The following is a 144,179-nucleotide window of genomic DNA, read 5'->3' on the forward strand; positions in this document are numbered from 1 at the left end:
GCTTTACAACAAATGCTAAAGGAAATTCTCTAGGCAGGAAACACAAGAGAAGGAAAAGACCTATAATAACAAATCCAAAACAATTAAGAAAATGGTAATAGGAACATACATATTGATAATTACCTTAAATGTAAATGGATTAAATGCTCCCACCAAGAGATATAGACTGGATTAATGGATAAAAAAACTAGACCCAAATATATGCTGTCTACAAGAGACCCACTTCAGACCTAGGGACACATAAAGACTGAAAGTGAGAGGTTGGAAAAAGATATTCCATGCAAATGGAAATCAAAAGAAAGCTGGATTAGCAATTCTCATATCAGAAAAAAATAGACTTTAAAATAAAAACCATTATAAGAGACAAGGAAGGACACTACATAATGATCAAGTGATCAATCCAAGAAGAAGATATAACCATTGTAAATATTTATCCACCCAACATAGGAGCACTTCAATACATAAGGCAACTGCTAACAGCCATAAAGGGGAAATCTACAGTAACACAATCATAGTTGGGGACTCTAACACACCACTTACACCAATGGACAGATCATCCAAAATGCAAATAAATAAGGAAACACTAGATTTAAGTGATATATTAAACAAGATGCACTTAATTGATATTTATAGGACACTCCATCCAAAAACAACAGAATATGTATTCTTCTCTAACTGCTTATGAAACATTCTCCAGGATAGGTCATACCTTGGGTCACAAATCATGCCTGGGTAAATTTAAGAAAACTGAAATCATATGAAGTACCTTTTCTGACCACAATGCTATGAGACGAGATATCAATTACAGGAAAATAATCTGTAAAAAATACAAATACATGGAGGCTAAACAGTACACTACTCAATAACCAAGAGATCACTGAAAAATCAAAGAGGAAATAAAAAAATAGCTAGAAACAAATGACAATGAAAACATGATGACCCAAAACCTATGGGATGCAGCAAAAGCAGTTCTAAGAGGGAAGTTTATAGCAATACAATCTTACCTCAAGAAACGAGAAACATCTCAAGTAAACAACTTAACCTTACACCTAAAGCAATTAGAGAAAGAAGAACAAAAAACCCCAAAGATAGCAGAAGGAAAGAAATCATAAAGATCAGATCAGAAATAAATGAAAAAGAAATGAAAACAAAAATAAACAAATGGGACCTAATGAAACTTCAAAGCTTTTGCACAGCAAAGGAAACCATAAACAAGACCAAAAGACAACCCTCAGAATGGGAGAAAATATTTGCAAATGAAGCAACTGACAAAGGATTAATCTCCAAAATTTATAAGCAGCTCATGCAGCTTAACAACAACAACAACAACAAAAAACCCAATCCAAAAATGGGCAGAAGACCTAAATAGACATTTCTCCAAAGAAGATATACAGATTGCCAACAAACACATGAAAGAATGCTCAACATCACTAATCATTAGAGAAATGCAAATCAAAACTACAATGAGATATCATCTCACACCAGTCAGAATGGCCATCATCAAAAAATCTAGAAACAATAAATGCTGGAGAGGGTGTGGAGAAAAGGGAACCCTCTTGCACTGTTTGTGGGAATGTAAATTGATACAGCCACTGTGGAGAACAGTATGGAGGTTCCTTAAAAAACTACAAATAGAACTACCATATGACCCAGCAATCCCACTACTGGGCATATACCCTGAGAAAACCATAATTCAAAAAGAGTCATGTACCAAAATGTTCATTGCAGCTCTATTTACAATAGCTCGGAAATGGAAGCAACATAAGTGTCCATCATCGGATGAATGGATATAGAAGATGTGGCACCTATGTACATTGGAATGTTACTCGGCCATAAAAAGAAACGAAATTGAGCTATTTGTAATGAGGTGGCTAGACCTAGAGTTTGTCATACAGAGTGAAGTAAGTCAGAAAGAGAGAGACAAATACCATATGCTAACACATATATGGAATTTAAGAAAAAAAAATGTCATGAAGAACCTAGGGTTAAGACAGGAATAAAGACACAGACCTACTGGAGAATGGACTTGAGGATATGGGGAGGGGGAAGGGTGAGCTGTGACAGGGCGAGAGAGAGGCATGGACATATATACACTACCAAACGTAAAATAGATAGCTAGTGGGAAGCAGCCGCATAGCACAGGGAGATCAGCTTGGTGCTTTGTGACCACCTGGAGAGGTGGGATAGGGAGGGTGGGAGGGAGGGAGATGCAAGAGGGAAGAGATATGGGAACAAAAGAAAATTAAAATAAATAAATAAATAAAATTAAGCAGCCAGTTAAATTTCTCATTGTTTTAAAATAGAACTAAAATTAGGCAACTCCCACACTCTTCTCTACTGAAATATTAAAGTATGCTTCATAAGGAAAAAAAAAAGAAATGAAGGAAACCATAGCAAAGATCAATAAAACTAAAAGTTGGTTCTTTGAGAAAATAAACAAAATTGATAATCCATTAGCCAGACTCATCAAGAAAAAAAAAGGGAGAAGACTCAAATCAATAGAATTAGAAATGAAAAAGGAGAAGTAACAACTGACACTGCAGAAATACAAAGGATCATGAGAGGTTACTACAAGCAACTACATGTCAATAAAATGGACAACCTGGAAGAAATGGACAAATTCTTAGAAAAGCACAACCTTCCAAGAATGAACCAGGAAGGAATAGAAAATATAAATAGACCAAATACAAGCACTGAAATTGAGACTGTGATTAAAAATCTTCCAAGAAACAAAAACCCAGGACCAGATGGCTACACAGGTGAATTCTATCAGATATTTAGAGAAGAGCTAACAGCTATTCTTCTAAAAGTCTTCCAAAATATAGCAGAGGGAGAAATACTCCCCAAATCATTCTACGAGGTATCATCACCCTGATACCAAAACCAGACAAAGAAAGAATACTACAGGCCAATATCACTGATGAACATAAATGCAAAAATCCTAAACAAAATACTAACAAACAGAATCCAACAGCACATTAAAAGGCTCATACACCATGATCAAGTGGGGTTTATCCCAGGACTTCAAGGATTCTTCAGTATAAGCAAATCAATCCATGTGATACACCATATTAACAAATTGAAGGAGAAAAAACCATATGATCATCTCAATAGATGCAGAAAAATCTTTTGACAAAATTCAACACTGATTTATGATAAAAACCCTCCAAAAAGTAGTCATAGAGGGAACTTACCACAACATAATAAAGGCCATATATGACAAACCCGCGGCCAACATCGTTCCCAATGCTGAAAAGCTGAAACTGTTTCCATTAAGATCAAGAACAAGACAAAGTTGTCCACTCTCACTTCTATTACTCAACTTTGTTTTGGAAGTGTGAGCCACAGCAATCAAAGAAGAAAAAGAAATAAAAGGAATCCAAATTGGAAAAGAAGTAAAACTGTCACTGTTTGCAGATGACATGATACTGTACATGGAAAATCCTAAAGATGCTACCAGAAAACTACTAGAGCTAATCAATGGATTTGATAAAGTAGCAGGATACAAAATTAATGCACAGAAATCTCTGGCATTCCTATACACTAATGATGAAAAATCTGAAAGAGAAATTAAGGAAACACTCCCATTTACCATTACAACAACAGGAATAAAATACCTAGGAATAAATCTACCTAAGGAGAGAAAAGACCTGTATGCAGAAAAGTATAAGACACTGATGAAAGAAATTAAAGATGATACAAACAGATGGAGAGATATACCATGTTCTTGGATTGGAATAATCAGCATTGTGAAAATGACTATACTATCCAAAGCAATCTACAGATTCAATGCAATCCCTATCAAACTAACATTGGCATTTTTCACAGTACTAGAACAAAAAATTTCACAATTTGTATGGAAACACAAAAGACCCCGAATAGCCAAAGCAATCTTGAGAAAGAAAAACAGAGTTGGAGGAATCATGCTCCCTGACTTCAGACTATACTACAAAGCTACAGTAATCAAGACTGTATGGTACTGACCCCCAAACAGAAATATAGATCAATGGAACAGGATATAAAGCCCAGAGATAACCCAATGCACATATGGTCACCTTATTTTTGATAACAGAGGCAAGAATATACAATGGAGAAGAGACAGACTCTTTTATAAGTGGTGCTGGAAAACTGGACAGCTACATGTAAAAGAATGAAATGAGAACCCTCCCTAACACCATACAGAAAAATAAACTCAAAATGGATTAAAGACCTAAATGTAAGGCTAGACACTGTAAAACTTTTAGAGGAATACATAGGCAGAACACTGTATGATATAAACCACAGCAAGATCCTTTGACCCACCTCCTAGAGAAATGGAAATAAAAACAAAAGTAAACAAATGGAACCTAATGTAACTTGAAAGCTTTGTAACTTGAAAGCTTTTGCACAGCAAAGAAACCATAAACAAGACAGAAACACAGCCCTCAGAATGGGAGAAAATATTTGCAAATGAAGCAACTGAGAAAGGATTAATCTCCCAAATTTACAAGCAGCTCATGCAGCTTAATATCAAAAAAAACAAACAACCTAAGCCAGAAATGGGAAGAAGACCTAAATAGATATTTCTCCAAAGAAGATATACAGATTGCCAACAAACACATGAAAGGATGCTCAACATCACTAATCATTACAGAAATGCTGATCAAAACTCCAATGAGCTCTCACCTCACACCAGTCAGAATGGCCATCATCAAAAAATGTACAAACAATAACTGCTGGAGAGGGTGTGGAGATAAAGGAACCCTCTTGCACTCTTGGTGGTAATATAAATTGATACAGCCACTATGGAGAACAGTGTGGAGTTTCCTTAAAAAACTAAAAATAGAACTACCATTCGACCCAGCAATCCCACAACTGGGCATATATCCTGAAAAAAGCATAATTCAAAAACAGTCATCTATCACAATGTTCATTGCAGCTCTATTTACAATAGCCAGGACATGGAAGCAACCTAGGTGTCCATCAACAGATGAATGAGGAAAGAAGATGTGGCACATATATACAATGGAATATTACTCAGCCATGAGAAGAAACGAAATTGAGCTATTTGTAGTGAGGTGGATGGACCTAGAGTCTGTCATACATAGTGAAGTAAGTCAGAAAGAGAAAAACAAATACCGTATACTAACACATATATATGGAATGTAAAAAAAAAAAAAATGTTCTGAAGAACCTAAGGGCAGGACAAGAATAAAGATGCAGACATAGAGAATGGGCTTGAGGACATGGAGAGTGGGAAGGGTAACCTGCGACCAAGTGAGAGAGTGGCATGGACATATATACACTACCAAACGTAAAATAGATAGTGGGAAGCAGCTGCATGGCACAGGGAGATCAACTCGGTGCTTTATGACCACCTAGAGGGGTGGGAAAGGGAGGGTGGGAGGGAGGGAGACGCAAGAGGGAAGAGGTATGGGAACATATGTATATGTATAACTGATTCACTTTGTTATAAAGCAGAAACTAACACACCATTTTAAAGCAATTATACTCCAATAAGATGTTAAAAATATATATATAACGAGATAAATGGAGGGAGCTTATGAAGAGATAAATGGATTTGTAACAACAACAAAACAAAGGATATTAGTCACATTATGTTCACATTAATATTGAATGTATATGAAAATGTATACAAAATAATAACTGGAATGATATCAATTAATTTGGCAAATATTTAGTGAACACTTAGATGTGTGCTATTGATTGTTCTCAGGTGCTAGATTTATGGCTATGACAAACCAGGAAGATAAATACTATTTTGTTTACCTTTATGGTGTTGAATTTGGTAGTAAAGAGGGTTTGTTTTTATATGTTACTATATTGTATGAATTTCTTTTTGACTGATATATATTCATATGCTACTTTTATGAATTTAGAATATAAGGTAAAAAAGAAAAAAAGAGAAAAATTAAACCCATAGGTACTTCTTGTTCATTTGATATTATAATTTTATTGGCATAAGTCTGAATTTAACTTATGAATTTGATAATTATGTATTTAGATACTTTTCCATTCACACTTGCTGATTTATTTATCAGCAAGAGACTAAAACAGTGTTTATACACACACTGAAAGATATAGTGTTAAACATGTAGTTTGCTTTCATATGTTCTATGAAAGGAAACAATTTCAGACACATCCAGAAATCATTATCTGAATGGCCGAAAGATATTTGTATATATCAAAGAAATTCTCCATTTCCTTAGTGAGGGCATATATGGCGGCAAAAAATACATTTTTTCGGGTGATAGTTTAATTTGAGGAGGAAGAAAGAGCTTGCACAAATAATTTGAAATAAATCATTTTAAGCAGATGCATATTCACTCAAAATAAGTAATTATAACTGTGTTTACACAACATTTATAACTTATTTAGTTCTTTCAGAATGATGTGCTCTATCACAGTATATAGAGTTAGTTTTACAGTGTATGTTCTGCAGAACATGGTACGAGAGAAAATAGCATTTTCAAGGCTTTTCTGTTTCCTTTTGTCATCATTATTTACCTGAATTGTTCAAGTAGGTATAAATAACACTCAAGGAAAAGCAAAGTTCTTCTTTGTCCACACTGAGTTTGAAGTAGTCAAGTTAGTAGGATTTAGAATTTAGAAAAATGGCTATTACATATCAAATTGGGAGTCTCTGGTACCAAAATGGTAGCTGAAGCCTGGCCATAAGTGCAATATAGCCAAAGAAGAGAGCATATAATGAACAGAAAAGGCTGATAATGAAATTTTGGGGGCCATGAAAGGTTACAGGATGGTAGAAGGAAGTGTATCCAGTAAAAGGGACAGCATCTGGAAATAAGAGTGTCACTGACAACCTGAAATCTACTTTGGAATATGAAGTTGAATTATTGAAAAGTTAACCTCATCTTCCCTGTATTTGCCTTCTAGGTTCTTTCCTTATCCTCAGAGTCACTACTTAGATATAAAATGGTTCCAGATGCAACTGTGCCAAACACACAAGTAAGTCTCAGCATTTGGTTTATTGGTTTTGCTTGGAAATATTTTATGATTCAGTGAACTATGTATTTGGCCAGTTTAATTGCAACTGAAAATTGGAGAGGTTTAATTTACCTGTTTATGCAGTCACTTGAGTGGCTAAATTTATGCAATTTTTTTCTTTTAAGGAGATGTGATAACAGGCACCTATTATATCTTCTAGCCAAGTCTTCTCATTATATACACATATCTCTCATTAATGCAAATTTGTGGTTTATTTTGTTGATGTCAAAATTGGTTTGTATAATCTGCTTCCTAAGGTGATAAAAAAAAATCCTTAGATTTCAATACATTGTTTACTTGATGTAACTAAATCAGTTAAAGCACTTATATTTTTCCTATAATATACTGGCTTTATAAGTGAGAAGAATTGGAAATTCTTGTTCAGATATGTTTCAAAGTGGTGATACTTGTGTTTTTTGAAATTATTCAACTTTTAAAATTAATCCAATAAGACATTATCTCCGAAGGGTGGGGTTATACTTTTTTATGGGCTGACTTACGTGTTTTCAACAGAAATGATCAAATTAATTGAACGTTATGTTTGCTCTTCTTTTTTTTCCATTATGTAGATTCAATTGGTCTAAAAATGTTGTTTGGTTGAATTTACACTAGTTTAGCAATGTGTGCATTAAAGCTGCATTTCCCTAGAATAAAAAGCTGATTTCTCAGGCCCTAAAACACACCAGGAGTTAAATACCACTTATCCAGTCAAATAAAAGGTATTTTTGAAGCATTACAAAAGGACAGAATAGACAAATATTATGGTTCAGTGATTCTGATAAATACAAATGATCCAAAACCTTCAATCCAGGAACCAAGTATAAGCAATGCCCAGTTTTCCTGAACTCCCTAGAAAAGAAATAATGGAAATAATTTTAATGCTGGAAAAAAGGTTAGCAAATAAGAATCTAGCTAGGTTCCCTGTACAATCTCTTACAAAGAAAAAAAAATCACAGAGCCTCATACATGTGTAGGTGAGCGTTCGAAGTTCTGATTGCTTATCTGAACTCTCCAACGTTTGGCAGCATGCCCACCTTCAGGGCAGACCCTGTCATCTTTGGCATGAAACAGAATGAGGTGATCTGAACCTAGGAGTCAATTTCTTCTCTAGATGCATGTGTGCAACTCCTATTAATTTTAATGAGAATTATGTTTGCACATTGAGGCAGGATAAATCCCTTCGGGAGGAATCTTTTCCTTGGATGCATACGCGTAATTTCCATTAAAGGGACAAAACCCCAGGGGAAACGTACATGGGTGCCTGAGGGCACGCTCTGACACTTTGCATAAAAAACACTGCACAAATCACCAGGTCATCTTAAACTTGTAGATGCCAAAATATAAGAGGTAAGTGAGCATTTATTTAAGCCTGAAATTTGTATTCAGTTGATGTGGATTTCTCTGAGAACTACCTTTAATTTGTGATCATATAAAGAAGAAATGACTACCAAACTGTAGAATCCAATCTTATAATTAGGATATTTGTTAAAGAACAGTAACCAATATAAGGTGAATAGTGTCATATATATTTTTAAAAGAAATAATACAATTCAAATGAAAGAGACAATGAAAACTGAGTTAATGAAAAAAGTAACCTATTTCACATACTCTTGCTTCCAAAGGAGACTTCGAAGATTATGGACGATTTAAGTCTTTTCATCAGTGAATCCTGTGTGAAAACTTTTTAAGTGGCCCTAATATGTAATGAATAACCTCAGGGCAGAGATCTGTTTGAAGGTGATATGATTGATGGTCTATCATTCCTAATTCACTGTTTATACTGGTAGAGAGCCTACTGGGAAAATACCTCATTCATCAGGGTATTAGTGAATTCAACCAACGTATGGCACCTTCATTTTAACAAACTAAAGGAGAAAAGCTAAATGGGGGAAATTGACAACCATCTCTGATTCTATGATAATGCAATTAGGCTGCCCCTCTCCAGAGCTTTTGCTAATTCACAAAACAGCTTCAGTCGGCAGGTCATAAATATATGATCATTTTTCACACTTTGAAAAGTAATGATGCCTTGACATGAATCAATAAATCTTGGTGAAGTCCTTTATACTTTTTATGTTCAGCATGCAAGTCAGTTTTAAAACTCATGTGTATTAAATCTGACTTGCTATACAGCCTGTGTTTACACAATCTAATTTAACAAAGTCTCAAATAAACGTGTAAATGAAGTGTTTATAGTAAGCACAAGGAAAGTTTCCCTTTCATTGAGAAAGTGTGATATGGTGCATCAAACTATTTTAATTTGCACCCTGAAATACCCATATTTGCAAATGTGCCACATACAGAGAGCTGTTGCTCTTAAAATTTGGTAGTTTCTATATCGAGCTTTGCATGTTATGCTCAATAGATGAATAAAAAAAATTTCTACTGCATATGACACAGTATGTAATACATTATTTATCTAAAATGGATTTGTTGCAAAACATCCAGAAACATTAATAACACTCTTCCAGTCCAAAAAAAATGTTTGCTCATCTTTCTAAAACAATTGCATAAAAATCCGTGCAAACATATATTCATGTATTAAGTAGCAAATATACACAGTAGCACAACAGTTTTCTAACAATCATAGCTCCGCATACTCTACAGGGAATAGGAAGATGGACAGGCTAATGAATACAGCAGGTAGCAAGTGGTTGAGGTTTGCTTAAGGATGAATTATCAAACAGGAACAAATTGCCAATTTAAAGAGGTTATACTATATAGTACATAGCATTTTATTTTTTATTCTTGGAATGGTTGACAATTTTCCTGGATGAAAACTGAAATGATACCAAATCATAAATGTACCTGCTGTGCTGTCATTCCCATTAAACTCTCCCTTTGTTTTGTTTATTCACCGTCCCTGGTTGCAAAAAAGAAAAAAAAAAGAGTGCCTTAAGACAGGGGTGGACAAAGCAGTACTTTCATCAAAGACCTGGACAGCAATATGTTTTTAAATTAAAAATAAAACAATTGGTGCTTGGCTCATGAGTTTTTCACTGTCATTTGGAATTGTTGATGAAAATAAATATTGCATAGAAAATGATTTCTGAAGTGTTCATGCATTCTGCTCGAATATCTCCATTACTCAATATTTGCTATGATGAGTAATTGGTATGATATACTATCTATAAATAGACTGTATCCACAATACAACATCAAGGGCATGATGGGAAATCGATTCCACTGGTTGAAATTTCCATTTTGTCTTATGGTCTGTAAATCTAGCCTTACGCATACATATTCCCTACATACTGAGTAAAAGTGGTAAATTCTAAAAAATTTTAATTTTTAAAACCAGATTACCAAATCACAAATTATCTCATAAAGATAGTTTGGAAAAGCCATTTTGAGAATACCCTTCAAATGTTCACAAAGGGACACCAATCAGTAATTGAGAACTAATATTACAGAGGGATTTATATGCAGATCTATACACAACACATTGAACTCTCTTGCATTTCTCATTGTAGTGGATCCTGATTTGATTTTGGGTAAAATATGCAGTTCCCTCCAAAATAACCATCTTTACTTCAAGACAGGCTATGCAAAGTGGTGTGAAACAACCTCTAAAATTATTGGACTAAATCCTATGTCTTGTCCTCTAATTCTGATCATGAGAGGCCTGGAGGAGGCCTGGATTCATTTTATCTGTTGGAGGCCTGGATTCATTTTATAAAGGTTATTGCAAGGAAAATATTTGGATTAATGGTATAATTTAGTGACAGTAGGTCTAACCTCAGCTGAATGACAATAGAATTGAAAAAGTAACCAATGGGATAGATGCGACCGTGGCTGTTGGGGCAGCAGCAGGAGGCTGCAGGGGTCACTGTGATTGGCATTGTCACTTTCCCCATTCATCAAGCAAGGCCAGACTTCCTGAATCATTTCCCAGACGGGGCAGCTCGTCAGTTTAAACACCTGATATGAAGCCATCCGTCATCTGATAACATGATCGTTGGGCTGCAGCTGGCTGGGTGCTCTGCAGCCCGAGTGCACATGTGATGGACTGAAGCCAGGGAGGCAGGCTTAGTCGCGTTGCCCTCCCTTGATAGGATTTGCAGTCCTCTACTGGACCATGGAACAGGTGGAGGCTGAGTGAGAATGAAAAAATTACCATGTGTTGCAGGGATTAGAGCCTTACATACTCACCACTCCGCCTGAATACCAATCAAAGCCAGACAACCAAACTTGAGTCAGACCAACTTCAGGCCTGGCCATAGAACAGGGAATTAGAAGATATGCAAAAACACTGGAAGACCTGGTTTCCTGCACTAAGAAAAACTTTTAACATTTGTAATCCGCCTAAATTTTTTCTAAACCAAATGGCTGGAGATGAGATTTTTCTCTAAAATTCTTCAACTTTCTTTTTCTTTTCTTTCTTTTTTTAAAAAATAAACAAAGCAACTTAAGCATTTTTAAAAAAGAGAGAGAGAGAGAGAGAGAGAGAGAGAGAGAGAGAAGAGTAATCTCTAGAGAATCATCACAAATCCTGTTATTTTATGCTTACCATGGAGAAAAAAACTAATGCAACAAAGAGAATCAGACAAAGAGACAAATTATGCACGCTTAAACTGAAAGTGTTTATTGCCATGTGAAGTATAATTATGCTGATTTAAAATGTTCACTGCTCAGACAGTCTAGAGCTTATCAGAATAAGGGCTAACCTTTCACTAGAGACTGAGGCTTTTGCTGAATTCCACAGAAGCATGGAAAATAGGGCTGTGTAGAAGGGTGGCCTCATTTCTCACCCTGGTGGACTGTTCTGCGAAACCATCCCTTTATTCGTAAAAATTAAAATCCCTCAGTTGGAGAGTCCATAACTGAGATAGCAAGTTAACTAGTGAATACTTAATCCTCTTATGTCCTTTAGTGGAATAATATAAAGAAGTTTATTGTGCTTAGCATATGACACTCCTTATTGTCATAATTCCTAGCAAGGGTCTATTCTAGCTTATTTGCTGTTCTCTGCCAATGGTGAGCTCTCTCTCTCCCTCCCTCTCTCATTCTCTGTCTCAGATGAATGATTTTGCGTCTCCACCCTAAATGACTTGTGTCTCCAAGAAACCTCTCCACAGACTTGATTTTGCAGCTGTGAAGGGGTGGAGCCATTTCTGATGCAGATTCTACATCTAGTTTCCATTTCCTCCCCATCAAATTTTCTGTTCAGGGTACTTTGTCTATCTTCCAGGGACACATGTGTGAGTACCTGTCTACTCCTACTTAGATGGCAATTTTAAATAATTATTCATACATATAGGAAAAAATTTAAACCACAGAACCGCCAGCCTCCTAAACTGAAGAGCAGTTTTGCTTTCCTTCTCCTTTCTTCACCCGTATTTACAGTTAAGTTTTATGCCCAAAGAGTAAACATAAAATCTCACAAGGATGTTACTGAGAAGAAATAAGGAAAGATAGGCAAATAAGTAAGAATTTAAGATAGCATACATATTTTAGAGATATAATATTGAGAGGAAAGACCGGAAGTTAGACCCACCAGTGTTCAGATCTTAGTATTGCTGAAACTTACTATGTAACTTCAGACAAGTTATTTAACTTCTCTGAACTAAATAGTTTTTATCTGTGAAATGTGATTATTTAATATTATTCATTATTAAATACCTTTTTCAATTGTTTAAAAAGGTTAAACATCATACTGAATTTAAATAGCTAACATAGTATTTGGCCCATAGTAAGATCTCCATTAATAGTAGCTGTTGCTATATTGCTCTATAACACTGTACAAATAACAATAAGACAATTTACTCACAATAGGGAAAAGTTTTGCATTTTAGTTCAACAACATTCTTTGAGGGTTTACTTTGTGCCAGTTGCCATGCCAAGGATTAGAGATAAAAGGACATTTAAGACATAGTCCTTCTCCCTCACGAGTCTAGGCCAAGGTTGCTAAAGTTGCACAGGAAAATTTTTTTATGCTACACTTTTTTTTTTCTTTTAAAGATTATATCACTTGTTGTAAAATTTAAAGCACAAATTTTCCCCAACATACTGGTGTAACACATAAAATAGTCCTAACACTGTTTTGATTAATGTAAAATATTTTCACATTTTGAAATAAAGAAAGTTTAGTGATTAAAATAGTATATTCTCTTGGTCTGTAATTCACAGTAATTCATTTTACAAATATTTGAAAACATAAAAATGCAGTCTACTGTGTAAGGTCCAAAAATTCAGAGTTAAATAAGATGCAGTTTTGCAATCAGTTGAGGTGGCAGAAGTAAAAATAACTGTTTTATGATCTGAAATAGGCTATGAAAGAGGTTTGGAATAAATGCAATGAGAAAACAGAGTGAGCATAATTAATTTTGTGTAGGGCATGTTGTCATTGGGGAAATCTTTGTAAGGGAGATAATATTTAAACAATGAGTAGGATTGAAAAGAGGCAAAGTTCATTCTAGGTTGAGAGAACAGCACAAACAAAGGCTCAGAGGGACTCTTGAGAATGCAAAGAGCATTTCATTTATTCATTCAACAAATATTTGAAAATAAATGTTTATCGAGTTTTATACAAGATGGCCTTGTAAATTTACACTTTGAAGCACCCTTCTGTTCCAAATATAAAACAATAGATAAAATTTTAAACACAAACATTTAAAAAGATTTAGCTGTGCTAAAAACAATAAAATGAAGCAAAGTAAACATCTTTGTGGAATAGATACAAAATAGAAATGTTTGGTGGTCAGTGGAGGTGTGGATGAAGGACTAGGGCTGCCAGTTGCTGTGTATAAAACCTGGTAGTTCATGCTTGTGAGGTGAATTCCTCCCTGTGAGGTGGGAGAGAAGAGCCAAGCTCACTAATTGAAACCAGGGGCTGGGGAAGGAGGCGCCCTGTAGTAAAAGGCATAGAAATATGGCTTATATGAAGCCATGGGGGACAGAAGAAGCAAACACAGCCTTGTGACCAGAAATGGAACCAAGCCTTAAGATGACTTTGTGACAGACACTGTAAAATTCTTGATGTCTCTGTTACATAACATTTAATCTTCAATATAGGATATGGCTTTGCTATGGGACACTTGGGGGACCAGGTAGAAGCACTACAAAACTGGACATGGAAGAAAAAACTGAGAAAGAAATTCTGGAGATAACTGATAATTCCTAAAGCCAGGGGAGGAAAAACCCTAATACTGAGAAAGTAATCAAGAAAACAAAAATTTTCTATATTAATTTATTTCATAAAAGTTAATGTAGTAGAACAACTGATATATATTTTAAAATAAATATATTTAGGAAGTTCAGGGAGATGAATGAATAACATCCATAAAGAACAAAGAAATAATGAAATAAAACCCAGGATGAAATGAAGCAAAAAAGGCCTGGATGTGAAAAAGAGTAATTAAAAATCCTGAAAATGAATAATATAGCCAGTGAAATTAAAAACTCTATTGATGAAATACACTCTACATTAGACACAGGCAAAGAGGAATTAGTAAATTGGAAGACAGTAATGAATAATTCACTCAGAAAGCAGCAGAGTTAGAGATGAAAAATATGATTATGAAGGAGCATTTTAGATACCTGGAGAATACACCGACAGGCTCCTGTATACATCTAGTAACAGTACCAAAAGGAAAAGAGTACCTTGCAGCAAATGCAAAGGAAGAATGATGAGACTGACAGCAAACTTCTTCCCAGTAAGAGTATGTGTCAGATGTGTATCCATATAATCAGCTAAAGGAAAATAGCTGCCAGTTTAAAATTTTATACCTAATTGAATTACCATTTAATGCAGAGGTCAAAATGAAGACATTTCAGGCATACAGAGACTAAGGGAGATTGCAACAGTCAGATACTAAAAGAACTATTAAACAGGAAGGGATGGAACACATGCAAAAACTTTGAGCAAACTAGTAAATTCAGTAATATACTAACTGGAAAATAAAATACATTTTTGTGTGTGTGTGTTCAGAACAAAAGTAGGGGCAGTAAGTGTGTAGCTAGCATAGGCTATGAGCTTTGTGATCTGAGAAAAATAGAACTATTGGGTGACTTTAGACTTTTTAGAAAAATTTCCACAGCTGTTCAGAGTATTGGGTGTTCATGGCTCAAAGCTGAGTCTCTATCATTTGAATTGTTCCTTCACCCAAGGTTAGGCCCCTTTCTGGGGGCAGCCCATATCCAACAACTGGTTGATGTAGGAATACAAAAGTCTGGCTTTTTTTGCCTCAGAGTTGGACAACTCTGAAGGGTCATCCCAACTCCATAACATCTCATGGGATCTGTTGAGTTCTCTCTTGTAACTGTCTCTCAGTTCAACTTCTCCTTCAGCCCAGTGCTTGCTTTCCTTTTTTCTTACAACATTTCTCAAAAATCTTTAGCATGCAAATCTCTGTCTCAGAGTCTGTTTCCAGGGATACTGACCTAGAAAAATTTGGAACCAGAAATAGTCCCAGGAAGCAGACTCTAAAATGGGATATTAGAGCTGGGTCACTCATTGACCAGATGACAGAACTCCATCACTGCTGGTAGGTGGAGTACTGATAACCCCTAGAATGATGTAGCAGTGAAAGAGTTAAATTTTTATCAATAATGACTTGGGATTGGACACCAGTGGAACAGAATGCACTAGCAAGGAAAAGATCTCAGGCTTTGAGAGATTTATAGGAAGTAGTAACTATATGGACCATGGAATTGGATGGCTTTTGCCATCAGTGAGAAAGAAACACAATGCTTAGTAGGCTTCTTTGCATTCTGGAGGAGGGATATTTCACTCCTGAGAATATTACTCTGATCCATTTAGTAAGCTGAGCCCAGAGCAGAACAGAGTTCGGCAGCAGGTCTAGATACAGGGCAAGCAGTTTTGCTACTTGGACCACATAACCTTGCATGTCCAATGATATTAATGGTATATGTGGTAGAAAAATGCTATGGAATTTAAGGTAAGCCCCAGTAGGAAAATCATAACCTAGACTCCCAGAATTTTGGAGTAAGTCCATGTCATCCACTGCAGAAAATTATGCTCCATTTTAAAAACAACCTCTGGCATGCTACTGAGCCCTGGTTGAGAGGAAGCCTCTGAGGATGGAAACTCAAATAACCATGTGATCAGAACAGACTCCCATGGAATGTGTTCTGTCAGAACTATCATGTTATAATGTTGGGAAAGCCCAATGCAATTCATTAATAACGTGGAAGTGAGATTGGGGCCAGAAGCTGCAGGAAAGCTTCAAAAGCAAGTGGCCCAGGCTTCCATGTCATCCATCACCTATGGCTACATAGAAGGTTTCTTGTTATCAGAAGAGAAAGGAAAAAGGTCTAACACAATTTATGGATGAGTTGACTTCCTATGTGGGTTAAAGTTGAAAGCGGATTGCTCAGGAGTGGCCCTAAAAGAGAGTTGTGAGGGAAAATCCTCCCAGTGGAAAGAGCTTTAGGTGGTTCATCTGGTAATCTATTTTGTATTTTGATGAAGTCCAATTTGGCAGTTTTTGCTTTATGATTTTCACTTTTTTTGCATACTAAGAAATTATTGCCTAACCTAACATCACGAAGATTTTTCTCCTATGTTTCCTTCCAGAATTTTATAATTTTATGTTATACATTTAGGTCTGTGACCCTTTTCAAGTTAATATTTTATATCTTATTAGGTAAGGGTTGAGGTCTTCCCCCCCCCTTTTTGTTTATATATGTTCTAGCACCATTTGTTGAAAACAATATTATCTCTCCATTCAATTAACTTGGTACCTTTGTCAAAAGTAGGCCATATATATGTAGATGACCAAAGATAATTAAGAAATAATTAATAAACTTTGTTTTTTTAATAGTTTCAGATTTATAGAATAATTGAACTGATAGCACATAGAATTCCATATACCTACTCCACTCTTACCCCTTAACCCTTATCCCCACACAGAGTTTGGTCTATTATTAATATCCTGTATTAGTGCAGTACATTTGTTACAGTAAATGAGCCAATATTGAAGCATTATTATTAACTATAGTCAATAACTACATTGTTTCATTCTTTGTGTTGTACAGTTCTAGCGGTTTTGAAAAATGTGTGATAACATGTATCCACCATTAGTTTTACACAGAATAGCATCACCACCCTGAAAAATCTGTGTTCTAGCTATTCATTTTATACCTCCCTCCCTTGGAATCCTTGGCAGCCAATGATATCTTTATTGTCTCTATAGTTTTGTCTGTTCCAAAATGTCATATAGTTGAAATCAGACAGTATATAGCCTTTTCAGACTGGCTTCTTTAATTTATCAATATGCATTTAAGGTTCCTCCATATCTTTTCATGGCTTGATAGCTCATTTCTTTCTTTATTTTTTTAATAGATCTTTATTGGAGCTTAATTGCTTCACCATACTGTTAGTTTCTGGTGTACACCAAAGTGAATCAGTCATAGGCATACATATGTCTCCATATCTCCTCCCTCTTGAGCCTCCCTCCCATCCTCTCTATCCCACCCCTATAAGTCATTGCAAAGCACCAAGATGATCTCTCTGTACTATGCTGCTGCTTTCCACTAGCTAACTATTTTACATTCAGTAGTGTATATATGTCAATGCTACTCTCACTTTGCCCCAGCTTCCCCCTCCCACCCCGTGTCCTCAAGTCCATTCTCTATGTCTACATCTTTATTCCTGCCCTGCAACTAGGTTCATCAGTACCATTTTTATTTTCTGACTTACTTCACTCTGTATGACAGACTCTAGGTCCATCCACCTCACTACAAATAACTCAATTTTGTTTCTTTTTATGGCTGAGTAATCTTCCATTGTATATTTGTGCCACATCTTCTTTATCCATTCATCTGTCAATGGACATTTAGGTTGGTTCTATGTCCTGGCTATTGTAAATAGTACTGCAATGAACTTTGTGGTACATGTCTCTTTTTGAATTATGGTTTTCTTAGGGTATGTGCCCAGTAGTGGGACTGGTGGGTCATATGGTAGTTCTATTTTGAATGTTTTGAGGAATCTCCATTCTGTTTTCCATAGTGGTTGTATCAATTTACATTCCCACCAACAATGCAGGAGGGTTCCTTTTTTACCACACCCTTTCCAACATCTATTGTTCCCAGATTTTTTGATAATAAAAAGTATGGAATGCTCCAAGAATTTGCGTGTCATCCTTGCTCAGGGGCCATGCTAATCTTCTCTGTATCGTTCCAATTTTAGTATATGTGCTGTTGAAGCGAGCATGCTCATTTCTTTTTATGACTGAATAATATTACATTGTATAGATGTACCATAGTTTGTTTATCCATTCACTTATTGAAGACATATTGGTTGCTTCCAGGTTTTGGTGGTTATAAATAAAGCTGATATAAACATTCATGCACAGATTTTTGTGCAGACATACATTTTTAACTCAATTGGGTAACTAGGAGCACAGTTGCTGGATTGTAAGGTAAGATTATGCTCAGCTTAGTAAGAAATTGTCTTCCAAAATGATTGTACCCATTTTGCAGTCCCACCAGCAATGGATGAGAGTTCTTGTTGCTCCACATCCTCACCAGCATTTGGGATTATCAGTCTTTTTTTTTTTTTTTTTAAGTTTTAGCCATTCTAATGGGTGTGTAGTATTGTTTTAGTTTGCAATTCCCTAATGACTTATGATGTTGAGCATCTTTTCATTTGCTTATTTGCCATCTGTATATCTTCTTGGGTGAAGTTTCTGTTTAGATCTTTTCCACATTCTAAAAGTTCGGTTGTTTGTTTCCTTATTTTTGAGTTTAGAAAGTTTTCTGCATGTTTTGAATACAAGTTCTTATTTGGATATGTGTTTTACAAATATTTTCTCCAAGTTTTGGCTTGCCTCTTCACCTAAGAAAATTTTAAACTAAGTTTTTAATGTCAATAATTTAAAGTAACTACTATGAAAAGAAATCAATAGCTTCCAAATTTGTATAGAAATTAAAAAAGCATTAGAAAGCATTAAAAATCTATAAATGAAGAATATTAAAAATGCAAACACAACATGGTAATTGGAAAGTGAAAGATAGAAAACAGAGATACGGACAAATATATCAATCACAACAAGTGTAAGCATATTAAACTCTCCTATTAAAATACCTCTAGTATCAAACTAGACTAAAATGTGTTACTATTAACAGAACATACAGAAGAGTTGATAATTAAGAAATGAAAAAATAAATAGTTGAGTAAGTACTCTGAAGATAATAAATAGAAAGTTATTTTAGCTATGTTAATATCAGACAAAATAGAATTCATTTATTCATTTAACTTTTATATTTTAATTAATTAATTTTTTTTGGCTGTGTTGGGTTCTCGTTGCTGCATGCAGGCTTTCTCTAGCTGTGGTGAGCAGGAGCTACTCTTCGTTGTGATGCACGGGCTTCTCATTGTGGTGGCTTCCCTAGTTGCAGAGCACGGGTTCTAGGTGCACGGGCTTCAGTAGTTGTGGCACACAGGCTCAGTAGCTGTGGCTCACAGGTTCTAGAGCACAGCCTCAGTAGTTGTGGCATACGGGCTTAGTTGCTCTGAGACATGTGGGATCTTCCCGGACCAGGGGTCGAACCCATGTCCCCTGCATTGGCAGGTGAAGTCTTAACCACTGCACCACCAGGGAAGTCCCCAAGATAGAATTTAGAATGTATTCCTGGAATGAAAGGATGATTCACCACTAGAAAAATATATCATAACACAACACATCAAATTTATAGATTAAGGAAAAAAATGCTTAATTATATCAATAGATACATAAGCATTTGACAAAATTCAACATTTAGGTATAGTCAAATAATGTTGCTATGCCACAGTTAAAATCAATTAACTAGAGTTGAAAACAACCCAACATAGATATATTTTGAAAATGTAATGTTGGACAAAAATGTTATAAAATAACATCTATTATATGATATAATTTGTATAAAGTTTAACTACTTGCCAAAGCAATATCATGTTGTATATGGATATAAAATCTATTATATTGAAAAATATAAGAATATCTTCAGGAAAGTTAAACACTAAATTTATAATAGTGATTACCTCTTGGGAGGGTACTCTCTACCTCTTGGGAGGGGAGAGTACTCTCTTGGGGGGGTTTCAACTTTATTTGTAATATATACAATTAAAATCAGAAGCAAAACAACAATACACATTTATTGAATTTTACCTTTGGAAGACATTTTCTAGGCACTGAAAATATTGGGATGAGTGAGTCATGATCTATGCTTTCAAAATACTCTCATTTCAGGAGATGGGACATAATTGTATCTAACATAAATTTTATAAGGCCCTTATTGGTTCTCATGTGAATTGCCACAACAGTAATTCTACTAAATGCTTCATACGTGTTGGCTATTATTATTACTGTTAAGAGAACTGGATAATTCATATGGACATTGTTAGTAACAACTGCACATACAACATGAGCTTATTGCTTATATTAGGAGAAAAAATGTAAATCTTAAGTCTATTTCCTAGTAAAATGTAGTAGGTTGTATATTGTGCTTTATGAGACCATCAATCACTAGATTAATAGATTATATTAATCTTCCCCACCCCCTCTTTTAATCTAGGCAAATGGCTCCAGTATTCAGCACAATAAGTTGCACTAGTGAAATCAGCCTATAATTGGCTTGTTACCATAAGAGAATTAAGTTGAGAACCATGGAAGAAGGTAGGATAGATACGGAGCTAGGAACAGAATCCAGAAGGCAGAGATAGGGACAGAATCAAAGGATATCCAGACCTGGAAGAGACTCCCAATCCACAGGACTGGAAGTAAAAATAAAGACAAAAATTGTTCTAAATCTTTTCTTCATGTCACTTGCAAAAAAAATAAAATCTTTTTATTTAGGGAAACAAAATTCTTTCTCATGGTTAATTTCTCCAAATTATAAAATGTTTCTCAGAAACAACATGAAATACATTTAGATATTTTTCTATACATTTATAAAACTCTTCAAAGCCATTTACAGCCCTTAAAATTATTGGCTCCATTTACACTTCCTGTTCTGTAAATGAACCTGAATCAATAAAGAGTTTTATGGTTCTGAATGTATTTAGTAAAACAGTTTCCCTCAAACAACATACACCTCATGCCTAATACTCAAATTTATTTTGTGTCTAATCTACTCAAAATGAAACGTAAAGGTGCAGTGAAAACCCAGGAAGTAATGTAAATACACAAAGAGTAGAAGGATCATCCATGATGTATTTTCTTGTGTTGCATCAAAATTCAATATATGTGAACAGAGAAGTTAGATGTAATTTCCTTTTGAAAAATAATTAATAATTAAAGTGAATTTTAAAGTATGTTTTATTCAATTACCTCTGGAATTTTCAACGAAGGTATATGTTTATAATAATAAGCAGGAAAAACCTGAAGGCAAATATTTCACTTTTTGTAGTTCCAAGGTATGCTTTTTAACTATAGAAGATGATTGTACCTTTTAACCACAGAAGAAATTTCAAGAAAATTGTGTATGTAATATAGATTAAAGAATAGCATAAGATCCATAGTAAAAATCCTTTCAGCAAGCATCAGATATTTGAAGAAGTCTAATCGACATTTTTATGTATTTTTCTTTTTAAGGTAGTGACATAGGTACATAAGACTGTGCAATAATAAGGAGCTTTAGTTGCTCTTAAAATAAAAATTATCAAATGCACGTTTCTTATGTATTTGGAATGCCTTAAAAATCCATATCTGAACTTGAATGAGGGATTACAGAATTTGGGATTGTTTGGTCTGGATATTAGAAGGATAAAGGGTTATTATGAGAACATTCTTCATTTTTACCTGAGGACAAAGCAAGAGGAAATTAGCTTAAATTGTTTTAAAAGAGGCTGAGTCAACATGACTAAATTCAAGATCATTTTGACTGAGTTGACCAGTTAAGAGGGTTCCACTTAAATGACTGATTGGATCAATTCAGCAAACAATCCATTAGCCAGTTATTTTGGCAAAGAATGAAAATGCAAAGCCTTTGATTAGAAGGAAGTACTCCTTTAATTAAACATTAGGGTATAAATTCAAGTAAGATTATAGACTCTATCCCTAAAGGTCTTTCAAATTAAAGTAGACAGCTATATAGATTGAATGGTTTAATCAGTCAATGAATATTTATTTAGTACCTACTTTGTTCCTAACACTAAACTATTCAAAACAAGGGACTAGATAAGAGAATCAACTGAAATAACTTACAGTCTGTTATGAGGTTGAATTTTGTCCCCCCAAAAGATATACTGAAATTCTAATTCTCAGTACCTATGAATGTGACCTTATTTAGAAACAAGGCCTTTGCAGATCTAATTAGGTTAAGAGGAGATCATTAGGATGGGCCCCAATCCAATATAATTGGTGTCTTTATAAGAATAGAAGACAGAGAGATGAGGAGGGAGATGGCCATGTGAAGACAGAGAGGAAGAAGGCCATGTGAAGATCAAGATAGAGGGTGGAGTGATACATCTACAAGCCACAGAATGCTGAAGATTATCGGCAACTGGCAGGAACAATGAGATTGACGTGGAAAAGGTTCTTAGAGCTTTCAGAAAGAACCAAGTCTGCTGACACTTTGATTTCAAATTTCTAGCCTCCAGACTGTGAGACAATAAATTTCTGTTGTTTTAAGCCACTGAGTCTGTGATATTTTGTTATGGCAGCCTTAGGAATACATAATGATTAAATTATTTTTTCTCACTTTGTACATTAAAATACAGTATGATCTTTTATAAGTCATCAACTCATTCTTTTTTTAAAATGGATTTTAAAAAACCATCCTTATTAGCATATAATTCACATACCTGATAATCTACTCATTTAAAGTGCACAGTTAGTAAACATTAGACTGGAAATTGTAAGACTCCTAGAAGAAAACACAGAGAAAAATTTCTTGACATCGGTCTGAGTGACGATTTTTTGGATATGATCAAAAAAGCACAGGCAACAAAAGTAAAAATAGAGAAATGGAATTGCATCAAACTGAAAAGCTTTTTCACAGAAAAAGAAACAATCGAGAGTGAAGAGACAATCTAAGGAATGGGAGAAAATATTTTCATACTGTATATCTGATAAGGAGTTAATATCCAAAATATATAAGGAACTAAAACAACTCAATAGGAAGAAAAATAATCCAATTAAAAAATGGGCAAAGGAACTGAATAGGCATTTCTCAAAAGAAGATATATAAAAGGTCAACAGATGTATAGGAAGGTGCTCAACATCACTAATCATCAGGGAAAGGCAAATCAAAATCACAATGAGGTATCAGCTCATGCCTGTTAAAATGGCTTTTATCAAAAGAATAAAGCAGGGACTTCCCTGGTGGCACAGTGGTTAAGAATCTGCCTGCCAATGCAGGGGACAGGGGTTCAATCCCTGGTCCGGGAAGTTCCCACATGCTGTGGAGCAACTAAGCCTGTGCACCACAACTACTGAGCCTGTGCTCTAGAGCCCATGATACTGAGCCTGTGTGCCACAACTACTGAAGCCCACGTGCCTAGAGCCTGTGCTCCGCAGCAAGGGAAGCCACCACAACAAGAAGCCCGCACACCGCAATGAAGAGTAGCCCACGCTCGCTGCAAATATAGAAAGCCTGTGCTCAGCAACAAAGACCCAACAAGCTAATAAATAAATTAATTAATTTAAAAAAAAGACAAAAAAATTAAAAAACCCAAAAAACAAAATTGCCAAAAAAAAAAAAAGAATAAAATATAACAGGTGCTAGTGAGAATGTGGAGGAGAACACTTGTACATTTTTGGTAGGAATATAAATTGGTACAGTCATTTTGGAAAATCACATGGAAGTTTCTCAAAAAAATTAAGAATAGAATTACCACATGATCCAACAACCCCACTTCTCTGTATATACCCAAAGATTAATGAAATCAGTAACTGGAAGAGAAACCTGCACTCCCATGTTCACTGCAGTATTATGCATAATACACAAGATGTGGAGTCAACCTAAGTGTCTGTCGACATACAAAAGATAAAGAAAATAAAGTATGTACACACAATGGAATATCATGCAGCCTTAAAAAAGAAGGAAATCTTGCCATTTGCAACAATATGGATGACCTTAGAGAATATTATGCTAAGTGAAATAATCCAGGCAAAGAAGGAGAAATACTGCATGGTTTCACTTATATGTGAAATCTAAAACAGTTGAATTCATAGAAGCAGAGAATAGAATGGTGTTTGCCAGGGGTCAGAAGGTGGGAAATGGAGAAAAGTTGATCAAGGAATATAAAATTTCAGTTATGTAAGATGAATAAATTCTGGAGATCTAATGTACAGCATAATGACTATACTTAATGATACTATACTGTATACTTGAAATTTGCTGAGAGTAGATCTTTTTTTTTTAACTTTTAATTTTATATTGGAGTATATTTGATTAGCAATGTTGTGTTGGTTTCAGTTGTACAACAAAGTGATTCAGTTATACATATACATGTATCTGTTCTTTTTCAAATTCTTTTCCCAATTAGGTTGCTACATAATATTAAGCGGAGTTTCCTGTGCTATACAGTAGGTCCTTGTTGGTTATCCATTTTAAATATAGCAGTGTGTACATGTCAATCCCAAACTCCCTAACTATCCCTCCCCTCCACCCTTCCCCCCATGGTAACCATAAGTTCCTGCTGAGAGTAGATATTAACTGTTCTCACAAAAAATAAAACAAACAAACAAAAAAACAGGTTAGCTGTGTGAAGTGATGGATATGTTAATTAACTTGATTGTGGTAATCATTTCACAATGTATGTGTATATTAAAACATCATGCAGTACACCTTAAAAAAGTGTATAGTTAAGCAGATTTTAGTATATTGACAGAATTGTGCAACTATCACCACAATATAATTTTAGAACATTTTCAGCATCCCACTGGCTTCTGAGTTCCCTCTTTTCCAGATCCTGGAAAACCCAAATCTACTTTCTGTCCCTATGGATTTAACTATTCTGGAAATTTTATTTCAGTGGAATCATATAATATGTGGTCTTTCATGACTGGCTTCTTCCAATTATTATAATGTTTTCAAGATTTATCCATGTTGTAGCATGTATCAGTGCTTCATTTTTTTATTGCTAAATAATATTCTATTGTATGGACATACCACTTTTGTTTATTCATTCATCAATTAATGGACATTTAGGCCTTTCCACCTTTGATCTATTGTGAATAATGCTGGTATGAACATTTGTACAAGTTTTTACGTGAACATTTTTTCTTTTCTCTTGGGTATATACCTAGGAATGGAATTGCTGGATTATATGGTAATTCTTTGTTCAACATCTTGAAGAAGTGCAAACTGTTTTCCAAAGTGTAATTTTACATTCCCTTCAGTAAAGTATGGGGTGTCCAATGTCTCCACATCTTCACCAATACTTCTTATCATCTGGTTTCTAAAAAATTATAACTACCCTAGTGGGTGTGGTTTTGATTTACCTTTCCCTAATGACTAATGTTGAAAATCTTGTGCTTACTGGCCATTTGCTTGTCTTTTTTTGAGAAATGTCTATTCAAGTCCTTCGCCCAAATGGAAACTGAGTTGTTTTTCTATTGTTGAGTTGTAAGATTTTTTACATATCCTGGATAGACGTCCCTTGTCAGATGCATGATTTGTATTTTGAAACTGAGTTGTCTTTCTATTGTCAAGTTGTAAGAGTTTTTACATATCCTGGATAGAAGTCCCTTGTCAGATGCATGATTTGTAAATATTTTTTTCTCATTCTGTGGGAAGTCTTTTCACTTTTTGCTTGGTATCCTTTACAACACAAGTTTTTAAATTTGATGAGTACAATTTATATATATTTTTCTTTTGTTACTTGCACTTTGGTGTTTTAACTAAGAAACCATTCCCTAACCCAAGGTCACATACCGCATGCTTATTTTCTTACGAGTTGTATAATTTTAGTTATTACATTCAGTTCTCTGATCTATTTTGAGTTAATTTTTATGTATGGTGGGATGTAGGGGTTCAATTTCATCCTTTTGCATGTGGATATCCAGTTGTCTTAGTTGAAGATATTATTCTTTCCTTCATTGAATTGTTCTGTCATCCTTGTCAAAAATCAATTGACCAGGACTTCCCTGGTGGCGCAGTGGTTGAGAGTCCGCCTGCTGATGCAAGGGACACGGGTTCGTTCCCCGGTCCGGGAGGATCCCACATGCCGCGGAGCGGCTGGGCCCATGAGCTATGGCCGCTGAGCCTGTGCGTCCGGAGCCTGTGCTCCGCAACGGGAGAGGCCACAGCAGTGAGAGGCCCGCGTACCGCAAAAAAAAAAAAAAAAAAAAAAAATCAATTGACCATAAATGTAAGGATTTATTTTTGGACTCAGTTCCATTCCCCTGAACTATATGTCTATACGTATATGCTAGTATCACACAGTCTTATAGGGAGCTGGCCAGGGAGCGCATGCACTTACTCAAAAGTTGAAGCAGATCCTAATATGCCCACAGCTAAGGCTGTTAAAGAACTACATTCCTTGCAGCTGGCAGGTCCATGACTGTCATACTCCATTTTACAGATAAGCAAAGTGAGACTTAGAAAAGTAAAATGCTAGTCAAATATCACACATAAACCTTAGATTTGAACTCAGTCCTTCTGAATCTAGAGACCATATTTTGACTTGTTATGTAATATTACCCCTCTTCTCATGTTTTATCAAATGTTTGGGCTGCACATGTTAATATGTACAGGTACATATTAAGTTTTCAATAAATATCCATTGATTAAATAAATGATTATTTTTGAAAGACACCACCATTTTTTCAGTTACCCAATCCAGTAACCTGGATTTATCCTCAATTTCCCCTTTCCCCCTTTCTTTTTCTGTCTTCAAATGGTGACCCATTCCTGTCTATTACAACTTAACACTTTTACAATTCATTCATCTTCTCAGCCCCAGTGCTGCAGTCTTTGCTGGAACATCTTCCACCTAAATAATTTCAATGGTTTCCTAACTAGTCTCCCTAATCTAACTCTCCCCACTCAACCTCCATTCTCTACAGGATGAAAGTACAGCTCCTTAGCGTGGACTCTAAGACTCTCCACTATCTTCCTAATTCTCTAAGTTCAAGACTCCACCCACAATAAAAAGCCCCCATGCTCCAGTCATTGAGAACATGTAGTCCTCTGAATGATAGCACATCTCTGTGGATACTAATACATTTATGAGCAATGTTTTCCCCTACTGGTCCATCTAGTGGGCAGCTGCTCATCTTCTAAGCCTTGCTTCACATTTTATATTCTCTAAGAATTATTTGTAATTTATTGCATATACCTATGCTTATATTAACCACTTAATTTGACTATAAATAATTCATTTCATATTAGAGTTTTAGTCATTATCAATGAACACTTTTCTCTTTTAATTATAAATGAATGTCTTCATGTGAATTTCTGGGTTAAAAAAATATGTTCTCATGTGTTTAAAGATTTTAACAAAGAGGTTAGTTAACCAGCTGAGCAGCACTCTCAGACTAGTTAATAACTGCTTGGCATCATAGCGGACTGTTGTGTCAAAGTTAATAGTGAGCTATCTCATTCGAAATTTGCATAAAATAACAGTAAAATCCCTAAAGTTTTCAGGTAACATTTTTAAATCAGAGTAGATTTATAATAGTGTTACTCTCACATTCGGTAAGATACCTTTAGATACCATCTTAAGTGAGGAAGAAAAGGGTGGAATAATGGCTATTAAATTGGGAATGATGACAATGACAATGTAGTATGAGTGTTTTGTAGTAGGAAAAAAAATGTTGAGTGCTACTACCTACAAAGTTTGTTACACAATTCACACTATTAGTTACATACTGAAGATGGTGTATAAAGACCTTCACAGGTACCAGAGAAAGAGGAACCTCCTGTCTTTTCTCCTTCTGACATTTTCCTGTTCGATTGGGTTTGTGTCTGGTTTGGGAAAGCCCTTGCAGAAATCAGTGCAGCAGCTGTAAGATTAATATTCAGTGCCAGCTCCATGAAGCCACTGATGCTGGCCCTTGATTAGATTTCCTTTGAGCGCTGTGTGCTTGAGCAATGCAAAAGTATGGTGGTCCTCTCACAGAACACCTCTCCTTATTCCTTAAACACTTCCTTTCCATGGATATGCTTCAAAGAACCTGAACTGCTTGGGCAAAGCAGGAAGTTGACCAAGGGCCTCTGAGATGGCAAAAAATTCACTTCTTTTGTTGGTGGCCTGAATTTTCAATACTCGTTCCCCTATTCAGTGTCCAGCTTCACAAGTTTTCCTTAGAACCCTTTTCAATGAGTAGGTTTCTGAAACTCCCCCTCCACTTCCCACTGAAGACAACCTCTCTTTCATCATACACGTTTTTGAAGGTATCTGGACTGTTCATTTTTCTGAACACTACTTTGTAAACAGGACTCTAGGTGCTAAGTTACTGTTGTCTGATTATAATGTTCAAGGCAGGAGGATGGGAAAGAGGTGTGGACATATGGAGAAGTGAGATGCCAAATTGCTTTCATTCTTTCCTATTGACTTTGTTTATTTGAACACTTTGAAAGACCTAGAAGATGATTTATTTCTTGAGAACATTAAGGCTAACACCTCACTGGATCTAGGGAGGAAACCATGCTCCCAAACAAGTATAAGCAGGATATAAGATATTAAACTGAATAAACTATAAATTAAGTAATATTTCTTAGGGGTTTGTGTGAGTTGAAATAACTATGAGAAAAGATTCATTTCTAACATCCTGAAAAAAGGAGTAAAATTGATTTCATTTTTATCTTTAAAGATCAGTGAAAATGGAAGTGATTTCTATCCTGACATGGGTCATAATGTGGTTTGAAATTTTGTGAAATCTCTCATGATTTCTTTACCAGTATGCACTAGTCTTCTGAGAATGCCATAACAAATTACCACAAACTTGAGTAGCTTAGAACAATAGAAATGTATTCTCTCACAGGAGGTCAAAAGTCTGATATCGAGGAGTCAGGATGACATGATATCTGTCTTCTAACTTCTGGTTGTTGCTGGTAATCCTTGGCAATCTTTGGCTTGCAGCAGTGTACCTTCAATCTCTGCCTCCATCGTGACATGGGCCTTCCTCCTTTTGTGTACCTGTGTCTTCACTAGACGTTCTTTTCTCTCTGTGTCTTGTCTCTTCTTAGAAGGACACCAGTTACACTGGATTAAGGGTCCATTCTACTCCAGGATGATTTCATCTTAATATACATCTTAAGTACATCTGCAAATACCATATTTCCAAATAAGGTCACATTCACAGGTACCAGGGGTTAGGATATATGTTTTTTTGGGGGGGAAACAATTCATTCTGCAATATGGTAGATTACTGTCAATAAATGAAGCTTCCATTTGTATTTGTTTCTGATGATCTTTTGGGGGTTAGGTAATTATGGTATGATTAAAATAAAATGCCAGATATTAAGATGAATGCTGACAATTATAAATTCAAATCTGTATTGTCTCATTAAAAAACAGGAAACCAAAATTTTGTTCCAATACTGCTGCCTTTGTTCGCTGTATTTTGGGGAACTTCTCTTTGTAATGTGACTTAAGAGATAGTAAATTATCTTAATAACTTCAAATCATGGCACAATTCCATGTCCTTTGAAGAGGTAGTATACTGTTGTGAGGGACCTAACTAGACTAATTTAGCTAAAAACTATGTTTTAAACTTACTGGTGGAGAAAATGTTTAGCTATGGCTATTCCCTACAAGTAGAGGAAAACTGGATAATCTTCCCATTTGAAGAATCATTCTCAGTGCTTTCAACCATGAAGTTTCACTGTTAAAATGCAGGAGCCTGGTCACCTCAGTCTTAATCTCCTGGTCTGCAGTGGTCAAGGCACTCATCACTATTTAAAACTGATGACATAGTATGAAGGAAAGAGTTCGATTGACCTAAGAGTCTTTCAGAGGTACTGTCTGGCAGAGCTTTCCTGGGTCCAGAATAGAAGAGGAAGTCTTCCTCAGTATCTTTCAATTCTCATAGATTCATTTGCCACGGCAGCATGTGTTCTTGGTCAAATAGATCTCTTTACATATGTGCATAGCCACTATATCCAAAGTTTTCAGGGCATATGTGCTCTGCCATATCTGTGCCTAGGAACACCCTTCCTTCTGATCTTTATATGCCTTCTGGAACATAGAGCTCCATCTGCCCCATGGTCTATCTCCATCACCATTTGGAGGTAGTTAAGGGAGAGTTTTAGAATGTAGGTCTGGTGTCAGACTGCTCAGGTTTGAATTCTGTCTCTGCCCTGTACTACTAGTGGGAGGTCGAACAATTTACTTAACCACTTTGAGCCTCTGTATACTTGCTGTATAAGGGGGTAATGACAGTGCCTTCCTCATGGGGATGGTATAAAGAATGTATGAGACACTACTCAGAACATTTCTTGGCTCCCCTCAATGAATGCTTCCAATGAATTTATAACAGTAATAATAATAATAATCAGCTCAACTTCCAATCTGTCCTATTTTAATTCTTTCACTTGCAGATCTCCTGTTTTGGTCCTTTTTCTCCTATGCTTGACCCTAATCTTGAGATTGGAGAATCACTGGACCCTGTTCCGGGCACCCAAATTCAGTCACCATTATTTTTGACAGGTTTACTACAATAGACTCCTAACCCATCCCCTTACCTATCTTGATCTCCCATGATTCATTTTTCACAGAGGAGAGTAATCTAAATCAGGAGTAGTCACGTCATACTATACCTCTGCTTAAAATCGTTTCATGACTTGCCAACACATTTAAATCCCATACTTCTCACTTTTTTTTTTTTTTTTTACAAATCCTTGTGTGTCCAGCCTCTTCAGTCCCTGGCACCTCATACTACACTTCTCACCCTGGCATTCCAAGCTCACTCCATCTGAAGACAATTGTGACAGCTCTGCTGTCCCCCTAGAATGCTCAACCCCACTTCCTGTCACCTCATCTAAGAGACCTTTCATGGCTGGCTAATTCAAAATTCAAACTGTGTCACATCAGCTTACTGAAATTCTCTTCATTGTACATATCACCCTCAATGCTTTCCTTCATTTATTTTTACTACTTACCTCCCCTCACTCGATGTAAGTTCCATTAGAATAGTAACTTTTCTTGTCTTGTTCATTGCTCTATTTCCTTCACCTAGAACAGTGACTGGCACTAAGATAATAAATATTTGCTGTTAGATAATATTAATACTAACATTACTTTCTTTTTCAGTAGATGTGCATTCCTTCTGATGAAAACTCCATTTTTATAGGGATGATAATATCTATTTACCTCGCTATTATTGTGTGGATTAGATATAAAAATATGTATTTTATTTAGCATAAACATAGCTTTTTTTCTTAATGAATAGAACCTACAGATAGACAATGAAGGTGATAAGGGGGTCTGGGTGATAAGTTGAATAAACCTTATCACCAAAATATCCTATACTCAAGAAATTTTTCTAAATTCTCATTACTTCCTCTATTTAAAACATGTATATTTTGTATTCTATTTCATAACACATAATTTTTGTTTTAATATACAGTTTTTCCAAAAAAAAATTCAAGTAAAAATGACATTATAGAATGATGAACTATATTGGCAGTAACACAGAGTAGATGTTCATTTAACATTAATTCATTTTCTTTTATTATCTTCCTTTCCAGAGAGATATACCTTTAATAAACAGTCAGACATAATACAATTCCTACATTTGTACATGGATAGAAAAAGTCTGGAATAAATTGGCAACATCAAGAACTTCTGGCAAGGTGATGGGATAAGCACATAAAGAGCTACTTCAAATTCTTGTTCTACTTATTTCTGCTTAGTTTGTATTTTTAAAAACACTTTAAAAAACATGTGCATGTTTTTAATGACATGTGTCATTATATATAATTCGGCCTTCAATTTTTATCTTGTTTCTAATTTCAAATTGCTAACAAAATTATTATAAGTTTATTATCACAATGTTAAATAATTAAAAAAGCCATGAAAGTGTATATAAAAATGATTATTAAAATATATAATAGGGCTTCCCTGGTGGCGCAGTGGTTAAGAGTCCGCCTGCCGATGCAGGGGACACAGGTTCGTGCCCCAGTCTGGGAAAATCCCACATGCCGCGGAGCAGCTAGGCCCGTGAGCCATGGCCGCTGAGCCTGCGCGTCCGGAGCCTGTGCTCCGCAACGGGAGAGGCCACAACAGTGAGAGGCCCGCGTACCACACACAATATATATATATATATATATATATATATATATAAAATAATAAAGTAATTATTTTTGTGCATATGTAGAATGTAGTGATTGCCTTTTAAATTCAGGGTATAATAAATGTCATGACTACCAAAGACAATAGCAGTTTCTTGTATAGGATCAAAGTTTGAGATGAGGTCAATAAAACCACAAACAATCTTATATCATTTTCAATGGGTTTCCACATAACAAGACAGAACAGCCATGCTTAAATACTGCTTTTATAACAAATTATGAATAAGTATTAAAATAAATGCTTATTACTATAGCTATAAAAAGATCCATCGCATATGTTCAAATTGTTCCACATTACCTAGTTTGATGTATAAAATTTTGTGCTTTATATATCAATAGGAGAAATAAAATTAGCCTCCTGTCTTAGATGAGCTAATACTTGGAATTTAAACGACTTTCCCACATCAAATACTTAGTTATTGAACAAGGAAGAAAGGACATGTGTGTCTGCCCACAAGGCTATTGGGAAGATCAAATAAGATATTTTACACTGTGAAGTTTTGGGGCATAGTATTACATTTGTAATTGTTATAAATTAAAATAAAAGTAATATATGCAGCATGATTAATAATCAAACGGAATTGAAAAACTTACAATGAAAAACAGCTATTCTATTTTCTACTCTTCACCACGACCTTTAGCACCCCCCCACCGAACACCTCCTGCCCCAGTTACCATTCCCCCAAAGCAAAGTTTCTTCTGTTAGTTACATTAAGGCTTAATAGTATAAAAAAACAAACAACCAAAATAATGCACATAGCATCAACACTGCTGAATCTTAAATGTTTCAGAAATACAGAACCTTAGGGCCACTAGTGAGAATAGCAGTCGTCAATTTATAGAAGTGCTAATCAATAGATTTTAATAAGATGAGATGATGGACAACAAAGACCTTTTTCCTGTATAGAATTTTGTGGTCAGCTCTTTTTATTCTCACTGAAGACAAAAGTCATCTCTATGATATCAGGATATTCAGAGAGAATTATGTTGGCATATACTGTGGGTAGGATTGTCTTAACAGCAAAGTTGCATCTACTCAATAAAATGTTTCTTTGAAACAACATTTACTCAGCAAAGGCAATTCTCTTGTCATATTGCCTAGTGATGGTTTTTTGAGGACAACAGAATTAGTGGATGCAGGTTCTGAACCCAGCCATTATACATGTCTAGTAATGTACAGGGACCAGCTCAAATCTGTTCACAGGGAGCTGTCAATTGTCAGTGGATACTTTAGGATCTCCTAAGCAGCACAGAGAGCAAATCCTCTCTCATACTGTCAGTGCTTTAAGTTGTCTTCAGTATTACGTCTTTAAGTTAGTAGAGATCCAGGGGTAGAGATCTGGGGTAGAGATCCAGTTTAGGAGATAGGTATTATCTTCTACAAGCTGTCTTATTTTTATTACCTGCCTTGAAATCTTAAGGGGCAAGAACTGTGAAGAAGGTCTCACTTATTATTTTTTGATCATATATTAAAAATGGATTGTTAATTCTTACCTTTTTTCATGATCAGATGCTAAAAAATGGACCATCAAGTACAGGTACACCCAGAGATCATGGAATTTAAAGAAATAAGGACCCTACATCTAAGACGTTTCTATTGGAGCATCCAACTCCCCCCTGTGCCCCCTCCCACACACCCCCCACCCAGATTAAAGCAGAACAGGCAAAGACAGACCTGCTTAAATGACACTGAAAAGACTGCTGAAGTAATTACAAACATTGTCAGTGGCTGTCAGGAAGAAGGTTGTGGAATAGCACAACTCAGTGATTCTTTATCTGGGTTCAGAGATAAATGCCAGGCTTGGTTCATTCAGTCAGCTTGTCTCCCTAATGATATGCTGAAGCATTAAAAATGGATTTCTTCTTTGTCAACAGTACATCACATATATCTAAGATGATTGGCAGTTTTCTACTCTAATTTGATTCTTAGAATTTTTTTTTGAGTAAGTTAGTACATGAACTTGGTTTGTGACATTGGCTATGACTACAAATTTTCTATTTAAAAAATTAGATGGGCATAACAGAAAGAAAAAGAGTAGCCAAATCTTTGGGTTAAAGTTCTTTTTATTAAATACTGTGTAAATTACTTAGCTAGTAATTCCTCTAAGGCTCAGTTTTCTCAAATGTAAATTTGAAATTAAAATATCTTCTTCATGGTGTTGTCATTAGATAGAATGACATAGGTATAAAACATAGTAGGTCCTCAAAAATGTGTGTTTTCTTACACTAGATAGTAATGCATTTAAAATAAAAAAAAATGATTCTCTGATGTTCAGTTGAAATTCTCCTAGTTGAAAATTATCTAAATAAATCAGACAATTTTAAAAAAATTTATTTTATTAATTGAAGTATAGTTGACTTACAATATTGTGTTAGTTTCCGGTGTAGAGGACCCTGATTCATTTATACATATACATATGTATATATTCCTTTTCAGAGTCTTTCCCCATATAAATTATTACAAAATATTGAGTATAGTTCCCTTTGCTATACAGTAGGTTTTTATTGGTTACCTATTTTATATATAGTAGTGTGTATATGTTAATCCCAACCTCCTACTTCATCCCTGCCCCCATCCCCCTTTCCCTTTTGGCAACCGTAAGTTTGTTTTCTATGTCTGTGAGTCTATTTCTGTTTTGTAAATAAGTTCATTTGTATCATTTTTTTAAGATTCCACATATAAGTGATATCATATGATGTTTGTCTTTCTCTGCCTGACTTACTTCACTTAATATGATTATCCATGTTGCTGTAAATGGCATTATTTCACTCTTTGTTATGGTTGATACCCCATTGTATATATATACCACATCTTGTTTATGCATTCACCTGTTGATAGACTTTTAGGTTGCTTCCTTGTCTTGGTTACTATAAATAGTGCTGCAATGAGCATTGAGGTGCATGTATCTTTTTGAATTATGGTTTTCTCTGTATATATGCCCAAGAGTTGGATTGCAGGATCATATGGTAGCTCTATTTTCAGTTTTTTAAGGAATCTCCATACTGTTGTCTGTATTGGCTGTACCAATTTACATTCCCACCAACAGTGTAGGAGGTTTCCTTTTTCTCCACACTCTCTCCAGCATTTATTGTTTTCTAATTTTTTATTAATTTTTTTCTATTTCTTTAATTTTTAAAAATATTTATTTATTTATTTGGCTGTGCCGGGTCTTAGTTGTGGCACGTGGGATGGAGGATCTTCATTGCTGCATGCGGGATCTCTAGTTGCAGAATGTGGGATCTTTAGCTGTGGCATGTGAACTCTTAGTTGCGGCATGTGGGATTTAGTTCCCTGACCAGGGATCGAACCCAGGCCCCTGCATTGGGAGTGCGGACTCTTAGCCATTGGACCACCAGGGAAGTCCTTCCAGCATTTATTATTTGTAGACTTAAAAAAATAATAATAATTAATTATTTTTTATCTGCATTGGGTCTTCATTGCTGCATGCGGGCTTCCTCTGGTTGTGGTGAGTGGGGGCTACTCTTCATTATGTGTGCGGGCTTCTACTTGCTGTGGCTTCTCTTGCTGTGGAGCACAGGCTCTAGGCATGCGTGCTTCAGTAGCTGTGGCACATGGGCTTAGTTGCTCCATGGCACATGGGGTCTTCCCAGACCAGGGCTCAAACCCCTGTCCCCTGCATTGCCCCTCTTAACCACTGTACCACCAGGGAAGTCCCTAGACATTTTGATTATGGCCATTCTGACTGGAGTGAGGTGATATCTCTTTGTAGTTTTGGTTTGCATTTCTCTAATAATTAGTGATGTTGAGCATCTTTTCATGTGCCTTTTGTCCATCCGTATGACTTCTTTGAAGAAATGTCTATTTAAATCTGCCCATTTTTTTATTTTTATTTTTTTAAATATTAAGCTGTATGAGCTGTTTGCATATTTTGGAGATTAAGCCCTTGTCAGTCACTTTGTATGCTAATATTTTCTCTCATTCTGTAGGTTGTCTTTTCATTTTGTTTATGATTTCCTCTGCTGTGCAAAAGATTTTAAGTTTAATTTAGTCCCATTTGTTTATTTTTGTTCTTATTTCCATTACTCTAGGAAGTGGGTCAAAAAAGATCTTGCAATTTATGTCCAAAAGTGTCCTGCTTATGTTTTCCTGTAGGAGTTTTATACTATCTGGTCTTACACTTAGGTCTTTAATCCATTTTGAGTTTATTTTTGTGCATTGTGTTAGAGAATGTTCTAATTTCATTCTTTTACATGTAGCTGTCCAGTTTTCCCAGCACCGCTTATTGAAGAGACTGTCTTTTCTCCATTGTATATTCTTGTTTCTTTTGTCATAGATTAATTGACCATAGGTATGTGGGTTTACTTCTGGGCTTTCTATCCTGTTCTACTGATCTATATTTCTGTTTCTGTGCTAGTACCATACTGTTTTGATTTTTTGTAGTATAGCCTGAAGTCAGGGACCCTAATTCCTCTGGCTCCATTTTTCTTTCTCAAGATTTCTTTGGCTACTCAGAGTCTTTTGTGTTTCCACAGAAATTTAAAAATGTTTTGTTTTAGTACTGTGAAAAATGCCAGTGGTAATTTGATAGGGATTGCATTGAATCTGTAGATTGCCTTGGGTAGTATAGTCATTTTGACAATATTGATTCTTCCAATCCAAGAACGTGCTATGTCTCTCTCCATCTGTTTGTGTCATTTTCGATTTTTCACCAGCGTCTTACAGTTTTTGGAGTACAGGTCTTTTGCCTCCTTAGATTTATTCCTAGGTATTTTATTCTTTTTGAAGTGATGATAAATGGGGTTGTTTCTTTAATTTGTCTTTCTGATCTTTTGTTGTTAGTGTATAGAAATGCAACAGATTTCTATGTACTTATTTTGTATCCTGCAACTTTATTGAATTTATTGATGAGTTCTAGTAGTTTTCTGGTAGCATCTTTAGGATTTTCTTTGTATAGTACCATGTCATCTGCAAACAGTGACAGTTTTACTACTTCTTTTCCAATTTGGATCCCTTTTATTTATTTATTTATTTTCTTCTTTGATTGTTATGGCTAGGACTTCCAAATCTTTGTTGAATAAAAGTGGTGAGAGTGGACAGAGTTATCTTCTTCCTGATCTTAGAGGAAATGTTTTCAGATTTTCATCGAGTATGATGTTAGCTGAGGGTTTGTCATATATGACCTTTATTATGTTGAGGTAGGTTCCTTCTATGTCCACTTTTTGGATAGTTTATCATAAATGGATGTTGAATTTGACAATAACAACTATTGGCAGGCTATGGAGCAACAGGAACACTCATTCAGTGCTGATGAGAGTGAAAATTGATTCAATCACTTTGGGAACATTTTGGCATTACCTAAAGAATGTGGAAGAACATACCCTATAATCCAGAAGTTCTGATTCTAGTTATACTTCCTCAACTAGAGAAAACCTTGCTATATGCAGCTGAAGACATAATCTCAAGCATGATTTTTAGCTGCATTGTTTATAACAGAAAGAAAACTAGAAATCACCCATATATCCATTAACAGAACTGATAAACAATAGAATGGGTAAACAATAAAAGTGGACTACTTTTGTTTAAATCAACAATTAAAGAATCTCATAAATGTTATATTGAGAAAAAAGGCAAGTTAGAAAAATACAAATTGTGCAGTGTTCCATTTTATATAAAGTGCAAAAACAGGCAGAACAAAAAAAATCATAGTTTAGAATATCTATCTATCTATCTATCCACCTATCTATCTAATCATCTATAATTTGTTTATTTGTCTATGATAAAATCATAAAGGAAAACAAGGAAATGATTAATATAAAATTTAGGATAGTAGTGACTTTTGGTAGGTAATGAAGGTGATGCTATTGAGGAGGGACACAAAAGTAACTTTAAAAAAAAGTGGTTTTAATCTTTTTTGAAAAAACCTAGAAATAGCTCTATTTTATCTTCATTTTATTTTTATTTTTTTGCAGTATGTGGGCCTCTCACTGTTGTGGCCCTTCCCATTGCGGAGCACAGGCTCCGGACATGCAGGCTAGTGGCCATGGATCATGGGCCCAGCCGCTCCCCGGCATGTGGGATCCTCCCAGACCAGGGCACAAACCCATGTTCCCTGCATCGGCAGGCGGACTCTCAACCACTGTGCCACTAGAGAAGCCCTCTTCATTTTTTAAAAAAGCATTTTTTTAGAGCAGTTATAGGTTTACAGAAAAATTGAAAGGAAGGTACAGAAATTTCCCATATACTCCCTGCTCCCACACATGCATAACCTCCCCCATTATAAACATCTCCTACCAGCGTGGTACATTTGTTACAACTGATAAATCTATTGACAAATCATAATCACCCAAAGTCCATAGCTTACATTACAGTTCACTCTTGGTGCTGCACATTCTACGGGTTTGGACAAATGTATAATTTCATGTATCCACTATTATAGTATTATACAGAGTATTTTCACGACCTAAAAATCCTCTGTGCTCTTCCTATTTATCCCTCTCTGCTCCATATCCCACAAACACTGATTATTTTACTGTCTCCATAGTTTTCCCTTTTCCAGGTTGTTGTATAGTTGAAATCATATAGTATGCAGCCTTTTTAGATTGGTTTCTTTCAGTTATTAATATACATTCAAGGTTCCTCCATGTTTTTCCATGGTTTCACAGCTCATTTCTTGTTAGTGCTGAATAAAATTCCATTGTCTGGGTGTACCACAATTTATTCATTCACCTATTGAAGGCCATCTTGGTTGCTTTCAAGTTTAAAGCTGCTATGAACATCTGTGTGCAGGTTTTTCTGTGAACACAAATTTTTAACTTCTTTGGGTAAATTCCAGGGACTATGATAGCTGTATTGTAAAGTATGATTAGTTTTATAAGAAACTACCAAACTGTTTTCGAAAGTGGTTGTACCATTTTGCATTCCCACTAGCAATGAATGAGAGTTCCTTTTGCTCTACATCCTCACTAGCATTTGGTGTTGTCAGTTTAATTTCTTTTTTAAGGTAAAGGGTAACATGTAGGCATATTAGTTTTCTAGGATTGCTGTAACAAATTACCACAAACTGGATGGTTTTAGGCAATAGAAATTTATTCTATTATAGTTTCGGAGGCCAGAAATCTGAAATCTAGAAGACAGCATCATTGTTTCCTTCTGGAGGATCTAAGGGAGAATCCATTTCATGCCTGTCTCCTAGTTCCTGTGGTAATGTTTGGAATCCCTAGCTGGTATACACCTGAATTTAGTTTCTCTCTCTTCTTCACATGGTCTTCCCCTCTGCATGTCTGCCTATGTTCCCCTCTTCTGTCTCTTATAAAGACATGTGTCATTGAATTTAGGGCTCACTCTAATCAGGATTATCTAATCTCAATATTTTTGACTTACTTACATTTGCAAAGACCCTTTTCCCAAATGAGGTCACATTCACAGGTTCCAGGTAGACATACTTCTTTGGAGGCCCATTGTTAAACCCACTATAGAAGGTGTACATTTTATTATTATTGTGTGACTGTTATATACATATTCATTCTTTTGGATGCTTGATACATTTTTCAATAAAAATAAATATGATTAAAATTAAAAAGTGAAAAAATGTTTTAATGTCAATTGCAAGATTAGCTTGACTCCCCAGCTTGACAATATAAATTAGAATTGTCTCAGTAAAGAAATAGTTTCCTAATATTTTGAAGTAAAATAATGTTATTTATTTAGATATTTATATTTATATACATATGTATGTAAATATTACATATTGAAATCTCAGTCTAATTTTGAAATATATTGAAGCTGAGCTTTCTATTCCTATATTCCTATTAAAAATAACATTAAATCTGATTTTACATTTGAGATTGCTTTTAATTTTGATGATTAAATTTCTGGAATTAAAGAATAAGGCATTAAATAAGAATTCTAAGTTGATTTATAAGTAGTCTTTTCTGATGTCATTGGGCAACTCACAAGAGGAAAAAGAAAGGATCATATGAAAGTAAAAGTTTAATTCTGACTCATAGCACAAGAAATACATGTTTCCATTTCTGACCACCATATTGACAACTAATTTTTAAAATATTAATTGCCTGTGTTGGAGACAATGTGAATATATAGACACCCTTTTACATTGCTTCTAAGAGTGTAATTCACCATAATCTTTCCAGAATGAAATTTAGCAGTGTGTATCAGGAACATTTAAAATATTCATTTATGCCCTTTGTCCTCGAAATCTATTTATAGGAATTTATACTGAGAAAATAAGCAGATAGTCATATAGATTTATATACAAATGTATTTAATACAAAAGTATTAGCAATAGTAATATTGGAAATAACCTAATTTTCTAAAAATAGTATAAACAAATGACCACTTCAGGTTCCATCTATCTATTACTATGTATCAATCTACCCTCAAACTTGGTGGCTTAAAATAAAAATGCAGGGACGTTGTTGAAAATGGAGAACCCAAGAGCTACTGTGGAGGGGTTTTTCAAGACCGTGGAGGAGTAGGAGGACATGGAGTTCATCTCTCTCCACAAATGTATCAAGAATACATCTACAGATGGAACAATTCTCACAGAACACTGGCTGAACACTAGTAGAAGACCTTGGACACCAGAAAGGACAATAAAGATCCCTGTATAACCAGGTGGGACAAAAGAAAGAAAGGAGAGAGAAGAAGAGAGGAACCTGCATCCCTAGAGGGGAGCTGAAGCACAGGAGAGATTCCTGTATCTGGGGAAAACATCTCACTGATGGGAAATCAGTTGGGATGGAAGGGAGGCATCTGAGGCTGTCAGAGGAGGGTGAAATGGCCGGTCGGTGGCAGACAGGGCAAACTGAGAACTACACAGGCAGTCCGTGCCACAGCCCTGCATGCCCCAGACTGGGATGCGTGTCCACTGGTGCACACGGGGACTGAGAGCTGGAATGTGGGGACTGGAGAGCAAACCTGGGTGGGGAGGACTGCTGTTGGCTGCAAGGAGACAGCCTGAGGGGACGGGTGGCAGGAAATCTGCAACCGGGAATGCCTGTGGAGAAAAGCCAGACTGCCATGGAAGGAAGGTGCCACTGTTGAGTGATTCACAGGGGGTGGAGCTGCCATTGCAGCCTCTCTCTCCCCATGTGCTGGTCCCTGTCCCCCCAGGCAATAGGAAAGGGCCCTGCCAGGGCTAGCCCTCACATGCTTGCTGCCGGGCACTAGAAAATGCTCCCACTAGGGCCGAATCTCTCACTCCTGTAGCCAGTGGCTTCCCCATGTACCTATAGCCACTAGGGGTCCTGAAACCCAGGCAGCTGTGCCACCTCTGCACTCTGTCCTCACCAGGACAGGGCCGGGTGCTCTAGGGCAGCCTCAGGAGCAGAATCCTGTGGGTGATCCACACTCAGAGGTGGGGCTAAAACCACAGCTGAGCCCCACGGGCAGGGCGACTAAAGAAGAGGAAAAACTCCTCAACTGCACAAGAAACAGATTAAATCCCTGCAGTTGGCTTGGTAGACCCTGCGTCTATGGAATGTTTGAATGGACAAGAAGTGTCCCCACAAATGAAACTGTTCTAGCTGTTCCCACAAATGAAACCAGCCTAGCTCTGGCAGCTGTGGACTTTGGGGGCAAACACATGAGGGAGTTGGGCCAGATTAGAGTCTGAGCTATCAACCCAGTGCCCACAGTGGGTCCAGAGACCAACCTAGAGGCACTGGAGGGCCTCCTGGGGAGGTGGAGGTGGGGCAAGGACACTGACAGCTGAGAACCCAGGTAAATATTATTATCACTATTATTTTTATTATGTTTTGATTCATTCTGTTGTTGGTTTTTTTAAAAAAATATTTTTATTTTGTTTTTTTGGTTTGTTTTTCCTTTTAAAATTTTTAATATATTTTTTATGTTTTATATTTCAATTTTTACTATGCTTTTTCATTGTTCTGTGTTTTTCTTTTCTTTGTTCCATTTTGTTTTTACCTTAAAAATTTTTTTGTGGGTGTTTGTTTGCTTTATTATTCAGTTTGCATTCACTTTGGTTTTGTTTTTTGTTTTGTGTTTATGTTAATTTTGCTTTTAATTCTTTGATTTCATTTTTGGGTTCTTTTGTTTGCCTGGTTGTTCTCTTGTTTTTTGTTTCTTTTTTTTGTGTGTGTTTCTTTGTTTTTGCTTGGTCTTGCTTTCACCATTTGTCTGGGGCTTTGTCTTTTTTTTTTTTTTTGGCTGTTGTTGCTGTTTGTTTGTTTCTGTCTTTGCTATTTGTCTTGAGATTTTTTTATCTGTTTGTTTTCATTTGTTTTCTTCCTTTCCTTTTTTTCTTTCTTTTCCCTGACATGACATGGCATGCCATCCATGACATGTGGCTTGCAGGGTCTTGGGGGATGGGCCTGAACCTCTGGGGTAGGATCACTGAGTCCAGGACTGCCAGAGAATTCCTGGCCCCAGGAAATATTAATCTGCAAGAGCTCTCCTGGAGGTCTCCATCTCAAATCCAAGAACTTGCTCCACCCAACTCCCTGCAGGCTCCAGTGTTGGATGCCTCATGCCAAAAAACTAGCAAGAAGGAAGACAAACCCACCCATTAGCAGACAGGCTGCCTAAAGTCATACTAAGCTCACAGACACCCCAAAACACACCATGTGACATGGCCCTATACAGAGAAAATCCTAAAGATGCCACCAGAAAACTACTAGAGCTAATCAGTGAATTTAGTAAAGTTGCAGGATACAAACTTAATACAAAGAAATATCTTGCATTCCTATACACTAACAACAAAAGATCAGAAAGAGAAATTAAGGAAACAATCCCATTCACCATTGCAACAAAAAGAATAAAATACCTAGGAATAAACTTACCTCAGGAGGCAAAAGACCTGTACACAGAAAACTGTAAGACACTGATGAAAGAAATCAAAGACAACACAAACAGATAGAGAGACATACCATGTTCTTGGATTGGAAGAATCAATATTGTCAAAATGACTACTACCCAAAGCAATCTACAGATTCAATGTAAATCCCTATCAAATTACCACTGGCATTTTTCACAGAACTAGAACAAAAAATCTTAAAATTTGTATGGAAACACAAAAGAGCCCAAATAGCCAAAGCAATCTTGAGAAAGAAAAATGGAGCTGGAGGAATCAGGCTCCCTGACTTCAGACTATACTACCAAGCTACAGTAATCAAGACTATATGTTATTGGTACAAAACCAGAAATATAGATCAATGGAACAGGATAGGAAGCCCAGAGATAAACCCATGCACTGATGGTCACCTAATACATGACAAAGAAGGCAAGAATATACAATGGAGAAAAGACAATTTATTCAATAAGTAGTGCTGGGAAAACTGGACAGCTACATGTAAAAGCATGAAATTAGAACACTCCCTAACTCTATACACAAAAATGAATTCAAAATAGATTAAAGACCTAAGTGTAAAGCCAGACACTATAAAACTCTTAGAGGAAAATATAGGAGGAACACTCTTTGACATAAATCGCCACAAGATCTTTTTGGATCCACCTCCTAGAGTAATGAAAATACTCTTAAAATGAAACTTAAAAGCTTTTGCACAGCAAAGAAACCATAAACAAGACGAAAAGACAACCCTCAGAATGGAAGAAAATATTTGCAAATGACAGTCTTAATCTCCAAAATATACAAACAGCACATGTAGCTCAATATCAAAAAAACAAACAACCCAATCAAAAATTGGGCAGGAGACCTAAATAGACATTTCTCCAAAGAAGACATACAGTTGGCCATGAAGCACATGAAAAGCTGCTCAACATCAGTAATTATTAGAGAAATACAAATCAAAACTACAATGAGATACCACTTCACACAGGTCAGAGTGGCCATCATCAAAAAATTTACAAATAATAAATGCTGGAGAGGGTGTGGAGAAAAGGGAACGCTTTGCACTGTTGGTGGGAATGTAAATTGATACAGTCTCTATGGAGAACAGTACGGAGTTTCCTTAAAAAAGTAAAAATAGAACTACCATATAACCCAGCAATCCCACTACTGGGCATATACTCAGAGAAAATCATATTTCCAAAGCACACATGCACCCCAATGTTCACTGCAGCACTATTAATGTATATATGTGGAATCTAAAATATGTTATAGATGATCTTATTTGCAAAGTAAAATAGAGACACAGACGTAGAGAACAAAGGTAAGGAGGGGAGGTGGGATGAATTGGGAGATGGGGTTTGACATATATACACTATTGATACCATGTATAAAATAGATAAGTAATGAGAACCTACACAGGGAACTCTACTCAAGGTTCTGAGGTGACCTAAATGAGAAGGAAATCCAAGAAAGAGGGGATATATGTATATATATAGCTGATTCACTTTGCTGTACAGTAGAAACTAACACAACATTGTAAAACAACTATACTCCAATCAACTTTAAAAGAAAATTAAAAAAAATACTTTATTATATCATGATTCTGTGTGTGAGGAGCATAGTAAGAATGGACAATCTCTGTTCCATAATGTCTGAAGCCTCGGATGGGTAACTCAAAAGTTAGAGGTTGGGTAGTACAGCTGGGGGTTGGCTGGGCATTTCTCTTTCTCTCTATGGCTTCTACATGTGGCTAGTTTGGATTTCTTCACAGCATGGTGAGCTCAGTATAGTTGGATATTTCACATGGCAACTGAGGAGTTCAACAATGAGTTTTACAAGACAGAAGAAATGGATGCTGCCAGTTTCTTATCTGTCTGTCACTTCCACCATACTCTCTTGGTCAAAGCAGGTTGGAGAGTCCACCCATATTTATGGAGAGGAGCACACACCCTAACTTCTGATGGAAGGAATATCAACGAATTTGTGGCAATCTTTAAACTGCCATATTTAATGATATGATGGTAGCCATTAAAAAGGGTTACACTGATAATTATTAGAAAACAAAGAGGGTAATAATTCAGAATAATCATTGTGATTATAAGAATAATAAGTGCTTTTCAGGGAAATTCTAAAATAAGAAAAATGCTTCACATAATGGTGGGATTTTTGAACCAAAATAAAAATCTTCTAGAGCAATTCATTTGAAGATTGATAGGTGTTTGCAAGCAATGTTTTGAAAAATTTATGTAAGTTGTTACAATTTTTGCAACCTTATTCTTGTGAGCATTAGGATAAATCGAACTTCATATGACCTCAAAGTAAAAGAGAAATCAGTGACAGAAATCAGTTGTGGACAGAAGGAAGTGATGATAGGTCTCTAGAAACACCTATAGCCTAAAGGGACTGAGAGAAATGCAAAGAATTAGTAAGAAAAATACACAAATATTGGTGAAAAAAGACAAATGGGAAAATTTTCAAAGTATATTCTGAGGAGAAAAAATTGTGGTCATCTAGAAGGAAATTAGTGAGATTAATAGAATATTGGAAACTTGTAATACTACTATTTGGAATTTAAGTACATTTTTAACATTGCTTTTTTCAGAGATATCTATAGAAGCAAAATGTTAAAGCTGAAAAATAATGAAACATGATTATGATTAGAGTAACAGTCAAGTAAATTATGGAATATCAATTTATTGGAATACTATATAACCATAAGATTAAAAAAATTATAGACTAAAAACTCTTCACATAATAAAGCTAATTGAAAAAGTAGAATATGAAAATGTATTCATATTAGAATTAGCACTTTGTGAAAAATACAAAAATAAAAATTGGTAGGCAACTCAGACAAAGAAAAACCAATGGGGAACTACAGATAATTGTTTCTTGATAGGTTTGCTTAGTGTTGCAAATTTTACATGATTTTGTAAGGAAGTCATAAACCATAGTTGCTAAGTATAAGATAGCAAATCTTGAAATTTAAAACTTAAAGACTCTTGGGCTTCCCTGGTGGCGCAGTGGTTGAGAGTCCACCTGCCGATGCAGGGGACACGGGTTCATGCCCCGGTCTGGGAAGATCCCACATGCCACGGAGCGGCTGGACCCGTGAGCCATGGCTGCTGAGCCTGCGCGTCCGGAGCCTGTGCTCCGCAACGGAAGAGGCCACAACAGTGAGAGGCCCGCGTACCACAAAACAACAACAACAACAAAACAAACTTAAAGACTCTTTATATTTTCTTTTTATAGTCAAGTGATTCATGTTTTTGAAGATTATTTTAAAATATAAGGAGAAAAAGAGGATACAAAGCTATATGTATCCAAAATGGTAAGACATCAGCTTTATAAAATCACTCTCATTCTTTCCATAATCATGGCTTTGCTAACTACACAATCATAGTTGTAAACCAAAAGTGTGATCTTTCTAAGGACTTGAGGTTATGTTTAATCCCATTAAACCACAGAGCAGCACAATGATTGTCCTTCTTTCACACAAAGTGAGAGAGAATAACTGTATGTATGCTACTTCCTTAATACATGGCAAGAAAACCAGGTCCACAAAAATCTCACTTTTAACCATGATAATTTGTGAAATTATTTGTGAATAGAAAAAAACTATTTTGAAAGCATTTTTTTCTCTCACCTAGGAAGACCAAGTAAGGGGGAATACAAGCATTCATTGTCTAATTTAAATCCAGGAGGGCAATTAAGACATAGAATCTGAGTATCATAAAACTTGTAAATATCTGCTTCAGTAGATTATGTTATCCAGTAGACATTTGCAATATCATGCCTGTCCATTCCTTGACCCTTAAAGAGTAGTTAATGTTCTCTAACAGTGTGTCCTTATGGACAAGGTTGCAGGGTACAGAAAAAAGGAATTTTACTAATAGTTCAATTTCCAGGGGCCTCGGTGATACAGTCCAACCATAATTTCAAAAAGTCAAGCAATACTGAGTTACCCGAGGGCTCAAAGGTACTTAGTGAGACCGGGGCTTAGGGCTGTTGTATCAGACATCTCATATGCTGCCTCAGATCACCTCATCCTATTTTCTCTCAGGCCCTGGGCCTCATGCTTTGCCCACATCCTGGAAAACTGAGTTCTTATGGTCCATGCAGCTTGATTGTTTGAGGCTGTCTCCTGGGGTTCTGGGCTCCTTCCATCGCTTCCAGACTTGAAGAGCTTTGAAGTAGGCAAAGGTTCCAGAGGAGACAGGTGATGCAGCCCAGAAATGCGAAGCATTTAACTCCTCATGGAATGAACATTGACTAATGAGGACAGGAGACAGGAGGAAGGCAGGAGAAAAATTCCCTCTCCATTCTTCCCCCAGAGTATTCGAGGTTTAGCATTTCTGTGTAGTCTATCTTTAGATGAATGAATACCTGTGTCTTTGAAGTAGGTTCAACTAAAAAAATACCACTTTGAATCTGCTTCCCATTCTTCCATGCTTCACTTAACTTTTCCCTCACTCTCATTACCCTGGTTTTGCACATCTCAATAAAGCATTGGCATTTAAGCTTCGTCCCAGAGTCTGTTTTCCTAGATAGCCAGGCAGATCTTTTTTACCTCCTGAAGTCTCAGTGGATCAGAGAGATGTATGTATAACAGAAAAGCTCTTTTGTTTTATTCACAAAACATAAAGATTAAGAGCTGAAAAAAGAAATAAATTTAACTATGGATAGTAGTCTAAATTTAAGTTAAATTGTTATGTGCTAACAGTTAAGGATGAGTGAATAAATTTTTCTTTTGTAGTCAAGTACTCATTTTCACTTAAACTTATTCAGTTAGTATGAATCTTTATTGATTAGAGAGAATGATGATTGTGAGGTGCTTACAATGCATGAGTTATATCTTTATTATTCTTTTCATTAAAATATATAGTTTCTCTTTATTCCTATTAATGCAATTGCCTTAAATTTGATATTGTCTGAGATGAATATTGCTATAAATTTTTTTTTGATTCCCAGTGGTATTCAATTTTAGTCTTTTCATTTCCTAATCTTTGTGGTCTTATATACAGCAAGTAACACAACTGAATTTTGTTCTTTTGTCTGATACAATAATCTCTGTCTTTAGTAGTTGAGTTTAATATATTTACATTTTGTATTTCTGATTCATTTAGATGTTTTTGTACCATCTTATTTTGTAATTCTTAAAATTAATTTCCTTCTTCTTTATACCTCTTTAATCTGCAGTTTTGAATTGAAATTAAATTTTTGTTTTAGTGGTTATTCTTTATTTTAAACTTATTTGACTAAATTTTTTCTTAAAAATGTCTAAAGTAACTCATTATTTCCATCCTTCTTCAAGACAGGAAATACTTTAAATATGTATAGAAAAACTCCTTATTCCATTTTCATTATTGCAGTCTAGCTATTACTCTCACCACTATGCTTTTAAAACATAAATTCATTATTATATTAAAGTGAATTTTAATTAAATAATCTTTTCAATCACTGTTTCTTAAATCTCACTGTCCCCTTTATGTATATATTTCTTGCCAACATATGTCTTTTAATAGTTCCTTTAGTGAGAGTCTTTTCATAAGAGTGGTAAATTCTTTGTTATTCAATATCAGATAATATATTTTTTTGTCCACACCCTGAATGATAGTTTAACTGGACATAAAATTCTGAGTTGACAACTTTTTTCTTTCCTTACTTCGAAGATATTAATCCATTGTCTTCTAGCATCCATTGTGTTTATAGATCAAGTTGGGAAGAACTGACTTGACAATATTGAGTCTTAATATTCATGAACATGGAATATCTCTCCATTTATTTCATTCTTCTTTGAATTTGTTCATCAGAGTTTTATAGTTTTCCTCATATAGAACTTATATCTATTTTGACAGATTTATCCCTGCTATGGTTTGAATATTTGTGTCCCCTCCCAATTTCATATATTCAAATCCTAACCCCAAGGTGATTCATTAGGAGGTGGGGACTTTGAGAGGAGTCATGAGGGAAGAGCCCTCATGAATGGGGATACCTTTATAAAAGAGGCCCCAGAGATTAATTTCTTGCCCTTCCACATTGTGTGAGGACACAATGAGAAATCTTCATCTTGGAAGTGGTCCTTCACCAGAGCCTGACCATGCTGGCACCTTGATCTTGGACTTCTAGCCTCCAGAACTGTGAGAAATAAATTTCTGTTGTTTTTAAGCCACCTAGTCTGTGGTGTTGTGTTATTGCAGGCCAAATGGACTAAGTTAATACTCAGGTATTTCATTTTTAGTGGGGTGCTAGTGTAAATGATATTATGTTTTTAATTTCAAATTCCACTTTTCATCACTGGTATATAGGAAAGCAATTGCATTTTGTATATTACCACTGCATTCTGCAACCTTGCTGTAATTCCTTAATAGTTCCAGGAGTTTTTGTGTATTTTTTTGGTCAATTCTTTTGGATTTTCTATGTAGATGATTATGTCATCTGCAAACAAATACATTATAGTTTTATTTCTTCCTTCCCATTCTGTATATCATTTATTTTCTTTTCTTGGCTTATTGCATTAGCTAAAACCTCCAGTACAATATTGATAAGGAGTGGTGAGAGGGGACGTCCTTGCCTTGCACCTGGTCTTAGTGGGAAAACTTCAAGTTTTTCACCATTAAGTATGATATTAGCTGTAGTTCTTTTGTAGATATTTTTCATCAAGTTGAGGAAGTTTCCCTCAATTCCTAGTTTACTGACAGTTTTTATTATGAACGGGTGCTGGATATTGTCAAATGTTTTTTCTGCATCCGTTGATATGATCATGTGATTTTTCTCATTTAGCCTGTTGATGAGATAGTTTACATTAGTTGATTTTCAAGTGTTAACCAACCTTGCATACCTGGGGTAGATCTCACTTGGTCATGGTGTATAATTCTTTTCATACATTGTGGAATTCAATTTGCTAATTTTTTATTGAGGATTTTTGCATCTATATTCGTGAGAGATACTGGTCTGTAGTTTTCTTGTAATGTCTTTTTCTGGTTTTGGTATTAGGGTAATGCTGGCCTCATAGAATGAGTTTGGAAGCATTTCCATTACTTCTATCTTCTGAAAGAGATTATAGAATATTAGTATAATTTCCTTCTTAAATATTTGGTAGAGTTTACCATTGAACACATCTGGGCCTGGTGCTTTATGTTTTGCAAGTATATTAATTACTGATTCATTTCTTTAATAGATATAGGCCTATTCAGATAATCTGTTTCTTTTTGTGTAAATTTTGGCAAATTGTGTCTTGCAAGAAATTGGTCCTTTTCATCTAGGTTATCAAATTTATGGACATGGAGCTGTTCATCATATTCTTCTATTAACCCTTTAATGTCCCTAAGATCTATAGTGCTGTCACCTCTTTCATTTCTAATATTTTAGTAATTTGTGTCCTCTATCTCTTTTCCCTAGTTAGCCTGACTAGAGGCTTATTGATTTTAGAGATCATTTCAAAGAGTGTCACTTACAAGTGTGTTGTTTAATCTTTATATATTTTGGGATTTGCCAGTTATCTTTCTGATATTGACTTCTTTTAATTCTATTGTGGTCTGACAGCAAACATTATATGATTTCTATTCTTTTAAATTTTTTAAGGTGTGTTTTATGTGCCAGAATATGGCCTATATATTGAATGTTCCATATGAGCTTGGGAAGAATTTATATTCTGCTATTGTTGGATGACATAGTCCATAGACATAAAATATAGCCAGTTGATTGATAGTGTTGTTTAGTTCAACTGTGTCCATACTGATTTTCTGGCCTGCTGGATCTGTCCATTTCTGATAGACAGATGTGGAAGTCTCCAGTTATGATTGTGGGTTCATCTACTTATCTTCACAATTTTATCAGTTTTTGCCTCACATAGTTTGATGCTCTGATGTTAGGGGTATACATGTTAAGGATTTTTATGTCTTCTTGGAAGATTACCACTTTATCATTATGTAGTGCCCTTCTTTTTCTCTGATAACTTTCCTTTCTTTGAAGTCTGTTCTGACTGAAATTAGTATAGCCACTCCAGCTTTCTTTTGATTACTGTTAGACTGATATATTTTCCTCCATCCATTTACTTTTAATCTATATGTTTCATTATATTTACAGTGGGTTTCTTGTAGACAACATAGAGTCTCATTTTTTGTTCCACTCTGACAACGTCTGTCTTTTAATTGGTGAACTTAGACTGTTAACCTTCAAAGTGATTATTGGTATAGTTGGATTAATGTCTACCATATTCATTACTGTTGTCTATTTGTTGCCTTTGTTTTTTGTTCCTATATTTGTCTCCTACTCTTTTTCTACCTTTTATGGTTTTAATTGAGCATTTTTAGGTGGTTCGATTTTCTCTCCTTTCTTAGCTTATCAGTTTTACTTCTTTTTAATTTTTTATATTTTTAGTGATTGCCCTAGAGTTTGCAATATATTTTTAAAGGCAATCCAAGTCCACTTTTAAATACCACTCTTTGCCCATTTTTAAATTGGGTTGCTTTTTTACTGGTGAGTTGTAAGAATTCCTTATATTTTCTGGACCTAAATCTTTTATCAGTTAAATTAGCAACAAAAATTTTCACCTGGTCTCTGGGTTGTCTTTTCACTTTCTTGATAGTGTCCTTTGAAACACAAACTTAAAATTTTTTGATAAAGTCCAATTTATCTATTGTTTCCTTTTGTTGCTTAGGCTTTTGGTATTTAAGAAGTTATTCTCTAATTAAGGTCATGAACATTTACTCTTATACTTTCTTCTAATATTTGTATAGATTTAGTACTTACATTTAGGTCTTATTTTAGTTAATTTTTGCATATGTTTTAAGATAGAGATTTAAATTTATTCTTTTGCATGTAGATATCCTGTTGTCCCAACAACATTTGTTGAAAACACTATTCTTTCCCCCTTTGAATTGTGCTGGCACTGTCCTGTAAGATCAATTGACGTAAATGTATGTGTTTATTTCTGGACATTCAATTCTATTCCATTGAACTATATATCTAGCTTATATCAGTACCATGTACTCTTGATTACTTTAGCTTTGTTGTAAGCTTTAAAATTGAATGTGTGAATCCTCAATTTTTTTTTTTAAGATAGTTTTGGCTAGTCTGCATCCCTTGTATTTCCATACGAATTTTAAGGTCAGTTTTTCCATCTGTGCAAAAAAGTTATCTCAGAATTTGATAGGAATTGTATTGAACCTGTAAATCAGTTTGGGGAGTATTGTCATCTTAACAATATTAAATTTTCTGTTTTGTCAACATGGGAGGTCTTTATTTAGTTAGATCTTCTGTAATTTATTTTTAACAATGTTTTGTAGTTTTCAGTGTATAAGTCTTGCACTTTTTTGGTTAAATTTACTCCTACTCTTTTTTTTCTTTTTGCTTCTATTGGAAATGGAATTATCTTATTAATATTATTTTAGGATTGTTCATTGTTAGTGTGTATAAATACAATTAATTTTGTATATTGATCTTGCAAACTTGCTGGATTTGTTTATTAATCCTAAGAGCTCTTTTTTTGTGGATTCCTTAGGATTTTCTATATATATGACTATGTCATCTGTGAATAGAGAGAGCTTTACTTCTTCCTTCCTAATCTGTATGCCTTTTATTTCCTTTTCTTGCCTAATTGCTCTGGCTAGAACCTCCAGTACAATATTGAATAAAAGTGGTGGTGGTAGACATCCTTATTTTGTATTTAAATTACAATAAGAAATAAAAAATAATATTGAATACTTGCTCAGTTGATACAAAAACCTTTTACAAAAGACCTCTGACAATTAATTATAAGACACAATCTATAATTTTATGATGATGATAATCATTAACTGTTTTCTATTCTTACTTTGTTTTTGTCTAAGATATATCCTCTTCTAGTTCCTATCAGTGTTTTCCAAAGTTTATTTACTTAAACACTCTAATATGAGAACCAACTAGAGATGAGCATAGCCTAAAAATCATAGAGTCATTCACTCAGTATTTTTTATAACAGTCCCTGTATGCCAGCTTCTACTGATACTGAAGGTATGGAGGTGAAGGTAAATAAGACAAGCATAATCATTATTCTCATAGCAATAACTGTTGATCATTTGGATTCTTATACTGTGCCTGGGAAGCACAGCATACTATATCAGTTTAAGTAGCTATCCAATTGTGTGTGTGCACGTGTGTGTATAATCAAGTATGTATATACACATATATACACATATTTGTTACACATACACAAGTATGCATATTATAATATTTCATGGTAATACATTTGTAGGTAACTTATGTCCTCAAATTATCATATGAAAATAATTTCCTTTGAACATAAAACTAATGTGTGTAGACTATTCACACTATTTTTGCTCTCTAATATGGTGGTTCTGAAAGTTTAGCATGCATCACAGTCATCTTGAAGGCTTGGTAAAATATAGATTGTCAGGTCTTACCACCAGGGTTTCTGATTAAGTAGATCCAAGGTGAGCTACGAATTTGAATTTCTAATGCATTTTCAAGAGATGCCAATACTACTGGTTGAAGAACCATATTTTGAGAACCATGGCTCTTATAATCGTTTATTGTGTGATTGTGTTAAAGGCATGTTTTGTGTAACTTACATACCACAGGAATTATGGGTGTTTCCTAATTCTTTCTTTTTCTGTACTTTTTCTGGATGTTCTTTTTTCTGGATGTACTTTTTCTGTATGTTCCTTGAACGTATGAGCTCTCATAAGCATGGTAGAGTGGCTCATTTTGCTAACTGAGCTAATAAACCCTGCCACCACAGTTCAGCACCTTTCCTGTTTAGGCCAAAATTGCTCTTTTCTAGAGATTGCTTAGCCCAATAGATTAGAAAATCCTTCGCACGATGTCATGATCTAATGAGATTACCCTTTAATCTTCAATTTCTAGTAACATTACAAATGCTAGGAAACTATTATAACCACAGTGCAATCATAAAACTTATATTAATGATATTCTAGTGATAAATGTATTTGAAATAGGAACCATTAGATAGAACAAGAATTCTACAGATATTTTGATTAATTCTAAGAATCTGTGGTTTGTCCTTCATGTGTGTTTCTGCATTCCTGTTTCCATATATCATTTTTTAAATGAAAAAAAATCAATATAATAGTATTGGGGTTTCCAAAGAATTTATAATTACAACCAGTGTTTGGATGATATCTCTAATTTTTGAGAATGGTAGAGGTCAACTGAAGGAAAAAGGCAATAACTGCAAAATCAGCCAAATAGGAGCCTCACCTGGATTACCTGTGTCATTTTTCTCTGCTCTTGTCTCTGTTCTTGGATGGAGGTCTAGCTCTGAAAAAGCATTAAATTATCTGTGATTTGATGTGCAATGATCTGTGCAATGATGTAAATAAGGCACATTCTAGCACATATTAGAACTTCTGTATCTGTCCCCTCATTCTCTGCATTGTTCTCCTTTGTGTTGAATAGAGGCACATGGCTAAGAGCAAAGTTATTCATGCATTCTACTCAGTCACATTCTTCCCTGCTGCCTGGCTAGCCTAGAAAGGAGTCTAATTTGCTGATGATTACAATGAGGAGGGAATGATCCATTACATTAACTTTAATGAGCTGCAGCAGGTCACTTGGTAACGGATGGTACCATGCAAAGGTTGCAGTTCAGGGTGATATGAAATCACTGACAGCATCCTCCTGACACTTGTGCAGTGGCCATAACAAAGAAGGGATCACTAGTTTGTAGTCATAGTAATGACTGAACTTCACTGCATCTTTCCATTTGGACAAGCTTTAGTGTTACTATCTACAGCACTAAATAATTTATAGACAGAGCTTATGTAACTGGTGGTTATGATACATAGCATTAACTTAGAAGTGGTCTTGCAGTTGAAGGAATGATAAAGAGTCTGCATTTTTTATATTTCCTCTCGCTTGATTTTAAGGGTACTTTTAAACTTCAGCCAGTACATTCAGGAGCTCTGAAAACCAATTAATGATTTAGTTAAAAATGTCTGCAGCAGAATATATTAGACTGATTTGTCTCTTTGAGCATGAACAAGACACTTTTATGTGGAAATTTCCATTTTAAGATATATTAATTTTTTAAACAATAGATGAAATATAAGTCTTTCAAGAAGATGAAATGATAGGAAGGCAAGTTAAGAACATTTGCTTTATCTTACATTGAAAGTGTTATTTTTAACTATGATAATATGATCTTGGCTCTGTTGTATTTTTCTAGTTGAGCAATAAATAAACAGAACATTAAGGTTTATATAGCATTCAGTAAACTGTAAAAGAATGTGCTTGAAAGACTTCTAATTTTTCAAAGACAAGTCTTTTATTTTGTAAGAATCCAATAAAAATAACACCTCAAAAGCATGTCTTCTTTTCTCAAGACTAACCTGTGGTTTAAGAAAGGTTATTGGATTAACTCTAGGCATTTTTGAACTGGTGACTGAAAGAGCTAACTTTTCTTATAACTAAGTAAGTAATATCTCTATTTTTAAAACATGGATGGCTAGTAGCTGGGGGTATTTCCCCCTTGGAATGGTAGTGGGGGCGAAATAAGGTCAGAGTCTGGAAGGGGAGTCCATCTGGATGTCAGTCCAGTATAGACATAAATTCCTAAGAACCTCTCCACTCAAGAGAATGAGCATATCATAGGTGAAGAACACTCACCTAATGATTTCAAGCTCGTCACAATCTTCCTGCACCATTATCATAAACTGCTAGTTTGGCAAGGGAGACATAACTAAGGAATTCATTGTTTGAAGAAACTTTTGACAGTTTCTTTCTTGATTTATATTTATACATTTGCTGCTGCCCTTGTTTGTATCTTTGTCAATACAGCTTCATTTTCACTCAGTATGGTTATTCTTATCACACGTATTTTACCACTGCATGATGAGTTATTTCCCTTAATTTCTGTCTGTTTGTAAAGGAAAAACAGAGGATGTAGAAGTGCATGGTAAAAAAAAAAAGTTTGACTGGGTTGGGCACAGCCTCCTTTCATGTGGGTACCAACAGTTTAGCCAGGGCTAATTGTAGGCCAGTCACTTACATCCTCAAAATTAAGTGTCTAATTATTCCCACAATGGTCTAATTATGGCTGCAATTAACTGCAGGTGCAATGTTTGCACCTGCAGCTAATAGAGGGACCAAGCTACCCAAAACAAGTTGCCTAAGCAAAGTCTTAAGGGCATTGATTTATAGCTCTGCAAACACTTGAAGCAGCCTGTTTTCATATTAAAGATATTATTTAGCAAACAACATTTATTGCTGACAGAACTTACTTTAGTTGATCATGCTTGCTTTTTGTGTTATAGTTTCTATATGCTAGAATAGAGTAAATCTGTGCATTTATATTTTTTCTAAACTTGAACAAAATCTTTGTTAAACAGTTCCTGAAAAGAACAGATGCCACCCATTATCTTTCCTGGATGGAAAGCCTCATTTCTGCAAAAAGCAGATAAAGGAATAACGAAAAGGTTTTGTTTTATGGCAAAGAGTCATGATTTGGGTCCCAGCTCTCTCAGACATCTCATCCTTATCACTATATTTTTACATAAAATTTAGCAAGTTAAAACGAGACTTACGGAATCACATAGTCATCTGCTTAACAACCATAGTATTTTTGCCCATATACTCATTTTTAATAGCTAAGCTGTACTTTCTAATTTATAGTTAGTGTATTTAGTACCTAGCACCGTGCATTTGACAGAGTACACACTTAACCAAACACACTTTTTTGAATGAAGCAGAGGATACTGAAGTGACATCGCTTATGGGTCATTTATATGGTTTTAACAAAGTAGGTTTTATTTTTTTTCTTTTTCATCTTCCTCCCCCTCCCTAATATCCATTATTTGGAAAAGGGGTAATCTGCAATTTCATTTCTCTCTGTCATATGTTCCTCCTGGGACTGCTGGAATACCTGGGTTGGAGTTGATATTGAAGTCATGTCCTTTCTGATGAATCTAGCTGGTCAGTGACATCAGATGGCACTGTTTTGAAAGGGGTGTAGCATGGGGTCAAGGAAGGGAGATAGTGCTCCCTCATGTGCTGGGCTAAAGGTGGCTGTGCGGAGCAAGAGATCAAAACATGGCCTAATTATTAGCTGCTGCTGCCTTTTCTGTCTTGGATCTATTTCATGATCCCTGAAGATTGTTTCGAACTTTGAAACGATGAAGACATGAATATTTCCTAATTGTTCGACTTCTGACCTTTCTGGATGATCTGCATTTCACTAGCTAACAGGCCACAGCAGAGCATGGATAGGGCTGGACAGGTTAACACCTAGCTGGGATCTCACAGCTTCTTGGTGGATTGCAAACTAACAAATAAAGAAACTTGATGCAGGCCTTGAGGTTAGAGGTCAACAATCTAATTCTCACTTACAACTTCACTGGGTAATCATCTATTAAAGACTTTGACTTTGGAACTGTTGCCAGTGATGACTTCATCAAGATTTTCATAATATTCAAGGGTAGTATTCAAGAAATATTTACAGATTTCAAAAATCTTCAAAAAACACTTAAGTAGTTGTGACTACTTTTAAATCTTCTTGAGAGAAGTAAATCTTTTTTAAAACATATAATCAAGCTAGAATAATGACATGGACACAGCTGATGCTGTATTTTTGACAAGAATCCTCTCCTTCCATTTTGAGGAGTAAACTAGTGTCCTTTTTATGGTAAGTGTCTTATATCTCCCTGAAAAAAATATTGCATATAATATAAAACCCTAACGTTATAGACATTTCCAAGGAATTCACCTGTAAACAGCAGATATTATATTGCACATCCAGTGCCTAAATTTCAAAATCTGACCAGCCTGATCTAACAAATTTCTAGCTAAGTGCCTTATTCCTACAAACTTGTATGAGTTCTGGGTTTTAATTCTGTTCTCCTATAGTTGGATCAGTAATTTTACCAAATAAAATTTTCTTTCATATTGAGAAAAGCCTCTAAGAAATTTTGCTTCTCTATCTGTGAAATAAAATTCCATAGGCTGATCTTTCTGAAGGAACACCAGGAGTTGCTGAAACTATTTATGTACCTTTGCAGTTCATTTACACATCATTTTCTCAGTTTGAAGATATGTTTAGAAACTAGAGATCATCCTTATTAATATCCAAGCAATGAGTTCTCCAGTGACAGATTGGTAGCTCATATTTAGTTTGGGATTCTTTGCTTAGGCAAAGCCTTTTTAAAAACTTCAAGACAATAGCGGTGATATCTTCAGGGATGCCAGTTTTCTTCTAGTAATGTTCTCCTCATGTCGTACTTTGGAAGAAAACCATTATGTTATTTAAAAAATGGAGGGTATACTCAATTGATTATTGATGACTCAAAGCATGGCTGATGTAGTGGACACTGAGGTGTGCTGCCCAGACTCTCCTTCTGGAACAAGTCGCTCATTCTCTCAGCTGCCAGGAATGTCGGCATAGCTCATAGGCCAACACATGAGATCAAGACTTGGCCTCATGAGCTGAATCCACTCATAGCTGAGTCCCTTCCAGCAATTGCCCTCTGCCGCAGGTTACCATTTGGCCTACTATTATACCTTCTCCCTAGAGGCAGCACACATTCAGTGAGTGGGCGATGCAAGGGTAAAATGACCTGACCCTCTTGCTTCAGTGTGGACAAATCTGAAGGCCTATCCAGCTCCAGAGTTCCTTAGGGGATTGACTGAGATCTTGGCTCCAACTGCTTTTTAAATTCAATTTCTCCCTCTATCAAATCCTGCTTTCCATACTCTTTTATCCATCTGAGAGTTCTCCCTAATAAAGTACTGTCCTCTAATTTTTAACTCAGAGGCTGTTTTCAAGGAACTCAACTTAAGACAACATAGGAAGGATAAACAACAAGGTCCTACTGTATAGCACAGGGAACTATGTTCAATATCCTGAGATAAACCATAATGGAAAAGAAAACAAAAAAGAATGTATATATATGAATAAATGAATCACTTTACAGCAGAAATAACACAACATTGTAAATCAACTATGCTACAATTACAAAAAAAAGGCATCACGTAATTACCAAAAAAACCCAAACAGTATAGGAATATAAAGCTCGAGAGAGTATACGAGGCAGAAGCTGCTTCCTGAAACTTTCTTTCTCTTTTGCAAACACTGCTCTTTTACTGTGAGCTTTTTTTTTCCCCCTTAAAGCCTGTACATTCAGGCTCTGCAGATGGCCCATTTTAGTAGAACTTCTGTTAATATATTTCTAAATCTTTTAGCGCTAAGTCAAGCACCTAATACTAATTCTACTAGGCTATTGCTAGGCCATGAGATTATTGCCCAGAACAGACTCAGAAACAGCATGTGTTTGGGGCTGAGGAGTTAATGGGGAAGACCCTCTTAGTGAGTACACACTAGACCATCTGCAAAACTTCATGTTTCAGAATGCAAGTGGCTGGGTGACTGCACTCTGTAAACACAAAGGGAAATGTTTCAAAAGTCAGGCGCCAAGAATGATTTGTTTTGCACTTAGTAAATCCCTTACAAAGCAGTCAGATATATGGATTGATCTCCTGGAAGGTTTGCCCCTCTATCATGTATATGTGGATATATGGCCCTGGGGGATTCTTCCATTTCCTGAGAAGACAAATGGTATATAGTGTAACCAAAGCTTGGCATTTACAAGTTTTGGGGAGATAATCTGGGTTTTTCTGTAGGGCAGTCTCAGGGATGTTATAAAGAGGTTACAAGGCAAAAATATGAAGTAAAGATTGACAGAGGCAGAGAGAGCAACAGGAAAGGATCCTTTCTAGTTTCTGGCCCAATTGGCCCTCTGATTGCATCATTCATTCATTCATTCATCCATTTATCCAATATATGCTTGGCTGGGCTAGAAATATTGAATGTTCAGACGGGCACTCAATTACAGCAGCATGTGCTGAAAGTGTATCAGTTTCAAAATCTGACCAGGTCAACTTTACAAAAGCCCAGATGTCTAAGTGCCTTATTCCGACAAACTTCTACCAACCCTCTGCTAGTAAGACATTGAAAAGATACAAATAAAATTTTTATTAATTTTTTGACAACTAGTGGTATCCTGGCAAGGGGATATTTGACTCTTGCAGGGGATATTTGACTTAGAGTGGGCAGTTAGTCAAGCAGTGTGACACAGCAAGAGAGCTCAAGGAGAGTAGTTTGCTAGACTTTCACTGACATGTGGTGGTAGGCAGGAGAGGGTAGGAGACCTGTAGTTTCAAGTATTGCTTTGAGAATCTCTCACCTATGAACATCCAAACCGGTGTGCAAATAAAGCAAGCACTGCAATCATCCACAGTTAAGAGAATTTTGTGATCATTTATGTTGCCCTTCCTTGGACTTTGGTGACCTCAGCAACTTCACTATCATCTTTCAAGGTACATTGTCATGGTGATAATGGTAGCAGTAGAAGTTCTTGAAAGCCTACAAAACAGTGCCTGCATTGCGCTAAACAATGTGTAAAGAGTGATGTATAAGCCAGATAAATAAGACTCCTGCTCTCGTTACTGATTAAGAGAATTAGGTAAAGCAAGACCACAAGTCAGTGCATGGCATAGACATTTCCTTGCAGAGTTCTTGTTAGATTTTGTATGGGTAAGACTGTTTTGACTACTTGGGATTGTGTTTAACAGTATTGGGGGAATTGCATTTCTTTTTCTTTTTTTTTTTTTGCGGTACGCGGGCCTCTCACTGTTGTGGCCTCTCCCGTTGCGGAGCACAGGCTCCGGACGCGCAGGCTCAGTGGCCATGGCTCAGGGGCCCAGCCACTCCGCGGCATGTGGGATCTTCCCGGACCGGGACACGAACCCGCGTCCCCTGCATCGGTAGGCGGACTCTCAACCACTGTGCCACCAGGGAAGCCCCGGGGATTGCATTTTTAAGGCAATATAGTAGCTTTGTGATATGTGTGAGATGTATGACTCATATTGATATTTTGTCTTCTAACTATAGAAAGAGTGATGTATATGGATTTGTTGAAGGTTGTGGCTTAAAAGGGCAGTATAGGCTCAACATTAAACCAGAGAATTGAAGGATTATGGGCCAATAAATTACCTTTTTCTACATAGTAGGTGTCACAGCACTTTGGTAGGTATCACCAATCCTGGATGGAATATCACTGATGACTACGGGAAAATGAACAATAGGTCACATTTACTCTCAGCAACAGGGACCCCTGGGATTAGATTTCTTAGTGTATTCTGGGAGAAGGAGGACACCTGTTAGTGTCTCAGGAACTAAGAAATAATGTTTCCACCAACAAGTGTGTTCTAAAGGTTAACTTTAACTAGGGGTATCATCAACACCTGAGAAATGTTTTATCCATTGCCCTGGCCCTGTCGAATTCTGTGAACTCCTAAACAGTCAGGAATCCTTCCTAGGATACTTCTGAACATTGCCCTTGTGCTGAAGATAAATAGTTGGGATATAAATGCCTATAGCAATCTTCCAAGACCAAGAAGATATTCTGGATAGGACTGTGGGACTGTACAAAACCATATAAATGTCATTGTGATTCTGACACTTTATGCACCCATTAAAAAAAATTATTGGAGTATAGTTGATCCACAATGCCGTGCTGGTTTCAGGTATGCACCAATTAAAAAAAATATAAATTTGTTCTATGTAAGAGTTAATTCATTCTATTCACTGTCTGCCTATCAATTACACCTATAATTTAGGAGGCTTGTATAAAAGTAGCTGATAGATTTATAGAGTTTTAAAATACTGAATATTATTGGTTTTAGAATATAAGCACTGGGGAGATTTGGTTTATAAGCTTTTGAGTTACATGAGACAGTGCATGCTACTTAAGTAGTCAATTTGTATTCTTTGATCAAGATGATTTTTGACTTTGATGGCTTGACCTATAAATAGGAAGAGGTATTATTATTAACCCTTTCCCCATAAGGATCCTTCTTTCTGATTGCATTCAATAATGTTCCATGAAATTAACTCATCTTAGAGCTCTGTGGAGAGAGTGGAAAGAAGTAGAAGACTAGTGAGATCACAAAATATGAAGGTAATCATGGATCTTCTTTGGTAACCAGTTAGAACTCCAAAAAGATCACATCATAAGAAACAAAAGAACATCTAGTAACTGGAAATCAAATATTAGACATTCCTCAGGAGAGTTACTAAATTTAACTAAGAAGTTATAATGAACTAAGAAGTGAGTTTGAGTATATGTGCCTAGTTTTTCTTTTGGGCTTTTAGGAAGCTAGTCACACATAGCATGCTTAACAATCCTAAGGAAAATCAAATAATCATCTTGAGTAGATTTGTAATATTGAGATGCCATTCCTCAGATTGTAAATATTTCTAAAAACTATTCAGAGATTTGTCATTAAGGCATATCTTAAAAAAAATATTGAATTGGGAACTAAACATGCATTTTCTGAGAGACTCTAACAAAAAGTTCTCAGTTATTATTAGAATTTGATTTCCCCTAACGTTATCTCTTGAGTTCTTAATGTGTATGACTATGATTTGCATTAATTTACTTTCATGAATCAGGATTCTCAGCCAAAGAAGCAGTCAAAACAAAATGAATCATCTCTCTTATTTGGCCAGAAGGTAACTTTTGCCACTGACTTTCTTGGATTAGAACTTGGAGTCAGATAACATTGCCCTTGAACACTACAAATTCAGTGTTTTATGTTCTGAACATATAAGGGCTGGTTCAAATAAATGTTTATGCCCCTTGGTAGGACATACCTGCTTCACCTAAATATTTTAGTGACACATATGTCAGTTTGGACAGAGATCAGTGATTAAGAGCATGGACTTCAGATCAGACCCACTTAAACTTGAATCAGAGTCCTACTACTTACTAACTGAATAATTAAGAGGAAATTCTTTGTCTTCTAAGTGATAGTTACAACCATTTCACAGAGTTGTCAGTGGGATTGAATTAGATGTCTAAATAGAGCTTGGCATAGAAACTGGCTTACAAAAAAATTATCTGCTGAATATACTTGGTTTGGGTAATTTTTTAAATTAAAATGTAAAATGATCATTTCTACTTGGCACTATATAAGGGCCACAAAATGATTTTTTGATAATGGGATAAAATGTACATATATTTCAATTACTATCTGTCAACTTAAGAATAGTTGGATATGTGTATTATTGCAAGGTATGTATTACAATGTTTTCCTGTTGTTGATAAAGTTCTTCACAATGAGCCTAAAGCTTATATATATATATATATTTATTTATAAGTTTGAATCAATTCCTTTTTCCATAAACCTAGTTTTTTTCTCCAACTTACATTTCCCAGTTCAGCTTCTCACTATCGTTTACTCCAGAATATTACTTCTGATATTATTTTTATCTGTGCTGATCTTCTAACTGCAGGGAGGTTTCAGCCTTACTGCTCTAAATTTAGATTTCAAAAGGTATATAGATCTCTGCTTCAACCACATGGAGTTCATCAACTGATTTCCCTGCCTATTTGCTTTAGCAAAAGTCTTAGTGTTCCTAGAAAGAATGATGTATGTTATGACCAATTAAGTTTTCTCTTTATTTTATTCAGTTGTCCTTTAAGTATTTGTTGAATTACTACTATGTGCTAGGCACCATGTTTTTTTTTAATTGAAGTATAGTTAATTTACAATGTTGCATTAGTTTCAAGTGTACAGCAAAGTGATTCAGATATATATATGTGTGTGTATATATATATGTTGTTTTTCAGATTATTTTCCATTATAGGATATTACAAGATATTGAATATAGTTTCCTGTGCTATATAGTAGGTCCTGGTGTTTAACTATTTTATATATAGTAGTGTGTGTATGGTAGTCCCAAACTCTTAATTTATCTCTCCCTCCCCCACCCCCCGCTATCCTCTTCGGTAACGATAAGTTTATCTTCTATGTCTGTGAGTCTATTTCTGTTTTGTAAATAAGGTCATTTGTATCATTTTTTAGCTTCCACACATAAATGATATTGTATGATGTCCGTATTTCTCTGTCTGAATTACTTCACTTAATATGATAATCTCTAGGTCCATCCATGTTGCTGCAAATGGCATTAATTTATTCTTTTTTATGGCTGAGTAATATTCCATTGTATATATATACACCACATCTTCTTTCTCCATTCATCTCTCAATGGAAATTTAGCTAGCTTCCATGACCTGGCTGTTGTAAATGAACATTGCGGTGTAAGTATCTCTTTGAATTTGTTTTCTCCAGATGTATACCTGGGAGTGGGATTGCTGGATCATAAGGTAGCTCTATTTTTAGTTTTTTAATGAATCTCCATATTGTTCTCCATAGTGGCTGCACCAATTTACATTCTCACCAACAGTGTAGGAGGGTTTCATGTTAAACTCTGAGGAAGTAATGGTAAACCTGACACAATCCCTCAATTAGAACCCACTGGTGGAGAGAGGCATCAAACAGATAATTAGAATATAGAATGTAAGTAATTTCCTTCCCCTAATCTTGTGGGCATCACGTGGTCCTGAAAGGCTTTATCAAGGAAATGATCTCAAAGCCAAGACCTGCAGGATGAAGGTCTTGACTCAGGGGTATGTATGAGGTGGAAAAGGGCATTCCACAGACAGAAACCAGCATATTTAAAGGTCAAGGAGTAAAGAGAGGTTGGTTTACTCTGGGAATTACAATTACAAGACTGGAGTGTAGTTGCAGGGGAGGGGAGTATAAGAAGCGCCAGATGGTAATCCCCATGCAAAACATACAACAGGCACCTCACAAGTGATTTTAAACCAAGGTCTGACACCCTAAAGATGAAATGCCTATTATCTCCTTGCTCTTTGATAACTATCCCAACAGCTTAGTAACATGGGTGCTCTATTTTGCGACCATGTACCCTCCTCTGTCAGACATTTAGTGCCCATGAGACTGATTCCAGAAACCACATTACAGCCCAGTCAGTACCCATGGAGGCCTGGACCAACTAGGCATTTTTTGTTCCTGTCACAAGGATCTCTTTTGTGGGCTTGGCACTGTCGGCCTCAGAGTGACTGTCTTCTTGCTCAGACTCATGCTAAATAGACACCAAAATCATTTACTAAGCAGTATCCATTGATCATAACATAATTTCACATCTGCAGAGATGCACACACAGTGAAAAAGGACCAAGCACCACACCAGCTCAGGGCTCTGTGTTTTGGCAGATGGGCTTCAGCTGCCCAGATATTTTTTTTGCACATTTTGAACTCTTCTTCATGGTAGGTGCTGACTTATAATTATGGAAATAATCAGTATTCTTAGGACTTCGTCCAGCCTTGATTTAATACTTAGGGTTGCATGAACTCTTTCCAATGGCACCACTCTGAAAGGTGAATCCTGGGGTTGTAATTATGAGAATAAACCCCAACTCCACCATTACCCAATCTATGAAAAATCAGATAAGTACCTATGCTACATGAAGAGAGCATTTTGACACATGAAAAACACCAGCTAAAAAGTCTTAAGACAAAGGTGACTTTTTCATTGGCACTTGGTATTGCCTGGATCTAGCCTCGTATAATTCAATGTAGAAAAAGAGTGTGTGTATGAAAATTTCCTAGTTAAATTACATTTTATCCAGAATTCAGGAGACCAATTGGTCCACTATGAATGTGAAACTGCCAAAAAGCTGAGAGAAAATAAGGAGGGATTAGAGAAGTTTCCCAGTTGATCCACAATGGTCTCCAGCTTCTGCCAGTCCATACAGAAGGAGGAAAATAGTCACGATTACTTCAGCTGCCTTTTCTGTTTATTCTATGAAAGGTTAAGTTTGAGGCTTCATGCATAATCATTTTATTATACTTTCATCTCTGGTCCAACAAAATGACTGTAGGAGGAGTTGTTCAAACGGAATAGGATAATGTTGTGTGAGAAGGTTTTGTAATTTTAATATGCTATACAAGTGTATGTTGTATTCTTTTTGCCAGCTTCTGTATGAGGAGACAGTAGGAAGCAGTGTAGTGAAGTGGTTAAGAGTGTGAGTTTGGAGTCTCAGCTCTCCCACCTCCCCACTGTGTTGTTCTGAGCAAACCATTTGAGCCTCATGGGGCTCGATATCCCTCTGATAAATGGAAAGAATAACAGAACTTAGCACCCCAGGAGCTGTAAGCAGTTGAGACTCCAGTGTAGCATGTGAGAGGATGAGCAGTGAGAGATGAGGCAAGGTTTAATTTCCAGCTACAACCAGTCTCTCTAGACATTGGTTTCCTCAGCTGAAACTGACAGTAATGCTTAACTAAGGAGTGTTGTGAGAATAAACAAGACAGTACCCATGAGAAGTATGGGACAGCACTTCTGTTTGTCATTGGAAATGATGGCAGTGGGGAGCCAAGGCACCATCTTGAGCCTTCAGTGTTGTGTTTGGATCATCAAGCGTTTATCAAGGTTCTTTGGTTCCCCTGTAGTCAACTACTTTATGCCAAGACCAATTAATACTGGAACAAGAATAAGCAGATATTATGGCTTCTACCTTACTTTTGAATCTTTAACTTGACTTCATTTTCCATTGCCCTTTTTTTTTTAACATCTTTATTGGAGTATAATTGCTTTACAATGGTGTGTTAGTTTCTGCTTTATAACAAAGTGAATCAATTATACGTATACATGTGTCCCCATACCTCTGCTCTCTTGAATCTCCCTCCCTCCCACCCTCCCTATTGCAACCCTCTCGTGGTCAAAAAGCACCGAGCTGATCTCCCTGTGCTATGCGGCTGCTTCCCACTAGCTATCTATTTTACGTTTGGTAGTGTATATATGTCCATGCCACTCTCTCACTTTGTCCCAGCTTACCCTTCCCCCTCCCCGTATCCTCAAGTCCATTCTCCAGTAGGTCTGCATCTTTATTCCCGTCTTGCACCTAGGTTCTTAATGACCTTTTATTTTATTTTATTTTTTAGATTCCACATATACATAGCATATAGTATTTCTTTTTCTCTTTCTGACTTACTTCACTCTGTATGACAGTCTCTAGGTCCAGCCACCTCACTACAAATAACTCAGTTTCATTCCTCTTTATGGCTGAGTAATATTCCATTGTATATATGTGCCACATCTTCTTTACCCATTCATCTGTTGATGGACATTTTGGTTGCTTCCATGTCCTGGCTATTGTAAAAGGAGCTGCAATGAATATTTTGGTACATGACTCTTTTTGAATTATGGTTTTCTCAGGGTATATGCCCAGTAGTGGTATTGCTGGGTCATATGGTAGTTCTATTTTTAGTTTTTAAGGAACCTCCAGACTGTTTTCCATAGTGGCTGTATCAATTTACATTCCCACCAACAGTGCAAGAGGGTTCCCTTTTTTCCACACCCTGTCCAACATTTATTGTTTGTAGATTTTTTGATGATGGCCATTGTGACTGGTGTGAGATGATATCTCATTGTAGTTTTGATTTACATTTCTCTAATGATTAATGATGTTGAGCATTCTTTCATGTGTCTGTTGGCAATCTGTATATTTTCTTTGGAGAAATGTCTATTTAGGTCTATGCCCATTTTTGTATTGGGTTGTTTGTTTTTTTGATATTGAGCTGCTTGTAAATTTTGGAGATTAATCCTTTGTCAGTTGCTTCATTTGCAAATATTTTCTCCCATTCTGAGGGTTGTCTTTTCATCTTATTTACAGTTTCCTTTGCTGTACAAAAGCTTTTAAGTTTCATTAGGTCCCATTTGTTTATATTTGTTTTTATTTCTGTTCCTCTAGGAGGTGGATCAAAAAGGATCTTGCTGTGATTTATATCATAGAATGTTCTGCCCATGTTTTCCTCTAAGAGTTTTACAGTGTCTGCCCTTACACTTAGGTTTTTAACCCATACTGAGTTTATTTTTGTGTATGGTGTTAGGGAGTGTTCTAATTTCATTCTTTTATGTGTAGCTGTCCAGTTTTCCCAGCACAACTTATTGAAGAGGCTGTCTTTTCTCCACTGTATATTCTTGCCTCCTTTATCAAACATAAGGTGACCATATATGGGTGGATTTATCGCTGGGCTTTCTATCCTGTTCAAGTGATCTTTATTTCTGTTTCTGTGCCAGTACCATACTGCCTTGATTACTGCAGCTTTGTAGTACAGTCTAAAGTCACAGAGCCTGATTCCTCAGGCTCCGTTTTTCTTTCTCAAGATTGCTTTGGCTATTCGTGGTCTTTTGTGTTTCCATACAAATTGTGAATTTTTTTGTTCTAGTTCTGTGAAAAATTCCAGTGGTAGTTTGACAGGGATTGCATTGAATCTGTAGATTGCTTTTGGTAATAGAGTCATTTTCACAATGTTGATTCTTCCACTCCAAGAACATGGTATATCTCTCCATCTATTTGTATCATCTTTAATTTCTTTCATCAGTGTCTTATAATTTTCTGCATACAGGTCTTTTGTCTCCTTAGGTAGGTTTATTCCTAGATTTTTTGTTGCAGTGGTAAATAGGAGTGTTTTCTTAATTTCACTTTCAGATTTTTCATCATTAGTGTATAGGAATGCAAGAGATTTATGTGCCTTAATTTTGTATCCTGCTACTTTACCAAATTCATTAATTAACTCTAGCAGTTTTCTGGTAGCATCTTTAGGATTCTCTATGTATAGGATCATGTCATCTGCAAACACTGACAGCTTTACTTCTTCTTTTCCAATTTGGATTCCTTTTATTTATTTATTTTTGTTATCTGATTGAGGTGGCTAAAACTTCCAAAACTATTTTGATAAATAGTGGTGAGAGTGGGCAACCTTGTCTTATTCCTGATATTAGTGGAAGTGGTTTCAGGTTTTCACCAATGAGGATGATGTTGGCTGTGGGTTTGTCATATATGGATTTTATTATGTTGAGGAAAGTTCACTCTATGCCTACTTTCTGGAGGGTTTTTTTTTTATCATAAATCGGCATTGAATTTTGTTTAAAGCTTTTTCTGTGTCTATTGAGTTGATCATATGGTTTTTCTCCTTCAATTTGTTAATATGGTGTATCATGTTGATTGATTTACATACATTGAAGAATCCTTGAATTTCTGGGATAAACCCCACTTGATCATAATGTATGATTCTTTTGATGTGCTGTTGGATTCTGTTTGCTAGTATTTTGTTGAGGATGTTTGCAAGTATGTTCATCAGTGATATTGGCCTGTAGTTTTCTTTTTTTGCAGTATCTTTGTCTGGTTTTGCTATCAGAGTGATGGTGGCCTCGTAGAATGAGTTTGGGAGTATTCCTCCCTCTGCTACATTTTGGAAGAGTTTGAGAAAGATAGGTGTTAGCTCTTCTCTAAATGTTTGATAGAATTCATGTGTGAAGCCATCTGGTCCTGGGCTTTTGTTTGTTGGAAGATTTTTAATCACAGTTTCAATTTCAGTGCTTGTGATTGGTCTGCTCATATTTTCTATTTGTTCCTGGTTCAGTCTCTGAAGGTTGTGCATTTCTAAGAATTTGTCCATTTCTTCCAAGTTGTCCAGTTTATTGTCATATAGTTTCTTGTGGTAACCTCACATGATCCCTTGTATTTCTGCAGTGTCAGTTGTTTTCTCCTTTTTCATTTCTAATTCTATTGATTTGAATCTTCTCCCTTTTTTTTGCTAATAAGTCTGGCTAATGGTTTATCAATTTTGTTTATCTTCTCAAAGAACCAGCTTTTAGTTTTATTGATCTTTGCTATCGTTTCCTTCATTTCGTTCTCATTTATTTCTGATCTGACCTTTATAATTTCTTCCCTTCTCCTAACTTTGGGTTTTTTTTTGTTCTGCTTTCTCTAATTGCTTTAGGCATAAGGTTAGGTTATTTATTTCAGATGTTCTTGTTTCTTAAGGATTGTATTGCTATAAACTTCCCTCTTAGAACTTTTTTGCTGCATCCCATATGTTTTTGGTCATTGTGTTTTCATTTTCATTTGTTTCTAGGTGTTTCTTGATTTCCTCTTTGATTTCTTCAGTGATCTCCTGGTTATTAAGTGTTGTGTTTTTTAGCCTCCATGTGTTTGTATTTCTTACAGATTTTTTCCTGTAATAGATATCTAGTCTCATAGCATTGTGGTCGGAAAAGAAACTTGATACAATTTCAATTTTCTTAAATTTACCAAGGCTTGATTTGTGACCCAAGATATGATCTATCCTGGAGAATGTTTCATGAGCAGTTGAGAAGAATGTGTATTCTGTTGTTTTTGGATGGAGTGTCCTATAAATTTCAATCAAGTCCATCTTGTTTAATGTATCATTTAAAGCTTTTGTTTCCTTATTTATTTTCATTTTGGATGATCTGTCCATTGGTGAAAGTGGGGTGTTAAAGTCCCCTACTATGATTGTGTTACTGTTGACTTCCCCTTTATGGCTGTTAGTATTTACCTTATGTATTGAGGTGCTCCTATGTTGGGTGCATAAATATTTACAATTGTTATATCTTCTTCTTGGATTGATCCCTTGATCATTATGTAGTGTCCTTTTTTGTCTCTTGTAATAGTCTTTGTTTTAAAGTCTATTTTGTGTGATATGAGAATTGCTACTCCAGCTTTCTTTTGATTTCCATTGGCATAGAATATCTTTTTTCTTCCCCCCAGTTTCAGTCTGTATGTGTCCCTAGGTCTGAAGTGGGTCTCTTGTAGACAGCATATATATGGGTCTTGTTTTTGTATCCATTTAGCCAATCTATGTCTTTTGGTTGGAGCATTTAATCCATTTACATTTAAGGTAATTATCGATATGTATGTTCCTTTACCATTTTCTTAATTGGTTTAAGTTTGTTATTGTAGGTCTTTTCCTTCTCTTGTGTTTCCCACCTAGAGAAGTTCCTTTAGCATTTGTTGTAAAGCAGGTTTGGTGGTACTGAATTCTCTTATCTTTTGCATGTCTGTAAAGTTCTTAATTTCTCCATCAAATCTGAATGAGATCCTTGCTGGGTAGAGTAATCTTGGTTGTAGGTTTTTCTCCTTCATCACTTTAAATATATCCTGCCAGTCCCTTCTGGCTTGCAGAGTTTCTGCTGAAAGATCAGCTGTTAACCTTATGGGGATTCCCTTATGTGTTATTTGTTGTTTTTCCCTTGCTGCTTTTAATATTTGTTCTTTGCATTTAAATTTTGATAATTTGATTAATATGCATCTTGGCATGTTTCTCTTTGGATTTATCCTGTATGGGACTCTCTGTGCTTCCTGGACTTGATTAACTATTTCCTTTCCCATATTAGGGAAGTTTTCAACTATAATCTCTTCAAATATTTTCTCAGTTCCTTTCTTTTTCTCTTCTTCTTCTGGGGCTCTATAATTCGAATGTTGGTGCATTTAATGTTGTCACAGAGGTCTCTGAGACTGTCCTCAATTCTTTACATTATTTTTTCTTTATTCTGCTCTGCAGTAATTATTTCCACTATTTTATCTTCCAGGTCACTTATCCATTCTTCTGCCTCAGTTATTCTGCTATTGATCCATTTTACAGAATTTTTTATTTCCTTTATTGTGTTGTCCATCACTGTTTGTTTGCTCCTTAATTCTTCTAGGTCCTTGTTAAACGTTTCTTGTATTTTCTCCATTCTATTTCCAAGATTTTTGATCATCTTTACTATCATTATTTTGAATTCCGTTTCAGATAAACTGCCTATTTCCTCTTCATTTGTTAGGTCTTGTGGGTTTTTGCCTTGCTGCTTCATCTGCTGTGTTTCTCTGTCTTCTCATTTTACTTAACTTTCTGTGTTTGGGGTCTCCTTTTCGCAAGCTGCATGTTCATAGTTTCCTTTGTTTTTGGTGTCTGTCCCCAGTGGCTAAGGTTGGTTCAGTGGGTTGCGTAGGTTTCGTGGTGGAGGGGACTAGTGCCTGCGTTCTGGTGGATGAGGCTGGATCTTGTCTTTCTAGTGGGCAGTTCCATGTCTGATGGTGTGTTCTGGGGTGTCTGTGGACTTATTATGATTTTAGGCAGCCTCTGTGCTAATGGATGGGGTTGTGTTCCTGTCTTGGTAGTTGTTTGGCATAGGATATCCAGCACTGTAGCTTGCTGCTCGTTGAGTGGAGCTGGTTCTTGGTGTTGAGATGGAGATCTCTGGGTGATTTTTGTAGTTTGATAATACATGGAGCTGGGAGGTCTCTTGTGGACTAGTGTCCTGAACTTGTCTCTCCCACCTCAGTGGCAAAGCACTGATGCCTGGCTGGAGCAGCAAGATCCTGTCTTCCACATGACTCAGAATTAAAGGGAGGAATAAAAGATAGAAAGAAAGAGTTGATAAAATAAAATAAAAGTAAAATAACGTTATTAAAATAAAAAAATAATTATTTAGAAAAAAAATTTAAGAAAAACAAAGAAACAAACAAAGAAACGGACATACAGAGCCCTAGGACAAATGGTAAAAGCAAAGCTCTACAGACAAAATCTCACATTCACAAAGAGAAGCATAGACATACACACTCACAAAGAGAAAAAGGGAAAATAATATATATATATCTTTGTTCCCAAAGTCCACCTCCTCAATTTAGGATGATTCGTTGCCTATTCAGGTATTCCACAGATGCAGGGTACATTAAGTTGATTGTGGAGATTTAACCCGCTGCTCCTGAGGCTGCTGGGAGATATTTCCCTTTCTCTTCTTTGTTTGCACAGCTCCTGGGGTTCAGCTTTGGATTTGGATCCACCTCTGATTGTAGGTCACCTGAGGGCGTTTGTTCTTCGCTCAGACAGGACGTGGTTAAGGAAGCCCCTGACTCTCGGCTTCTGGCTCACTCAGGCCAGGGGCTGAGGGAGGGGTATGGATGCAGGGCGAGCCTGCAGCAGCAGAGGCCAGCGTGACGTTGCACCAGCCTGAGGCACGCCATGCGTTCTCCCGGGGAAGTTGTCCCTGGACCACGGGACCCTGGCAGTGGCGGGCTGCACAGGCTCCCGGGAGGGGAGGTGTGGATGATGACCTGTGCTTTCACACAGGCTTCTTGGTGGCTGCACCAGCAGCCTTAGCGTCTCATGCACGTCTATGGGGTCTGCGCTGATAGCCGTGGCTTGCGCCCGTCTGTGGAGCTCCTTTAAGCTGCGCTCTTAATCCCGTTTCCTCGCGCACCAGGAAAGAGAGGCAAGAAAATGTCTCTTGACCCTTTGGCAGCTCCAGACTTTTTCCCGGACTCTCTCCCTGCTAGCGGTGGTGCACTAGCCCCCTTCAGGCTGTGATCACGCCGCCAACCCCAGTCCTCTCCCTGGGATCCAAACTCCGAAGCCTGAGCCTCAGCTCCCAGCCCCCGCCCACCCCGGCGGGTGAGCAGACAAGCATCTCCGGATGGTGAGTGCTGGTAGGCACTGATCCTCTGTGCGGGAATCTCTCCGCTTTGCCCTCTGCACCCCTGTTGCTGCACTCTCCTCTGTGGCTCTGGAGCTTCCCCCCCTCCGCCACTGACAGTCTCCACCCGCGAAAGGGCTTCCTAGTGTGTGGAAACCTTTCTTCCTGCACAGCTCCCTCCCACTGGTGTGGATCCTATCCCTATTCTTTTGTCTCTGTTTTTTCTTTTCTCTTTTGCGCTACTCAGGTACGTGGGGAGAGGTACTTGGGGAGTTTCTTGCCTTTTGGGAGGTCTGAGGTCTTCTGCCAGCGTTCAGTAGGTGTTCTGTAGGAGTTGTTTCACAGCTAGATGTATTTCTGATGTATTTGTTGGGAGGAAGTTGATATCCGCGTCTTACTCTTCCGCCATCTTGAAGCTCCTCCCTTCTCATGCTCTTTGAGATTTGGGGAGGTAGGAAGGGAGGAGCTCCCCACCCACTATTTCCTGTCAGCTAAACCTCTGCAGACTGTAATTGTGGAGAAGGCACTCGGATGACACCTGTGATATCAGTGTGGCTCAAGTAATCCTCTGGGCTTGTAGGCAGAGAGGTGGACAACAGGTCACCCATTCACATGTGACAAATATTTATTTAGCACTCACTATATGCTGGGACCTGAACTGGGAGCAGGGGATACAGCAGTGAATATGAAGACAAACATCACTATCCTTCTGAAGCTTACATTTTAAAAGGGGAGATGAACAATAAACAAAGGAAAAACTAAGTAAAGCAGATGGTATTAAGTGCCATGGAGAAAAATGAAGCAAGGAGGATGATGGAGAATGAGAGGCAGGATTGCACTCCTCATGGAACTCTAAGGCAAAAGTGTTCGGTGTGCTTGTTCTCTGTCTACTTGACTGTAGAGTCATGATGAGAGAATCAAGAGAGGGCAGTTAGAACTGCTGGTGTCAACAGCTGCATCTTTCATTGAGGGTGGGGATTCTACATGCAACATCTGAGACAAACCAAGCCTGCTGCCTGGGATTCTGCCCTTGAAACACGTTTATTCCTCAGTGTTAGAGATAATTCTCCTCTGGGTCCTGTCTGGGCCTGAAAACTAAGTCCCTCATCCTCACCTGATGCCCTCTAGGCTATGCCACCATCCTAAATGGTTTTGGAGGCAAGCACACATTTATATTGTGATTAATGTAAAGTTTTCTTTCTATAATCCCATCAGACAACAATGAACTGAGAAAGCCTGATTTCTATTATTTGAGAATAAGAATTATGTCATCATGGACAAAGAGATAAACCCCAAATCTCAGTTTAGCACAGTATTTCAGTAACTCTTCTTACCCAGTTTTTAAATGAGAATTGCCAATAGGTACTTCTACTGATACGAATTTTACTTCTTTACTTTCTTTCCCTACTCTTTCCTTTAGTTGTTAATGGGCAGTGAAGTAACCAAATTTGGGCTTTTAAATAAAAGGAGGCTGAGGAAAGTGGGAATGTTCCACTAAGGAACACTCACATTTTAAATCATGAAGAGTTATCTGCTTTCTCTAACATTACTGGCTCCTGCAGTAATGTGGCTTATTGTATATTGTGCTTTACTTTAACTGTCTGAATTTTATGAAGCTGATGTAATCTTTGGTACTAATTGCCAGTACTTTAAGAAAAGGTTGTTGATATAAGAGAATGTCTTCATTTCATTTTTTTAAACTGTACTTCGTGCCCCATATGACATATGCACATAACACAGAATAAAAATGCACACTGGACACATTATGAAAAGTTTCCCACTAGAGTAGAGTGGCACATGTAGGAGTGAAAAATATCTATACCCAAATTGGAAATGATTTATGACCACACAAGACTTGGTTTTAGGTGGGCCATGAAGGGTCTGGTAACAAAAATAGCATCTAGAAAGTGTAGACATTTTGGAAATATTAGTGAGATGTTTATCATGCCCTTTTTCTAGTTTGTCAAACAAACACTTCCTCTACTGAAGAAAAAAAATTAGAATTCATTTAGAGAGAGTGCTTCACAAACAACCTTTTGAATTAAGAAAACATTCATTTTGATGGCAAAATTATATTCTTTAATAGCACAGTTTAAAATTCATTTCATTTTCTGGGCCAAGTGTTTTTCACTATTCCAAAATAACATTCTTTGTATCATTATCTTTTATAAGTTAATGATTTAGTAGTAAAACTTTGTCCTAGAATTTTTCAAGAGAAGACAAAATCTATGTAATGTTTTGTTAATCATTTAATTTCATGTGAAATAAGAAGATAGATGTCTTCATAATTTCTGTTTTTTATAGTATGAAAAATTAAAAATTATTGCAGTCTGGCAACTCAGTTCAATTCTATTCTTTTATCTTACTTAAAAAATTTCCTTAATGTATAAAATAATGTTTAAAAATTTAATATTTAAATATTATCTTAATTATGTTTTTTCCTGTTAACTGACTTGACTGTCAGTTCTTGGAGGTCAAGAAGTATACTCATAAATGATATCTGTCAAAATTATGAGGGTCTTTGTAGGTTTCAATGCATATGAGTTGGACTTGTTAGAGGACTTATTCAACCCCCAGAAAAACTGTGTGGCAAAGGTGAATAAGCACTGTTCCAGTCCAAATCAAAAGAGCACTATAGAATATTTTATCAGTCACATACTTACATGGTTTATAAAGGTAACTATTGATATAATAGCTCTTTAAAGAACATTAAAGCACAGTTTTATATCTCTAGAGTTGTAGTATTCAAATTTAAAATTTTACATTTTTATCTACTAAGAATTTTAAAGCATGCCTTCCCAATAATAAATAAATTTTGATGCATACTATTTATGTAATCATAGCCATTTATTTACACATATTTATTTATGTATGTATATAATTATGTACATTTTCAAACATATAATTTATAAATTAGAAGAGTATACAGTGAGGCTGAAAAACGATAATATCTCAGAATGTAATATAAATTGAGGCCACAGTTTCTCATTAGTAATATGGATTTGTGACATGCATTAAACAGTCAATAATTTGGAAGATCTGTCTCTTTTCTTGTCATATCGGCTTAGATGGCCATTGTCTATATGTTGCTATGGAACAGATGGTACAGTCATGCCAGGGGTATAAGAATATTAATTCTGCCAGTTTCTTAATTTTGCTTGTACTTGGCAAAATACCAAGATTGTCAATTTCTTGTTTTTCCTGTGCTTCTGAGAAGAAGCCACTTGTTCACTTTTGTAAGGATTTGTTTAGTTAATACTAAATAATATGATCTATAAACCAACTTATCCATGCATCCTAAGACTATAGTATGTTAAAGTATGTTTTTTTTTTTTTTTTTTTTTTGCGGTATGCAAGCCTCTCACTGTTGTGGCCTCTCCCGTTGCGGAGCACAGGCTCTGGACGCGCAGACTCAGCGGCCATGGCTCAAGGGCCCAGCCGCTCCATGGCATGTGGGATCTTCCCGGACCGGGGCACGAACCTGTGTCCCCTGCATCAGCAGGCGGACTCTCAACCACTGCGCCACCAGGGAAGCCCCTAGAGTATGTTTTATTTATTTTTTTAAATGAGTTTTTATTGCAATAAAAGTCACATAATATAAAACATACTATTTTAACCATAACTGTGCCGTTCAGTCGTACTAACTTTCACATTGTTGTGCAACTCTCACCATCATCCATCTCCCAAGTTTTTCACCTTCCTAAACTGAAACTCTGTCCCCTTTAAACACTAACTCCCCAATCACCACCCCCCCGCCCCAGCCCCTGGCATCTACCAACATACTTTCTGATTCTATGAATTTGACTATTCTAGGTGCCATGTATAAATGGAATCAAACAGAATTTGTCTGAACCTAAGGTATATTGGATTGCATTTTTTTTTTTTTTTTTTTTTTTGCAGTACACAGGCCTCTCACTGTTGTGGTCTCTCCCATTGCGGAGCACAGGTTCCAGACACGCAGGCTCAGTGACCATGGCTCACGGGCCCAGCTGCTCCGCGGCATGTGGGATCTTCCTGGACCGGGGCACGAACTCGTGTCCCCTGCATCAGCAGGTGGACTCTCAACCACTGCGCCACCAGGGAAGCTCTGGATTGCATTTTTAAGGTTAACTTAATATATGTCCTACAAATGGATTGTACCTTTATTTTTTCCCCTGTGATATACAGTAGGCACTCACTAGCCATCTACTGCATACATAGTAGTGTACATATGTCAATCCCAGTGTTCCAGTCCACCCCAGCACCCCTTGGCATTCATACATTCGTTCTCTACATCTGTGTCTCTATTTCTGCTTTGCAAATATGTTCATCTGTACCAGTTTTCTAAATTCCACATATATGCATTAATATACAATATTTGTTTTTCTCTTTCTGACTTACTTCACTCTGTATGACAGTCTGTAGGTCCATCCAAGTCTCTGCAAATGGCACATTTTCATTCCTTTTTATGGATGAGTAATATTCCATTATATATATGTACCACATCTTCTTTATCCATTCCTCTGTTGATGGACATTTAGGTTGTTTCCATGTACTGGCTATTGTAAATAGTGCTTCAATGAACATTGTGGTGCATGTATCTTTTGGAATTATGGTTTTCTCCAGGTATATGTCCAGGAATGGGATTCCTGGGTCATATGGTAGTTCTATTTTTAGTTTTTTAAGGAACCTCCATACTGTTCTCCATAGCGGCTCTATCAATTTACATTCCCACAAACAGTGCAAGAGGGTTCCCTTTCTCCACACCCTTTCAAGCATTTGCTGTTTGTAGATATTTTGATGATGACCATTCTGACTTGTGTGAGGTGGTACCTCATTGTAGTTTTGATTTGCATTTCTCTAATGATTAGTTTTGTTTAGCATCTTTTCATGTGCCTCTTGGCCATCTGTAGGTCTTCTTTGGAGAAATGTCTATTTATGTCTTCTACCCATTTTTTGATTTTTTTTTTAATTGAGCTGCGTGAGCTGTTTATATATTTTGTAGATTAATCCTTTGTCAATTGCTTCATTTGCAAATATTTTCTCCCATTGTGAAGGTTGCTTTTTGTCTTGTTTATGGTTTCCTTTGCTGTGCAAAATCTTTTAAGTTTCATTAGGTCCCATTTGTTTATTTTTGGTTTTTATTTTCATTACTCTAGGAGGTGGGTCAAAAAAGATCTTGTGGTGATTTATGTCAAAGAGTGTTCTGCCTATGTTTTCCTCTAAGAAGTTTATAGTGTCTGGCCTTACATTTAGGACTTTAATCCAGTGGGAGTTTATTTTTGTGTATGCTGTTAGGAAGTATTCTAATTTCATTCTTTTACATGTAGGTGTCCTGTTTTCCCATCACCACTTATTGAAGAGATTGTCTTTTTTCCATTGTGTATTCTTGCCTTGTTTGTCATAGATTAGTTGACCATAGGGGCGTGGGTTTATCTCTGGACTTTCTATCCTGTTCCATTGATCTATATTTCTGTTTTTGTGCTGGTACCATACTGCCTCGATTACTGTAGCTTTGTAATATAGTCTGAAGTCAGGGAGCCTGATTCCTCCAGCTCCATTTTTCTTTCTCAAGATTACTTTGGCTATTTGGGATCTTTTGTGTTTCCATACAAATTGTAAAATTTTTTTGATCAGTTCTGTGAAAAATGCCTTTGGTAATTTGATAGGGATTGCATTGAATCTGTAGATTGCTTTGGGTAGTATAGTAATTTCCACAATATTGAATCTTCCAGTCCAAGAACATGCTATATCTCTCCATCTGTTTGTGTTGTCTTTGATATTTTTCATCAGTAACTTATAGTTTTCTGCATACAGGTGTTTTGCCTCCTTAGGTAGGTTTATTCCTAGGTATTTTCTTCTTTTTGATGCAACGGTAAAAGGGATTGTTTCCTCAATTTCTTTTTCTGATATTTCATTGCTAATGTATAGAAATGCAAGAGATTTCTGTGCATTTATTTAGTATCCTGCAACTTTACCAAATTCATTGATTAGCACCAGTAGTTTTGTAGTGGCATCTTTAGGATTTTCTTTGTATAGTATCATGTCATCTGCAAACAGTGACAGTTTTACTTCTTCTTTTCCAGTTTGGATTCCTTTTATTTCTTTTCTTCTCTGATTGCCATGGCTAGGACTTCCAAAACTACGTTGAATAATAGTGGTGAGAGTGGGCACTCTTGTCTTGTTCCTGATCTTAGAGGAAAGGCTTTCAGTTTTTCACCATTGAGAATGATATTTGCTGTGGGTTTGTCATATATGGCCTTTATGATGTTGAGGTTGGTTCCCTCTACACCCACTTTCTGGGAAGTTTTTATCATAAATGGGTGTTGAATTTTGTCAGAATTTTTCTCTGCGTCTATTGAGATGATCATATGGTTTTTATTCTTCAATTTGTTAATATGGTGTATCACACTGGTTGATTTACATATATTGAAGAATCCCTGCATCCCTGGGATAAATCCCATTTGATCATGGTGTATGATCCTTTTAATGTGTTGTTGGATTCTGTTTGCTAGTATTTGGTGAGGATTTTTGCGTCTATGTTCATCAGTGATATTGGTCTGTACTTTTCTTTTTTTGTGATGTCTGTCTAGTTTTGATATCAGGGTGATGGTGGCCTCATAGAATGAGGTTGGGAATATTCCTTTTTCTGCAATATTTTGGAAGAGTTTGAGAAGGATTGGTTGTTAACTTTTCTCTAAATATTTGATACAATTTGTCTGTGAAGCTATCTGGTATGGACTTTGTTTTCTGTAAGATTTTTAATCACAGTTTTAATTTCATTACTTGTGTTTGGTCTGTTCATATTTTCTATTTCTTCCTTTCTCAGTTTTGGAAGTTTGTACCTTTCTAAGAATTTGTCCATTTATTCCAGGTTGTCCATTTCATTGGCATATAGTTGCATGTAGTAATCTCTTATGATCTGTTGTATTTCTGCAGTATCAGTTGTAATTTATCCTTTTTCATTTCTAATTTTATTGATGTGTGTCCTCTCCCTTTTTTCTTGATGAGTCTGGCTAAAGGTTTATCAATTTTGTTTATCTTCTCAAAGAACAAGATTTTAGTTTCATTGATCTTTGCTATTGTTTTCTTCATTTCTATTTCATTTATGTCTGCTCTGATTTTTATGATTTCTTTCCTTTTATGAATTTTGGGTTTTGTTTGTTCTTCTTTCTCTAATTGCTTTAGCTGTAAGTTTCAGTTGTTTATTTGACATTTTTCTTGTTTCTTGAGGTAGGTTTGTATTGCTATAAACTTCCCTCTTATAACTGCTTTTGCTATATCCCATAGGTTTTCTGTCATCTTTCATTGTCATTTATTTCTCGGTATTTTTTGATTTCCTTTTTGATTTCATCAGTGATATCTTGGTTATTTAGTAGCATATTGTTTAGTCTCCTTGTGTCTGTGTTTTTTGCAGCTTTTTTCCTGTAAATGATTTCTTTCTTTTTTTTTTTTTAATTTATTTATTCAGCTGTGCTGGATCTTAATTGTGGCACATGGGCTCTTCATTTGCGGCATGCAAACTCTTAGTTGCAGCATGTGGGATTTAGTTTCCTAACCAGGGATCAATCCTGGGTCCCCTGCATTGGGAGTGCAGAGTCTTAGCCACTGGACCACCAGGGAAGTTCTCTGTAATTGATTTCTAATCTTGTAGCTTTGTGGTCGTTAAAGATGCTTGATATGATTTTAATATTCTTAAATTTACTGAGGCTTGGGACTTCCTTGGTGGCACAGTGGTTAAGAATCCTCCTGCCAATGCAGGGGACATGGCTTCAAGCCCTGGTCTGGGAAGATCCCACATTCTGCAGAACAACTATGCCTGTGCACCACAACTACTGAGGCCCACATGCCACAACTACTGAAGCCTGCATGTGTAGAGTCCATGCTCCACAACAAGAGAAGCCACCACAATAAGAAGACTGCACATCACAATGAAGAGTAGCTCCCGCTCACTGCAAGTAGACAAAGCCCGCATGCACCAACGAAGACCCAACATAGCCATAAATAAATAAATAAATATATAAATTTATATATATAAAAATTTTACCAAGGCTTGATTTGTGAATCAAGGTTTGATCTATCCTGGAGAACATTCCACATGCACTTGAGAAGAAAGTATATTCTACTGCTTTTGGATGGAATGTCCTATAAATATCAGTTAAATCTAACTGGTCTATTGTGTCTTTTAAGCTGTGTTTCCTTATTAATTTTGTCTGGATGATCTGTCTATTGGTGTAAGTGGAGTGTTAAAAGTCCCCCACTATTACTTTGCTACTATTGATTTCCCCTTTTATGGCTGTTAGCATTTGCCTTATATATTGAGGTGCTTCTACATTGGCTGTGTAAATATTTATAATTGTTTTGTCTTCTTGGATTGATCCCTTGGTCATTATGTAGTGTCCTTCCTTGTCTCTTGTAACAATCTTTATTTTAAAGTCTATTGCTACTCCAGCTTTCTTTTGATTTCCATTTGCATGGCATATCTTTTTCCACCCCCTCACTTTCAGTTTGTATGTGTCCCTAGGTTCGAAGTGGGTCTTTGGAGACAACATATATAGGAGTCTTCTTTTTGTATCCATTCAGCCAGTCTGTGTCTTTTGGTTGGAGCATTTAGTCCATTTACATTTAAGGTAATTATCAATATGTATGTTCCTATTACCATTTTCTGAATTGTTCTGGGGCTTTTTTTGTAGGTCTTTTTCTTCTCTTGTGTTTTCTTCCTAGAGAAGTTCCTTTAGCATTTGTTGTAAAACTGGTTTTGTTGTGCTGAATTCCCTTAGCTTTTGCTAATCTGTAAAACTTTTGATTTCTTCATTGAATCTGAATGAGATCCTCGCTGGGTGCAATAATCTTGGTTGTAGATTTATCCTTTTCATCGCTTTAAATACGTTCTGCCACTCCCTTCTGGCTTGCAGATTTTCTGCTGAAAAATCAGCCAATAACCTTATGGGGATTCCCCTTTATGTTGTTTGTTGCTTCTCCCTTGCTGCTTTTAATATTTTTTCTTTGCATTTATTTTTTGTTAGTTTGATTAATATGTGTCTCAGCATGTTTCTCTTTGGGTTTATCCTGTATGGGACTCTCTGCACTTCCTGGACTTGGGTGGCTATTTCCATTCCCATGTTAGGGAAGTTTTTGACAATAATCTCTTCAAACATTTTCTCAGACCCTTTCTATTTCTCTTCTTCTTTTGGGACCCCTATAATTTGAATGTTAGTATGTTTAATATTGTCCTAGAGGTCTCTGACACTGTCCTCATTTCCCTTCATTCTTTTTTCTTTATTCTGCTCCTTGGCAGTTATTTTCACCATTCTATCTTCCAGCTCACTTATTCATTCTTCTGCTTCACTTATTCAGCTATTGATTCCTTATGGTGTATTTTTTGTTTCAGTTCTTGTGTTGTTCATTGCCATTCATTTGTTCTTTTAGTTCCTTTTTACACACTTCTTGTATTTCCTCAATCTGTGCCTCCATTCTATTTCTGAGATTTTGAGTCATCTTTAGTATCATTACTCTGAATTCTTTTTCAGGTAGATTGCCTATTTCATCTTCATTTAATTGGTCTTTTATGTTTTTACTGTGCTTCTTCCTCTGGAACATATTTCTCTGTCATTTCAGTTCTCTCAATGGGTGGGGCTGTGTTCCTGTCTTGCTGGTTGTTTGGCCTGAGGCGTCCAGCACTGGAGCTTGCAGGCAGTTGGATAGAGCCTGGTATTTGTGCCAAGATGAGGACCTCTGGGAGAGATCACACCAATTAATACTCCCTGGGGCCTGAAGTTCTCTATTAGTCCAGCAGCTTGGAATTGGTGCTCCCACCACAGGGTCTCAGACCTGACCCTTGGCCTGGGAAACAAGATCCTGCAAGCTGTGCAGCGTGGCAAAAAAAAAAAAAAAAAAAAAAGGCAAAAAACAGACAACAAACAAGAGCAGAACAATAACAAAGAATAAAAAATAAAATAAAATCAGAAAAATAAAAAATATAGTAGAAACAATAAAAGTAAAAATGAAACCAGAAGCAGAAAACAAACACAACAACAAAACCAAAAAAATAACCAAAACATAAAAACCAAATTAAAAAAATTAAAAAACAAATTAAAAAAAACCTAAAAATTCCCTGGTGCCTCCTCTATCAGTGTCCTTGTCCCCATGGTGAGCTACATCCAGCCCCTGCCTCCCTGGAAGGGCCTCTGAGGCTTCTAGGTAGGTCTCTGGACCAACTGTGTCAGCCCCACCTCTGTGTGTGTTACTTTCACCAGTGTCTGCTCCTGAAGCTGGCCCAGATCGCACATGCTCACACAGGCCTGCTGGGGCACAGGCTTGCCTGGGCATGTCTGCCTAGGCCAGCACAGATGGAAGAGGCTTTGGAAGGGGATGGTGCTTGGCCTGCCTGGACCCACGTGGCCAGAGGAGGCTTTGTCAGGGGCGAGGCCCAGGCCTGGGTCTTGCTAGGCTGGAGGAGGCCCTGTCAGGGTGGTGCATGGGTCTCTGTCACCCACACGGCCTGTGGGGGCTTTGTGTGTGGGGGTGTTCTGGCCCACCAGGATCCATGCAGTGAGAGGAGGCCTTGGTGTGGGTGGGGTTCAGGCCCAGCATGCAGTAGCAGGAGGAGGCCTTGTCATGGGTGGTGGGTGGGCCTCTGAGACCTGTGTGGCCCTCGGTGGCCCTAAGGGGTCAGGGTCCAGGCCTGGGACCTGTTGGGCAGGAGGAGACCCCACCAAGGTGGCATATGGGTCCTTGGGATCTGTGTAGCCAGAGGAGGCCCTCTAGGGGCAGGGCTCAGATGTAGGATCGTAGCGGGCTCAGATGTAGGATCCTAGCAGGCTCACCAGGGTTTGAGGGGCAGGCAAGGTTGCTCAGGTGTGCACCTCTACCACTTTCCAAGGAGGCCAGGCTGGCGGGAGAGGAAGGGCATTGCAATGGCAGCCCTGCTCCCAACATGCAACTCAACAATGGCTCCCCACTTTCCTGGTGGACTTAGCCTCCCCCACCAACCCTCCTGGCCATGGAATCATTCCTCTCTACCACCCCAGGCCATCTCCCCAATGCCAACAGCCGTCCCCTTCCTGGGTCCACCCTCCAAACCCCACTCTCTGGCACCTAGCACCCCTCCCCACCAGGAGACACAATCCAGGCAGGGCTTCACAGGACTGCAGCACAGACCACACCACAGGCTCTGCTCTATCCTGCCCCCCACAGAGTGGTTGCCACACTCCCCTACAAGCCCCTGAACCCCTGAAGGTCCCCCTCCATCCCTGCTGAACACCCTGCCACAAATGGGTCCCCCTGAGTGCTGGAATCTCTCTTCTTCCCCAGACACCCCCAGGGATGCTGGCCTCGCTCATCTCCACCCCTCCTCTCCACCTCCTTCCCCACCACACCCCACCCGGTTGTGCAGGGACCCCTCCCATCCTTCTAGGTGTCCGAGGTCCCCCACTAGCACCCAGCAGTCACCTCGTGAGAACTGCTCTGATGTCCCCCTACTGCACCTGTAAGGAGATGTGAATTCCACGTTCTCCTACTCTGCCATCTTGACCTGCAGTATGTTTTAGAAATAAGTGCAGATTCTCCCAGTGTTCCAGAGGATATGTTGTATAACGAATGTGACACTTTCTCTTCTGAATCAAGGAGTAAGGAGAGGCATCGAGGGAGGGCTCCAGTGATAGTCATATATGGGATATAGTAAGTCTTAATGAATTTCTTGCTTATAGATTAAAAAATATATAAATAAGAACTTTATAATATTTTTCTAAACCTAAGTGATTTACATAGAATATTCTTTCCAAAATTTTGGAATCACATATTCTATGTAAAAATATTCTGTCGTGAAATACTCCAATACACATTTATTTGTTTAGAACAAATACCCACTGTATTGTGATGAAATATACACATTTATTGCAAACACATCAAAATATAGTATTTGAATTAAAACAGATAAGAAAAAATATACATAAAAAGAAGATTTAGTGTTTTATTTTCCTGCCATTGTGGATTGTTTTGTGGGCAACACTTTGGAAAACACTTTTCTGGGGACTGAAGACCTGTTGGTAGAAATTTACACTTTGTTTTCAAGCAAGAGAGAAAGTATGAATGATTCAGAATAAAGTGATCACAATAGGTGACCACATTTAAAACTTTCCTTTTTTCCTACCTTCTCAGAAACAATTATACTTAGAAATGTGAACTGGACCCTCTCTTCTCTTTGTTCTTCCCTTATCTGAATTCTCAAGCCTCCAGTGGACTCTAATAATCACTCAGAACCTTAAATTTAATTCACAAATTCTCTAAGACATACTACTTTATCTTCAAATCTGTTACTTGAGATGAAAGGTAAGATTCTGAATCTTTGAGCTAAGGAATAGGGTCATTCTGTCAGGGTGGAGGAATGATGTGGGGAGCATAAATTAAGTTGAGAGATCATATGCTTTGTTTTCTGAACCATAAACTATGGTGGTAACCACACAGGTAGTATTTTTTGCTGCTTCTAAGCTTTACTATTACTTCTGGTATAATTATTATCTATAGATTCATGTGTGCATTCAATAGTGAGCTTCTTTTATTTTATATTTAACCTACTAAATGATATACTTATTTCTTCCCTTTGTTTTATAAATTTGTTATAGTAATGCTTATATTTGTTAATTCAAAAGCTGAACATTATTTTCTTCATTCTGTTGCATAAATAAAGTATTGAATGTTTATGACTTTTGGATAAGAATGGTCAAATGATAATTGCATTCACATTTTTGGTATTAGTTTTCTCTTACTCTAATTTGTTAAAATACTTTTGCATGTACAATAGTCTTATTAAATCAGGCATTCCTTACATGCTATTAATTAACGTGTGTAATGTCTATCTTGAAAACTCACTTAATTTAACAAATTACACTACTCTATGAGAGTATCCCTGGACCTTCATCATGTCTGATTTCTAAATAATTTCAAAGTGAAAAGAATTTTTAATAAGAAAATAAACTAAAATCTATTTCACAATCATATTTAGCAGGGAAACATTGCACCACAGACTTTCAAGTATCACTTGGATGGTTTTGCAGGAGTAGTTTATCTATCAAATCTGTATTGTGCCTATTGTCAAATACTGTGCTAGGTGTGGTTAGTAGGACAAGGTTCTTATCTTTAAGTAGGAGACACTTAAGCAGGAAATACAGTGATACAAATAAATGTAATGTCAATATGACAAGATTAAAGTTCTGTCGACACCCAGAATAGTGGGACCTTGGGATAAGAGTGTAAGAAGATATCAAACAAATCTTCACAGAGAGGGAACCATTTCAGTTTGACCTTGAGGTCCAGAGGACTGGGCGTTACTATGGAGAGCAACAGCTTGTTTGGGGAATAAAAAAGTTAGTTCATTGTGGCTAACATATGAGATTCAGTGGGGTAGAGAAAGAATAATAGAAAGTAAGGTTGGAGAGATAGTTCAGGGTTATAGTCTGAATCTGATGGTAGACGTGTGTTTGGACAATGACAAATCATCTACCACAAAGGTAAAAAAGAGACAGTTTGTGCTGATGGAGAATGGCTGTTGCGAACACTCATATTAAGGCCCTTTATAGACTCCATAGGAAAACTTGTGACTATAATCCATTATGAGAAAGGTGAGGAAAGAGTGGCTGTGATTTAGCAGGTATTAATCTAAGCTTTCCAAGCAAAGGATGGACATGATCAAATCTGTAATTTGGAGAACAAAACAAACAAAATATCACTTTGGTATCACTGAGAAAGATGGATTAGAGAGAAAGGAAGTCAAAGGCCAGTATGAAGGTTATTGTAATAATTCAGATACATGATGATAAGGCATGAATAGGACAATGATAGAGAAAATGGAAAGAAAGTGATGCTGCAAAAACATTAGAGGGGTAGAACAAACACCTTATGACTAATTGCATTACAAGGTGAAAGAAAAAGAAAAACCCAAGACTCTAAGTCAGTATTTGGTTTGCAGATTTGAGTAATTGTTGAGTTAGCCATTTACAAACAACTCTAACATTCAATGATTTATATAACAATCATTTCATATACTTGTGAATCTGTGGATCAAGAGAAATTCTCCTGCTATAGCTGGGGCCTATTTATGTGGCGCTCTTCATGTGTGGACAGCTTAGGACAGCTCTACTCATCACTGCAGAACTGTGAGGCAGCTGGGGCAACTCTCCCTCATATGTCTCTTATCCTTGTCCTAGTGTGTTAATATGTTATTGTGATCTATAATAAGAAATATATATTTGGTCTTCATTCCTGTTTCTGGCACAGAGCTCTTAAAACCCTTGGAACTTTCTGTGATGAGAGAGATAAAGGTGTCTTTCGTTATGTTAATGAGGTGACTTATGGACAACACCTAAGGATGTGGCTGGTTGCCAAGAGAACCATGTGATTAGAGTGTTGGAACTTTTAGTGCCACCTCCTGACCTCCAGGTAGGGGAGAGGGGCTGGAGGTTGAATCAATGGCCAATGGCCAATGATTTAATCAACCATCTCTATGTAATAAAACCTCCATAAAAAACCAAAAGGATGGGATCTGGAGAACTTCCAGGTTGGTGAAGAGGTGAAGATGCAGGGAGAGTGGCACCTGGAGAGAACATGGATGCTCCCTGCCCTTTCCCTACCTTGCCCTATGCATCTCTTCTATTTGGCTATTCCTGAGTTATATTCTTTTATAATAAACCAGTAATCTAATAAATAAAATGTTTCTCTGAACTCTGTGAGCTGCTTTAGAAAGTTAATAGAACCCAAGAATGGGGCCATTAGAGCCTCCAATCTGTAGCCAGTCAGTCAGAAGCAAGGTCACAACCTGGACTTTTGATTGGCATCTCAAGTCGGGTGGGGGCAGTCTTGTGGTACTGAGCCCTCAACACATAGAATCTGATGCTATCTCTGGCTAGATAGTGTCAAAATTGAGTTGAATTGTAGTACACCTAGATGGTGCCTATGAATTGCTTGGTGGTGTGGGGAACCCATGCTCCCCAACACACATTGGAATTGGTGATTAGAACCATAACTGGGTGTCAGAATTTGAGTAAACCAGGATATATTTTTTCTTATGGCAATGGCATAAGGGCAAAAGGAATAACATGATGATGATTTTTAAATCCTAGATTCTGAAATGGTGTTTTGTCATTTCTTGTCACAGGACACTGACTAAAGGGAGTACAAAACCAAGCCCAAAGTCAAGGGATGAGAAAATTCACTCCACCACAATGAGGCCATGACAAGAGTGTTGATGCCAGAAAGGTACAGGATTGGGGACAACAATGCAATCTACTATGTTGTGGTGTCAACATGTTTTTAAATCAAAAAATAGTTTTGGAAATAAATCTTTAAGAAAAAGAAAATGCGTATTTTGTTGTACTATATCTGTGGGCACTAATGAATAAGTTTGAAGCCAGGAGGATCAGCCAAAGAATAATTAAGCTTAAATTAGCCTTTTTTAATGAAGAACTATAGCTCTCTATGTTGTTTGCACTGGACTGCTGCCAGGAAGCCCCCTGGCAAATTATTTTCAGTCACTAAATATCAAGAGAGGAGGTATGGGAATTTAATCTGGAGTGAAAAAATCATTAAGAGGAAATTCTCAAGTTCATCAGTTGGAATTTGTATTTATTTGGTAAAATAACAGAGATGCAGTTCCCTAGTATATTTAGGGTTCTTAATAATATAATGGATAATAATTTGAATAAATGAAGAAAAAAGGACAAAGAAAATGAAGAACATATAGTTTATGTTGTGTCTCTGCCTATTACAAATATATATCTTGATACTTCATTTAGGAGGCTGAGGGACTTCCCTGGCAGTCCAGTGGTTAGGACTCCTCACTTCCACTGCAGGGAGCATGGGTTTGATGCCTGGTTGGGGAACTAAGATCCCACATGCTGTGCAGCCAAAAAAAAAAGAAGAACTAGAGAAAGTACTGAACTTTAAGGAATTTACATTTGTTATTGTGTTGCTGAACAATTCACTTTCTACAAGTATTGCTTTTGTGGTTGGTTAACATACTCTCTGAAAAAGTCAGTGAAATAAGAAGTAATATAATACTGTGGACAAAAGGGCACAAGAGCACATGAAAATGTATTGCAGGTAAAAAGCCATTAAATTCATTATTTGCTATGTATACTTATATCTATATCTACATTTACATCTATATCTATATCTTTCTATCTAATCTAATAATGATAATATAGAATACTTAGCAAGAAATGTTCAAGACCTATACGAGGAAAACTATAAAACACAAAAGTAGATTTGAAACAGTGGTCAGGCATATCCGTGGTTTTTGATTGAATGATTCATTATCAATAAAAGTGTCAGTTCTCTCTAAGTTAATTTATAAGTTCAATGCAATCTCTGTAAAAGCACCATGATGTTTTGTTATTGGCTCAGACAATTTGATTATGAAATTTATTTAGAAGAGCATAAAAGAATATCCCTGAAAAATGGGAGCAATGAGGGGACCAACCTTATCAGATTAAAATGCATTTTAATATGTCTATAATTAAAGAAATATGTTGTATCATGAATATAGAAGGATAAATTAATATAACATGTTGTAAAATTTAAAAATAGACCCAACATTGCATATGGAAATTTAGTGTACAATAAAGTGCTATTTCAAATTAGTCATGAAAAGATGGAATTTTCATGAAGCGAAGTTAAGATAACTAGGTAGCCATACAAAAAAGTAAGATTGGATCTAATTCTTATACCATCAATTATGCTAAATTCCAGGTGGATTGAGAGATGTAATTGTAAACAATTAACATATGTAAATACTACAAGGATGCATGAGAATTACTTCTGTAATCTTGGAGTGGGGTAAACTTTCCCAACCATGACTCAAAACCCAAAGTCGATAAAGGAAAGTATTGATAAATATTATTATGTAAAAATCAATCAAACAATCAAAGAAAGTAACAAAAACTTTTGCATGGCATAAAAAATACAACCTGTTGATGAAGCTATAGGGAAGAAGGCACCCTCATATATTATTGGTGGAAATTTGGCAGTATCTAGAAAATTCCCATATGCATTTACCATCTGATTCAGATATCCCACTTCTATAAATATATTCCAAAAATACAGTAGAAAACTATGAAAGACATATGTGAAAGACTATTGATTATAGCACTATTTGCGATAGCAATGGAAATAACCTAAATGCCTGTCATAATTGGAACCACTTAAATAAACTCTGTACATCCATACAATGGAGTACTGTGCATCTATTAAAAGATAAAGAGGGCTTCCCTGGCACAGTGGTGCAGTGACTGAGAGTCCACCTGTCAATGCAGGGGACACGGGTTCATGCCCTGATTTGGGAGGATCCCACGTGCCATGGAGCGGCTGGGCCCGTGAGCCATGGCCGCTGAGCCTGCGGGTCCGGAGCCTGTGCTCCACAACGGGAGAGGCCACAAGAGTGAGAGGCCCGTGTACCGCAAAAAAAAAAAAAAAAAAAAAAAAAAAAGATAAAGAATATATCTATAAACTGTTATGAAGTAATTTTTAGGATATATTAAGTAAAAAAAAAACAAGGCAGAGAAAAGTATATATAATAATCTGCTTTATCTCAAAAAACTATAAATATATCTGCACTTTCTTGAAGTTGTAATGATAAAATAAAATCAACCCAATAGTTATCTCCAAGGGGAGAGAGGGAACATGAGGGAAAAGTACAGGGATAGAAACTACACTTCTCTGAATATACCTTGTTTGGTTCATTTGATTTTGGTACTATGTTTATGTGAATATGTGACAAAGTTACATTAAAATAAAAAAAAATGGAGTCTAAAACTTAAAAGCAAGATTAAACAAAGAACTAAACTGTATGTTGAGCTGATGGCTTATTCAAGACCTAATAAATTGTTTCAAGTAACTTTAAAATTCAGTAACTTGCCTATATATTCTTATCCCTGCTGGAATACATCTCTTTTTTTTTTTTAATTGAAGTATAGTTGATTTACAATGCTGTGTTAGTTTCAGGTGTAAAGCAAAGTGATTCAGATATACATATGTATATATACATATATATGTACATATATATATTCTTTTTCAGATCCTTTTCTGTTATAGGTTATTACAAGATATTGAGTATAGTTCCTTGTGCAGTATAGTAGGTCTTTGTTGTTTATCTATTTTATATAAAGTAGTTTGTATCTGTTAACTCCAAAATCTTAATTTATTCCTCCCTCTCCTCGCTTTTCCCTTTGATAACCATAAGGTTTCTATGTCTGTGAGTCTATTTCTGTTTTGTAAATAAGTTCATTTGTATCATTTTTTGATTCCACTAGTGGACTATATCTTAAGGAGATACTAAAGAAAACAAAAAATTAAATAGTTTTTAGTAATCTTATAGTTATTATTCTGAAACTATAAATATATTATATTATATATTATGTATAATGTAAATCAAGTAAGCAATTAAAACATTTTAATAACAAAAAAAATCTCTATTTAGTAAAAAGACCTGAGACAATTTCCAATTTAGAAACTAGACTGTGGCCTATAAGAAATATGACTCCTCACTTCAAAACTGGCTTCTTGGACAAGCAGCTGATTCCAAGGCTGAATACTGAAAGTTACAAGATGAGCCTGAAACGTCTTGTACCAAAAAACAAGGACACTATCAAAGACAACTGGGGTGGTGTCACAAGGACTCAAGAGCCTTCAAGAGGCTTGCCCTAGACAATGAAGGGACAATTTAAGATATAATACAATATAATACTAATACAATGAAACATTTAGTAATAATAAGAGTACTAACTACAATGAAACATCCTCCCTCTTATGAAATTTGAAACAAAATATTACCACCTCCTAAAAAGAAAATCCAACCCAATCAAGTTAAGTCCCTAGATTTATCCACCAGTGTACAGAAAATACAAAGAGCAGAGGAATCTACTAAATGACCCTATGGAGATGTAATCAGCAACTTTCAGGATGAAGGCAACCTGACAGGGCAAAAGGCTAAGATTTTTCAAAAAATAAATTGCAAAAAAAAAAAAAAAAAAGAATAGCATATAGATTAAAAGAGACTTAGGAGTACATATTAATTAAATAAAAATTATGGACCTTGGGTGAATTCCAATTAGAAGAAATCCAACTGTGAAAATAGTGCATATGAGGCAAACTTTGAGGAAGTCTGAATGCTAACTGCACATTTTATGTCAATAAGGAACTATTGTTAATGTTTTAGGTGTAGATAATAGTATCGCCATTGCTTAAGAAAGTTACTAATATATTCTGAAATGCATGAGTGAAATGATATATCTGAGATTTGCTTCAAGATAATTCAGTGAGGGGAGAAATGGAAGTTATAGATGAAACAATAGTTGATGAATGCTAAAGCTGGGAGAGAGGAACATTAGAATTTATTGTGCCATTCTGTTTACTTTTGTAAATGTTTGAAATCATCCTGATAGAGTGTTTAAAAAAAGAGAGAAAATGCCATTAAAAGGGTCCTTTTCCTCATGCTTTCAGATTAAATAAGACCGATGAACTTATTTTAAGATTTTTCCAAATATACTCAACAAACAAAAAGGTGACAAGATAGCCTTAATCTCAAACTGACTTAAACGCTACAAAATAGTAAGATGGTTCAAAGGTCTGTGAAGTTTCAAATAATACTGCATAGCTTTTGTAGAATTATCTTCAGTGTCCTATATGAGCCTGTTTAGCATGAGAAGTCAATGTGATAAAATTTCCAAGGAGTTCCCAGTATGTCACTGGGTCTCTGTCATCAAGACAAAGGTGACAAGAGGTATTTACTCAAAGAGATGAATAATAATGTAAAAAATAATGCTATTAGTTAATGGTTGATTCAGGCAAGCACACAGAAGTGTGGTTAGGAGCAAAGGCTTCGGAGTTGGACAGACTAACCACTGTTCATCATTCACTATTTCGATTCCCTGTTTGGGAGAATTCACTTTCACGTTCCTCATCCAAAATTTAGGGCTACTATATCCCTATAGAACTTACACAGTGCCTGGTGTATATGAAGAGACTCAGTCACTGCAATAATTAATATTATTGGTTCATGGTGATTATTGTCTGAGAAGCTGAAGCAGAATCACAAGCTCAAAAGGGGAACGTAGAAAAAAAATATAAAAGTCTCCTGGAAGACATACAACTTTTGGGTTATCAATAACAGAGTTCTTTTTTTGTGTGTGTCCAGCTCAATACACTCTAGATCTCTTCCTAGCAGCTTATATTTTCAGGTAGGACACCTTGGAACATGAGCAGGTGACTCTCTGAGGAAGACATAATTCTGATGAAAATAACTTGCAGTGCAGTGGGTCTTAAATGTTGGCTGTGAAAGACCTATCCTATTATCAAAGCTTTAACCATGTATTCTTTGATTAAAGATGCTACTGGTTCTGATGAACCTAGGGGCAGGACAGGAATAAAGACATAGATGTAGAGAATGGACTTGAGGACACGGGGAGGGGGAAGGGTAAGCTGGGATGAAGTGAGAGAGTAACACTGACATATATACACTACCAAGTATAAAATAGATAGCTAGTGGGAGGCAGCTACATAGCACAGGGAGATCAGCTCGGTGCTCTGTGACCACCTAGAGGGGTGGGATAAGGAGGGTGGGAGGGAGACGCAAGAGGGAGCAGATATGGGGACATATGTATACATATAGCTGATTCATTTTTTTTTAACATCTTTATTGGAGTATAATTGCTTTACAATGGTATGTTAGCTTCAGCTTCACAACAAAATGAATCAGTTATATATACACATATATTCCCATATCTCTTCCCGCTTGCGTCTCCCTCCCTCCCACCCTCCCTATCCCACCCCTCCAGGCGGTCACAAAGCACCGAGCTGATCTCCCTGTGCTATGCGGCTGCTTCCCACTAGCTATTTACCTTACGTTTGGTAGTGTATATATGTCCATGCCTCTTTCTCGCTTTGTCACCGTTTACCCTTCCCCCTCCCCATAACCTCAAGTCCATTCTCTAGTAAGTCTGTGTCTTTATTCCTGTTTCACCCCTAGGTTTTTCATGACATTTTTTTTTTAAATTCCATATATATGTATTAGCATACGGTATTTGTCTCTCTCTTTCTGACTTACTTCACTCTGTATGACAGACTCTAGGTCTATCCACCTCATTACAAATAGCTCAATTTCGTCTCTTTTTATGGCTGAGTAATATTCCATTGTATATATGTGCCACATCTTCTTTATCCATTCATCCGATGATGGACACTTAGGTTGTTTCCATCTCCGGGCTATTGTAAATAGAGCTGCAATGAACATTTTGGTACATGACTCTTTTTGAATTATGGTTTTCTCAGGGTATATGCCCAGTAGTGGGATTGCTGGGTCATATGGTAGTTCTATTTGTAGCTTTTTAAGGAACCTCCATACTGTTCTCCACAGTGGCTGTATCAATTCACATTCCCACCAACAGTGTAAGAGGGTTCCCTTTTCTCCACACCCTCTCCAGCATTGATTGTTTCTAGATTTTTTGATGATGGCCATTCTGACTGGTGTGAGATGATATCTCATTGTAGTTTTGATTTGCATTTCTCTCACGATTAGTGATGTTGAGCATTCTTTCATGTGTTTGTTGGCACTCTGTATATCTTCTTTGGAGAAATGTCTATTTAGGTCTTCTGCCCATTTTTGGATTGGGTTGTTTGTTTTTTTGTTATTAAGCTGCATGAGCTGCTTATAAATTTTGGAGATCAATCCTTTGTCAGTTGCTTCATTTGCAAATATTTTTTCCCATTCTGAGGGTTGTCTTTTGGTCTTCTTTATGGTTTCCTTTGCTGCGCAAAAGCTTTTAAGTTTCATTAGGTCCCATTTGTTTACTCTTGTTTTTATTTCCATTTCTCTAGGAGGTGGGTCAAAAAGGACCTTGCTGTGATTTATGTCATAGAGTGTTCTGCCTATGTTTTCCTCTAAGAGTTTGATAGTTTCTGGCCTTACATTTAGGTCTTTAATCCATTTTGAGCTTATTTTTGTGTATGGTGTTAGGGAGTGATCTAATTTCATACCTTTACATGTAGCTGTCCAGTTTTCCCAGCACCACTTATTGAATAGGCTGTCCTTTCTCCACTGTACATTTCTGCCTCCTTTGTCAAAGATAAGGTGACCATATGTGTGTGGGTTTATCTCTGGGCTTTCTATCCTGTTCCATTGATCTATCTTTCTGTTTTTGTGCCAGTACCATACCGTCTTGATAACTGTAGCTTTGTAGTATAGTCTGAAGTCTGGGAGCCTGATTCCTCCAGTTCCTTCTTTCGTTCTCAAAATTGCTTTGGCTATTCGGGGTCTTTTGTGTTTCCATACAAATTGCAAAATTTTTTGTTCTAGTTCTGTGAAAAATGCCAGTGGTAGTTTGATAGGGATTGCATTTGATTCATTTTTTTATACAGCAGAAACTAACACAACACTGTAAAGCAATTATACTCCAATAAAGATGTTAAAAAAAAAAGATGCTACTGGTAAGGAAACCTGACAATGTTATATTTGTATCACTTTCTTTGTCATATGCACAGAAACACAGAGAAATATAAAACATATTTTAAGTGTATGTAAAGGAGGGGAAGGCATAATATTATCAAATGTAATCAGGGTCATTTCACAAAGGAGATGATATTTGAACCTCATCTAGAAGGATAAGGGAAGTTTTTCAGGAAGAGAAATTTGCAAGGACATTCTAGGCAGAAGCAGCAGGATGAGGAAAAGGTATGGAGACATGATTGTTTGGATACACACTCCCATCCTCCACGAGTTCTTAAGGCATGTGGATCAGTACAGGATGAGACTAGGAGGAGGATTTAGTGTCACTCTTATAGATCCTTTTCTGCCTTAGAGTTTTCTCTTTCTTTTCTAGGTAACACTGAATGTATATTAAAGGTGATATTTAATCATGATTATGGTAGTGATTCAGAGAGATACCTGATGGCCATCTGGGTAAAGGACATATATGAATTCTAAAGAAATACAATGAAGGAGCTAAGTTGGATGATGTTTACAATATTACATTTTTCCAGAAGAGAGGTTTTATGGTTAGCTGATAGTAGTTGTGGTGAGATAGTGACCAATTGAAATTCAAGAGATACTTGGGAGAGATAACTGATAAGACTTGGATAGATAATCATATAATTCATATAATTATATTGTCTGAAAAATTATATTGTCCAAAAGTTATATGTGTTCCACAGAGACTTAGATTTTTATTTACTCTTCTCTTTTGAGCTTGGGATTCTGCTTCACTTTCTCAGATAAGAATTGATAGGACTTGAACATAATTCATAAAGGTGAAATAAATTTCTAGTTTGAAGTGAATGAAAATCTTTCTATTTATCAAGATGGACCAGGAATGGTAAGTAGATACAGTTAATCCTTGAACAATGCTGGGGTTAAGGGCTCTGACCTTCCCTGTAGTCAAAAATGCGCCTATAACATAGTCTACCTCCATATAAGTGGTTCCTCCATGTTCACGGTTCCACACCTTCAGATTCAACCAATCTCGGATCATGTACTATTAAAGTATTTACTATTGAAAAAAAATCTGCATGTTAAGTGGACCCATGCAGTTCAAGCCCATTTTGTCCAAGGATCAATTGTACTTTGATAATAAACATGTTGAGTCTGAGATACACATTCTTTATTGCCATTAAGTGTCATGACCTCACTCACTGGTAAGTTGGGCATTGAAAACAGATTGGGAAGGGTTAGGTTGGAGACTGACCCGTACTGGTCAAGTGAGGGTTAAGGAAAGCAAATTAAAGAAAGGCAAGGAGCGGTACTGCGGGATTTGAAATGCATGGAGTGCCATACCCAAGAGCACAAATCATAATTACACAAATCAAACTCATGCCTAATCAAAGCTGCAGTAATAAATATTCTGGGAAAAGCATGCTTTCTATTATTAGGTACAATCTGAATTCACAGAGAAGAGCTGTATGAGGAAATTTAAGAGATTCTTAGAAGAAAATCATCAAAGTAGAGGGAATGAGGCATATGAGCCAAAGATGCCCAAGCCTACTTTCTGAGGTTCCTCCTAGTATTCTAGAGATGCTGATGGAAGCACTGAGTTCAAGGGGCTGAGAAGATTGGCCACTTTGTCACCCAGTCTCATCTAAAGAAAGTCATGTAGGGGCACTGCATGTACTCACCAGTTCCCAGGGCTCACTCTACCCACAGGCCCTCAGACACAGGCATAGACTACTTCCCAAACTTGCTAGTCAGTGCAAGTGAGCCACTAATGTATCCTGTCAGTTGAGGTCTTATTTGTTTTTATTTTACTATTACTTACAGAGAGTAAGTAACTCAGATTGATTGAAGGGGAGAGTTGGAGGTAGGAAGGAATTGGAATCACAAGTAGTAAAACAGATGGTAACCAGATCCTGGAGAATATTAGAGATTCTAATATAAGTCTAAGGAGTTCTGATACTATATTTTAGTCAATGGGTATTGTTGAAGGATTTTGATCATGAGTGTTTTGGTATATCTTAGATCATATACTTAGTAAATTATTGTTGAAGGAATACAAGACTGCATCTAGGTGAACAGAAATTCTCCAGAGATTTTGAAGCAATGAAGCACATCTCTATATTGTTGAGAGATCTATGTAGCCGCAAATCAAGCTGGCAACGAAAGACCAGAACAAAGCTATTTGTAGAGCCAAGGGCAAAGTTGCAATCAATGGCAAACTCTGTAAGCAGTGGCCAAGGGGTGGAAATACTGATTATGGACTGGTATCCTTAGCTCATTGAAAGAAATTGCTTGGAGCCTCTATATACAACATGACCCTGGGGCATATACCATGAGACTACTTTTAGTACAAACTATCTTATAAGGAGATCTTTTGGTGTTTAATTACATAATCCTCTTGGAACTGGTCCAGGATTTCAGAGGAATTTTTCAGTAGAGTGAGAAGTATTACAGTGAGGTTCTAGAAATGTGTCTATTTCAATAGAACAACGTGTACTAAACATATTCTTTGCATGTTCTAATGTTGGGGAGACCTTGACAATAAAGCATGCAGTATTTGATTGCCTCAGCTCATGAAGAATATGACAAATGAAGGTGTAGATAAACCTTAGACTTTATTTTCCATTAATATTTTCAGCATTGTAAAACTTTATTAAGAGCATCAATACTCAGTTATTTAACACAATTTCTGAACTCATCTAGGGATACTAATAAATGGAGCAGGAAGGAGTGAAAACAAAGACTGCAAGCAGTTTAGAAACTAAAGCATAGACCAAGTGACCAGTACATTCTTCCATACTGACAGCACACGGAAGAAGGTACTGTAACTCACTAAAGTCAGATCATTCATTCTTCTGTAGACTTGGCTTCTGTCCATGCAACATTCAAGTCCAATTATAAAAATGAGGCAGTAATGAGAAATGAGATGGTTGCCAGAAAACTCTTAGACTGATGTTAAAATCACCCTTTTGACTGGGATGACCAAGCCTTTATGTGAAAGTCTAATCGGCTATTGAGATCTAAATACACTTTTAGACCACTTAGCGGCAAATGACCCAATGATTAGTCTGTAACAGGAAAGACAAGAAGCACATACTCGAAGAAACCATTACAGTGAAAATGCAAGGGAGCAATATGGGCATTCATCCAATGTTGTGTAATAAAGAAAATTATTACAAGATGTTTATAGTTATAAAAATTAGAGAATTGCTGTTGGTGAAGGAAGAACACTATGTAGTCAATAAATAATTGAAACTGCAGTTCTTCTTTGCTTCTACTGACCTTTCAGTCAGGAAAATGAAAGTACTTTAATTAAGCTTAAGATCTTCATCAGTTTGTTTAATTCTTTTGAAAGAGCTACTTGGGACTAATATGTCTAGATCTCCCATTGTTATCAGTGGGAGATCTGCCAGCTTCAGGACAGAAAGAAAAGAATACATAATTAGAGACAACCTATCCTACTGGAAATTATTCCAAAAGGTACAATAATTTCCTTAAGGTTTTATATACAATGATAGGCTTCTAAAGTCAGAATGCCCAGGGTTCCAATGCATTTCTATCATTCCTTTACTCAATTTTTCTGTACCTCAGTTACCTCATCTGTAAAAAGGGAGTTGATGTTTGCCTCATGGAACAGACATAATGATTAAATGAGATAATACATGTGACATGCTAAGACTCATGCCCGGCATATGGTGAGGTTTCAATATATATTAGTTATTATTATTGTTATATGATAATAATATTAATTCTGTTAGGGTGGGCATGGGTTGGAGAATAGGTAAAAAGCACATACTGTAAGATGTATCTGCCAGTGCTATGACACGATGCTGGCCAATGAGCCATTTTTCTCTTATATGTGAGTAACCAAAGAATGATACTTGATTTCATCAAATTCATTAGGCAGAGGTTTTCCAATGTCATAGCAGTGGGGATAAATAAATATGTGAGTCTGGAAGAAATGTAAGACAAGGGTGAAGATTAATTACTAGGCAGGATCAGACACCTCTTAGAGGAGTTCTGTGGTATGACTAAAGGAAGACCGGACAGGAGTGAGAAAACTTTCATCTGCCCCCAGTTGACTGCAAGCCCTCTAATACTGGGTGCCATATTTTATTCTAAATAGAATCCTCCATGCCTACTACAGAGTGTGGTTCACAGTAGGCACTCAGTAATTGCTGAATAAATAAATGAATTAACCAGACATTTAATCTTATGCAAATCACAATTTATATGAATCTCAGTTAGGATTTGTTTTCTTTTGTTCTTGAAATGATGGGGTTGTGCTAGTAATCTTTGAAGTCCTACAAGATCTTCATACAGCAAATAACTTAATTTTAAAAACTGAGAAATTCCCTAAAAATCAGAATTATTATAAGAGCAGTGTTTCTCAAACTTTAATGTTCATACAGCTCACCTGGTGATCTTGCTAAATGCAGATCTGATCTGGTCTGGGAGAGGCTTCAAATTCTGAATTTCTAAAAGTTCCCATGTGATGCTGATGCTTCAGTTCCATAGACCACATACATCAAATAGCAAAGAATAGAGGGCTTTTAAAATATTCTCTCTTAGCTTATAAGAAATAGGGAAGAATGTCTTTAGACAGATACAAATACCTTACTTGCTGGGTTCAGGGTGAAGGATTATTATTTAAAGACATGACATTTGACCTTCAGTTGAAGGGTGGGTAGGATTTGTGACAGCACTTTACAATTTGCAAACTACTATTTTCATTTCATATTTCAATGATTATTTACAGAGATCTTATAGACTCTTTTAAGTCTCACAATTACCCAAAGAAGTAGACATGGATTTTGAGTTCCATTTTATAGAACAGGCCAAAGGACTCAAAAGAGAATGATTATTCTCCTAGCTAGGGAATAGTAGTTCTGAGGTGAGCAAACAGATCTCCTGAATCATAGTCAGTGTTTTTGTTCAAGCATGTCACATTTCCTCTAAGTAGACGAGGCTTATGCCTATGATGCTATGAACTTGTCACTCATCCAATTTGACATTGCTCACCAGGACCTGAAAAGTGAAGAAGCCCTAATGAACAATCAGCACATGATGTAATAAAGCCAGTACAAAAACTATAGCTATTTCTCTTTTCACTTATCAGCTATGTATTTTATTTAGAAATTTTTAATGGATTTATTATTTTATTTCCCACCTTTTATTATTTTAATTCTACATAAATCTTTGACAAGATCCAGGAGAGGTGGTAAGCCTTTATCAAACACAACAACATGCAGAGCACTGGCTTCTTCTGGGGATGCAGAGATGCATAGAAATTCCCATGGAGATATCAGAATATACTGTGGTGAGACTATAATGAGGATGACCTTACATCCTCATCTGCCAGAGACAGTTCCAGTTTATGCTTATTGATCTAGCAGAGTTAGCTTCAATTAGAAGGATGTGGTCACTCTAGCTATCATGGATGTGATGATTACTTTTATGTGTCAACTTGGCTAGGGACATAGCACACAGATATTTGGTCAAATACCAGTCCAGATGTCTCTTTTTTTGTTTTTTAACTTCTTATTTTATACTGGAGTATAGCCGATTAACAATGTTGTGATAGTTTCAGATGCATGGCAAAGGGACTCAGCCATACATGTACATGTATCCATTCTCCTCCAAACTCCCCTCCCGTCCAGGCTGCCATATAACATTGATCAGAGTTCCCTGTGCTATACGGTAGGTACTTGTTGGTTATCCATTTTAAATATAGCAGTGTGTACATGTCGATCCCATATTCCCTGACTAACCCTTTCCCCCATCCTTCCCTGCCCCCCATAACCTGAAGTTCGTTCTTTAAGTCTGTGAGTCTGTTTCTGTTTTGTAAATAAGTTCATTTGTATAATTTCTTTTTAGATTCCTCATATAAGGAATATCATATGATATTTCTCTTTGTCTGACTTACTTCACTCAGTATGACAATCTCTAGGTCCACCCATGAAATCAGCTATGTATTTTAAAGATTCAAAGACTCAAATTCTTAAGCTAATATTAAAAAGAACAGAATCAATAAGCTATAATATATTCATTTTTCTCAAGGAGAAAAGCATCCACAGAATTATCAAACAATATATTTAAGATCTATACAATCAAGAGTTTGTCAACAGGTTTGAACTCCAGGCCTTATTCTATTAGACTCCACTAACACTCAGGTAGTTTTAAAATTTTGAAGAGGTTTTTGAATTTCACTATCATGTGTTTTTCCATCTCAGCATTCATGAAGTTCAAAGGTACAGTGATAAATGTCTCTGAGAAAACATCAAACATTAACATTGTATTAGTAAACCATCACAGCTCAAGTATTTAGACATCACTTAAATTTTAATAAATGCTTTCTTCAAAACCCTTTGTTCAGCTCTGACTGATCTTAAACAACGTTGTCTCCACAGAGTTTTACCAGTACAGTGAATAAAATGTAAAATTTATATTTTATTTTTCCCTGTGGTTCCAGGTAAAATTTTCCTAGAAAATGAGAATAATTGCATTAATTCTTACAAATGCAAAACAATTTTCATGTTCTTTGCTCAGTCCTAATTTTGATTCATTGGGTTTCCCATAGAAAGTATCTCTGAAAAATAACATATTCAGCAAGACATATATACTAAAAATGGCCAGGCTGGAAGATACAAAATTTTGTTTCTGGTGTTGATGGCCAATATCACTCAAAAACATGTATTCAATCCTAACTTCTCGTTGTCTGGTATTTTTCATTTGTACCAATTCCACTTTTGTGGGCTTGCATGTAAAAAAATAATGCGAGCAGCTTCTTCAGAAGTTGAGAAAAAAATCTTTTATCCTTACAAATGCTCTCTCAAGCAACAGGGATGGTACCACAGGCTTTGAAACAGATGGTAGCCAATCCAAATTCAGTATGGTAAGCAGGCACCACTCAATAAAACTTTAATTGCTGCATATGGTATCTGCTAACTTGTTTAGAAAATGGATATGCAGCATTAGCTCAAAGCATTTAAATGGCCCGATAGCACTGGACAGCATGTTGGGCTGCCACCTGGAAGACCCAAATTTCATAGCAGATGTAACAGTAGAAGAATAAAGCTGGTGGTTGATAGTCCTGGAATGGAGATGACACAGTCAGCACCCAGCTGTTCCCCCCACCCGTGCTGACTCCTATTGCTTTGGTGTCACTTCCACCAAGTCCTGAAATCACTCATGTAGATATTGTATTCTTTTCCCAAGAAGAGGAAACAAACAAACAAAAAACACCCCCTTAAACTAAGCTACATCATAAGGCTGAAATGGAAAGGGGTTCTTGCCCCTACTATACCCTGGGAAATGTGGAAGATGCTTTAGAATGCAGTACAGGGATGAACAAAAAAAAAAAGGATAAAGATCTGGATGGTGAATGCCCGACATATGTGCAAATTTTTGCCAAAAGACGGGAGCCAAGACAGAAGAGAAGGTTCCTTTTGAGAGTGCGGAAGACATCTTCGCAATTTATCATTTGCATTTGTCTTGCCCTGGCAAACAATAAATAACACTTTACACATGCCTGCCGAGGAGGTCAGTTTATCAGTCCCCCGACTTCAGAGACAGATTAAGGAGTGAAGCTTATCATTTCTCAAAACAGGGACTCTTTAACCCCCTCCCGCCAAGTTAGGTAGCATAATGAGTATAAGAGAAATAGGATCTCAAGATCTCAGCCTATTTAAAGACGGAGGATACTAAAGGAAGGAACAAAACTAATTGTTTTTCAGAAAGATCGAGGAAGAGTATTCACTGTTGAACATTAGTGCTCCGCGCTACCCACCCCAATCTAAATTAAGAAAACCCACAAATGCACTTCCCAGACACACTATTGATTTCTGACCTGTAAATTACTCTCCATCAAAAAGGTTTTGGTGCAGACTAGAGGTTTGGAGTAGCCTGGGTACTTCTCGGCTGCAATCTGCATAATGTTTAGTATTCAGTGAGTTAAAGCAGGCAATGAAAGGGAACTGTCAACGCAATCTAGAAGATATAAAGAAATGAAGGGGGGTGGGGAGCCGTATGCTAATAATCCACTCAGTAATTAAGTGAAGATCGCTGCCAAGCGCCACTGCCACTTTCAAAGGGTAATTTGTACAGGAAATCATAGAGTCATTGTCAAATCATTTCAGGATAAAAGGAAAGTCATCAACTGAGATAAGATAAATGCTGGGTGTCTGGCAGCATGTGCCCTAGGAAATGCCTTTGCTTTTTAATTTTTTTTTCCTTAAAAATAAAAACACCTTGCAAAAGTGGGGCTAGAAAAACTTGACAGGTTGAAATTTACATTTACTATTAATAATAGGGGCAATCTATGCATGGATGCGTTTTTAAATAGGTTACTTGAACAAAACAAAACACAAAAGGTAAACTAGATCAGTTAAGAGGACTTGTGTGATTTTTCTGTTCCTCTTCCTCCCTTTTGCACCATGGAGAAGTGTTCAATCGTTTCCCCTTTGCTTCTTTATTTTAGCTAAATTATAGTATTTTAAAAGTATTATTAAGCACCCTGCTCTCTTAGGAAGACAATGCTTCCATCTCTGGAAAATTAAATTTTTTTTAGGAAATCCAAGAAGGAAGAAAACCATGTCCTCCCATTATATTGCCTTTCATGCTCTTGAATTCTTAATATTAATTTTCATCTTGCTTTATCTCACATAAAATATTGCAAAATTAATGCGTGAAATTTGTGGGGTAGCTACAGTCTTCTTTCCTTAAAAGTGGAGGGTGCAGGGTTTTTTTTTTATGTTATTCTTATGGAAAAATCTCAACAAAATGAGATATGTATTCTGTTTGTCATTCAAATTTATATGCTTCCTCATTGACTTATTCTGGTTTAACCTGTGTTAGACAAACATCTCTAAAAAGAAGAAATTGATGCATGCATTAACGGGTAGCTATTTCTACATAGCTAAATTGATTCCTTGGATAAAAGGTTTCACCCAAATATTTCCTTAAAACTGATGTCTTCTGTCATACTAAAAGAAAAGTTTGTTTGCTCTAGGGAGTAAAATGTTGCAATGTTTGAGGCTCACTTTAAAGGACTCTCCCCATTATGGCACTGATTTATCCAAAAAAGCATGGAGAGGAAAAATCAAGATAGCAGAGCTTCAATGGATACTTAAACATGGGAAATATGTAAAGTTTGTTCAAAGTATTTTTTTTAATTGCTTGACAAAACTTTTCCTAATGAAACTATATATTTTATAATATATACTTAATGAAGTTATCAAGTTAAACATATAAAGAGTACTTACCTTTGTGCCAGCTACTATGTTAAGACACTGATCCTAGGGAAGAGTTCATTTCTAACAAGAAAAGCAAACAAACAATTTATTTGTATATATTCATTTTCTAAGCGTTGTCTTTTTGCATATCAGTTTGTATCACAAGGTTTGTTATTTGGTTCTTAACTTAAAAGGATATTTAGCTAATTTTGTGTAGACTTCTGATGATTTCTTCAGAACAGTTATGAACCTGTACACTTGTCCTTCTTCCCTCTCTTCTCTTTATCCCTTCCTCCTTTTTTCCTTCTTTTCCTTTCTTTCTTTGTCTCTCCCTTTCTTCTTTCCATTTATCTACCTCTACTCAGCTACTAATCTATCCATTTATCCATTAGTAGTAGTGCCACTAATAGATACTGTGATATATGTCAGAACATAAGAATTTGCCCTTTGAAGTTATGACTTAATGAATAAGTGATGGGAAGGAGAATACAAAATTAAAGAAAACAATGGTCATAAAATATAGCATTTTGTTCTATGGGCTAGGAAACTACGCTCTGGGCAGAGATTATAGAATTCATTTTGAGTATAAACTTGAGGTTATTGATTTAACAAGAATGATCATTTGATTCTTTTGGAAATCTTGTCTCTTTCCTTGAATTTCAGTAGTACCAGGAAGCAGTTGAGGAGGGAGACTATAAAGCAGACATACCGAAAAGGCTGAGCTTATCACAGAGATTAAAAAATATATATACATATATATTACAGTATTTATATCTATCTTATTTAAGATATATATAGATATCGACTATTAAAACATAGTAATCTGGGTCCTTTTAGTTTAAGGCACACAGGCTTACACAGTATATCAAAATTTATTCAAAGAATAAATATAGGAACTGATGTTCTTAATAATGACCCTGAATGGACTGATTGGTTATGACCAACGAGTCGTGAACTGATTGGTTATTTAGAGTAAGATTAGGTTTCTTGGGTACCCGCAAATGGAAAAGCTACTGCCACTTCTGAGGAAAAAAAACAAAAACAAAAATCAGAACTTAAAGTGCATAGATTATATAGTAGTTGATTATTTTTCAGTCTTATGATTCAGTTTGACTATTATGCATTTAAATTTTACTTAAGTTTGTGAAATGCTAAATTAAATAATTAAGGATATTTCTTAATTTTACACACAATATTTTAGAGACTTTAATTTATATTATGGTTCTCTGTGAGAGAATTAAGAGTAATTCTCTTAATTATAATATTTATTTCCTCAATATATTTGACTATAATACCCTCTTTTCTATATATTTTCTAAATATATTTTCAATATATTTGACTATAATACCAAAAGGAGCATTTTGGAAGACTAGTGGCTGTTAACAAATGTCTTCTAATGAAAAAAAGGATTAATCAAAGCTCCTATCTCATTGATGCTTAGGGAAGTTGAAACAATCATTATTTTTACATCCACATATTTGACAAGCAAACCAATTAAAAATAGGACATTTATTCAAAAGTCTTGACTTGAAAGAGTTTAATATCAAAAGCCATACCACTGAATAGTATGTCCTAAAACTGAGCTAAAAATGTTACACACATCATCTTTTAATCCTTCGTACAACTAAAGGTGAGCAAGCTCTCATTCTAAAAGTGAGTAAAGGCCTACAATTCTAAAAGTGGTAAAAGCAGAATTTTAGACCCAAATCTGTCTGGTGCCAAAGAATATTCTTTTATATGACTTTCTTTTTTTGGGGAAGCACAAAAAATTGTTTCAGAAGAGAACCTATGAACAAATCATTTATTTATTAATATATTTAGAAATCATTCTGAACCTAACCTTATAAAAGGCTCTGAGCCTCTACTGAAAGGACCAAAACATGGAATAATAATGTTTAAATCCTTGTATTTTTCAGAAATAATGAGAGTAGAGTAAGGATGAATATGTTTTTATAAAACAAATGGACTCTGGTCTTATCAACCCACACAATGGGTCTTAGAGAGTAATGCATTTCACAGCATGATAAAGTTTCTTTGAAAGCTCATCTTGCAAAGGCCAAAAGGAAAAAACTGCTAGTACTAGCCCTTCAGCCACCTACAGCTATAGACTAACCTTCCCCAAATTTAAAGTTAAACTTATTTTTCAGAACATTAAAGTCAATATGCTTGATTTTAGTTTACCTGGGAAACACTGTTAGAAATCATTCTTCAGAGTTTATTGTAATTTACATTAAAAAAAGATAAAGTTTAGAATAAGTTAAGAAAAAAAGAAGTATAGACAGATTTGTATAGCTGGACCAAAAGTTTACTATACAAAGCAAATATTTTTTTTAGCACACCATTCTCCATGATGCTAACTAATGAAATTAGGGAAATCAATGATATTTTGTGTGACTGAAATATTTTCTTATTATGCTCAAATAGACAAATGATTTCTTAGAAGTTATGGAGATAATTTCTAAATAAGGCTGCCATTTATTCCTCCCTTCTCCTATTGGGGTAGATTCTGTTTTTCCTCTTCTTGAATCAAGGATGGCCTTTAGACTTGCTCTGATTAACAGATTGTAGCGGTAGCGACACTGTTCCCGTTCTGGGCCTAGCCTTTAAGAGGACTGGCAACTTCCTCTTTCCAGGGAATTCAGCCACCATGCAATACAGAAACTTGGGTAAGACTACTGAATGAGGAAAGATCACATGTAGAGAGAGAGGAGAGAGGGGGGAGGAGATGGGGAGAGGGGAAAGAAGAGAGGAGAAAGGGAAGAGGGGAGAGGGGAGAGGGGAGAGGGGAGAAGAGTGAGAGAAAAGTCATGTGAAGAAGCACTGAAATACCAGACATGCGAGTGAAGCTTTTTTGGATGTTTCAGTTCAGCCCTGGGGCAGCTTAACTACCTGAGTGAGTGACCATCAATGGCAGATGGAGCAGAAGAATCAACTAACAGCCCTGTCCAAATTCTGGATCCACAGGATCATAAGAAATAATATATTGCTGTTGTTTAAAGCCTGTTTTTGTGTGGATTATAATGCAATAGATAATTGGAGGAAAAAAGACTGAGTTAAAAGAATTAAAGAATAGATAATGATTTAAATTTTTTACTTTCTTAAAATTCGTCTGGAAAAAAAAAATTCGTCTGTATATTCAAGGTCTTCAAAGGAGATTAAAATTGAATTAAACAAAATTCAGAAGCTACCAAAGATGCTACAAGTTTCCTCAAATTATTTTTTTTGGCCCTGATCCCCAGATGGGAAGTCTAGACAAAGGAAATTTATAGAAAAAGAACTCGGACATTATTTAATACAAGCATTTCAAATCCAAATTCCTATGAAGACTAGGCAAGTAACACACATCAATTTCTCAGGTGTAAGAAAATAGTGATTTCTGAGAAAATATTAGAAACACTTTTCAAAATGTTAACACTTTTTGTACCATTTAAAAAATAAACCATGAAATTGGACTCCCCCAGTTGATTTTGATGTTCAGGACAAAACACAAGTTTTGAGATTCGGCAAGTTCATAAAGTATTATCCTTAGTATGAATAAGTTTAGTTCATAACTCATTAAGAGTATTTCCATTTGATTAAAAAAACTCAGCAGTATCCTATGCCTGAAAGATTTTCAGAGAGTCATAAAGGAAGACATTTAATTTGGATTAATTCTGACCAATTTGCTTATTCAACTAAATGTGTAAGCAGTCAGCTCTTTGAAGTGTGTATGTGTTTGGAGGATGAAAAGAATATTTGAGAAGACTGATTTTTAGTAACCAAAAATTGCCTTAGTGTTCCTAAATAATTGTCAATTTTCCCAGCAGATAATTTTATTGAGTGTGGTTGGTTTGCAAAAGCTGGAAGGTCAACTTGCAATGTGACTTGCATTTCTTCCTAGGCAGGTCATGACACAAATCACTAAAAAAAAAAAGGCCCTCTATTTTTCTAAACTTCCTTAGACTCAGAGACTTCTTCGTACATGGAAATAGCTTCTAATGCATGACTGTACAAGTGGCCCAGTCATAGCCCTTCTCATTTTCCCCTTTGGAAATGAAGGTGATATTCATAATCCTACTGGAAATTCTTGAACACTAGCTAGCCCCAAACATATTAGAAAAATTTAGTCCAACACTTTCCTTTGTTTAAGTAATAACTGGTTAAAATTATTTTGCTTAACACTAGTTAATATTAAATAGGAGTAGGTTTAAAAAAGCACCTTTTTTTCCCTCAAGGTATCACAGCAGAGATTTATAAAGTAATGAGTTAAAATCCTGGGAGCAGTGAGACTATGCTGGCAAATGGATCAGCCATTATGTACCCAACAATAGCTCACACATGGATAAGTAATTAATGTCCTTCAGATGTACTTTATCACACTTACTTTTCACAGTGTTAAATTATTACCCTAATTTTTATTCCAAAGACTTTCCTATTTATCTGGGGTTGAATTATTTTATTGAGCATATTACCATTTATTTTAAAAAATCACTATCATTTCAATTATTCTTGAAGAAGCTTTCTCATTCATTGCTCTGACTATAATTTCATGTGCCACTTCTTGGGTAGTATAAAAAAATTAAAAATAAGAATGGTATAAAAATTAAAAACCCAGCTAGAATGAAACCTATTAATTGCTTTGTTTCTCTGTGTGTAGCTACAAAAATAAATAGGTCTCTCTTTTCAATTTTGTTTAAAGAAAATGTGTATTTTTGTGTGTGTGTGAAATATTCTCTCATTAAACAAAAACAAATAAATCTCTATTTTATTATATTAAATATTAGACACACATTATTTTAGGAAAGGTATATAAATTGAATAATTTGTTTTGTTAAGGTATTTTTTGTGAATGAAACATCAGACTAGTTTGGAGAGGTAAGCCACCAATGTTAATGATTCATCTTTCAAAATGAATGCAAGAGTTTATGCAATCAGCGAATGGCCAAGATTTCACAAAGGATGTTCACTGAATGCACAAAGTTGAAAACAAACCCCAATACACAGAACAATAAATGCTGTGGCAATGAATAATTATCAGTCTTACAAATCCTAATTGTTTTATGATTTATCTTAATAGCAGTTAAATATGTTCTTTGAATTCTTTTATCTGTAACAATATTTAGATTTTTTTTTCCAGGTTTCTGTTGGTGATATTTTCCAAATTAAGTGAAGGAAAAGAAAACTCAGTCATTATAAAACATAAAGCAATCTGTAAAATTATAAAGCTTTTTCCTTCCTCTCCCCCACTCTCCTTCCCACGTCAAATGTAGACCATATGCCAAGGCTACTCCTTAACTATAACTGACTGTTGCTACTGTAGTAATCAGTCTCTGTCAGAGCAATTACTTAAAATCATCCGTCCTGGTTGTTTTTCACAATCCACAGCACACTGAGCAGAACAATGCAGCTGACAATCCGAATGACACAGATGGAATTATCATACCTCACACCCCATCTGACTGACAGTTACCTGCAGGAAAGGGGAAGGACCCTATCATCTGGAGGGGCAGCTTTCTTGTTGCCAAATAGGTAGAGAGAAAGCCCTTTGCTGCACCTTTGTTATCTAGGAGATCAGCAGAGACTTCTTCCTGGCATGTGCAAAACAAACAACGACATTCTTCTGGATGGGCAGCGGGGTGGGCATCATCCATATCGAGGCACTGGGTTTAAGATATTAAACAGGTTAATCAATAGGTGTTCCAGATTTTGCAAGACCCTTATTAGCAGACCATATGGATTGAAATTCATTAGCCCTTCTTGCCTTTTACCACATCAATATTTCCAGGAACTGTCCCTAAGTACATTGTTTAGAAAAATGTTTGTTCCTTATATTTTCTAACCACTAGTTGTTGGGGTGTATGCAACGTTTGTGTGTGTGTGCCAGTGAGTGTGACAGGGAGAGCTGCAGGGAGAGGCCTTGGGAGGGTCACAGAGTCTGACACAATCAGGTAGTACAATCACCACTGTATTTAGAGGTGCAAGTTTTGGGACAAAAGTTACTTTAACTCAGCAAATAGTCTCCCTCATCCTGCCTTTTATTCAAAACAAACAAACAAACGAAAGGTAACAAGGGAAGCCTTCCAGGAAGGTGGGATTTTACTAGGTTGGAAAACTGAATCAAACAAAATAGCATTTTTCCTGAACTGTTGATGTTTCCAAAGACCTGCCTCTCTCCCAGTGTTGCCAGCTTCTCAGAACCTGAGGAGTGAAGCTGCTTGGGCTAGAGCATGTGCGTTATTAAAAGTCTCAGCAAGATTTAGCTGCCTCCATAATCCTAAAAGCTAGAAATGTATTCATATTCATTCTCAGTGAATTCAGCTCAAAATGATTAGAGAAAGAAAAGGGGATAACTTCTGTATTGCCATCTTTTAGTCTTGAACTATCTGTGCCAAATTAAGCATCTATACACATGAGGGAATGGGGGTAAGTGTATGACATATAGATATTTAGATATATGACACCTATATGCATATACATTCTTTTCATCAATTTCTTTGACTGGCAAGATTCAAAATACTAACAGGGAAGGAATTCATTTGTTTCGGTAGGGAAAAAAAGCAAATTAGAAGAGCTGAATTCTTATGGCATGCTGATGATTAAACCTACATTAATCATAAACATCAATAGGCCACCAACAGGGCTTGTTTAATCACTTTCAACCAATTGTGTGACTCTGTGACTGCCCCTCTGCTAGACTTCTTAGAAGTGTTTCCTTATTTGGGGTTGGAATTATTAAAGTTCAAAGATACTCCTGGGTAATCAGAATTTATTGCATTGCTATTCAGAAATTTGTCCAACGTAGAGGTTGCTAAAGACGCCCTACCAAATACAGGCCTTCTGGCAGTGTTTCTTTCTTGGACATCGGGGGACTTTCATGTGAAGAAAGTACAGTTATTTTAATTTTGCTTTCAGTTAATTTTGGGCAGTGCAGTCTGGGAAGTGCTTCATAACTGGGAAGCACTGGGAAGCCCCATTCTGCAAAGGCAGGGGGTACTCTTTGTCTGCAGGCATGGGAAATGGGTAGGCAACAAGAAGAACCCTCTACACTGACAAGCAGTCAGTGGCCTGTTGGGAACTAAAGGGATGGGAAGGAGAGAATCTTAGCTCAGAGTCTACACCTGATCTATCCAATACAGTAGCCACTACTGAGGCCACTGAGCACATAAAACTTGGCTGGTCCGAGTTGAGATGTACTGTCATTGTAAAGTACACACTTGATTTTGAAAAACCAAAAAGAAAAAAGAAAGCAAAGTACCTCATTAATAATTTTTGATATTGATTTTCACATTGAAATGATAGTATTTTGGATATACTGAGTTAAATACATCATGTTATTAAAATTATTTTTACCTGTGTTTTTTTTCTTTTCTTTTTCTTTTTAGTGTGGCTACTAGACAATTTAAAATATACTTGTGGTTCACATTCTATTTCTATTGGACAGCATGGACCTGCACTATCCATACACTGTGCCAATCACTTCATATGTATACTCTCTTTAAATCTTTATAGCAACTTGATGAGGGAGTTATGATTGCTTCCTATTTATTGACAGGGACCAAGTTTTAGAGACGCTAGGGAACTTGCCATAATTACTAAGTGGGAAGACTGTATACAGAGCAGATTGGTGTCATTCCAAAGGCCCTCTTCTTTCCAGGATGTCTTGCTTCTTCCATGATCTATTGCTGATACCTGTGAGTTGGAACAAGAATAAGGATTTTGACTTTTAATGCATATGTTGTCACCTTTGACTAATCCAGTGCTTCTCAGTGGGGATGCTATGGTCACTAGGGTGGGGAAAATTCTGGTTTAGATGAGACTGCCCCAGGATCTTTGCAGAATTTTTAGCATCTCTGGTCAGGGTCTACTAAATGCCAGTAGCTCTTTCTGAGTTCCTATTACTGTGAGAACAAAAAAGCTTCCCCTTCATTTCCAAACAAACTCTAGGTGGATGATAACAGCCTGTGTTCGGAAACATTAATCTAGATTAGGGGGGTTGCAAACTATGGTCCAAGAGCCACATCTTCTTTTTATTAAATAAAGTTTTCTGAGAACATAGCCATACCTTTTTGTTTACATATTGCATGTGGCTGCCTTTGCACTACAAGGGCAGAGCTGAGTTGAGACAGAGACTATGAGCTGCAAAGCTGAAAATATTTACTGTCTAGCTCCTTACCGAAAAAGACTACAGGCCCACCTAGATCCATCTTCATATATTATTCTGCCTCTCAATTAACATCCTTGCTTTAGGACTTGTGTTTTGGGACTTGTTTCTTCTTGATTCTCATTCCTAGCAGTTTCTATATTTTAGATGCACTATTCCCACTCTTCCATACACATAAACTTCTAAAAGTTTTGTGTGCTACTTCTAGTCCTTTCTGTAGTAGTATTGTGGAAATCAGGAAAGCTTGAATTCCAGACTAGGCACTGCCACTTATTAGTTGTGTGTCCTTGTGCAAGTGTGTCCTTACTCTCTCTGAGGCCCCCTTTGCCTACATGTTATAAAGGGCTAATTCTTACCTCGTGGTGGCTATGAAAGGACCTAATGATATTAGAGCATCTAGGACATAACAGGTTTCTCTTCTTTTCCTAGGCTGGGTCCAAAACCAGCCTACTGTACTTTTAGTGTTGCTTCTGTAGCCTTCAAGACTGTCATGGTGAGAGTATTTCTTTCACTAGCATTGTTTTCTCCTCAATCAGCAGGTCACTGATCACTAATACCAGTGATCTAATGAGAAGGGTCACTGAAATAGACTGCTCAGACAAAGAGGAGGGCAGTGAATTCAATTTGCAGTTGACCAGATGCTTGGAAATCAAAGAGGTGTCATGTTGTCTTATTGCTTAAAGCAAGTAAATAACCTTGCAAAGAAGTTCAGAATTAATTGGAGTTGAAATAATTATAGTTGATGATAAGCTAGCCACCAGAGAAATGCAATAGTCAAACTGTGTGGTAACAAATGCATTGATTAACATATGTCAGGACAGCACAGAATGTAGCTGAGAAACACAGAATTATGAAGGTGAAAAAAATTACCGGCTTCAGTAACAGTTTTTATTTATAACTCCATTTCTATTTCTGAGATCAGAAAGACTCCATTATTTTAAAAAAGCTGTTTCAGTGAGAGAGAATATTAGCCTGAAAGGCCAACATGCCACATGACTAGCAAAGCCACAGATTTAGAATAAACAAATGTATTTTAACATCCATAGAGATATCCTTTGATTTTCTGATCAACTGATTAGTGGACCATACCCAGATCCTGAGTTTGAACAAGGTTCATAAGGGTCATCTCCCTGCAGATGAGGACCTCTGTACCACTCAAAGCATAATGTGACCTATTAAAGTGGAAATGCCTTTAGCTGGAGAACTTCAGAGACTCCACTTCACCTAAAATGAGCCTGGTGCATACAAAAGGACTGGCATGTGACCCATTTGTAGCCCACAGATGAAAAGGAATCCTGGAATAACGCATATTTGTATGGCTCTGGAGTTTTCAAAGCACTTTTCCCTCCATTAACTCATATGTGAAATGACCAGGTTGATTAATTTATTGAAAGAAAACAAGATTGTTCTTTGCAGATCTAAACTTCCTCCCACCCTCTCAATTTTTTTCCACAGAATTTAGGACATGACTCAGTTTCTTAACACATTGGGGGAAAATTACTTCAAAGAATGGAGTGATGTGTGAAATTAAGAAACAGAAGGAGCATAAGGAAGACAATATGGTAACACACAGTTAAGTTTCCAAGACTTGAGAATATATCTTTTGCAAAATATCCCTGTATGCTAAAGTGCATTCTGTTTATTCTAGCTCAGTGGCTCAGCTGGTCATGTAATATGTTAGCAAATGGCAAGACTGAAAATGTAGAGCAAGGTTGGACTATCAGGGCTTTCATCAAGAGGAAACTGTGGGGCTTGGTGTTAGTTCTTTGAGTCTGGGAGCAACAGAGAATGACTAAAAATGTATGATGGGGAGAAAGGGAAGTGGAAAATGAAGAGAATGAAGTAGTCTCTCAGACTCAGTGAGTGGTTAGCGACCATAGCCCCTCACAGAATTTTCCGTATTAGTAAAACATAAATACATCCTCAGAGAATTTCAGCCTAATTGGGACTCATTATCCTAGCCAATATGGGCTCACCCTGGAAGAGAAGTGTCACAGTAATTGAACATTCATTTGGTTTCAGCCTCTGGCAGTTGAAGGGAGGTGCTGTTCAACACACAATGTATTCAGCAAAGAGAATGCCACTTGGCCTGAACAGTTTCTAAAGAACTGTGCAAGCCACATAATTTTATAGCAAGTGAGTTCTTGCTAGGGAAGTGATTACCAACATTTTATATTTTTCGAAAAGCCTTATAAGCATTTAATGGAATGTGCCCTCATCACTTTCCTGCTGTTTTTACCTTCATTTATAGATTAGGAAACTGAGGTTCAGTGGCTTGGAGAGAATTTCCAGGGTCACATAGTAATTCAACTGCAAAGTTTCATAATATCACACAATCACAATAACAGAAGGATTTATAAATAACCTTTCCACTGATTTACAGAATGAATTCTACCTACAAGGCTTCTTTTGGACTTTAAAAATAGACACATCTCTCTATGTCCTTTATGCTGATTTCTATACACTTTTAAGGTAATAGACTTTTCAGGGGAAAAAAAAATCATGTTACTAACAAAAAAGAAAATTCCATTTAAAAAACTCTATAAAAACAAGCACAGAATATTGTATATATTATAATTAATATTCTTATGGCCATAATTATCTTGATTTCTTTTTTCTATTTAGGAACATTGGCCAGTGTTTATTTTGAGTTGTCATAAAAGGTCACATCCAACTACCAGAACCTCTATATTAGAAAAAGACAGTTGATTACTAATTGTCTCTTTAAGATTTGCAAAGATGAATGTTCCATAATCTTTCCTAGAGGTAGCTCTCAACTGGTTGTATTTTAATATCATGAGCCATTTTTCAAATTTACCAAGGGCATCTGAAAACTCATAATCAACCTCCAAGATCTTAGCATTGTGAGTCATCTGCTAACCAAATAGTCAACTCTCTGTTTATCTAAAAAAACCCAAAAAACAAAAAACACCTTAATTTTTACAAGCCTCAGAAGCATTCCTAAAACTCTAGACTCTATTACAAAAGAGTCTAGAAAATAGTTGCATACTAAATATACAACTATATTTGTGCTGATAGTCACTGAACTACAAATAAGATATTGATAGATATCTGAATTCTTAAATTACCTATATTAAATCCCTTAAATTCTTATTCTCTTTTGGTTTTATAAGGGCTATATTAAAAGAGAAGTTTAGCAAATTTTTCGAGCTTTACTCTCAACAGAGAAAATAAAATTTAAAACCAAACTCAGTTGACTAAGCTGAACAAGACAAGATTACTTCTATGTTAAAGTTCACAAAGAGACAAGAACTACCAAGGAGGAAAAATATGAATGGCAGATCTCTATCAGTATGAATATCCCAGAATTGGTTTTTTTGGGAATATTTCAGTAGTTTCATGATCAGACTTTTAAAATTTTATTTTTGTCTCTAATATTTCCCAATATAAGTCATCTTGAAAATCAGTGATGAACTATTCTCCTTTACCTTTTACTCTCATTTGTCCTTCTCAGAATCTTCTGTGATTCCCAAGTGCTTACAGGTAAATTCCCAAGTGGTTTACTATTTTAGGCCCTCCACTTTCTAGTTTCTTTCTAGATGAACCATTTTGGTAATAGCTCAACTTGCCTATTCATTGTTCCAAGAATATATCAATTACTTCTCAAGATATCCTTTGTCCAAAATGTCCTCCCAAATTTCTGCCAAGTCTTCTCTCTTCTTCAAAGGTAAGTCCCACCTTTTCTCTGAGATCACTCATAGAACACTGCCCTTTATTAATTACTTCCTCCATGGCAGTCTTGTAATTTATTTTACCTGTAACATTCACTTGACACATAGTACATGTCACACCATATTATTATATATCTTAATCTTTGTACTTTTAGGTTCTGTGTATGTCACAAGTGTTGTGTATCTGGGATCCTGCACTTGATAATGCCTATGGCACTGATGAAAATTGCTAACACTGAATGCTATGTGACAGATAAACAAAGTGGCCTAAGCCTTATAAGTATTAACTCATTTAATTCTCACAGTAGTCCTAAGACATAGCCACCATTATTACCTCCGTTTTAAAGATGACAAAACTGAGATATACAACAAGTAAGTGATCTTCCCTGTGCCATCTAGCTGGTAAATGGTGGAGTTGAGATTTGAACCCAGGTGGTTCAACTTGACTCCCATTCCTTTAAGCAATGTGCAGTGCTGAGGATTATTGAAGAAAAAAAGTGTGAAATTTTATAATTATGAGTTAAATTTTTCATGAGATGAGCAAAACTAAAATATGACATATTTAAGTCAAAAAGGTATTTCTTTGGAGAATAAAATTTTAGGAATAAGCATCATTTAATTTTCTTAAATAGATAATGACACATCTATTTGAGTAAAATAGTGTTAAGACTTGAATCAATATCTAGATGATTCAGATTCTCAAACACCACTGCTTGACTTAGCTGCCCACTTTGCCATAGATGTGTACTCTTGCTCTGCCCTTCTTCATGTTCAGGTCACTGATGCTTGAGGAGAAACACAGGGAAACTGGAAGTTAAAACAAACAAACAAAAAAAACCTTGAAACAATTGACTTATTATTGAATGTGTCAAATATCTTTTTCAAAATGGTAAGTGTGATTTCATGAAAGTACAATAGTTTAATGATGAAAAATGTCAATGTTCTTTATTTTTTCTAGTATATCAAGTGTCTCTAAGCAACTGACTTACATACTGGACATATTATGTCAACCTGGGCCATACATGGGTATGTGAATCTCTTGATAAAATGAAACCTGTCACTCATGAGGCATTTCGTTGGAGTTAGAACTCAATGAATATCTGAAATTTTCTATAAATTGGATATCTAGGGATTCCTTAATGTATAAACTAATAAATGACATCTAATGATTTTTAATGTTTTTAATTTTAATATACTTTTTATAATCAATATTTTTATTAAAATTTAATCAGGAAAATCAATAGATACCACAGTTGTTTGAGAAGCCTTAAAACATTTGTATATTGTGACCATTAATACCACTTATAGGAATCTATAACTAGGAAATAATAAGAAATGTAAAAGAAAAACTTGAAAGCAAGAATGTTTATTGCAACATGCAGTGAAAAATAAAATCTTCTTAAATACCCTGAATTAGAGGAAGTAAATTATGGTACAGTTGCACAATAGAATACTTATGTAGTAATTAAAAATGAAGAGTGTTTTACTGACATAAAAATGCTTTTAATAATCAGTAATGTTAAACAAAATGCAGCTTAACAAAATTATATATACAGAATGAGAACAAGTATTAAAAGAAGAATAGATAGGAAAGAAATTAGAAGATACTCTGACATATGAATAGTAAAAGAAGAAACCTATAGAAAAAAGACAAGAAATAATTATGGAACAATGTTTATAAGGGTATCATGTGCTGTGTGATTATGGGTGACCCATTATTTTCTTCTTTATGCATTTCTGTAATTTATAAACTTTTAAATGTGGATTCACTACTCTTATAATCAGAAAAACTTTTGACCTAAAAAAGTTAATTGCAATTTCAATAGAAATGTATAAGATTTAGAATGAAAGATAACAAAATATGAGTTCTGACACTTCATTTTTTGAAATGATTACTGATGTTGTTGATGGTCACACAACGGTCTTCAGAGATAATGGCCAAGCAAAACCCTGAAAAGTTTATCTATTGAATGAAAAATATTGGATCTTTTGGGTATCTTGCTTATGATACCATTGTTCAAATAGATTGCCAGTATATGTTTGTTAACAATTGTGTAATTGTGTAAAAGTTCCTTCTCAAAATATAATTATTACTTTGTGCAATTGTTTTGTGCATAAACATCATCAGATTCTTTCTGAATATTAACTATGAAGGAGGGACATATATATTTCACTAATAAAAAGTACACTGGAGCCACTGTATTATTTGCTCCCAGCCTAATTCAAATATTCAGTGGATTTATATTTATATATATCAAAAAATAGTTTGGCATAGTTGTAGAATCCCAATATATTTTTTTGTCAACAACTCTGTTCAGAACACAATTCATTCAAAAATGTTATTTTTTGAACCAGGGCTTATTTTCAAGTTCATCTCCAGAATTCCAGAGGAGAATGGATGTGACAAGGGGATTGGGATATGTCCTCTGGGCATATGAGTGAAGCGCAAGAATGAGTCACAACCATGTCTTATGTGTGATTGGGTCCACCTCTGAAAAAGTTTTGTACTAGAGAATCTATTTGTAATTCATGCCATCCTTTTTTCCATTTTTAGTATGTTATTAATGCTTTTTATTCCACAGAGAAGCAGTGAAAATTGATTTTTATGTAAGACTTTGAAATTGCCCCTTCAACAGGTCTTCATATGGAAACACATGGAAGTGCAAAATAAAGATTTGTGGGAAAGATTTTCTTTGCAGTATCATTTATAAGATTTAAAAAGAAGAATCATTCTAAATACTAAGAGTTGGAAAAAGTAGAGTCTATAAAGACTTTAAATAATCATTAAAAATATTATGGAGTTTTATTAAAATGGGAAAATAATTTTAGTAAGTAGAAATGTAAAGCCCCAAACCAGCATGTAAATTTATTGGTAGTGGTTAATTAAGTGAATTCTCAGCTCTCTCAGTCTCTAATTATTCCTTAATAGAAAAACAGAGTTAACTTTGTTTAAAGGAAATGGTCTTGACCCTTTGGTAGTGCCTTTTAATGCCCTGAATGTGTCAAACTGTGTTTCTCAATACTGAAATGACTCAAAGTAACAATCCCTTAGAAGAATGATTGCAGATCAATATTGTAATTCCAATTGAGGCTAATTAAGACTTTATACACAGACTCACGGCATTTAGAGAGATTAGGGAACTTTGTGATTGTCTAAATAACTTCTTTGGCAGATGAGAAAACAATTCCAGCTACTCCGAAAATAAGCCAAAAAGAGAAGCAGATTTCCTTTTATCTCACCACTCAGGGCTCATTCTCTGAGACAAAGCCATTCTCTTCTTTGGAGGAATCTGTGTAACATTCTCAAACTGAGGTTATTCCTTTAAATTCACTATCCCTCCAAGCCTGACTTAAAAACAAAACAAAACAAGATAAAAAAAAAAACCTAAACACCATATAAAGTGAAATTACAGATGTAACATTTGATTGTTTTGATTTATTTTTAATTATTCTGTCTACCTTTTGTCTTAATTGGACAAATGTGGTATAAACTTGTTCTATGCAATTAAGAGTAGGTATGTGCAAAGAAAGTGGAGTTCTATTTTAAATCTTATTTGAACTGACTCATAGTTCAGTGTGTTACATGAAATTAGAACAAGTATAATATTTAAAAAGCTAATGAGTTTTAGTAAAAATATCCTCACAGAATGAAGTGCTGGGAAATTTTATATATTGAATTGGGAGTCTATTAAGGTTTTTCTTTCTCTTCTTTTCTTCACTACATACAAAGCAGAGTTTGGAAAAAATTAGAGTATTTTGAATTCAATATCCTTTGAGCTGTCATCTCAAAAATTTACTTAAAAAATCTATGGCAAAAAAAAAATCTATGGCAGAATTCTATGGAGCTTTTCTTAGAAGCAACTAAAAGAACATTAGAAGTACTATAACAATAGACTTTTCTAGGAACTAAAAAGAAATCAGGTCATGCTTAATGAAATCAGGCAGCAACCCTAAAGTCAACTGGGATGTTCTGGCTCCTTTTTCTTGTTTAGTTTTTGTGGGAATCTGAGTTTGTGGGATTCCTCTGAGTGTTTTTCTGACAAGCTCTTGATTTCTAATCTAAAATATATGATGAGTAGTAGAAGTACATACAATGGAAAGGAAACTAACATGTATTAAGCACCTACATCATGCTGGGTGTATGTATTATCTCTTTTAATATAAATGGGGGAGTTGCCTTAGCAACTCAAACCATACTCATTGTAAATGTAATAGGATAAATTCAATGTTGGCTATAAGAACAATAATTCATGTATACTCATTCTGTGTCTCCCAGTTACGTAAGGATCCCCATTTGAAAGGCTAGATCCATTTCTATGTATATAAACTATATACACAGAATTGCCATGTGAATTTGGGATGGAGGAGAAAGAAGAGAACGAGTATTTACAAGCAATAAATTCCATTTATTCAATGGGTTCTTACTGAGCACTTACTATGTGCCAGGCATTGTTGTGGTATTAGAAATGGAGAGGTAAACAAGAAGAAGTCTCTTGGAGATTGTAATATGCTCAGGCAAAGCAGATAATAAACAGATAAGTCAGTAAACACATATTAGGTAGTAATAAATGCTCACAAAGACTTGAAACAGAGTGATTTTATACAGAGTGGCTAGCTGTCTATGTAGATGGGATGAGTAGGGATGGTTTTCTTTTGGAGGTGACAGTGTACAACATTTTGTTTTATCTTTGCCAATCCTGGAAATAATAGCTTTACTTTACAAAGCTAAGTAAGGTTAAGTACATGTCAAAGGTCACAGAGCTACTACTTTTCCTTCTTCAATTCATGTTGGACTCTCAAGATTTTTTATACTCTTTGATACTGGAGATTTTTCTTTTTCTTTTCAAAGTTCTGATTTTTAAAGAAATCATAGTTTATGGAGAGTAAGGTGGACCTTCCCCAACAAACACAGAAAAATGCTAGGACAGTGTGGTGGGTTTTCTCTTTCAATCTAACAAAATAATTAATGGAGGAAATGGTGCTTACCACTACTCTCAGACTGTTCAGCAGGTATCTTCCCTGTGGTAAACACTTAAAACAAAGATCCATTTTCTGGCTGGCTGATTTGTTTGTTTATTTTGAAAAATCTTTGCCTCTCTGGAAAGCATGTTTGTCCTAGAATATAGTATTTTTGCCAAAGTCCCACACTGAAGACTGCTCCTCAGGATGGCCTTGTACAGAATGTGTGAATTTCCATCATCAGCTAAAATGTGAACTTGAACAATAGACAGTTGGCTTTCCTCCAGTCCTAAATAAAGCTGTGCAAGAGCTGTAAAATTCTTCCTGCATCTGTGGAGGGAGGCGGGGCAGAAAGTTTGCAGTTCTTCTGATGCTATTTAGGGATGGTCTCCTTAAGAAAAAATCACCCCTTTCACCTATTCCTGAGAACTGCAGGGACTCTTCTTTTACCAAAGTGACCTCTATTTACATTATTCTTGTGGGACCTAAACAACAAGGCAAGGAACGGTATGTTTTCCCTGTGGGCCCAGTTATAGCCTCTATACTTCCAAGCTTTGAATTTCCATTGGGAATTTCTATCCACTGGGTTTTTTTCTAAAAGGAACTTAGCATAATTTTGTGAAATTCTATACTACTTTGTGATTGCTCTTCTGTTTTCTTTTTCGTTCTCTTTCTACCAAATACTGTCATATTCCAAAGTTCAGTACTTTACCTACTGCTTTCCTCCATCAAACAAGCTCCGGCTCATGGTGTAATTACTTTTTGCTCATGTCACAATCATTTATTGTAGCATTTCAGTTACTGTGCTTAGGGTGAGGGTTGTTCAAAATGAATCAGAGAGGACTTTTATCCTATCTTAAGATCCCTAACTGTCTCCTGAATTTCCATCTTCAAATGCTGTAGGACAGCTCCATCTCATATGACAATAACCTCTCTCCTCACCCACTCCTTAAACCAAGTCTTCCCCTGCGTTTCTCCTGGCTTTCCATCAATGGTGCCATCATCCTTTCAGTCATCCTTCTCCATTGCTAAGTCTCTAAAACTTGGCCGTTGTCCTTTCATAATGTTTGCTGCTGTCTTTTTCCTCCAGTAGCAAGGATCTTAGTCATAGACCTTATCAGTTCATCAACTGGGCTGCTGTAATAATCTCTTGTTTCCCTGCCTCGGAATATTTTCTTTTCCATTCATCCTAGATACATGCCACTGCAATCTTCAACTTTCCAAAACACCTGGTTATTTAACATGAGGCTATTCAGAAACTCTGTGGCTTCTCATTAGATAGTCTTCCAAGATCTCCCATATTCTGATTACTTAAACTCTGAAGTTTTCTCCCCAGTCACCCTTACACTGATATTCCATGCCAGCCAGACTGGCTTTATGTGCCTTTGTGCCTTTGCTTGTGTTCTTCCAGATATTCTTCCCCACCCCACCCCCACACACTCCTGTGCACATAGCTTATCTTTTTCTTATAAAGCTTGACTCAAGTCTGACTTGTCATCTGAAACCTTCCTAACTATGCCAGCTATCAGTGATTCCTCTCTTCTCTAGGCTCCTATAACACTTACCCTGCCCTACTTTGGATTGCTACATGTTAAGGAGTGAATATTTGTGTCCCCCCACCCCCAAAATCCATATGTTGAAGGCCCAACCTAAATGCGATGGTATTCAGAAGTGGGGCCTTTGGGAGGTAATTAGGTTTAGATTAGGTCATGGGAGTGGGACCCTCATAATGAGATTAGTGCCCTTATTAGAGAGAGAGAGAGAGAGAAATTTGTCCAAACACATGCACCAAGAAAAGACCATGTGAGGACATAGACAGTGGCTGTCTGTAAGCCAGCTAGGTAGTGGGCCCTCACCAGGAACTGAATCTTCCTGCACCTTGATTTTGGGCTTCCCAGCCTCCAGAACATGAGAAATAAATGTCTTTGTTTAAGCCACCCACCTATGGTATGTTGTTATAGCAGCCCAAGCTGACTAAGACACTGTAGTCAAGTCCCTTGACAGTGTCTCCTACCATTTTGCTCAGCTTTTCCACTCTGGTGACCTGGTTGTTTCTGGAACACATTGAGCAAGTTCGTGCAGGACAGAGGGCTTTTTTTTTTTTTTTTAATAAATTTATTTATTTATGTCTGTGTTGGGTCTTCATTGCTGCATGCAGGCTTTCTATAGTTATGGCAAGTGGGGGCTGCTCTTTGTTGTAGTGCACGGGCTTCTCATTGCAGTGATTTCTTTTGTTGCAGAGCATGGGCTCTAGGAACGTGGGCTTCAGTAGTTGTGGCTCATGGGCTCTAGAGCACAGGCTCAGTAGTTGTGGCGCACGGGCTTAGTTTCTCTGTGGCATGTGGGATCTTCCCAGACCAGGGCTCGAACCTGTGTCCCCTGCATTGGCAGGTGGATTCTTAACCATTGCACCACCAAGGGAGTCCCAGGAGGGAGGGCTTTTGTACTTAAAGTTGCCTTTGCCTGGGATGCCGCTTTCTGAGATATGCCTGTGATTTGTTCCCACATTTCCTTGAGTTTCTGCCCAACATTCATCCTTCACTGTATTAGCTAAAAGAGCAACTTCCATCAATATATTTCCCCCTATATTGTTCTATTTTTCTTCATAGCACTTTCAACATTTGACATTATATGATTATCTATTTGTTTACCTATTGAATGGGAGCCCCACCCAGAAAAAAAGTTTTGCCTACTTTGTGTATTATTCTGTCCCCAGTGCTTAAATAATGTCTGGCACATAGTGATGCTCAATACATTTTTGTTGAATAAGTGAATCACTGTTTTTTTGGATTTTATTGGAGTATAGTTGCTTTAGAATGTTGTGTTAGTTTCTGCTGTACAGTAAAGTGAATCAGTTATACATACATATATATACCCTCTTTTTAGATTTCCTCACCATTTAGGTCACCACAGAGCACTGACTAGAGTTCCCTGTGCTATACAGTAGATTCTCATTAGTTACCTATTTTGTGCATAGTAGTGTATGTATGTCAATCCCAATCATCCAATTCATCCCACCTCACCTTCTCCCCTTCGTATCCATAAGTTTGTTCTCTACATCTGTGTCACTCTGCTTACAACTCCAGCTCTCTTATCTTCTTGAATGATTTAAAGTACAGTTGATTATTTGCTAATTTCATATTTGCAAATTCACCTGCTCACCAACATTTATTTATTTACTTATTTATTTATTTTAAATATATTTTTGATGTGGACCATTTTTTTTAAGTCTTTATTGAATACAAGAGGTGCTTTCAAGGTTGATCACAGACAGGCACAGAGGGGCAAAAATTTGAGTCACCCCATGCCAGTGTTCATGGTGATGCTCTGCCTTCTTGATTCAGCTTTCATACTGTATGCAAGTATTCTTTTTGCAGTCTATTTAGTGCCATGTTCTTTGCATTTTTTGTGTGTGGGCATTTTTTTTTTTTTTGGCTGTTCCACTGTTTGTAATGGCCTCAAGCATGGTGCTGAAGTTCTGTGTAGTATTCCTAAGCATGAGAAGGCTGTGATGTAACTTGTAGAGAAAATACATGTGTTAAATAATCTTCATTCAGGCATGAGTTATAGTGCTGTTTCCATTCAGTGTTAATAAATCATCAATATATGAATATATTAAATAAGGTATCTTTAACAGGAATACACATAAAACAATGTATTGATTGGTTGACAAAAATGTTATGACAAGAGGTCAAAGGAACCTAACCATCTATTTCCCCTAAGATCAACATCTCAGTATTTGTTAATTTAGTGTTTGGGGTGACCTTATAGGTCATAATAACCATGAATAATGAGAATCAACTGCACTTCTTTTCTTTCTTTATTTGATGATGACTCCTACAGCTGTATCCAGTCAGAGTGGTTTCTCAAGTTCCTCACCCATACATCCACCTGCCACCTCATTTCTATCTTTTCTTTGCCTTCCTTCTGACACCATGTTATAGCTCTGAAACACTGCATCTGATTATGTCACCTCTCTGTTTTAACCTTCCCATGGCTCTCTGTTTTACCTAGGATCATCCAACCTCCACAGCATAGAACATAACCTCTAGGTGATCCCCTCCCCACAACATCTTTGTTCCAACCAGACTTCTCACCCTGTCTCAAGCACCAGATGTCTCTATATCTCTGCACTTCTGTACATGCTCTTTTCTAGCCTTTCAACTTTTCTTAGCATGTAAAATTCTGAATTATCCATTAAGAGAGCATTCAGATATTATCTTCTCTGTGAAGGTTTCCCAGTTGCTTAAGCAGGGGGGGAGTGCTTCCACTTCTGGCCTCTGACACATTATTGTAGGATTTGCACTGTGTCTTAATTTTCTTACTTGTCTGTTTTTTACACTCATCTGATGTGTTTTCCAGCACCACCAAACAGTTCTCCAGTTCTCAGCAGACACTGACTGGATGCCCTATGACTTAACTCGAACCTGACACTGTCTCCCTGGAGATAAGAATCAGATCCCACAGGTTAAGGATTCAGTCCGACAAGATGCCCCTCCCTGTTTCAGATGCCAATAGCAAGTCCAGATTATTACCTGTGCTTCTGATCTACCAGCTATAAATTGGAGAGTCCCACGACCCCCTCCTCAGGTTTATTATAAAAGGATTTAACTCGGGAACAGCCAGACAGAAGAAATGCACAGGGCACGATATTGGGAAGGGTATGTGCAGAGCTTTAGGTACCACTCTTCTAGGATTGCCATGTGTCCACCAATCCAGATGCTTTCCAAATCCCCTCCTTTTTGGGTTTTATGGAGGGTCCATTACAAAGGCACGATGGATTAATGGTGATTGATTTAACCTCTAGTCCCTTTCCCCTCGTCTGAGGTTAGGGTATAGAATGGAACCCTCTAATCATGATGTTCCCCTGGCAATCAGCCCCCATCCTTACTTGCTTTCCAAAAGTAATCTCATTAACATAAATTCAGTTGTATTTGAAGGAAGCTTGTTATGAATAACAAGACCAACCTTTTATCTTTCTGACACTGAGCTATTTCAGAAACCAATAACAAAAGACCAAATATTATAACAAAAGATGCCTCTATGGCTCTTATATAGGAAATAACTAAGGTTTTAGGAGTTATGTGCCAGAAACAGTGAACTAAGACCAAATATATACTTCTTGCTACAAATCACAGTATCACAAATCACACTGAGACTCCAACAAACTCTCTTAGGAAGGGCAAGATCATTCTTCTTCTCATATGGACCTCTAACCCCAGCGTCAAACACCTGTTAAGCACTTAACAATACTTATTAAATGAACTGAAAGAAAGAATATTTGTAAGTGATGCTGGGATGTATACCTGCCCAAATAAGACATTTGTTTGGATCTAGGTAAGAATATTCTATTTCTAAATTATCATTAATAATGTAATTACCACTGTTTCTCTTTATCATCCAAGTTGGTCACAGATAAAATAAGAATTCACCTATTGCAATCACAGCCATTATGAAGCCTCACTGGAAAGTTTGATTCCATTAACATCAATCTATAGAACATGTCTGATGAATGAGTAGATGAATAAAAAAAGAAAAAAACAATGTTTGAAAGAGTGTTGTGTAGTTTTACTTTAGGAAGAGTGAATAGTGAATTCAGATTTAGAATATCTTAATTATAGAATCATTCACTTCACCTCCCTGAACCTCAGTTTCTTCAACACAAAAATAGGATAATAATGCCCAACTCTGAGGGTTAGTGTGAAGATTTAATGGTACAATGCTTAAGAATTCTCTTTGTAACAACAACAGCAACAAAAGACCACTATAAAAATGGAAATATTTATTTCTGCATTTAGGTTTATTTATAAGGGACATTTCTACTTTCAGTGCAATCAAGATACCAATCTTTTTTTTTTTTCTTTTTGCGGTACGTGGGCCTCTCACTGTTGTGGCCTCTCTCATTGCGGAGCACAGGCTCCTGATGCGAAGACTCAGCAGCCGTGGCTCACGGGCCTAGCCGCTCCGCGGCATGTGGGATCTTCCCGGACCGGGGCACGAACCCGTGTTCCCTACATCGGCAGGTGGACTCTCAACCATTGCGCCACCAGGGAAGCCTGATACCTACTTTTTTCATTCCAGTATCTTGTAGTTGCTCCATAACTTGGCTCAGAGAAAGAATTCCACCAAAAAGGCATAGCCTGTGTTTTGTTTTGCAGAAATCCCTATAAGCAGAATATTTCATAGATGTTTTATACAATGACAAATAGTTATTCACAGACAGATGCTGGCCATGTGTTTTCCAAGATCAATGAAGAATGCCAGCAAATGGGAAATTGGAGGGAGGGCAGAACAGATATTTCCTGAAGCAGCACACCTCCCAGTTGGAAACGTCAGAATCTTTGTGAGTTTCTACAGCAGTGTGTAGAGTATGCCAGGGCTCTGGGTGTGGTTCTGTGCAGCTGACTGCAGCATAACTCAATTAGGGAATTCTCAGTGGCTGGGCATCTGGGTTCCAAAGTGGTTGTTTATATTCTCCAGATGGTCACGGACAGCAGAAATAATACATTTAAAAGGAAGGAGTACAGAGGGGAAAAAAGAGTTTGAAAAGTAGCTAAGCTGCTTTTGTCTTTTCCTTATTGTAATCTGATTTTTTGGGTGGAGCGATAAAGCAACTGTTCCAGAGAAAAATGCTTTTCACTCATTTAAAGTTTCTTTAGCATCTTGAATGGTTTCTTGTCATAAAGGGAGCTCTTTTTACAGAGACACCTGCAATATAACAGGATATACAGGGGATAATGCCTTTTAGAGTGACAAAAATGCTTGGATTGTACAACATAGTTTGTATAAGTCAATGTATATCTTAATATTGGTGATAAAAAACCTCTTTCTAATGAGAAAGGAAAGTGATTAAATATCATGGAGATATTGTTGGAGACTATATGAAACAAAAGTAAACAACAACAAAACATCAAGATATATTGGCACATGTTTGAGATGGAGTTTTGTGACCCTTTCATTATAGCCTCAGCTATGATTGGACAAGGTGTTTCTCTGAAGATGACAAGTGTTGCTCTTGGAGGAAAGTGATTCCCCCAAATATTGTGTTTAAAATAAATGCTGTTCCCGGGCTTCCCTGGTGGTGCAGTGGTTGAGAGTCCGCTTGCCGATGCAGGGGACACGGGTTCGTGCCCCGGTCCGGGAAGATCCCACATGTCGCGGAGCGGCTGGGCCCGTGAGCCATGGCCGCTGAGCCTGCGCATCCGGAGCCTGTGCTCCGCAACGGGAGAGACCACAACAGTGAGAGGCCTGCGTACCGCAAAATAAATAAGTAAATGCTGTTCCTTTTGAAATGATAGTTCATTCATTCACCGAATATTCATTGACTTCCTACTTTATGCCAGACTCTGTTTTAGGTCCTGGAGAACAAAACAGACAAGATTCTCAATCTCAGGGAACCTTTTTCCCATTCTAACTATAATAATAACATCTCCCTACATTTAATTCTTACTCCACACCGGGGTGTTATTATAGATTTTTCTCATATTCTTTTAGAACTCCTGCAAGTTAGGTGCTATTATTATCATTCTAAAGTTGAGAAAACAAACAGAGAGAGGTTAAATGATTTTCTCAAGGTCATGCTGTAACTCTAAGAACTGATATTTGCCCACAGGTCTGCCTTGATTCAAAGATGTACTCTTTCCCATATACTCTACTGCTCTAGAGAAATATAGGGTATTTCTCCAGATATTGTCATTTTTAATATTATGATGATAAGCAGGACACACATCGCTGCCTAATATTATACTGATACATACTTCTGCTGTCATCACCACCATGACTGTGAATACTTCTTACATCTTTGTGCTGCTATAAATAACCTCTGAACCTCAGGGAGGGTGAAGGAGTCATTCAACTCTATCCAGGAGTTGTGACTGTTCCCAGAGGAGATGGGACATAACTAACTGCACCCATTCTATGAATTTTTCTCCATATGCTCTATTTATTCTGTTGAGGGCTCCTGTAGAACAGGATCATGACTTGTCCTTTTTTTTTTTTCACTTTCAATAAATTCTATTAAAGGCCAACTATTTACCTCACACCAGTCAGAATGGTTATCATTGAAAAGTCTACAAATGGTAAATGCTGGAGAGGGTGTGGAGAAAAGGGAACCCTCCAACAGTGTTGATGGGAATGTAGATTTGTGCAGCAATTATGGAGAACAGTATGGAGGTTCCTTAAAAAAACTAAAAACAGAGATACTATATGATTCAGCAATCCCACTCTTGGGCACACATCTGGAGAAAACTCTAATTCAAAATGATACATGCACCCCAATGTTCATAGCTGCAGTATTCACAATAGCCAAGACATGGAAACAACGTAAATGTCCATTGAGAGATGAATGGATAAAGAAGATATGGTACATATATACAATGGGATATGATGCAACCATAAAAAAGAATGAAATAATGTCATTTGCAGCAACATGGATAGACCTAGAGACTATCATATTAAGTGAAATAAGTCAGACAGAGAAAGACAAATATCATATGATATCACTTATATGTGAAATCTGAAAAAAATGATACAAATGAACTTATTTACAAAACAGAGATAGGCCCACAGACATAGAAAACAAACTTTTGGTTACCAAAGGGGATAGTGGGGGTGGTGGGGAGATAAATTAGGGGTTTGGGATTAACACATACTCACTACTATATATAACATAAGTAAATGACAAGGACCTACTGCATAGCACAGGGAACTATACTCAATATCTTACAATAACTTATAATGGAAAAGAATCTGAAAAAGAATATATATACAATTGAATCACTTGCTGTACAATTAAAACTAATGCAACATTGTAAATTAACTATACTTTAATTAAAAAAAAATATAATCAATGTGCTGGGTACAGGAGATAAAATGGTGACTGAGCTAGACATTTTAATCATTTAAATTTTTTATCAATATAATATATACACGGTTTAAAAAGCTAAATAATACTAAAATATTAGTAATAAAATTTAGCAGTTCCCCACCCATTGCACTTCACTGACACCCAGACCCCTTCCAACTGGCAACAAGGTTGGTCTTTTTTAATTGTTTCCTTGGGCATTCACACCCTTGTATTTCTAAATAAGTGTGTTTATTACTATTTTTGTTTTACGTATTTTCTACTGACTTTCTAGAATTAATTTTCTCACACTAACCACTCTATTACCCCATCCTCCCAATATAGCTGTAGTTTTGATTAAATATTATTCATTTTTATTATTCATTATTATGTCTATGCATATACTATTTACAAATGAATGCTGTCATGTGATTATGTTTTTTTCCTTATTTTTGTTGTTACTAAAGTTAATAATTTTTCCACTTGCACTTATTCTTCTCATACTTTTTATTAGTCTCTTAGCATCATTTTCATAACACTACGGTATGTATAGTTACAATTTTTTTCTTAGAGAAAACTTTTGAGAGATTATTTCATTTGAGATTCCCAGATTATATCTTAAGTTTTCCTTTTTCTTTACTTGGAATTCTCTTTACCTTTCTTCTGAATTTGTTTACCCATTTCTTCGATTTTATGTCTTCTTCCTTCTTGGTTTTACTTGCTTGTTCAAAAGAGCACATCGTTCAGTATTTTAGTCAGATTGAAAAAATAGTTGAATCTTGTAACTTTACCAAATTCATTGGTTAGCTCTAGTAGTTTTCTGGTGGCATCTTTAGGATTCTTTATGTATAGTATCATGTAATCTGCAAAGAATGAAAGTTTTACTTCTTTTCCAACTTGAATTCCTTTTATTTCTTTTTATTCTCTGATTGCCATGGCTAGGACTTCCAAAACTATGTTGAATAATAGTTATGAGAGTGGACATCTTTGTCTTGCTCCTGATCTTAGAGGAAATGTTTTCAGTTTTTCACCATTGAGAATGATGTTGGCTGTGGGTTTGTCATATATGGCCTGTATTATGTTGAGATAGGTTCCTTCTATGCCCACTTTCTGGAGAGTTTTTATCATAAATCAGTGTTGAATTTTGTCAAAAGCTTTCTCTGAATCTATTGAGATGATCATATGTTTTTTATTATTCAACTTGTTAATATGGTGTATCACATTGATTGATTTGCATATATTGAAGAATTCTTGCATCCCTGGGAAAAACTAATGCACAGAAATCACTTGCATTCCTATACACTAAAAAGAAAAGATCAGAAAGAGAAATTAAGGGAACAATACCATTCACCATTGCAACAAAAAGAATACCTAGGAATAAACCTTCCTGAGGAGGTTTATTCTGTACTCAGAAAACTATAAGACACTGATGAAAGAAATCAAAGATGACATAAACAGATGGAGAGATATACCATGTTCTTGGATTGGAAGAATCAATACTGTGAAAATGACTATACTACCCAAAGCAATCTACAGATTCAATGCAATCCCTATCAAATTACCAATGGCATTTTTTACAGAACTAGAATAAAAAGTCTTAAAATTTGTATGGAGACATAAAGACCCCAAAGAGTCAAAACAATCATGAGGGAAAAAAATGGAGCTGGAAGAATGAGACTCCCAGACTTCAGACTATACTACAAAGCTACAGTAATCAAGACAATATGGTACTGGCACAAAAACAGAAATATAGATCAATGGAACAGGATAGAAAGCCCAGAGATAAACCCACACACCTATGGTCAACTAATCTCTGATGAAAGAGACAAGGATATACAACATAGAAAAGGCATTCTCTTCAATAAGTGGTGCTGGGAAAACTGGACAGCTACATGTAAAAGAATGAAATTAGAACACTCCCTAACACCATACACAAAAATAAACTAAAAATGGATTAAAGACCTAAATGTAAGACTGGACACTATAAAACTCTTAGGGGAAAACATAGGAAGAACACTCTTTGACATAAATCACAGCAAGATCTTTTTTGAACCACCTCCTAGAGTAATGGAAATAAAAACAAAAATAAACAAATGAGACCTAATGAAACTTCAAAGCTTTTGCACAGCAAAGGAAACTATAAACGAGATGAAAAGACAACCCTCAGAATGGGAGAAAATATTTGCAAATGAATCAGTGAACAAAGAATTAATCCCCAATATATATAAACAGCTCATGCAGCTCAATATTAAAAAACAAAACAAAACAAACCAGTTAAAAACTGGGCAGAAGACCTAAATACACATTTCTCCAAAGAAGACATACAGATGGCCAAGAGGCACATGAAAAGCTGCTCAACATCACTAATTATTAGAGAAATGCAAATAAAAACTAAAATGAGGTACCACCTCACACCACTCAGGATGGCCATCATCAAAATATCTACAAACAACAAATGCTCCAAAAGTGTGGAGAAAAGGGAACCCTCTTGCATTGTTGGTGGGAATGTAAATTGATACAGACACTATGGAGAACTTTATGGAGGTTCCTTAAAAAACTAAAAATAGAATTACCATATGACTCAGCAATCACACTACTGGGCATTTACTCAGAGAAAACCATAATTCAAAAAGACACATGCATCCCAATGTTCAGTGCAGCACTATTTACAATAGCCAGGTCATGGAAGCAACCTAAATGCCGGTCAACAAATGAATGGATAAAGCACATGTACATATATACAATGGAATATTACTCACCATAAAATGGAATGAAATTGGATCATTAGTAAAGATGTGGATGGACCTAGAGACTGTCATACAGAGTGAAGTCAGAAAGAGGAAAACAAATATCATATATAAACACATATATGTGGAATCTAGAAAAATGGTACAGATGAAGTGGTTTGCAAGACAGAAATAGAGACACAGATGTAGAGAACAAATTTAGGGACACCAAGGGGGGAAAGTTGGGGTGGGGGTGGTGTTGGTGAGATGAATTTGGAGATTGGGATTGACATATATACACTAATATGTATAAAATAGATAAGTAATAACCTGCTATATAAAAATATAAATAAATAAAAATCAAAAAAAGAAAAAAAGAAAGAAAAGATAGTTGAATGACAAAAGGCATGGTGACAGCTGCCCAAAACCTGGTTCCTGAATTGCACTGCTTCAGTCTGAATGAGTGGCTTCTGTGGGACTTCCCCCTTCTCTACAGATTCCCTTCCTTTTCCTCTAGCTTTGGGTTTTTTCTTTCTTTTGTTTTCTGATCTCTTGATTTATTCCCATATTTTGGTGACAGACATTTTCCACTCTTAGTAAAGTAGATACATTGCTTTTTGTTTTTGTCTTCTGGTTTTGTTTTGCATCTTGAAGATCTAAAAATGTCCTTGCTTTACCCTGACAGTTGATGGAACATTTGGCTGGATATAGAATTCTAGGTTAGAAATAATTTTATTTCAGACTTTTGAAGGCATTACTCTATTTCTTCCAGTGTACTATTCAGATCATTGTTCCTTTATATGTCCCCTGTTCTTCTTCTTCTCCTTTTATTTTGATAAGCTAGTAGAACTTTTTTCCCAGGTTTCTGAAATTTCACAATGATTAGCCCTGGTATGGGTCGATTTTCATGAATTTGTTGGGCATTCCATGGTCCTTTTCAATCTGGATATGTATGGTTTGCAGTTGTGGGAAATTTTCTTACATTCTTTCTTTGATAATGTTTCCCCTCAATTTTCTTGGTACTTTCATTCTGAAAACCTATTATTTGAATGTTGGACCTCTTGAAATAATATTCATACATTTTCCATCTCTTTGGGTTTTAACCTACTTTTGTGACAATTACTCTAACATTTTCTTTCAGCCCTCTATTGAGTTTCTGTTTTGTTTCATTTTTGCTATGATATTGCTAAATTCTAAAAGTTCCTTTTAATAGCATCAACTTCTTATTTCATGAATAAAATAACTCTTATGTCTCAAAGGCTAGTAATAATAGTTGCTGTTATTGTTGATTTTTTTCTCACTGCATAGTTTATGTTTTCTCCAAGTTGCTTTTGTTTGTTTTGTTTTAGTGCTAGACTCCATATCAGAATTTTCTCTTAGATGCCTCATTATTCTAGATTGTCTATTCATGATTAAGACTGGAGCATTAACAAGCTGTTTGGAAACTCTGAGGGCATGAGTAGTGCTATCTGACTTTGAGCTTTATTGCCAGATAGTCTGGGTGAGACATTTCTGGAGGAATTCCTGGTGTCAATATCTTTAGGCCCCTTTGTGTGTGGGAAGGGAGTTGGTTAGGGTTAGGGTTAGGTTTCCAGAGAAGTTGCTTTATTCTCTCCTGCTTACAGAGTCTCTAGGAGTTGACTGGAGGAAGAGGGCTAGGGGCTTTTTCATTTAGCATCAACACACATATGGCCACTTAATTTGTTTCTTTTCAGTATGGCATACATCTTTTTTACTTTGCCAAAGACCCTTTACTTTCTCCAGAGAATAAATTTCTCATCTCTTGGCAGGGGTGATGGTGGTGTGAGAGTGGGAGTAAAGAAGGATCTAACCTTTTCCCCTAAAGCTTTCAACAACTTTCCTGAGAAGAGACAGATTTTTGGTCTTTCTGCTCCCTCCCTCTCTCCCCATTTCTAGGATTGGGCCAGGAGCTGGTTCCATGGGGATGATTCAGCTCATTAAATTACAGGGAGAGCTCAGGTTGTTTTGGCAGCTACAGTGTGGGAACTCCCAAGCTATGCTTCAGGGCCAGGACACCTCTTTTTTCCATAGAAAAATGAGGTATTCTTCCTCTCCTCAGTCAAGCCTATGAATATATGTGTTCATGTCTCATTTGGAATATCAGTGGTAATGGAGGAGCTTACATTCTTTCTGATCCAACATTTTATTGCTCATATCTTCTCTCTAGGGTTCTGTATTTTCATGGCTAATGTCTATCTTTACAAAAAAAAATCTTTGCTATAATTTTAGTGAGATTTGGGGCATATATATTTCAAACTGCCTTCTTAGAACTGGTCATCTTCCCTCTAATCACTGCATTTTCAGCACCTAGTGCTGTGCCTCAATAAATATTTTGTTGACCTCAACCAACGTTACATGTAATACTAATATTGTCACTAGCTATCTACTCAGAAATGTTAGTAGGCTCAAATGAAGTAAGCTATACCATATCTTAAAGTAGTATACTGTATCATAATTGGATATAAAATTATGATGAAGATGAAGGTGATGGCAGTACCTCATATCTCTTCTTTCTCTTCCTAACTAGAACTTATATGACTGGTACTATGTTATTTGCTTCGCATGCATCAATTTCTAAAATTTGTTAAAAACATATAAAATTGTTATTGCCTTTCCTATTTTATTTTCTTTTTCTTCTCATTCTCTATTCTCACTGTCCCTCTTGCCAACCTCAAGTAAAAAACGTTTTTGCTTTTTAAAGAGTAAGACAAATAAGAGAGCCCTTGTACATTGTTGGTGGAAATGTAAATTGGTACACCCACTGTGAAAAAGTATGGAGGTTCCTCAAAAAACTAAAAATGGAATTACCATGTGATCCAGCAATTCCACTCCTGGGTTTATATCTGAAGAAAATAAAAACACTAATTTGAAAAGATACAGCACCCCAATGTTCATAACAGTGTTATTAACAATAGCCAAGATATGGAAGCAACCTACAGATGAATGGATAAAGAAGATGGATGGATAAAGAAGATGTGGTATATATATATATATATATACACACACATACACACACACACACACACTAGAATACTACTCAGTCATAAAAAGTAGTGAAATTCTGCCATTTGCAACAACATGGATGGACTTGGAGGTATTATACGTAGTGAAATAAGTCAGACAAAAAAAGACAAATACTGTATGATATTACTTATGTATGGAATCTAAAAAATAAACAAAATAGTAAACATAACAAAAAACAGACTCAGATATAGAAAACAGATATAGAAAATAAACTAGTGGGTACCAGAAGGGAGAGGGAAGAGGGGAGGGGATGAGAGGGGTGGGGAATTAATAGCTACAAAGTACAATGTACAAAATAAATAAGCTACAAGGATATATTGCACAGCACAGGGAATATAGCCAATATTTTATAATAACTATAAATGGCATATAATCTTTAAAATTTTTGAATCACTATGTTGTACACCTGAAACTAATATAATATTGTAAATGAACTATACCTCAATTAAAAAAATAAAGAGCAAGCCACACAAAGTATTGATTTTTTTCTAAGACACATAACTGTCCTGTGTGTAGATATGGTTATTGACATAATAATGTTGGCTGCTAAACAACTAGAATTACAGCTACCCTAATTTTACCGCTTCACCAAAAGGTTGAAAAAACAAAAAAACATTATTTCTCTTGTGTGCCTGGCCTGAAATTTTATCCTGCTTTCAAAAGTGCTTGAAGCCTGGGGCACCCGCTGGGGATATTAATCCAAATTTAAGTTCTCATTTAGGCCCCAAACTCATATGACTTGGTTCAACTACTATTTTAAAATAAAGCTAGTCTTAAACTGAATTTTATTTGCAGAGAAAACATGGGTATTCACAAGGTCTCTGGGCAGACTAAATAGGAAAAAAATTGGAAAGGAAAACACTGAGCTCACAAAACCCTACACAATAAAATAAGTACACATGTGCTCCCACATGGAGCAACTATGGGGTTCTAGAGCAGTGTAAAAATGCACACTGCTTTCCTATGCTGCCTGGGTAATTATAACTGATCAAACCAGGCAGAATTCTAGATTCAGGGAAAAAGCATCTCCACCATTTGGAAGCTTCTCTCCCTCAGGGCAGCTGTCTTAGCATTCAGGGTTCCCAGTTGAATACTGTTGAGGTAATTACATTTTTGTGTAATCTTAGCAAAACTGAAAAAGCAATATACTCAATTCAAATGCAATGGGGAAATGCTATGCCTTGTGATAACACAGGTCTTTGTTCTTCTTCAGAAGCACTTTCATCACCTACATCAGAAGAGGGAGGTGAGATTTCAGCAGAGTACATCTGCTGCTCCGAGGGGTGTTTGAGAAGGGGTCATGCTCTTGCTGTATGGGTCACTCTTCAAACCTTAAGCAACATCACCTTGAAGCTTCCTCCTTAAACCACTCCTAAATTACTCTGCTCTGGTTCTATAGGATACTGCAGTGTGGCTCCTGTAAGATGAAAGGGAAGCTCAGACCAATCTAAACAGGTTGACTCTATCTTTTAATATGTTAACTGCAAAATTCTGCACCTGTGTTAATTACTACTCCCAAGATGGTGTACTGGGGACAAGAAGATGAGCTGAGCTTTAAAACTGTAGTCAGAGCAAAGAGCTGGAGAGACAAGGTTAGCCAAAAAAGATTTTTTAAAAAATCATCTAGTTAAAAACCTCACCAGGTGAATGGGATGACAGATGAATGATGGATGCAGGTGGGAAAATGGGATTCCCTTCAAAGAAAAGAGTGTGATGTGCAAGGCAATGAGGAAACATGAGATCCTGGTGCATGTGCGTGGGGAACAGATAATGCCTGTCTTGTGTGCTCACTCTATTGTCAGAAGCTGCTGGAATAAATCCTCTGGAGATCTGCTATAATAAAATCAAGAGCAGTTTCCCATTTTGATATAAATTTAGAGGCATTGTAATTGTCATTGTGCTACTCTTTAAGGTCAAATTTTTATGAAAGGAACAAAATAAGTAAAACCCTGAAGGACATGGGCTTTTGAGACAGACAAGTTAAGACCCTGCTCCACTGTTAACTAGTTATGGAGCTATTATTAACCTCACTGAACCTCAAGTTTTCAATCTGTAAAATAGGAATAATAATAATAATTTTCTTTCTATTTTGTTATAAGGAGTAGTTATACTGGGTTTAAAGTAGCAAGAACAGTCAGTAACTGAATAGGTCTCCAGAAATTGTAACTGTTATATTTGGGTGTTAGAAATAACAATAAAAGAATAAAACCTTGAGTGAAGTCTTCAAAATAGGTCTTATCCTAGATAGTCAATGAGTTCTATTGATCTTTAGGATACAAGGATGAGTTTTTGTGCATGGGTGAGTGAACATAATTGATCATGCATAAAAAACAAACAAATAAATGAAACAGAGAAACAACAAAGATGTAAACAACCTCAATAAACCAAAACTAAAACCAGTACCAAAAGAAACAGAAACACTTTCTGATTGAAATAAACTAATTTGTAGGAATTAGGAAGGTATTAGAGCTACTATTCTGGTTCAAATGTTCATTCTTTCAAACTAGATTACTTAAATAGTCTCCTAACCTAATACTTAAAAGAGTGCATGGCATTCTTTGTATGTGTGAATGAATGGACTCCAATAAATCCTCATGCTACCAAATTAACTTTCCTGAATCATTATTATCACACCATCATCCCCTTCCTCCAGAACCAAGTGCTGTCTCTTTCCAGGGATGTACAAGGGTCTCCTATAGTCATAGACAGCCACGATATGACAACCGGAGCAGAGCAAAGGAAAACTCGCAAATCTAGTGACTTTTAACTACCTTTCTTTTTACCAGTGACGTTCTCAAAACATCTCCTATGAAAGGGGTCAAATTGCATCATTAGCATCATTTTTTCTTTTTTCTTTATTATCCTCCTTAAATCAAATTATTTCTAAATTTGCAGCTATGCAGCTCATAACCACTCAGCTGCCAGTTGGTTTTCTCCTCTCAAGTTGATACTTTGTCTTCCTTCTCCTTAATGTAAAAATTTGACTGTCAGTAGGACTGGCTGAGTAAAAAGCTGTCAGGAATTCCCACAAATAATTAAGGCATAAAATAAATAATAAATGACTAGTATGAGAGAATGTTCCTTTTCTTTCTGTAATATACTCAGTGTAGAAAGAACTCTGGAGACCCAAGGTAATCAAAAGCCCACTGCTGGTTTTCTCATACACATTTACATTGCTTCTTTATTTTTCCGCTGAAGTAGTTATTGTCTTAAAAACAGTAACATTTTTATTTCACTAGCGTACTTGTAGAGACATTGTAGTTTGATTTGATTTCCTGTAAAGGAACAGTGAGGTATATATGTTAAAATAATCAAAATTCAATTTTAGAATTAAAAAAATCTATCCCATAAATATTCTGGCTCAATTCTGGACAGCCTGTTTCTGTCTTTCTTCTTTCTCTGCCTCAGAAACATCTTCCTTCCATCTTTCTGTCCTATTTTACATGTATCTGTTGTTCAAAACAATAGAGGAAAAAAACAGAATGGAAAAGAAAACTGGCAGGTAGGATGGGGTAGTGTTAATGTAGCTTACAAACTGGATTTCAAAGCCATTTGCTGTTTTTCTTTGTCATTTCCAACTGAGAACTGTAGACTGGGGAACATAGTGTCTTTTGGGGGAATTCCCCCTGGTTGCCAGCTCAGATACTCTCTTGGGAAGTGTAGAGGGAAGGGAGTCATAAAACTTCAGAGAAATGGAATAGCTCCCCAGTTAAAACGAAAACCAGAACCAAAAAATAGTCACTTATTCAGGAATATATTTTGCTTTCTTGTTTATTTGCCTGTTGTTTTGCACTGAAAATTCCGTTAAGGCAGCAATCACATTTGTTTTGTTCATTAAATGTATTCCTAATGCCTATCCAATAAGAGGTGCTTAATATATATTTGCTGGATGAATCACAAGAGATCACATTTATTGATAAATTTCTTTGTGCCAGCATAGTTGTAAGAACTATGCACACATTAGTCTGTTCATTCCTTGTTTCGTTATCATTGCAGCTCCTAACACTTTCAGTGAGTGATGAGATTACAGAGATGAGGTGCAGGGTGGATGATTTACCAAGGTCACTGGCTGCTGAAGGGCAGAGCTGGGAGTCAGACTCAGGCAGGCTGACCCCAGAGCCTTGTTAAGAAATATCTTTTGGCTGATTAAAATATTAAGATCATATTTAAGTAGAGACTTTTATATCCTGAGTAGTTCAGCAGCTGGGGGGAAGGTCACATGATTTCTGTGTTCCCTTGACAGAATCAACAATCTATATCAACCCATACTTCAGGTCACAGGAGTAGTATCTGGTTCCAGAGTGACTTAGTCTATTTCATACTACCTACATGTGTATTAGTTTAATCAAATCTTGGGAATTCTTGGGAATGCTTGCCCAAGTATTGGAGCTGTGCTCTGAACTATGAGCTGGTGGACTTATTAGATTGTAAATATTTTGGGGATATAATAATAAATGAATTTGTTCACTTAACTTTTATTGGATACCTACAGTATTCCGGGTACTTTGCTAAGGCAAAGAAAATGTGTATTATACATCTTTATATCTTCAGAGCCTAGCAGAGTACTCTGAGAATATACTTTAAGTGTAGTATTCAATTAGAATGTAATGAATCAATTCAATGAGGTAGGGTGTACAGGAAGAGGGGGAAGGTTGGAGATGGGAGATAATGAGTTTAGACTGTACTCTTGTTTTGATGTACCTTCACAGTGTTTATTAACCACAGGTTATGCTTTTGTGTTTAGAGTGTTTAATACATAATGGAGTGGTTAATGGACAATAGTGTCAATTTTTGCAGGAGATCTTTATAAGAAACACTTCTTGGTTTGTTTTTATATTATTTATATATATTATTTTATATTCACAATTCAAAAATTGTGAAATATGCAAAAAGAAATGTACAGAACACATTATATACAATTTAATAAAGGATTATAAAGTGAACAACCACGTAGCCACTGACAGGGTCAGATATGGCAGGCTGATGACATCCCAGAAGCTCCTTGCATAGCTCTTTGAGTCACATCCCACAGCTTCTCCTGCTGGATGTATCCCCTATCCTGACTTTTATGATACTTGCTTCTTTGCTTTTCTTTACACTTTTTTTTGGCCAAAATTTGCATTTGTAAACATTATAGTTAGTTTTGTTTATTTTCAAACTCTATAGAAATAAAATAATGTGTTCTTTTGTGTCTGGCTTCTTTTGCTCAATATCATTTTTATGACATTCACCCATTGCCACAGCTGATTTTCTGCACAGCATAATATTCCATGGCATATAACACCATTTTATTGCTGATGGACATTCAGTTGTTATAAAAAATCCTGACATGAACATTTTTGTAAATGTCTCTTGATTCACTTTTTTTTTGGTAACTACCTATGGTAGGATTGTTGGTTCATAAGACTTGTGTATATTCAACTTCAATAGGGCTGTCGAATATTTTTCCAAAGCAATTGTAGCAATTTATTCTTCCACCTGTAACATACAAACGTTCATGTGGCTTCAAGTTTTTCTCTAACACTTGATATGATTAGTCTTTTTAATTTTAGTTTTCCTGGAGGGTGTATCATGACATCTCGTGGTGCTTTGTTTGCATTTTCATGATTATTAATGAAAAAATTATACAAAATATTTTTATTGTTTGTGAAATTTACACATTGCTCATGTCTTCTTCTACTCCATAGTTTGCCTTTCCATTCCCTCAGTGATGATTTAGAAGAGAAAACATTTAAAATTTTAATGTCATCAAATTTACCAATTTTTATAGTTGTGTGATTTTTTTTTATTGGAGTATAGTTGCTTTACAAAGTTGTGCTAGTTTCTTCTGTACAGCAAAGTGAATCAGCTATATGTATACATATATCCCCTCCCTCTCGGACCTCTCTCCTAGCCACCCCCACAATCCCACCCATCTAGGTCATCACAGAGAACCGAGCTGAGCTCCCTATGCTATACAGCAGGTTACCACTAGCTACTTTACACATGATAGTGTATATATGTCAATCCTAATCTCCCAATTCGTCCCACCCTTCCCTTTCCCCCCATGTCCATATGTCTGTTCTCTACCTCTGCGTCTCTATTCCTGATATGCAAATAAGTTTATCTATACCATTTTTCTAGGTTCCACATATATGTGTTAATATACAATATTTGCTTTTCTCTTTCTGACTTACTTCACTCTGTATGACAGACTCTAGGTCCACCCACGTCTCTACAAATGACCCAATTTTGTTCCCTTTTATGACTGAGTAATATTCCATTGTATATATGTACCACATCTTCTTTATCCATTCATCTGTTGATGGACATTTAGGTTGTTTCCATGTCCTGGCTATTGTAAATAATGCTGCAGTGAATATTGGGGTGCATGTGTCTTCTTGAATTACGTTTTTCTAAGGGTATATACCCAGTAGTGGGATTGCTGGGTCATATGGTAGTTCTATTTTTAGGTTTTTAAAATAATTAATTAATTAATCTGTTTTTGGCTGTGTTGGGTCTTCATTTCTGCATGTGGGCTTAGTTGTGGTGAATGGGGGCTACTCTTTCTTGTGGTGTACAGTCTTCTCATTGCGGTGGCTTCTCTTATTGCGGAGCATGGGCTCTAGGCATGCAGGCTTCAGTAGTTGTGGCACACGGACTTAGTTGCTCCGTGGCATGTGGGATCTTCCTGGACCAGGGCTTGAACCTATGTCCCCTGCATTGGCAGGCGGATTCTTAACCACTGCACCACCAGGGAAGCCCTTAATTTAATTCTTTTTGTCAGTAGCTGTCCAGTTTCCCAGCACCACTTATTAAAGAGAATGTCTTTTCTCCACTGTATATTCTTACCTCCTTCCTCATAGATTACTTGACCATAGGTGCATGGGTTTATCTCTGGGCTTCTATCCTGTGCCACTGATCTATATTTTTGTTTTTGTGCCATACCATACTGCCTTGATTACTGTAGCTTTGTAGTATAGTCTGAAGTCAGGGAGCCTGATCCCTCCAGCTCCAGTTTTCTTTCTTAAGATTGCTTTGGCTCTTTGGGGTCTTTTGTGTTTCCATACAAATTGTAAACTTTTTTGTTCTAGTTCTGTGAAAAATGCATTGATAATTGGTAGGGATTTCATTGAATCTGTTGATTGCATTGGGTAGTATAGTCATTTTGACAATATTGATTCTGCCAATCCAAAAATATGGTATATCTATCTCTCCATCTGTCTGTATCATCTTTGATTTCTTTCATCAGTATCTTATAGTTTTCTGAGTATAGATTTTTGCCTCCTTAGGTAGGTTTATTCCTAGGTATTTTATTTTTTTTGATGTAATGGTAAATGGGGTTGTTTCTTTAATTTATCTTTCTGATCTTTCATTGCTAATGTATAGGAATGCAGAGATTTCTGTGCATGAATTTAGTATCCTGAAACTTTACCATATTTATTGATTAGCTCTAGTAGTTTTCTGGTGGCATCTTTAGGATTTTCAACGTATAGTATCACGTCACCTGCAAAGAATGACAGTTTTACTTCTTTTTTTCCAATTTGGAATCCTTTTATTTCTTTTTCTTCTATGATTGCTGTGGCTAGGACTTCCAAAACCATGTTGAATAATAGTGGTGAGAGTGGGCACCCTTGTCTTGTTCCTGATCTTAGAGGAAATGTTTTCAATTTTTCACCATTGAGAACGATGTGGGCTGTGGGTTTGTCATATATGGCCTTTATTATGTTGAGATAGGTTGCTTCTATGCCCACTTTCTGGAGGTTTTTTTTTTTTAATCATAAATGGGTGTTGAATATTGTCAAAAGTTTTTCTGCATCTATTGAGATGATCATATGGTTTTAATTCTTTAATTTGTTAATATGGTGTATCACATTGATAGATTTGCATATATTGAAGAATCCTTGCATCCCTGGGATAAATCCCACTTGGTCATGGTGTATGATCCTTTCAATGTGTTGTTGGATTATGTATGCTATTACT

General features: G+C 36.3%; 1 non-coding gene across 1 annotated transcript; it reads right to left on the bottom strand.

Moving 5' to 3' along the window:
- Positions 1-18,077: 18,077 nt before the first annotated feature.
- On the bottom strand, positions 18,078-18,184 carry LOC132508447 (U6 spliceosomal RNA). Its single transcript, XR_009536586.1, has one exon. It is a non-coding gene; the product is annotated as a U6 spliceosomal RNA (small nuclear RNA).
- Between the last annotated feature and the right edge of the window lie 125,995 nt (positions 18,185-144,179).

This window comes from Lagenorhynchus albirostris, chromosome 17 (assembly GCF_949774975.1).
Source record: "Lagenorhynchus albirostris chromosome 17, mLagAlb1.1, whole genome shotgun sequence".
In the NCBI taxonomy this organism is placed as follows: domain Eukaryota; kingdom Metazoa; phylum Chordata; class Mammalia; order Artiodactyla; family Delphinidae; genus Lagenorhynchus; species Lagenorhynchus albirostris.